At 44.6% G+C, this 102976-nt stretch overlaps 3 protein-coding genes across 3 annotated transcripts; 1 reads left to right on the plus strand and 2 right to left on the minus strand.

Annotated features, from left to right (window-relative positions):
- The first annotated feature begins 1827 nt into the window (after positions 1-1827).
- On the plus strand, positions 1828-5544 carry LOC121546022. Its single transcript, XM_041856998.1, has 5 exons — positions 1828-1937; positions 4155-4257; positions 4677-4841; positions 4991-5122; positions 5243-5544. Exons 2-5 carry the CDS (start codon positions 4155-4157, stop codon positions 5374-5376), a joined length of 534 nt encoding a protein of 177 aa, XP_041712932.1. The 5' UTR covers positions 1828-1937; the 3' UTR covers positions 5377-5544.
- Positions 5545-29204: 23660 nt separating this feature from the next.
- On the minus strand, positions 29205-47450 carry LOC121546024 (bcl-2-like protein 1). Its single transcript, XM_041857000.2, has 3 exons — positions 47037-47450; positions 44921-45646; positions 29205-29832 (listed from the first exon to the last, which is right to left on the minus strand). Exons 2-3 carry the CDS (start codon positions 45473-45475, stop codon positions 29689-29691), a joined length of 699 nt encoding a protein of 232 aa, XP_041712934.2. The 5' UTR covers positions 45476-45646; positions 47037-47450; the 3' UTR covers positions 29205-29688.
- A 2524-nt stretch (positions 47451-49974) lies between these two features.
- LOC121546023 (brefeldin A-inhibited guanine nucleotide-exchange protein 2) lies at positions 49975-95289 on the minus strand. Its single transcript, XM_041856999.2, has 38 exons — positions 95006-95289; positions 91976-92006; positions 91547-91670; positions 83335-83481; positions 80799-80978; positions 80183-80447; positions 78219-78346; positions 77909-78042; positions 77074-77308; positions 76463-76562; positions 76205-76344; positions 75831-75939; positions 75477-75666; positions 75102-75213; positions 74494-74699; positions 74211-74295; positions 67337-67508; positions 66550-66701; positions 65072-65200; positions 64567-64725; positions 64187-64334; positions 63886-63982; positions 62537-62577; positions 62270-62439; positions 61671-61822; positions 61334-61506; positions 61065-61225; positions 56562-56692; positions 55923-56052; positions 55382-55517; positions 55095-55233; positions 54523-54580; positions 54221-54338; positions 53655-53812; positions 53346-53508; positions 53087-53225; positions 52566-52683; positions 49975-51654 (listed from the first exon to the last, which is right to left on the minus strand). Exons 1-38 carry the CDS (start codon positions 95154-95156, stop codon positions 51511-51513), a joined length of 5325 nt encoding a protein of 1774 aa, XP_041712933.1. The 5' UTR covers positions 95157-95289; the 3' UTR covers positions 49975-51510.
- Between the last annotated feature and the right edge of the window lie 7687 nt (positions 95290-102976).

Genomic DNA, 102976 nt, shown 5'->3' on the forward strand with positions numbered 1-102976 from the left:
CTGACTGATCTCTTGAGATGTTGCTTCAATATATCCACATAACTTTCCTTCCTCATGATGCCATCTATTTTGTGAAGTGCACCAGTCCCTCCTACAGCAAAGCACCCCCACAGCATGATGCTGCCACCCGTGCTTCACGGTTGGGATGGTGTTCGTCGGCTTGCAAGCATCCCCCTTTTTCCTCCAAACATAACGATGGTAATCATGGCCAAACAGTTCTATTTTTGTTTCATCAGACCAGAGGACTTTTCTCAAAAAAGTACGATATTTGTCCCCATGTGCAGTTGCAAACCGTAGTCTGGCTTTTTTATGGCGGTTTTGGAGCAGTGGCTTCTTCCTTGCTGAGCGGCCTTTCAGGTTATGTCGATATAGGACTCGTTTTACTGTGGATATAGATACTTTTGTACCTGTTTCCTCCAGCATCTTCACAAGGTCCTTTGCTGTTGTTCTGGGATTGATTTGCACTTTTCGCACCAAAGTACGTTAATCTCTAGGAGACAGAATGCGTCTCCTTCCTGAGCGGTATGACGGCTGCGTGGTCCCATGGTGTTTATACTTGGGTACTATTGTTTGTACAGATGAACGTGGTACCTTCAGGCGTTTGGAAATTGCTCCCAAGAATGAACCAGACTTGTGGAGGTCTACCATTTTTTTTCTGAGGTCTTGGCTGATTTCTTTTGATTTTCCCATGATGTCAAGCAAAGAGGCACTGAGTTTGAAGGTAGGCCTTGAAATACATCCACAGGTACACCTCCAATTGACTCAAATAATGTCAATTAGCCTATCAGAAGCTTCTAAAGCCAAGACATCATTTTCTTGAATTTTCCAAGCTGTTTAAAGGCACAGTCAACTTAGTGTATGTAAACATCTGACCCACTGGAATTGTGATATAGTGAATTATAAGTGAAATAATCTATCTGTAAACAATTGTTGGAAAAATTACTTATGTCATGTACAAAGTAGATGTCCTAACCGACTTGCCAAAACTATAGTTTGTTGACAAGAAATTTGTGGAGTGGTTGAAAAACGTGTTTTAATGACTCCAACGTAAGTGTATGTAAACTTCAGACTTCAACTGTAGATAGTAAACAAAAGTGAAATAAACAATAAATATTAACAGTAAACATTACACTCAGAAGTTCCAAAAGAATAAAGACATTTCAAATGTATATTTGAACAGTCATATTATGTATATATACAGTGTTGTAACAATGTGCAAATAGTTAAAGTTCAAATGGGAAAATAAATAAACATAAATATGGGTTGTATTTACAATGGTGTTTGTTCTTCACCCAGTTTATAAGGTTGTATTTACACCAAATTCATTTCTCTCTTTTTCTTAACCTCTCTTGGGCTCTCTCTCTCAACCTTTCAAGCTTTCACACAGCCTCTCCTCTCTCTCTGTCTCTCTCTCTCTTTCAAGCTTTCACACAGCCTCTCCTCTCTCTCTGTCTCTCGCTCTCTCTGTCTCTCTCTCTCTCTATTCAATTTAAGGTCTCTCTCTCTCTCTCTCTCTCTCTTTCCATTTCGTCTTCTCTGTGAAAGCAACTCCCTCGTTCTTATAAACTGACCTAATGTGACCCTCTCTGCATTCCAGAGGCTCCCTGTTTCTGTCACAGTGGAGTTCTCTGTAAGATCTGTGAAAGTGGAAAGAAGAAAATGATTAAAGAGAGAGTGAAATATATATTTTACAGTGCAATCCTATCCCTGCTGTAGTCTGCCAGTGGTGTCACATGCTTTCTCAGATTGTTTACTTGCACTGGTTTAGTCTCTCTAAACTCTCACACACCCCCTCCCTGCCTCTAACCCTCCCCTTCTCTCACCAAGAACCAAAGCTGAGACACAGCAACAGTGCGCCAAAGCAGGCAATCGCTGAAGAGAGGGTGCTCTTCTTTGTCCATCTAGTTTTTCTGAAGGTCCACTCTCTCAGGACAAATGTGAGTACCTGATGGCTTCAGAACCTTTGGGGTCAGAGAGGACTAGCTATTTGGGTCAGACAGGGGCTGGGGGGGGAGGGGTATTAAGACCCTTGGGAAGGTGAGAGGGGTATTTAGAACTCTAACACAGACCATGCAGACAGAGACTTCAACAAGGCATGAGCATTGGTAATATTCCAAGTCAGGCTGTTGACAGAGGAAAAGGGATTGTGTTAATGGCATGCAGTACTGTATTTGGTTACAAATCATTGTAATCTCTCTCAATGACTTTATGAGATTATGCATTAGGGCATTGGCTGTCTAATAGCCTGTGTTAACTCAATTCTCCACAAGTTTCATTTGTAAACATTTGTGCCATAAAAGACAGACACCAACTCCATATTTGGAGAACAAATCACACTGTACTCCTTCTTGATAATAATATGTCTGCACAAATTATTTTGCATAAATGTCTCATAAATGTGTAATGGTCCGTGTCTGTTTGTCTGTCCGTCTGTGTGTGTGGAGGTCATTTCGGACGTGGTGACATGGCTGCTGATGTTGACCAACTGCCAGTTTTCACTGGCTGTTGTGTGTGAGAGAGTGAGTGAGTGAGTGAGTGAGTGAGTGAGTGAGTGAGTGAGTGAGTGAGTGAGTGAGACAGACAGACAGACAGACAGACAGACAGACAGACAGACAGAGACAGACAGACAGACAGACAGACAGAGTATTACTCATGCAATACAAACAAATGTCCTAAATTAGCTGGTATTCCCAGCCTTTCTGAATCCTCCCCTGCTTTTAGTTACTCTAAGCCTGGAGAGGGGGGCTAAAGTGTAATTAATATGCTATCCACATATTGTCCATAATGTCTATACATCCCATCATATATATTTATACACATATACACTACCATTCAAAAGTTTGGGGTCACAAAATTTTTATTCACAATTTTTTTTGTCAATTAAAATAACATAAAATTGATCAGAAATACAGTGTAGACATTGTAAATGTTGTAAATGGCTATTGTAGCTGGAAAACAGATTTTTAATGGAATATCTACATAAGCGTACAGAGGCCCATTATCAGCAACCATCAGTCCTGTGTTCCAATGGCACGTTGTGTTTGCTAATCCAAGTTTATCATTTTAAAATGGATCATTAGAAAACCCTTTTGCAATTATGTTAGCACATCTGAAAACTGTTGTGCTGATTAAAGAAGCAATAAAACTGGCCTTCTTGAGACTAGTTGAGTATCTGGAGCATCAGCAATTGTGGGTTCGATTACAGTCTCAAAATGGCAAGAAACAAATAACTTTCTTCTGAAACTTGTCAGTCTATTCTTGTTCTGAGAAATTAAGGCTATTCTATGCGAGAAATTGCCAAGAAACTGAAGATCTCGTACAACGCTGTGTACGTTTTTATGTGGTTGTTTATCTACCTTAGTTGAATGCACTGACAGTAAGTTGCTCTGGATAAGAGCGTCTGCTAAAAGCCCCAAATGTAAATGTAAACACGAACACTTGAAAAGCACGCTGGGTATTATTCTAAACAAGACACAGGTCGTGCTCCCCTGCTCAGATGTTGCTGACGCATGCCAGATCTTTAAAACGTCTCAACCAATATAGATGTCTATGTTTCACAAGTTTGGACAGTACAGTAGAGTAACGTTTTCACTCAGCCCCCCCAACCCCCCCCGGTTCCCAGTTTGGAAACCACTGCAGTAGAGTGCAGAGTGCTTTGCAGTACAGTGTAGTACACACTTTAGTTCAGTACAGTAAAGTACATTAGAGTACAGAAGGGTACAGTACAATATAATACATAATACTGTACTTTACTATGATCTTCTGTACTGTACTGTACTATATTCTACTGTACTGAACTATCCTCTACTTTTCTTTACTATCCTGTACTGTCCTCTGCTGTAATCAACTGTACTGTACTGCGTGGTACTGTGTTGTACTGTGCTGTCCAAACTTGTGAAACAAATCAAGTCCAAATCTGAACCAATTATAGACGTCTATGGACGTTAAAATCAAGACCGGTCAGGACCAAAAAAACGAAGTCTGTGGATGTTTAAATCAAGGCCAGGGCAGATGGACCACATTTCAACGTCTTTTCAACATCCATGGACGTCAGCGTCAGACGATGCTCACTGGGTCCAGATGGACTGATCAGTTATGTGGCGACATTTTGTTGGGGTATAAATATTTTTCTCTCTCTCTTCCTCACCTGTCAGATGCTTCACCTGACAACAGGACGAGTGGGGTGCTTGCTTTCCAGGCGCGCGGTGGTGGGACTGACCAACAGTGGCGCGAGGATGTCAAGCCATAGCCACCACGGTATTATTTGACGTTGCACTACATGCATAACTGTCAGTAGGGAAAAAACTGTTTATTTTCTGTTCCAATGTATCCAAAAAAGGAATCACAATACACACATCCTAGTTTGTTGCGTAAACCTAATTTTATTCAAGCAAGTTGCATTTGAAATGGAATGGCCTACTGCACCATTGCATTTATTATCAGCAGATGGCGCTGTTGGCTTTATGAAGTGGTGAACGGCGCTACAAGCGCAAAGACCTGAGGTCTTAACCTCCCAGTGTAATGTCTACTTCTCTGACGTCTATAAACCTCTAAACCCCACCTTACCACTCCCTTTACCACAGCCTCCCCTTCACATCTTTCCCACGTTACTGATTGATTGATTAACGTTCTTTCTACCATCATCGATGATGTGTCCTATCTCTCCTGTACCGTAGAGGTGTCAGACCAGGTGGACATGTCCCAGCCAATGTACTGGGATCGTTTGGACACCCCTCTGCCAGACAGAGCATGGAAGGATGTCCTTGATTCTACGGATAAGAGCCTGAAACAGAAGGAGAAGGGGCCCTGGACTGCACTGTCCAAGGAGGAGAAAATTGCATGTAAGCCCCTCTCAATTCAATTCTAAGAGCTTTATTGGCATGGGAAACATATGGTATGTTTACTTTGCCAAAGCAAGTGAAACTGTTCTGTCTCATTCCTTCTCATTTTACAGCCTTTCATCTTTAATATTTCTCATTCTCTGTCCCAGTGTACAGGTTGAAGTTCAACCACACCTACCCTGAGATGAAGAGGCCCTCCCATGAGTGGAAGACTGTCATCGGTGGGATGTTCATCTTCTTTGGCATCACTGGTCTGGTGGTGTTTTGGCAGGGCCACTATGGTAAGATTTCTCATGGTTGATTGCTAAACTTGATAGACTTCCTCGAGCCTGTATAACACATGGATGGGCGATTGTTCCATCCTCAAAGTTGCTGTTCTCTTTCTCCTTTGTGTCCTACAGTTTACCCACCCCAACCTCACACCTTTGGTGAGGAGTGGCAGGCTAAGCAGATCCAGAGGATGCTGGACATGCGGGTCAACCCAATCGAGGGCTTTTCTGCCAAGTGGGACTACAAGAACAAACAGTGGAAGTAAATAAAGGAAGGAATAGACGGGCTACTGAGCTGAAATGAGGAGCGGTTGGTTGGACTTGACAACACCTTGAGCCTCTGTTTAACCAACAGCCTCTCCTTCCACCATAGTGGCAAGCTATCCATCTGAATCCATCCTCTTACTGTTTAAGTAATAAATTACAAAAAAACGGTTTGCTTCCTTCTCCCTCCATCTAGCTGAGAAAATAAGTCTAACATTATAGGCTGCTTGTCCTAATTTCTGCTTTAGCGTTCCAGTGGTATTGTGTCTGGATTGGACCTGAAGGCAGTGAGTATTGTGGGTTGTACAATTGCCTTGGTGGTCCCTGTGGTCCAGATACACTCAACACTAACAATAAAACGCAACCTAGTATACATTTGTTTTATCCCATCACTGTGAAACTCTTTAAAATCGATTCAGCCCCTCGCCATTTGTGACAGCTTGCGAGACTCACCCACAGCAGAGGGAGAGAGAGCAATGACGTGGTGCACGTATCTGCACATACACTATCTATACAAAAGTATGTGGACACCCCTTCAAATTAGTGGATTCAGCTATTTCAGCCACACCCGTTCCTGACAGGTGTATACAATCGAGCACACAGCCATGCAATCTCCATAGACAAAGATTGGCAGTAGAATGGCCTTACTGAAGAGCTCAGTGACTTTCAACGTGGCACCGTCATAGGATGCCACCTTTCCAACAAGTCAGTTGGTCAAATTTCTGCCCTGCTAGAGCTGCCCCTGTCAAATGTAAGAGCTGTTATTGTGAAGTGGAAACGTCTAGGAGCAACAACAGCTCAGCTGCCAAGTGGTAGGCCACACAAGCTCACAGAATGGGACCGCCGAGTGCTGAAGCATGTAAAAATCGTCTGTCCTCGGTCACACCACTCACTACCGAGTCCCAAACCTTCCTCTGGAAGCAACGTCAGCACAAAAACTGTTCGTCGGGGGCCTCCCGAGTGGTGCAGTGGTCTAAGGCACTGCATCGCAGTGCTAGAGGCGTCACTACAGACTCGGGTTCGGTCCCGGGCTGTATCACCACAACCGGCCGTGATCGGGAGTCCCATAGGGCGGCCCACAATTGGCCCAGCGTCGTCCGGGTTAGGGGAGGGTTTGGCCAGGGGGGTTTTACTTGGCTCATCGCGCTCGAGTGACTCCTTGTGGCGGGCTGGGCGACTGCAGGCTGACCTCGGTCGTCAGTTGAACGGTGTTTCATCCGACACATTGGTGCGGCTGGCTTCCGGGTTAAGCGGGTGGGTGTTAAGGAGCGCGGTTTGGCGGGTCATGTTTCGCAGGACGCATGACTCGACCTTTGCCTCCCGAGCCCGTTGGGGAGTTGCAGCGATGAGACAAGATCGAAATTGGGGAGAAAAAGGGGGTTAAAACAATTTACAAAAATTAAAATTAACTGTTAGTCGGGAGCTTCATGAAATGGGTTTCCATGGCCCGAGCAGCCGCACACAAGCCTAAGATCACTATGCGCAATGCCAAGTGTCGGCTGGAGTGGTGTAAAGCTAGCCGCCATTGGACTCTGGAGCAGTGGAAACGCGTTCTCTGGAGTGATGAATCACGCTTCACCATCTGGCAGTCAGACGGACAAATCTGGGTTTCCGAATGCATTGTGCCAACTGTAAAGTTTGGTGGAAGAGGAATGATGATCTGGGGCTGTTTTTCATGGTTCGGGCTGAGCCCCTTAATACCACTGAAGGGAAATCTTAACACTACAGCATACAATGACATTTTAGATGATTCTGTGCTTCCAACTTTGTGGCAACATTTTGGGGAAGGCCCTTTCCTGTTTCAGCATGACAATGCCCCCGTGCACAAAGCGAGGTCCATACAGAAATTGTTTGTTGAGATCGGTGTGGAAGAACTTGACTGGCCTGCACAGAGCCCTGCCCTAAACCCCATCGAAGACCTTTGGGATGAATTGGAATGCTGACTGCGAGCCAGGCCTAATCGCCCAACATCAGTGCCTGACCTCACTAATGCGCTTGTGGCTGAATGGAAGCAAGTCCCCACAGCAATGTTCCAACATCTAGTGGAAAGCCTTCCCAGAAGAGTGGAGACTTTTATAGCAGCAAAGGGGGGACCACCTCCATATTAATGCCCATGATTTTGGAATGAGATGTTCGACGAGCAGGTGTCCACATTCTTTTGGTCATGTAGTGTGTGTGATGTAGTACATCATTTTCAGAGTCCACTTTTGGCTCGTGAGCGCTACTTTCAGAACTACTGGCTAAAAAGTATACAGAAGTACCGGAGAATTCCTTTAAGGCCGCATTTTCAGTTCTCACAAAAGGGAATTTTTACTCTAAAATGCTGCACCGTAGCATTTTATGTATCAAAATATTACTCAATGACAACTAAACAATAAATAAACCTTTACCTTTGTGTGTTTTCCTTACCTAAAATGTGTCCTAACATTGCAAAGAACATCAGTATTTTCTGTAGAAAATGCTTTGATTATGCTTGGAGTAGAGTATAGATGGCAAACAAGTTAAAGATCATGTATGGTCTGAGGCTCTGAGCATCATCACTACAGGTAACGGACAGCATCGAGCCCATTAAAGCAGCAATCAGCAGTTGCAAAAATAACTGAGGGATGGGGCTGGAGAATTGTAGCCACTCTCAAATTCATAGACAGCTATGGATGCAAAGACTGCCCACCCATGATATCAAAATTATAGTTTTAACCATGAGGCTATATATTGTTTGTTTACAACCATTGGAGTAAAAGAAGCTCATATCTTGGGTTCCGATGGGGTATGAAAGTTGAACTAAGCTCATGAGTCATTTATTTATAAGTTATATTCTTCAAGAATCAATGGATACATATTAATTCATAATTTCAAAAATGTATGTAGCAACTACAGATTTTCCCTTTAAATGAATTTACAGAATAATATATTAATTTGTATGTTCTCTCCTTTAGGATCAATTCTAGCTAACAGATTGTAACGGGCTAATGTGATGCTCCATTAGCAGTTACAGGATACGTACCGTTTGGCATAGCAGACTTTTTTTGACCAACCTTAACTTGTCCATACTTCCTCAAGTTGGAAGTCAACCAATGTCTTCTAAACGTCAATGTCTAGTTGCAGGGGGTTCATTTGAATTTAGAAAATGCGCCTCTAATGAAATAAATGTTTTGCTCCATGAGGTAATTCAACAATGTGTACGCCGCCATCTTGTCTATTTCAAATATTCTGTCATTGACGGAGACAGGTGAGTGTCATGACATGTGGCACTTTGGGGTGGACCCACCTGTCTCAATGAGAAGATGATACAATAAAAATCGAGAAGATGGCGGTGTACACAGTTGGATTAATTCATGAAGCGAAACATTTAATTTAATAACGGAGCATTTTCTAAATTCTAACGAACCCCCTGCAACTAGACATGGACGTTTAGAAGACATTGGTTGTCTTCCAAGTCTGCAATTGAAGAAGTATCGACAAGTTAAGGTTTTTCGAAAATTATCTGTGCTGCATTGATATTTTCAACAGCTAGATCAAGTCATGAATGTTTGAGTTTTCCACAATGGATGTCTTCTGGCCTTTTCCCTCTTCCCTCTGTTGGTGAACACATAATTCAGGAGAGGGAGTACAAACCATCGACGCTAGACAGAGTGGAATTAGGTTTAAGCAAAAGGCAGTTTATTAAACACAGAGATAGCTGGTACCGTTCAAGCTACATGCATGGGCCCAATGCATGGACCCAATCAATTGCCTCTTATGGAGACAGTTGAGAAGGATGGATAAACAGAGTTTACAGCATTACTTATACAATGTAACATAAAGGAAGGGGTCCTTCTTCTAGTCCCTTGATTGGTTCCGAGGCGTAGGAGGCGGGTCTGCTATGTCCAGAGCAGATGCCCCATTGGTGCACGGCAGAGTCCTCTGCCCTTGGCACCCGACCAGTAGACAGGGGAGTTGAGAATGAGTGTGCGTCCACAGTGAGTGTGTGTGTGTGTGTGTGTGTGTGTGTGTGTGTGTGTCTCAAGGGAAACTCGTGGGGAGCAACAAGTGATTGTGGCCTGTGGCGTGGGTGTTGTCCTTGGCCACCTGGTGACAAGATATGGTCCTCTGTCCATTGTTCTTGCATAGGAACAGCATTTATTGAAAACAAGCTCCTGACCCTAATAGGTCTTGCACAACATCTTACACAACATGTATTCAGATCAATCTATAACAGTTTATATTTACTACGACAAATCCCCCTCTTCACGTCTACTAGACGTGATCCATTAATTATGTTGGCATTAAGCATAGTTGAATCAGTCTTAAAAGAAAAACAATAATGCAGGAAAGAAAACAACACATGATAACGCATAATGCAATTAAAAAAAATTTTTAACCATCCCCCTCTAGCATACTAATTATATGGCCAGTTAATTAAACAATGTTAGTCCCCCTCTAGTGCACGATTAAATACATCAAAGCTGTTGTTCAAATTCTATTTCATCTTCATTTTGGTGTCAAATTTTGGTTTTGGCTGCTCAAATCAGCCCTGACTTCTGTCAGTGATCTAGAAGGAGTGGGGGCTGGTGTGCAATGAGTTAGATGGTGCCAGGGTGCGCCTGATTTACCTCTGACCTGGACTGAGTGTGAAGTAACCTCCTTCACTTCGTACGGTCCAGTCCACCTGGGTTCCAGCCACTTTCTCTTGTGGACTTTTACCCTCACCCAGTCTCCCACTTTTACCTTCAGTGGCAGCGTACTTCCCGACAGCTCCCCCTCTTGGGCCTGTCGTATATGATGAATGGTGGCAATTATTGCCGTCAACACAGAGTCCGTTATGCTGCATCGTGTGAGAGGCTTTTATTAAGATCACGAGTTTACAGCATAGGTACAGACTCGCGATGTCCGGAGAACGGCTCCCCAGATTGCTATGGCCGTTCTGCCGTCTTCCTCGCCTCACCCCCTTATTTATAAACAATGAAACTGACCTCTTCTGACCAATCCCCAGTCTCCAAGACACTTCCTGTCTGTCATATGTGACGTCACGCTAAAACCGTCCCTCTTAATACCAAAAATCAACATTCTTTCAGTTCCATTTAAAAACATTTAACACCATCATATTGTCAATACACTACATTCCCCCCTTTCGAGACAACCTAAACGTCTCGAAACCAAACAGAATAGGATTATAACAAGTAACAATTTATCTTATTGAGTATCTTTAACATTAAACCAAAAACATTCTTCTCTAGAGTGTAAATACCTTTCTATGAAATAACTATTTATGAAGTGGGAATACATTACTATGACATATGAAGTGTGAATACATTACTATGACATATGAAGAAATCTCTATGAGTGTAAGAGCGAAAAACTGTCTGGCAGCCATCCATCCATATCAATCAAGACAGTAAAATTCTCTCACGGTCCCTCTGCCCCAGGCAACCACCGTCGGTACTCCAGATAACCTCATAACTCATGTAAATGCATTTGAAACTATGATGCAATTAAATACACATGTAAGCCCCTGCAAACAAAATCCTATCCATAAACATCCATTGTACGGCTGGTCAACCCATTGGACCGGACAATGAAACTCTCCCTTCCTAGCCTCTCTGTCCCTAAACATTCACCGAAATAAACAAAAACATCTAAGATCCTTACATGTAGTCAATAACATCAAACATCATTCTACCAAAATTAATACCTAAAAATATGACACAATTATGTATTACACATGTCTATATTTCATTGCAAACTCTGGAATGCAGTCCACTACACTTCATCTCCCTGTAGTGTCCTCTTCCAATGGACTTGTTGATGATGGAATCAGCCACACCCTCCTTGTTTCATCTCCTCCAGTCATATTGTCCCTTCATATTGTCTTTGTTTGAGTATTTCAATCTCCACATGTTCCCCCAAATGCGTCTGGAATGAAAAGAAAAGAAACAACCAAACAGTATCTTTTGCAAAACAAACACTTTCAAATTAAACCTCAATTTCACCTAAGAATTTTTAAAAAATGATATATAAATGATGTATGAATCACATAAACCTATTCCCCCCTTTGATTCATAAATCATATCAAAATCACCCCAATATTGGAAAAAAAAAATCGAAAAATAATCAACTCATAAAAAAAATGATATTTATCCATCAGTAGTCCATCCATCTTCCTCCAGATCAGGAACAGTCAACACCGGCATCTGAGTGTTGTCTCCAGGCATCATTCTCCAACCTATCTCAATATCATAACTTTCTCAAAGGTAAGTAACAAATTCACAGTGTTATCAAAGCTGAAACTAAAATCTGACCCATCACTGCCCCTACTGGGCCTAATTGATCTTGCAACCAAATCCTTTCAGATCTCCCAAACACATCCCTTATAATGCATATATAACCCCAGTGATCTTATCTGAACTATCTGGACTCAAAGTATAACTAATATTTATCAATATGATCTTCCCAAATGTTACCCCATACCATGAATAAGGTCCCCCCTTGTCCCTTAAACCTATCCTTCAATGATAGGCTTCAAGCCTATGACATGTCGCTTTTCATCCTATTTTGAACTCTAGTTTTAAATTGATCTGTGTTCGGTGCTACTCCTCTTTTAATAGTAAAAGCCTCATATGGAAGCTTCAACGTTGACATGTAACCAAATCCTGTCCATCCATAATGTAAGAATAAATATAATTTATCCTCACAAACCCCCCTCTAAATATCTCTAAAATTCCCCATAGTCATAGGCAAAAGCTAATCTTTTAACCATCAAAGTCCTGCTTTTCTTACTACCTGCTACCTAAAAAGTAACATATTTCTCATTACTACCCTTAAGGTCATGCTTATCCAAAGTTATCATATAACATCCCAATCTGATCTTCCCATAAACACACCCCTTACCTCATATGTTTTATTAGAATAAAACAACTTTTAGCCCTCAATGTTTCACCTGAATACTTCATGGTTCCGTTGTTACCTGATTTTCCTTTCCCATTTAACAATTCCCATAGGGTAATTCATTTACCCAAGAACACTACTTAAACCTAGGCTTAAACCACTGTTCTGACAACGACATTATTTTATCTGTCAATGACTGTTGCCAATACCACAGTCATGACAAATCATAAGACTGACCCATACCTGATAGAGGCCGCGCGACCGTCTAACACGTCTGGTGCTGGAATTCTCAACAGACATGGACCTTCAAGATTCCTCACTGATCTTACAGAATGAGTTAATATATCTCTAACTTCCACAACAGAAGAACGAGCGGTACTGATCAGATACCTCTCCCTGTCTGTCATTAAAATCAAAGACCTCATCCTGTATCTCCATGATGAATCTATATTCTCTCTACTACTCTCTGTTCTCCTATTTTAACCCTATTCGTACTATCATTGACAGCACTCTCCATCCGTAACATAACCCCTGAGTCCTTCTTGCTAACCCCCTTTAATTTCAGAACAGTTGTTGTCGATGCCATACTCCCTACATCGTATCATTAATCCCTTCCAAAGTTACCATTAAAGTAGTTGACTTAGTTGCTGTATCAACCCTAATTACTTCTAGTGCAAAGGTTCCCATTATCCTCGGTGTATTATCTACTGTTGGAATGACTCCTGTCCATTCAGTTCTACTCCTCCTGAACTCCCTCAATGACTGTGGAGGCTACAACAGACCTCAACTCTTCCATTATAAGCGTTACTTTATGAATTACATAGCCCTTTAACCAATAATTCGTAACCGGAACAAATTCTAATGCTTGCCCTAAATAAGTACACATATATTCTCCCTGACCTTTCTCTGTAACCTTACGCCAAATAAATGAACAGTCACTCCTAACCTCTTCCACTTCATATCGTTGTACAAACTATCCCTCCTTTGACTAGGTGCAACAGCTTCTACTCCTGGTCCTGATAACAATACTTATTCTCCATAATTATCTCTCCATATGGGAGAAACGTCCCCATCCTAAACCCTAATAAGTATTTTTCCCTAACATTGGTGCTGTATTGGTTCCCTTATAATCAAATGCGATATTTTATGACTTTAATAACTATCAATGTTGAAAGAGTTAAATTGCTTCTCCCTGTTGTTCTAATAAACTGAAGTGTTGATGTCCTTAGTTACTCCTAGTTTTCCCCCAGTTTTCCCCTAAGACTTTGAACTCTTTACTTGTACTTCCATCTATCCCCACTAGTGTGACTTTTTCCCCAAATCTCAGTCCTTTCTCTAAATCCCTGACTTTCAAACCTTTGATTACACAAAATACACCCATAATTACCTTGATCTCCCTACTCTACAGTGTCATTCATTACTGTTCTCTCTCTCTTACTACTAACCTTAAAACTTAACTTACTGTCTCAGAGTTCCTTCAACCCCAATCTACTCCTAACTTATTTTAATCTAATCTTTTCTCTCATAACATTTACAACTTTTCCCCTGATTTTCACAAAATCCCTTACCACCAAATTTGTAGAATATGTGATTGGGAAAGTTCCCCACCTGCTTCTGACTCATTACACACAGACTTGGCAAAACGTCTAAACACCTTTTAGCCTAGCCTGAAATCTCTTAGTGTAAGAATGTAACCCAGAATAAACAGTCACCCCTTTTAACTTTGTAGACAGATTGTCTTAATAGACAGTCGTCTAGTGTACATTTTATTGTACAATTCAATTCAAACCATGCATCTCTTCCCAACACTGCCATAACAGCATCTTCTAATATTAGTACCTTAAGAGTAAGTAACTGTTTTACTACCTCAAATCCCTATCCTAATTAGTTATCAATTAGTGAGATGTTTAACCTCTTTAGGCTGAACACAGATAAGTTTTCCCCTATTCACTATCACTTCCAATGGTCGGTTGTTTTTACTTCAATTGTTAGCTATTTTCTCTTCTTCTCTAATCGATTCTCTCAGCGGACACCCCCCTTCGTCTCTTCTAGGCACTAACAGGTGATCTTGAATTGCCCCTGTATCTTCCTTAAAAATGTTCTCTGTTCTTCCTCCTGACTTGTTGCATTAACAGGTAAAGTACCCAATCTGTCCATAATTATACCAGTCTTCTGAAAGTTGCTGAAAGTGTAGCTGAAATATTCCTCCTTCTTCTTTGTTCTTCTCCCTGACCAATTCTGTGTCTGTCCAGAAACTGGCGGTCGATATGGAACATCTGGTCCCCCCTTGGCTGGTACAATTGCCTTTGATATTGTTCAGTTGAAGCTGTAACAGTGATTGTTGATTTGGTTCACCCTGATTCTTCATCACACAAGCTTCTCTTCTCCACCAGTTGTATGATTGACTTCTCAGAGTTTCTTCGTCCTGTTCTTTGTTGTTGACATATCAGGATTCTTCAAAAGCTTATATTTTAAGTTCTGTCCTCGAAATATCGTCTTCCATCATCTTCTTACTTTTCTTCAGCATCTTTGCCTCAATGTATTCTTCTTCTCCTCCAATTCTTGGGATTAAAAATGTTCTCCGCAGGTTTTCTCCTTGTCTCTTCTGTATCTTCAACTGTGTTACTTCTAAACTATTTGCTTTATCCAGGCATGATAAGCATCGGTCTATATCTCCTATTTCTTCTTTACCAGTCATTGTAGGATAAAATCCTCTTGAACATAAAACACCTTTAACCTCCAAATCTTCATCGCTTTCTTCATCTTCAACTTCCATCAGAGATCAAATCTCGCGTATCCTTCTTCGTTTCTCTCTTGCCAACTTCCTTCTGATCACAGAGTCATATCCACCCATGACCTCTCTCAATCACTCTCATCTTCATCATCCTCATCTTCTTTAAGTTCCCAGACATCCCGGTTTTCCTTCCTTCTGGAGTTTTGAATTCATCTTCATCGTCGTTTCTGCTTGTATTCGTCTTCATCTCTGATGCCATAATCACCATGCTAGATGATCACTGAAAGCTTCCTTCTCGTAAGGTGGGTGTCTTTTTGCTGAATCCGTATGTGAGAAAGGTGTACTAACATCTGCCATTAGTCTTTCTAACAATCAATCAATCAATCAATCAATTTTATTTTATATAGCCCTTCTTACATCAGATAATATCTCGAAGTGCTGTACAGAAACCCAGCCTAAAACCCCAAACAGCTAGTAATGCAGGTGTAGAAGCACAGTGGCTAGGAAAAACTCCCTAGAAAGGCGAAAGCCTAGGAAGAAACCTAGAGAGGAACCAGGCTATGAGGGGTGGCCAGTCCTCTTCTGGCTGTGCCGGGTGGAGATTATAACAGAACCATGCCAAGATGTTCAAAAATGTTCATAAGTGACAAGCATGGTCAAATAATAATCAGGAATAAATCTCAGTTGGCTTTTCATAGCCGATCATTAAGAGTTGAAAACAGCAGGTCTGGGACAGGTAGGGGTTCCATAACCGCAGGCAGAACAGTTGAAACTGGAATAGCAGCAAGGCCAGGCGGACTGGGGACAGCAAGGAGTCACCACGGCCGGTAGTCCCGACGTATGGTCCTAGGGCTCAGGTCTCTCAGTTGGCTTTTCATAGCCGATCATTAAAGAGTTGAAAACAGCAGGTCTGGGACAGGTAGGGGTTTCGTAGCCGCAGGCAGAACAGTTGAAACTGGAATAGCAGCAAGGCCAGGCGGACTGGGGACAGCAAGGTGTCATCATGCCCGGTAGTCCTGACGTATGGTCCTAGGGCTCAGGTTCTCAGAGAGAAAGAGAGAACGAGAGAATTAGAGAGAGCATACTTAAATTCACACAGGACACTGGATAAGACAGGAGAAGTACTCCAGGTATAACCAACTAACCCCAGCCCCCCGACACATAAACTACTGCAGCATAAATACTGGAGGCTGAGACAGGAGCGGTCCGGAGACACTGTGGCCCCATCCGAAGAAACCCCGGACAGGGCCAAACAGGAAGGATATAACCCCACCCACTCCGCCAAAGCACAGCCCCCGCACCACTAGAGGGATATCCCCAACCACCAACTTACAATCCTGAGACAAGGCCGAGTATAGCCCACAGAGGTCTCCACCACAGCACAAACCAAGGGGGGGCGCCAACCCAGACAGGAAGATCACGTCAGTAACTCAACCCACTCAAGTGACGACCCCTCCCAGGGACGGCATGAAAGAGCACCAGCAAGCCAGTGACTCAGCCCCTGCAACAGGGTTAGAGGCAGAGAACCCCAGTGGAGAGGGGAACCGGCCCGGCAGAGACAGCAAGGGCTGTTCGTTGCTCCAGCCTTTCCGTTCACCTTCACACTCCTGGGCCAGACTACACTCAATCATATGACCTACTGAAGAGATAAGTCTTCAGTAAAGACTTAAAGGTTGAGACCGAGTCTGCGTCTCTCACATGGGTAGGCAGACTGTTCCATAAAAATGGAGATCTATAGGAGAAAGCCCTGCCTCCCGCTGTTTGCTTAGAAATTCTAGGGACAATTAGGAGGCCTGCGTCTTGTGACCGTAGCGTACGTATTGGTATGTACGGCAGGACCAACTCGGAAAGATAGGTAGGAGCAAGCCCATGTAACGCTTTATAGGTTAACAGTAAAACCTTGAAATCAGCCCTTGCCTTAACAGGAAGCCAGTGTAGGGAAGCTAGCACTGGAGTAATATGATCAAATTTCTTGGTTCTAGTCAGGATTCTAGTCAGGATTCTAGCAGCCTAACACTACTCTCTAACCCTACTTTGATTAAAAAAATGACTATTTTAATCAATTTTCCCCTATATGAAGCCTTTTATATTCCTTTATTGTGAACTATGTTATTTTAGACTGTATAGCCTATGGCTTCCCCCCTTAAATTATTAATATAACCCTAACAACCCCCAAAAAAAATAATAAAAAAATTTTAAAAAAAATATAAAAAAAATATGAATATTAAAAAATTCAATTAAATGCCTTATTCAAAAACCATTTAATTAAAAATAAAAAACAAATTAAAACCTCAATCAAAAATTAGGAATAATTTAAAACCAATTTTTTATTCCTATATTCTATGTCACCAATTTATCAATGAGTGTTGGCTATCTTACCACAACCCATCAACTGCCAGTAAATGCAAGTTAGTCATCTTCAGACTAAAATACCCATAAACAAAGCCTTCTAACCTTACAACCCTTCAATACTCCAATTCCCATCAAACCCCAGTGATACACAGAGCATCCAAAATGCAATTTTTAATGAAATAGTATTTGCCAAGCCTATGTAAAATTGTCATAACATCACATATCTTGTTAGGATGATTTTGTGTACTAGCCTGATCCGATCCTCTCGTCTGCCTCGTCACACCTTGTCACGTGACGCACACGTCAGCCCCTTCTCTCTCTCTCCTCTCGTTCCATGTTCCTCTCATATTTCAAAAAAACATAAACACACAAGACTTCAGCAGTTAATGCAATCACTGAGTATTTCCAACCATTCAATATTCGTTCGTTCTACATTATTCACTCTAAGACTAAACTCAGAACTAAATAGATCGCTCAACAACATTTTTATTTTATTTTAATCCGTCATTTAATTCAATTAATTATACTTCGCCAACATATATTTAATGTATAAATTTACTACATCTCAACAACTAGTTTAACGTTCGAATAACAGTTACTTTAACTATTTAAAAGATTCGTGACCATCTTCTCTTTATCTGTAGCTATTAAACCCCTGTAAAGGAAACCCCAAAGCCACCATTTTGTTTTGTAGGCTCAGCACGGCCACATGTCGTAGTTTTAGCCCTGTAAAATCAACACGTGTCCTAATCTCGTGTCATAAACTCCCCCTTTCTGTAGGGTAGTATCGCAAAATTAAACGCATGCGCACAACCATTCAAGCCCATGCTTACCACACAACAGAACGATAGCATCACGCTACAGCATCACTATTTTATACCTTATACTCACACAATTACACATAACAGAGCTCACATTAGCGTAGAACTTTCAGTTCCACCACATACAAACAAGTTTAAGAGGCTTGAATCCATCGCAGTGGACCTCTAAGGTTGAAGTTATCATGTAGCACGCAACACAATTAGCATTTAGCAATTAGCATTTAGCAATTAGCCTTTAGCATTAGGTACACTGTGACAACACACATCTAGCATTTAGCAATTAGCCGTTAGCATTAGGTACACTGTGACAACACACATTTAGCATTTAGCAATTAGCCGTTAGCATTAGCCTTTAGCCAACTGCGGCCTACAACATGTAACAAACCCGCATTGCGTCTTTAATTGAGTACTGTTTCGTTTGTCCTAAATTTATTCTGCCGTGGGTATGGCTATTTCAGTGAGCGATCCCCCCCAATGCAACTATCCCGTCGAACAGAAGTTGAGTAAGCCATCCCCAAGAAATGTCCCACCAACCCCCAGTCCCAGACTGAACCTGAACACTCCTAATGCATGTCCAGGATTTTGGCCCACCCTGGTGGTCGCCCCGTTCGTCACGAGGGCTTATCTAAACCTGCAATGCTCTAAAGAATGCGCATATCTGAATTTACCAACCATTGTCTATAGTTACCAATGAAATAACATTTTAGCAGACTCCAGTCGACCAGCAACAACGCCACCGAGGCCAGGTCGAAATGGAACATCTCTTCAGTGTACACAAGTCATATCCAATCTAACAAACTCCGAAGCGGTAAGAACACTCACCCTTTTTTCGGCCATGCTTCAGAGAGTTAGGCCGGCGGTTGACTGAAACAAGGAAGAGACGCAAACCCAGCCCCACGTTGGGCGCCATTATGTCGTATATGATGAATGGTGGCAATTATTGCCGTCAACACAGAGTCCGTTATGCTGCATCGTGTGAGAGGCTTTTATTAAGATCACGAGTTTACAGCATAGGTACAGACTCGCGATGTCCGGAGAACGGCTCCCCAGATTGCTATGGCCGTTCTGCCGTCTTCCTCGCCTCACCCCCTTATTTATAAACAATGAAACTGACCTCTTCTGACCAATCCCCAGTCTCCAAGACACTTCCTGTCTGTCATATGTGACGTCACGCTAAAACCTTCCAATCAACATTCTTTCAGTTCCATTTAAAAACATTTAACACCATCATATTGTCAATACACTACAGGCCTTCTGCACCTGAGAAGAGAGTGCTGCAGAAAATTCCGTCAATTTCTTCACATAATCAGTCATTTCTATCTGTTGTACATCAAGGGCGGGCATATGACCTCCCTCCCTTGGCTAGGTTGGCGCGTTCCACGAGTCCCTAGGACTGTGGATGTTACTGAACCGAATCTGTGCATGATTCCGAATATTTCCTCCACCTCTCTCAGATGTTTTGTTGCTAAAACGTGTGGTTGTCAGATCTTATCTGCCTTGGTATACCGTACCTGGGTATTAATTTAGTTTGTAGCCACTTAATAACTGACCTAGCATCCTCTTATTCTGTAGTTTCTGTAGGAATTGCCTCTACCCATTTTGAAAACCTGTCTACAGTTTCTGTCATGTGAGGGTGCCACCAGATGTGTGAGTCCATCATGGCACCTCCAGAGTTCGTCCTGTCCTCTGCCGCCCCCTCCTGGGCCCAGACTGAGTGTTCATAGGGTCCTGCTGAGCTCTGTAACTGTGCTATATCGCCTTGGTTGAGTTCAATCTGTGATGTCGGTGGTAGTAGTATTGGATGAGGATCACGCCTTCGGGCACCTGGAGTTCAGACAGGTGGGTCTATGGTTGTTGTGGGGGTCCTCCCTTTCCTCTACAGTCTCTTTTAAAATGTCCAGTTTTTCCACAGTTGTAGCACAGGTAGTTCCTTCTTCTAGGAGGACCCGGTGGAGTGCCCCGCTGAGGCCATGGTTGTGGTTGTGGGCCAAAAGTCATGGTGCCTTTTAGGCTGTATAGTGAGGTGGTGCCAGGAGTGGTGCTGGTGTCTGGGGCGACTGTAGGAGACCCTTTCACACACATTGTGTCAGATTTTTTAGGTTGCACCCTCCTACTCTCCTCTATTTCCCATGTCCCTACTCTCAACTCTCCCTCTGCTCTCTCTGTCATTCATTGTTCTAGGTATTCATAAAATTTGGGTATGGTTGGGTTTGGCCCTGCCATTTTGCTTTACTATCTTTATACACTTATCCCGTCCCTGGTGTTTTATTTCCAAGGATGTATTATCGGTATCAATACAGACTTATCTCATGTACGACACCCTCGCATATAAAGGGTTAATTTATATAATTTTTTTATACAATTAATGTCATATAAATCAGAATTCCAGTTACATATACCAATACAGAAATTAAACCACAGCACACAATACGTTCTAGTTGTCTCACTTCCTGTTGTAAAATCATGCACAGATCCAATATCAGTTTCCCCAGTCCCTGGTTCCTGAAACCCTAGGTCGAATTCACTCAGTTCAACAGTTTGATTTTCAATGTCATAGGTCTCACTATTACTTCCCATCCTCCATCACACGTTTAAGATATAACACAGACACGTTAAAATATAAACACAGCAAAACAAAACTGCCAATTAGAATTCAATACCTTAAAAAATTTAGGTTACCAGAGCGTCCTAAAACATAGTCTCAGTTCAACTGCCACCCTTCACACAACCTTACACTTATGTGAAGTCACAGAAGCAACTGGATCCCTAGCAAAGGAAATATTTTTTTATTTTATTTTTAGACAACTCGATCACTAGGAAGGACTTAGTCTCAGCTTAATTGTACCTTTCACACAACCATTTATATGGAACGTTTTAAATGTGAAATCACAGAGATAACTGGCATCCCCGGGAATTTAGTACCTCTGGTCAATTTTGGTGATTCTCCCCCACCTAATGATGGGTCAAATCTTATCCACTCATACGTCAAAAACACATCCCCCACACAACCTATCTAAAAATAGGACCTTTTAAATGTGAAAACTTAATACGTGTGACAACACACTTCCACACAACCTATCTAAAATAGGACCTTTTAAATGTGAAAACCCCACACAACCTATCTAAAATAGGACCTTTTAAATGTGAAAACTTAATACGTGTGACAACACACTTTCCACACAACCTATCTAAAATAGGACCTTTTAAATGTGAAAACCCCACACAACCTATCTAAAATAGGACCTTTTAAATGTGAAAACTTAATACGTGTGACAACACACTTTCCACACAACCTATCTAAAATAGGACCTTTTAAATGTGAAAACCCCACACAACCTATCTAAAATAGGACCTTTTAAATGTGCAAACTTATTACTAAATCACAGTACCAGATATCTCACTTATGCCTTAAATCATTTAGGATGGAACATTATTTTAATAAGTATTCATACTCACACTCAGTACTTCTGATCAAAATTTGGTATTGGTCTATAATACAATATGCAAGATTTCGTTTTAACAGGCTCTGCATACCTTTTTTTTTGGAGAGCTCTCTGATCAGGTTCCTGAGGTAAGATGAATAGTTGATGTCTCCTGGATTACAGGTCACTCTTCCGTCTGTTTTTAGATCGATGATTTGCCTTTTCCTCTCGCACCAACTCTTTAGATCGAATTAGAAACCATCCTCTGCTACCAATTTGTTGGTGAACACATAATTCAGGAGAGGGAGTACAAACCATCGACGCTAGACAGAGTGGAATTAGGTTTAAGCAAAAGGCAGTTTATTAAACACAGAGATAGCTGGTACCGTTCAAGCTACATGCATGGGCCCAATGCATGGACCCAATCAATTGCCTCTTATGGAGACAGTTGAGAAGGATGGATAAACAGAGTTTACAGCATTACTTATACAATGTAACATAAAGGAAGGGGTCCTTCTTCTAGTCCCTTGATTGGTTCCGAGGCGTAGGAGGCGGGTCTGCTATGTCCAGAGCAGATGCCCCATTGGTGCACGGCAGAGTCCTCTGCCCTTGGCACCCGACCAGTAGACAGGGGAGTTGAGAATGAGTGTGCGTCCACAGTGAGATGTGTGTGTGTGTGTGTGTGTGTCTCAAGGGAAACTCGTGGGGAGCAACAAGTGATTGTGGCCTGTGGCGTGGGTGTTGTCCTTGGCCACCTGGTGACAAGATATGGTCCTCTGTCCATTGTTCTTGCATAGGAACAGCATTTATTGAAAACAAGCTCCTGACCCTAATAGGTCTTGCACAACATCTTACACAACATGTATTCAGATCAATCTATAACAGTTTATATTTACTACGACAAATCCCCCTCTTCACGTCTACTAGACGTGATCCATTAATTATGTTGGCATTAAGCATAGTTGAATCAGTCTTAAAAGAAAAACAATAATGCAGGAAAGAAAACAACACATGATAACGCATAATGCAATTAAAAATTTTTTTTAACCATCCCCCTCTAGCATACTAATTATATGGCCAGTTAATTAAACAATGTTAGTCCCCCTCTAGTGCACGATTAAATACATCAAAGCTGTTGTTCAAATTCTATTTCATCTTCATTTTGGTGTCAAATTTTGGTTTTGGCTGCTCAAATCAGCCCTGACTTCTGTCAGTGATCTAGAAGGAGTGGGGGCTGGTGTGCAATGAGTTAGATGGTGCCAGGGTGCGCCTGATTTACCTCTGACCTGGACTGAGTGTGAAGTAACCTCCTTCACTTCGTACGGTCCAGTCCACCTGGGTTCCAGCCACTTTCTCTTGTGGACTTTTACCCTCACCCAGTCTCCCACTTTTACCTTCAGTGGCAGCGTACTTCCCGACAGCTCCCCCTCTTGGGCCTTCTGCACCTGAGAAGAGAGTGCTGCAGAAAATTCCGTCAATTTCTTCACATAATCAGTCATTTCTATCTATTGTACATCAAGGGCGGGCATATGACCTCCCTCCCTTGGCTAGGTTGGCGCGTTCCACGAGTCCCTAGGACTGTGGATGTTACTGAACCGAATCTGTGCATGATTCCGAATATTTCCTCCACCTCTCTCAGATGTTTTGTTGCTAAAACGTGTGGTTGTCAGATCTTATCTGCCTTGGTATACCGTACCTGGGTATTAATTTAGTTTGTAGCCACTTAATAACTGACCTAGCATCCTCTTATTCTGTAGTTTCTGTAGGAATTGCCTCTACCCATTTTGAAAACCTGTCTACAGTTTCTGTCATGTGAGGGTGCCACCAGATGTGTGAGTCCATCATGGCACCTCCAGAGTTCGTCCTGTCCTCTGCCGCCCCCTCCTGGGCCCAGACTGAGTGTTCATAGGGTCCTGCTGAGCTCTGTAACTGTGCTATATCGCCTTGGTTGAGTTCAATCTGTGATGTCGGTGGTAGTAGTATTGGATGAGGATCACGCCTTCGGGCACCTGGAGTTCAGACAGGTGGGTCTATGGTTGTTGTGGGGGTCCTCCCTTTCCTCTACAGTCTCTTTTAAAATGTCCAGTTTTTCCACAGTTGTAGCACAGGTAGTTCCTTCTTCTAGGAGGACCCGGTGGAGTGCCCCGCTGAGGCCATGGTTGTGGTTGTGGGCCAAAAGTCATGGTGCCTTTTAGGCTGTATAGTGAGGTGGTGCCAGGAGTGGTGCTGGTGTCTGGGGCGACTGTAGGAGACCCTTTCACACACATTGTGTCAGATTTTTTAGGTTGCACCCTCCTACTCTCCTCTATTTCCCATGTCCCTACTCTCAACTCTCCCTCTGCTCTCTCTGTCATTCATTGTTCTAGGTATTCATAAAATTTGGGTATGGTTGGGTTTGGCCCTGCCATTTTGCTTTACTATCTTTATACACTTATCCCGTCCCTGGTGTTTTATTTCCAAGGATGTATTATCGGTATCAATACAGACTTATCTCATGTACGACACCCTCGCATATAAAGGGTTAATTTATATAATTTTTTATACAATTAATGTCATATAAATCAGAATTCCAGTTACATATACCAATACAGAAATTAAACCACAGCACACAATACGTTCTAGTTGTCTCACTTCCTGTTGTAAAATCATGCACAGATCCAATATCAGTTTCCCCAGTCCCTGGTTCCTGAAACCCTAGGTCGAATTCACTCAGTTCAACAGTTTGATTTTCAATGTCATAGGTCTCACTATTACTTCCCATCCTCCATCACACGTTTAAGATATAACACAGACACGTTAAAATATAAACACAGCAAAACAAAACTGCCAATTAGAATTCAATACCTTAAAAAATTTAGGTTACCAGAGCGTCCTAAAACATAGTCTCAGTTCAACTGCCACCCTTCACACAACCTTACACTTATGTGAAGTCACAGAAGCAACTGGATCCCTAGCAAAGGAAATATTTTTTATTTTATTTTTAGACAACTCGATCACTAGGAAGGACTTAGTCTCAGCTTAATTGTACCTTTCACACAACCATTTATATGGAACGTTTTAAATGTGAAATCACAGAGATAACTGGCATCCCCGGGAATTTAGTACCTCTGGTCAATTTCGGTGATTCTCCCCCACCTAATGATGGGTCAAATCTTATCCACTCATACGTCAAAAACACATCCCCCACACAACCTATCTAAAAAATAGGACCTTTTAAATGTGAAAACTTAATACGTGTGACAACACACTTCCACACAACCTATCTAAAATAGGACCTTTTAAATGTGAAAACCCCACACAACCTATCTAAAATAGGACCTTTTAAATGTGAAAACTTAATACGTGTGACAACACACTTTCCACACAACCTATCTAAAATAGGACCTTTTAAATGAGAAAACCCCACACAACCTATCTAAAATAGGACCTTTTAAATGTGCAAACTTATTACTAAATCACAGTACCAGATATCTCACTTATGCCTTAAATCATTTAGGATGGAACATTATTTTAATAAGTATTCATACTCACACTCAGTACTTCTGATCAAAATTTGGTATTGGTCTATAATACAATATGCAAGATTTCGTTTTAACAGGCTCTGCATACCTTTTTTTTGGAGAGCTCTCTGATCAGGTTCCTGAGGTAAGATGAATAGTTGATGTCTCCTGGATTACAGGTCACTCTTCCGTCTGTTTTTAGATCGATGATTTGCCTTTTCCTCTCGCACCAACTCTTTAGATCGAATTAGAAACCATCCTCTGCTACCAATTTGTTGGTGAACACATAATTCAGGAGAGGGAGTACAAACCATCGACGCTAGACAGAGTGGAATTAGGTTTAAGCAAAAGGCAGTTTATTAAACACAGAGATAGCTGGTACCGTTCAAGCTACATGCATGGGCCCAATGCATGGACCCAATCAATTGCCTCTTATGGAGACAGTTGAGAAGGATGGATAAACAGAGTTTACAGCATTACTTATACAATGTAACATAAAGGAAGGGGTCCTTCTTCTAGTCCCTTGATTGGTTCCGGGGCGTAGGGAGGCGGGTCTGCTATGTCCAGAGCAGATGCCCCATTGGTGCACGGCAGAGTCCTCTGCCCTTGGCACCCGACCAGTAGACAGGGGAGTTGAGAATGAGTGTGCGTCCACAGTGAGATGTGTGTGTGTGTGTGTGTCTCAAGGGAAACTCGTGGGGAGCAACAAGTGATTGTGGCCTGTGGCGTGGGTGTTGTCCTTGGCCACCTGGTGACAAGATATGGTCCTCTGTCCATTGTTCTTGCATAGGAACAGCATTTATTGAAAACAAGCTCCTGACCCTAATAGGTCTTGCACAACATCTTACACAACATGTATTCAGATCAATCTATAACAGTTTATATTTACTACGACAAATCCCCCTCTTCACGTCTACTAGACGTGATCCATTAATTATGTTGGCATTAAGCATAGTTGAATCAGTCTTAAAAGAAAAACAATAATGCAGGAAAGAAAACAACACATGATAACGCATAATACAATTTTAAAAAAAATTTAACCATCCCCCTCTAGCATACTAATTATATGGCCAGTTAATTAAACAATGTTAGTCCCCCTCTAGTGCACGATTAAATACATCAATATATTTACTACGACACCTCCCAAACCACCAAAATGAACATTCAGATATCTCTCCATGTTCAACATTGGTCTTTTATTCAGTTGCATGTAAATCTAAGACATAGAAACAGACCATTAGACACAGCGTTGTTTTCGTCCTTCGATTTTACTCCTTTACGCTATCAATAGGGAAATAAAACTATTATATTCTATTAGCAGTTAAATGCAAAACATTAACAATGAATTACAAGTACACGTCAAATGAAAAGATGGAATTTAATAAGGCAATTTGAAGGGAAACTTTACGCTTTACACCAATTATCATAAATAACATTTCAATGTCAGCAATTATTTTTTTTTTTATATGTTAGTAAGCTATGATACTATTCTAATGATTGTTTAAATAACTAGAATACATAGTGTTGTATCAATGCTGTTTCGATTCATTCTTGTGCCTCCTGTAAACATTTGCCATACAGTATCCACACGAATGCACACACACACACACTCACATACGTGGAGGGAACTTCTTTACGTGAAAAAGGTCACATTGCAAGAAGCTTTTTGTTAGCCTGGTCCCAGATCTGTTTCCGCTTTTGCCTACTTGTCATTGTCAAGACAAACATGGTATGACAATTCCATAAGGAGTTGGCAAGAGAGCACAAACAGACTGGCTTCCAGGCTAGCGTTTGGTGGGGGCACACACTAGAAAAATATATTACCGTCTTGGAATGTATAATCAAATCAGGCCTGTGATGAAATGGTTCATGATCAGTTGGCGGCTATGTATCTATAGCAGGGCTCTCAAACCCTGTTCCTGGAGAAGCCAGGTCGTTCAAGATTGGCGTCGAAATTGGACGTCTATCCACGTCCTGAAATATCAGAAAATGCCTTCAAAACCAGCCACTAGGGGAAACAGTGAGCGCTATTACCATCAAGTAGGCTTGGGTTTTGCGGATGGCCGAAATCCCATGACTCTGGATCAGAAGGTTGCGCGTTCGATCCCAGTTGTGGACAATGTTTTTTAATTTTAACCCTAACCCAAACCATTCAGAATGAATAGCTAAACTTAACCCGTAAATTCAAAATTTGATGTTTGGAGATATAGAACGATACAGAGCAGCAGGAGCAACAAAAACACTTAGAAATGTGACGTTTGGAGAACGTGGCTGAACGGCTAATTCTGCAGTGAGACCATGAGAGCTTGTTGCCTGGAGCGCTACCATCCTGTAGTTTTCGCTCCAACCCCAGCTGTAACTAACCTGATTCAGCTTATCAACCAGCTAATTATCAGGTGTGCTAGATTAGGGTTGGAGCAAAAACCTACAGGACGGTAGCTCTCCAGGAATAGGGTTGGAGTGTAAACCTACAGGACGGTAGCTCTCCAGGAACAGGGTTGGAGTGTAAACCTACAGGACGGTAGCCCTCCAGGAACAGGGTTGGAGTGTAAACCTACAGGACGGTAGCCCTCCAGGAACAGGGTTGAGAGCCCTGATCTATAGTATATTCATAAGAGAAAGCCTTGTCCCCAGATAATCAAATAATATGGTGTTCTTGAGATATCAAACAGAAAATAATTAGGGAGAGGAGAGCATCAAGATCCTAAGCAGGGTGACAGTAGACCTGAACAAATGCTCAACATCAACAGACTGACTCAACTAAATACCCCGGAGGTACTGGTACTGTAACTAAATACCCTGGAGGGCCCGGTACTGGTACTGTAACTAAATACCCTGGAGGGCCCGGTACTGGTACTGTAACTAAATACCCTGGAGGGCCCGGTACTGGTACTGTAACTAAATACCCTGGAGGGCCCGGCACTGGTACTGTAACTAAATACCCTGGAGGGCCCGGTACTGGTACTAAATACCCTGGAGGGCCCGGTACTGGTACTGTAACTAAAGACCCTGGAGGGCCCGGTACTGGTACTGTAACTAAAGACCCTGGAGGGCCCGGTACTGGTACTAAATACCCTGGAGGGCCCGGTACTGGTACTAAATACCCTGGAGGGCCCGGTACTGTAACTAAATACCATGGAGGGCCCGGTACTGTATGAACTGCTTGGAGGTTATTGGCAGTCGGAGAAATGTTTCCTGACGAAACCCAAGTTATTAATCGGCAATTGAGAAAAGCAGGCAAAAACACATCATGTTAAAATATTTTGCAGGAAATGCATAGAAAACATGGGGTAAATAAACTAACCTGCATCAGGGCTTTGACATAAAATAAAGCATATAAAAGTTGACATGCCTCTAAAAGTTTAACACAGCTCTGCTACACTGTTCAAATAAAATGTGGAAAAACCACAGCAAGTGAAAGAGACATCATTCCAGCTTTGAAATGCAGGACACCGCTGCAAAGTCTGTCACACAAGAGGGCCCCCGTTCCCTGAAGCAGAGGGTCAGAATGTGGGTAGGGGGGGTTGCACCAGTCTCACCTCATCCATTTACTTCCTCCTGAATGAAGCTAACTGCCAGCTCAAGGAGCGTGACACTAGAAAACCCCAGACGACAAACACCCTCCTGACTTACTGAAGCCGTGTTTAAAATTAAAGATGTTTGGAAACCAAGGAATCGTTTTCCTCAGTCTCTGTCGACTAGGTTTGACAGGAGATGTGCTCTGAACAGCAGGTGGGCCTGTGTTGAGTGACGCACGCCGTCAGCTGCTGTGGCAGAGAGGAGATCAGAAGTGAATGTGCCACCTTGTGTGGAAATGAAGGCACAGACAGAGACGTGGCAGGTCGGAGGAGTCCAACCCTGAAGTCTACCTGACAACGTTTTCTCATGTCTTCGATCTATATGAAGTCTCAATGATCTGTAATCTCACTAAATAAAGGTTTCTGCTTCATTCATCTTCAATCATATTAGCTAAAATTAATCACAAGGCTGTGTTGTAAGTTTTAAATACTGAACGTTTTCTCCAACTGAGCCTCTATCACCAGCTGCTAGATAAATACTCCTCTTCGTCACTGGCTAGTGGTTTGTTGTGCACGTTGTGTGTTCTGTGTGCCAGGTATTTATTGACCACCATCAGGACATGATCACGTGGGTTTTAATGGTAAAAAAAACAACAAAAAAACACAAACCAATGAACACACACGAAAAATTAAATGACCTCACTAATTTCAGGCCAATGCGCCTAGTATGATGCGCTAACTTGTTTCTGAATCACTTTTACATTTGTAAAAACTAATTAATACAACAATTGGAGAAGAGGTCAACAGGAAAGAGTACACAAAGGAAAAAAAGAGGAACGTTTGGCCCAAGGCAGTTATAGATAACTCCCCTCCATTTTCTTGTGTTTTAGGGTGTTGCAGACAGTTGTTTGATGAGGGTAACATTAGTGACCATCACACTCTCTAAAATCTCAACAGTTTGTCAGAGAGTCCTCAGTGTATCGTGGGATGTAAGGTTCAAACATAATAATGTCATTTCTTGGAAATTAAAGGAGACATTAGAAAAGTTAAATAAATTCCTTCATTTTTCCCCTACAAGAGGGTGTCTGTTGTGGCTGTCATTCTCACAGGCGTTTCTGAGCGAAGACAGATCCTAAGACGACTCCTGTGACCAGAGTCAAACCCGCCAGCAGCCACTTCTTAACGCTCTCCTGAGACTTCCTGCTCTCGGCTGCAGAGTCCATCCCAAAGATCTCTGCAAACCTGTCCTGGAGACCGAAAGAGAGGAGAGAGGGAGTTGGTGAACAGAATGAGGTATGACCCAAAACAAATCTAAAATTACATAATGCATTCATTTAAAAATCTGAGCCAAATATAAAATGTTATCAGCACGTCCACAACACATCCCTATGCTGTTACTCTGAACTGCAGTAACCCCAAAGTGAATCACTTTCGTTGTTGACATTTCCCCACCATCAGTGTCATCTGTTGCCCACCCCTTCCAGTAACTCATTGGAGAACAGCCCAGAACGCTGACATCACAGTCTGCAGTTCTGGCTACAGCCACCAGAGAGAGCAAGCTCACATTGGATGATTCATCTGATTAGGTCTGGCACTGATGTTTTGGCTGGCTGGGGGTTGTTTTCAGTGCAGTGAGTGAATAGTGGACTTAACTGGGCAGCAAAACAAATAGTTCTCAAACAATCTTATACCATGACTGATGACTGTAATCCAACTAGTTGTTTGTATAGCCTTCATAACTTAACATTCAGATGGTCAGATAAAGAGCCTTTGTCCTACTGCTGGAATTAAAGTAAGATAAGAGAATCATTCCAGAGACATTCCAAACACGCTGCTTTGATTACAGATGGGTGGTGTGCACATCTGCCACACCCCTCTTCTTTCCGCTCTAACAGGGTGATACCATCATAATTCCTCCTCCAAATACAGAAGAATACTTCACAATGGAGCTGTTGTTTCCCTTAACAGGATTTGTGACCGATGTCATAGCTGTGAAGGTGTCTGGTAAAAGGCTTCTGAGGAATCGAGAGATCAATTTCAAAGGAAAGGGTTCCAAGAAGGGGGGGGGACATGGTGGGGGCAGATAACAGAGGTGGGGAACATGGTGGGGGCAGATAACAGAGGTGGGGAACATGGTGGGGGCAGATAACAGAGGTGGGGAACATGGTGGGGGCAGATAACAGCCCACTGGGCACAGATGTCTATTCCTCAGACCTGAAGACCTCAGCTAGCTAGCACTGCCTGAGACAGACAATACTGTTGGCCTACAGATAAAACACTGCCAGACAGACATAATACTGTAGGCCAGGTATGGTCAACTCCAGTCCTCGGGGGTCTGATTGGTGTCACACTTTTGCCCCAGCTCCAGCTAACACACCTGACTCCAATAATCAACTAGTCATAATATTCAGTTTAGAATGCAGTTATCCTGAACAAAAATATAAATGATGAGTATTTCTGTCTGTAATAAAGCCCTTTTGTGGGGAAATCTAATTCTGATTGGCTAATTCCCATGGCTGCACCCCTGCCCAGTCATGGGAAAATCAATAGATTAGGGCCTAATTTATTTATTTCAATTAATTGATTGATTTCCTTATATGAACTGTAACAGAGTAAAATCTTTGAAATTGTTGCATGTTGCGTTTATATTTTTGTTCAGTATAGTTTAAAAAAATCAGCTGTTTTTGCTAGGGATGGGGAAAAAGTGACACCACGTCGGCCCCTGAGGACTGGAGTTGCCCATCCCTGCAGTGTAGGCCCACTGAGACAAACACACTGCAATTAATACTGTACATTACACCCACAGTGTTCACATTCATCACTCAATGATTCCGGTGCAAACACTTCTGTCCAAACAAACCCATCGGAGACAAACCAAGCTACTGTAGGTGAGGTGGGTGTAGTCGGTCTATAGATTCTAAGAAATGTCAACATGTAGGCTAACTACAGCACAGGAGCCAGCAGCACGCAGAGGTGAAGCCATGGAGAGTATCGCTCCCCGTGAGAACTCCAGGAAGGGGAATGAGAGGAATGATGTGGGTGTAGAGAAAAGAGAGTCGTTTGTGATGACGATTATTTCATGACCTGATGTGTTAAGGCATGACAGAATACAGAGAGTGTGAGTGACCGGTGAAATCAAATAGGATATTCACCTCCCCTCTCCTGAATAGCCTCCCTGTAATAATAATAATAATAATAAAATAAAAATCAAGAATACATTTTATTTGTGACACGCTTGTTCATCTTTCTACCATACCATCTAGGTTCATCGTCAATGTCTCTTTATTACAACAGTGCCTAGGTCTGTCTCAGCTCTACACTGCTTCCTGTGGTCTATCATCATGGCAGGCAGCAGTAACATACTCAACCCTGTAGTCATCAGTGCTTATTGATCTCTGGAGCTCTAATGTGTACTGTACCTGCCTAGGCATGCCTATACTACTCTCACACACACACACACACACACACACACACACACACACACACACACACACACACACACACACACACACAGAATCCACATACTGTATAACATTTTAGTCATTTAGCAGATGCTCTTATCCAGAGTGACTTACAGTTAGTGAGAGCATACATTTTCCATACTGGCCCCCCGTGGGAATCGAACCCACAACCCTGGCGTTGCAAGCGCCATGCTCTACCAACTGAGCTACACGGGACCATATAACCACACCTTTCTAGTGAACTGGGGCCTATATGTTAAATTACAGGTAGTAAATCACACAGGCCTGTCCGACATGTTAAATTACAGGTAGTAAATCACACAGGCCTGTCCGACATGTTAAATTACTGGTAGTAACATCACACAGCCACATTGTAATGTTTGTCAGTCTCCATGTCTGTATCTGTCTGAGTGGTTCTGTCTCAGTCACACCTGCGAGGTCGCTAGCCCTAAACCTGCTGCCCTCTCCCAGTGTTCTCCACCTGTTCCCCAGAGATGTCAGGCACTAAGCAGCAGCCATTCTAAGATGTTTTCCAGCCTCAGGATTTTTTTTTTTTTTTTTTTTTAATCGATAGCTGAGGAGAGAAAAAGGCAGAAGCGGGAAGGAGAGAGGAGGAAAAACAACAACATTTCATTATAAGGTTTCCATGGTTACCAGAGATCAGCTGATCGGCGCGTTTGTGTCTAAAAGATTGCCCAAGGTTCCATGACTGAGAGGAAAACCACCACCACCACCGGACCCCGAGTCAGTTCTAACCGGTTACACCACTGTTTCACCACCATCATCATAACCTGCAACCGTGTCTCCATGGTGAAACACTGACCACTAGATTAGTCAGAATATTTATCTTTTTAATCAATGAAAGGGGTTGCAGTGAATGGAAGCAATATTTAAAAGATGGCCTAAACTTCAAAACCGAAGTGTTTCTCTTCATAATTTAGAGCCTTTAGTTCCCCAGAGAGAGAAGATGAATTGACCAGAGCCTCTCAAATGATTCCGCAGCAGCTGATCTGGGCAGGTCTCTTTCAATAGAGGCCTCAGCTCAGTTTGGCAACCGAGAGAGAACTGGGCAGAAGGAACACGGTTACCACACAGAGTTGAAACAATACTAAAGGGGAGTGTTCCATTCAAATAAAGAAAGGAATCCAGAATGTTCAGCTAGCCTAGTTATGTGAACTACAGAATGCTGGCATAGCCCTGGGAACACAGAAGCCTCTGAATAGAACTACTAACAAAAAAGGCCAGATTCCGCTTTAAACCAGCCCAACGAAAGACAATTGAGGGTTGCAAAACTCCTTGGTCACACTGGACGGATTTCCTGTCAAATGCTGCATTCTTCAGTGATGGCGCATGAGATCTGGATTGTATCATCCAGTACTTGAGTAATAAGTAATCACCTCATGTCTCAGACATGCCTTGAATGCCCTCTCTGACGTTGAAGTCTGACCTTTGCTGAGTCATAATGAAAACACGGGATGGGTTGTGCTTCTGGGGCAAAAGTGCAATTCCACATCACATCAGTAAGTCGTTTGTTGGGTAAACTCAGATAAACAAACCGTTGCGTTTGATTACATTTTCGTGTGACATCAAAGGACGGCTTTTTAATCTTCACCGCTGGTCAAATATGGTGAATACACTCACATTGACCACAGATGGACCTCTTATCTGCAATCATGTGATGCATACAGGAAGGGCAGAACTAGGCTAAAGTTGAGAGCTAAGACACTGCTCCCAGTCCCACCCTCAGAATACAATTCTCCATGCCTGTCGGCAGATCATCATAAGTCCATATGACGACTGGCAGACAGTCATCCCCCAGAGTGTGAGAGTCGGGCTTTGGGCCAAACCATAGAGCACCGGAACAGTGTGGGGGAGGGGTTAATAAACCTGGCAAGGCCCCAGAGCAAGGTTCTGTTCTGCCTTTAACCTCGCCTGCTCAAGTAGCTAGAACACAATGTAGCCATAAATACTGGTGAATAATCAGAAACAACAATCCACACTAAGCCACTCTGCCATTCACGCCCCTTTAAAAACACTCACGCAAGGCTGAAGTTAGAGAAGACTATACACTAGTTATATTCACATTATAGTCATTTAGCAGACGCTCTTATCCAGAGTGACTTACAGGAGAAATTAGGGTTAAGTGTCTTAATCAAGGGAACAGACAGATTTTTCACCTAGTCGGCTCAGGGATTCAAACCAGCGACCGTTCGGTTACTGGCCCAACCGCTAGGCTACCTGCAGCCCATACCATTGTCATCAGACCCAACACTCTTAACCCCTAGGCTACCTGCCTCCCATACCACTGTCATCAGACCCAACACTCTTAACAGCTAGGCTACCTGCCTCCCATACCACTGTCATCAGACCCAACACTCTTAACAGCTAGGCTACCTGCCTCCCATACCACTGTCATCAGACCCAACACTCTTAACCGCTAGGCTACCTGCCTCCCATACCACTGTCATCAGACCCAACACTCTTAACCGCTAGGCTACCTGCCTCCCATACCACTGTCATCAGACCCAACACTCTTAACCGCTAGGCTACCTGCCTCCCATACCACTGTCATCAGACCCAACACTCTTAACCGCTAGGCTAGCTGCCTCCCTAGCTAGGATGTGGTCTGGTAAGAAGGACCATAGGGATCAAGGAACTTGATGGTGACCTCCCAGCTGGCTGTTACTGTCGGTTCTAGCCTACACATGAAGGAGACGTCTGTCTCCCCCCTTTCTCTTCCTCTAGTGGGATGTGTCTCTGCTGATCCATCCGGAGGTGAATCCATTCATTAAAGAGGAGATTAAGGAGTCGGACATTCAGGCTCAGACGCCGATCTGTTCCCCATCTCAATGGGGTTCACTAGCAGCGCAGCTCCCATTGGGTCACCACAGCACTCTCCCAGCGTCTAGGAAAAAGGGGCCACAGCAGCCACACACACAGAGAAACGTGTGTGTTGCTTTTCAGATCCACTGTATGTCACCAGCAGCACCCCATAAACTTGAACCCTCAAACACTCACCCCCACTCAAATCTCCTCACAAAGGGGCAAAGAGCTACCATCTGTCTGAAAGAAAGAAAGAGGGGGAGAAGAGAAAATGATAGAGACAGAGGAAGAGAGACAGACAGACGGAGACAGAGACAGATGGAGAGAGCGAGACAGACAGACGGAGACAGAGGGAGAGAGCGAGACAGACACAGAGAGGGAGACACAGAGACAGACACAGAGAGGGAGACACAGAGACAGACACAGAGAGGGAGACACAGAGACAGACACAGAGAGGGAGACCGAGAGACACAGAGGGACACAGAGGGCGACAGAGACACAGAGGGCGACAGAGAGACACAGAGAGGGAGACAGAGAGACACAGAGAGGGAGACAGAGAGACACAGAGAGGGAGACAGAGAGACACAGAGAGGGAGACAGAGAGACACAGAGAGGGAGACAGAGAGACACAGAGAGGGAGACAGAGAGACACAGAGAGGGAGACAGAGAGACACAGAGAGGGAGACAGAGACACAGAGAGGGAGACAGAGAGACACAGAGAGGGAGACAGAGAGACACAGAGAGGGAGACAGAGAGACACAGAGAGGGAGACAGAGAGACACAGAGAGGGAGACAGAGAGACACAGAGAGGGAGACAGAGACACAGAGAGGGAGACAGAGACACAGAGAGGGAGACAGAGACACAGAGAGACACAGAGGGAGACAGAGAGACACAGAGGGAGACAGAGAGACACAGAGGGAGACAGAGACACAGAGGGAGACAGAGATGCAATGGACTAGGAGACAAGGAGAGGAAAGAACATTAAATATGGCTCTTATTACATTGCCGCCAATTCGAACAACATTGATCATGATGATCAGCGTCATCATATTCAATACAGCGCTACCAGATTCTGTCATATTTGCTGGGCACCATAGCCCCTCTCCCCATGTCAGTTTAATAGATCACAGCTACCACACTAATCCAATAGAGAGGTCTCATAATCTGAAATCAGTTTCTATACACAGAGAGAGCGAGAGAGAGAAACCGAGGGAGGGAGGGGGTAATTGGGAGAAAATGCAGGCCTATACAGTCAATCTAATAAAGATGGAGAATAAACTGCAAGTAACAAACAGGCAGAGGGACAGAGAGAGGCACAGAGATGGACAGAGACAGCAAGAGGGAGAGCGAGAGGGAGAAAAAGAGGGATAGAGAATGAGGGAAGGGGAAAGGAATCCTGACCTGATTTTCCACACTAAGCCAGCTCAGAACTGGAGCAGAGAGAGAAGGAGCCACAATGTTTCCACTGAGTACACACAGACAGACCACTGCTCTAGTCCCTCTACCAACACACAGACAGACCACTGCTCTAGTCCCTCTACCAACACACAGACAGACCACTGCTCTAGTCCCTCTACCAACACACAGACCACTGCTCTAGTCCCTCTACCAACACACACACACACACAGACCACTGCTCTAGTCCCTCTACCAACACACACACACACACAGACCACTGCTCTAGTCCCTCTACCAACACACAGACACACAGACCACTGCTCTAGTCCCTCTACCAACACACACAGACCACTGCTCTAGTCCCTCTACCACACACACACACAGACCACTGCTCTAGTCCCTCTACCAACACACACACACAGACCACTGCTCTAGTCCCTCTACCAACACACAGACCACTGCTCTAGTCCCTCTACCAACACACAGACCACTGCTCTAGTCCCTCTACCAACACACACACACACAGACCACTGCTCTAGTCCCTCTACCAACACACAGACACAGACCACTGCTCTAGTCCCTCTACCAACACACAGACACAGACCACTGCTCTAGTCCCTCTACCAACACACAGACAGACCACTGCTCTAGTCCCTCTACCAACACACACACAGACAGACCACTGCTCTAGTCCCTCTACCAACACACAGACACAGACCACTGCTCTAGTCCCTCTACCAACACACAGACACAGACCACTGCTCTAGTCCCTCTACCAACACACAGACAGACCACTGCTCTAGTCCCTCTACCAACACACACACACAGACCACTGCTCTAGTCCCTCTACCAACACACAGACAGACCACTGCTCTAGTCCCTCTACCAACACACAGACAGACCACTGCTCTAGTCCCTCTACCAACACACAGACAGACCACTGCTCTAGTCCCTCTACCAACACACAGACAGACCACTGCTCTAGTCCCTCTACCAACACACAGACAGACCACTGCTCTAGTCCCTCTACCAACACACACACACAGACCACTGCTCTAGTCCCTCTACCAACACACACACACCGACCACTGCTCTAGTCCCTCTACCAACACACAGACAGACCACTGCTCTAGTCCCTCTACCAACACACAGACAGACCACTGCTCTAGTCCCTCTACCAACACACAGACAGACCACTGCTCTAGTCCCTCTACCAACACACAGACCACTGCTCTAGTCCCTCTACCAACACACAGACCACTGCTCTAGTCCCTCTACCAACACACACAGACCACTGCTCTAGTCCCTCTACCAACACACACACACAGACCACTGCTCTAGTCCCTCTACCAACACACACACACACACACAGACTACTGCTCTAGTCCCTCTACCAACACACAGACCACTGCTCTAGTCCCTCTACCAACACACACACACAGACCACTGCTCTAGTCCCTCTACCAACACACACAGACCACTGCTCTAGTCCCTCTACCAACACACACACACACAGACCACTGCTCTAGTCCCTCTACCAACACACACACACACACACAGACTACTGCTCTAGTCCCTCTACCAACACACAGACAGACCACTGCTCTAGTCCCTCTACCAACACACACAGACCACTGCTCTAGTCCCTCTACCAACACAGACAGACCACTGCTCTAGTCCCTCTACCAACACACACAGACCACTGCTCTAGTCCCTCTACCAACACACACACACAGACCACTGCTCTAGTCCCTCTACCAACACACACACACACAGACCACTGCTCTAGTCCCTCTACCAACACACACAGACCACTGCTCTAGTCCCTCTACCAACACACACACAGACAGACCACTGCTCTAGTCCCTCTACCAACACACACAGACCACTGCTCTAGTCCCTCTACCAACACACACACACAGACCACTGCTCTAGTCCCTCTACCAACACACAGACAGACCACTGCTCTAGTCCCTCTACCAACACACAGACAGACCACTGCTCTAGTCCCTCTACCAACACACAGACAGACCACTGCTCTAGTCCCTCTACCAACACACACACACAGACCACTGCTCTAGTCCCTCTACCAACACACACACACAGACCACTGCTCTAGTCCCTCTACCAACACACAGACAGACCACTGCTCTAGTCCCTCTACCAACACACAGACAGACCACTGCTCTAGTCCCTCTACCAACACACAGACAGACCACTGCTCTAGTCCCTCTACCAACACACAGACCACTGCTCTAGTCCCTCTACCAACACACAGACACAGACCACTGCTCTAGTCCCTCTACCAACACAGACAGACCACTGCTCTAGTCCCTCTACCAACACACAGACACAGACCACTGCTCTAGTCCCTCTACCAACACAGACAGACCACTGCTCTAGTCCCTCTACCAACACACACACACAGACCACTGCTCTAGTCCCTCTACCAACACAGACAGACCACTGCTCTAGTCCCTCTACCAACACACACACACACAGACCACTGCTCTAGTCCCTCTACCAACACAGACAGACCACTGCTCTAGACCCTCTACCAACACAGACAGACCACTGCTCTAGACCCTCTACCAACACACAGACAGACCACTGCTCTAGTCCCTCTACCAACACAGACCACTGGATGTCTGGCTGCTCTGTGCTGAATCAGAATCACATACTGACATATTTAGAGCACAGCAAAAGCTCATTGCTTAGTGTGGTGCTGCTCAGTTGGATGGCAAGCTGTGTTGAAGTGCACCCAGTGAGGCAGTAATGCTGCAGGTCCCTCTTCCACATCACTGGCTGATGCGCTGATAGAGGCTATAAATAGAGGAGAGAGAGGGGAGTTGCCACTAAATGGACTGCTCCATTGGGCAAGACCCCATTACGCACGTACACATAGACACACACAAAAACAGAAACACACATGATGTGCATAGACACACACAACACACACACCCCTAGACACTGAGTAGTGCTTTTTCTCCTGGCTGCATCCTGCCATCTCATCCTGTCTGTAGCGTACACGTGATGGTGGCTGGATCACCCTGCAACCCTGGAGGAGTTGAGCCCCCCCCCGGCTTCCCCCTACAGCATTGGAATGGCCCAGTCTCTCTCTCAGCATCGAAACTACTGTCTCAGACTTATGGTTTTGTGACAAGGCTGAGGATGACGGAATCACGCCATCTACTGCCACTTTCACCCAGTCACTGACACACACCATCAACCACACAATTCCTACACAGACAATTCAGTATGTGCAAGACTGAACACATTTATAAGGAAACGATTTATTGAAAAAGGCAAAACACAGACTTGATGATCATCTACCCATCAGAATGACTGTTACTGGTTACATGATCATCTACCCATCAGAATGACTGTTACATGATCATCTCCCCATCAGAATGTCTGTTACATGATCATCTACCCATCAGAATGTCTGTTACATGATCATCTACCCATCAGAATGTCTGTTACATGATCATCTCCCCATCAGAATGACTGTTACATGATCATCTCCCCATCAGAATGACTGTTACATGATCATCTCCCCATCAGAATGACTGTTACATGATCATCTCCCCATCAGAATGTCTGTTACATGATCATCTCCCCATCAGAATGTCTGTTACATGATCATCTCCCCATCAGAATGTCTGTTACATGATCATCTCCCCATCAGAATGTCTGTTACATGATCATCTCCCCATCAGAATGTCTGTTACATGATCATCTCCCCATCAGAATGTCTGTTACATGATCATCTCCCCATCAGAATGTCTGTTACATGATCATCTACCCATCAGAATGACTGTTACATGATCATCTACCCATCAGAATGTCTGTTACATGATCATCTACCCATCAGAATGTCTGTTACATGATCATCTACCCATCAGAATGTCTGTTACATGATCATCTCCCCATCATCAGAATGTCTGTTACATGATCATCTCCCCATCATCAGAATGTCTGTTACATGATCATCTCCCCATCAGAATGTCTGTTACATGATCATCTCCCCATCATCAGAATGTCTGTTACATGATCATCTCCCCATCAGAATGTCTGTTACATGATCATCTCCCCATCAGAATGTCTGTTACATGATCATCTCCCCATCAGAATGTCTGTTACATGATCATCTCCCCATCAGAATGACTGTTACATGATCATCTCCCCATCAGAATGTCTGTTACATGATCATCTCCCCATCAGAATGTCTGTTACATGATCATCTAACCATCAGAATGTCTGTTACATGATCATCTCCCCATCAGAATGTCTGTTACATGATCATCTACCCATCAGAATGTCTGTTACATGATCATCTCCCCATCAGAATGTCTGTTACATGATCATCTACCCATCAGAATGACTGTTACATGATCATCTACCCATCAGAATGTCTGTTACATGATCATCTCCCCATCAGAATGTATGTTACATGATCATCTACCCATCAGAATGTCTGTTACATGATCATCTCCCCATCAGAATGTCTGTTACATGATCATCTACCCATCAGAATGTCTGTTACATGATCATCTACCCATCAGAATGACTGTTACATGATCATCTACCCATCAGAATGTCTGTTACATGATCATCTACCCATCAGAATGTCTGTTACATGATCATCTACCCATCAGAATGACTGTTACATGATCATCTACCCATCAGAATGTCTGTTACATGATCATCTCCCCATCAGAATGTCTGTTACATGATCATCTCCCCATCAGAATGTCTGTTACATGATCATCTACCCATCAGAATGTCTGTTACATGATCATCTACCCATCAGAATGACTGTTACATGATCATCTACCCATCAGAATGACTGTTACATGATCATCTACCCATCAGAATGACTGTTACATGATCATCTACCCATCAGAATGTCTGTTACTGCATGTTTACACACCAGCACGTTATCTGTGGGGACGGCTGGGCACAGCAGATAGCAAACCCCATTACTGTGTGTGTGTGTACATGGCCAGAGGTCCTTTGTTTAAGGTGGTCACGTGAATGGTCTAGGACACTGTTCGATCCATTGTATCAATGCACTGTACGACAACTATGAAACAGACTACTTCCAAAACACATTCACTTAATTTAGCATTTTCATTTCAGAAACATACCAACCCACTACTCATTTGAAACTTACAATGGAAAATGTTTTTTAAAATCCCCACGGTGACCTAGGCAAGACATTCGGGGACACGGGGATGGAGGGATCTGAGGCATCATCTATCAGGGGAGAGGTGGGGAGGACACAGTCAGCCGTAATTAGTGATCATGTCAAATGGATCGAAGAAAATGAGGAGACACGGATGGATGGGTAAAGAAACGAGTGGACATGTGACGGTGCGTGGAGACACGCCCCCCATGGTGACGCTGGCGTGTTGGTGCTTGTCTGGTCTGCAACACGTCTGCTAGTGTGTGGTGGTTGGGGGAGGGAGGGTTGATAGGTCCCAGGGGTACAATCTCCTTGTCCTTTCCTTTAGGGCAGTCTGACATACAATGGCAGGGAATAGAGGCGTGTCGTGTGGATAAGGCAGTGTATCCTAGGTGCAGTGTGCCTATGTATTCATTGAAAAGGGCACCGTCTGGAGCAAATATGTGCCGCCTATGAAAACGGCCACACAAAAAAATTAAAATAAATGGCAAGAGCTCAAGTTCTCCAGTCACAACAGAGTATAAGATATGCCTAGATGTAAGAGTAGAATCTATCCTGTGTCAGGCAGCGGTGGAGGGGATGTAACCTACAGTAGAGGTGTAGCACTCTCACAGTGACAAAGGAGATGAGCAGGAAATAAAGGAAGGGTTTATTTTGTATTGTCCTCTACTAGCTTCCTCCCACCCTCCCAGTTCCAACTATCATTCTCAGAGCCGCCCTCTCCCACTGACATTCAAAATGAGTTAACCATTATTATTCTGTCAGAACCGCACGTCCAGATATTATTCACCCATAAATTGGTTATAACCCACACCCCCTCAGGCATTCCCTCTCCCCACATCCCTCACTGCCCTCCCTCCGACATACTGTCACAGTGTAGCAGTAGGCTACATTCTCACACACCATTTGTTTCGAAATGAGGCTCTTTGGCACTCCGTTTTACTTTCCAACCTCCATCACCACTGAGGTCAGAGAGAACCGTTCAAGGGGGATCACTCAGTCTTCATTCCTTAATCTGCTGTTCCCTCCATTCACTTTCAAACCTCCTTCCACACTGAGGTCAGACAGAGAACCAACCATTCACTCAAGGGGGATTCCACCCATCACCCAGTCTTCATTCCTTCATCTGCTGTTCCATCCATTCACTTTCAACCTCTCTTTCCGTCGTTCTTCTCAGTTAATTTCTCTAACACACATCACTACTGAATATGTTATGAAGCAGCACTGGGATGAAGAGCAGTCGGGGAGAAATGAATCAACATGTGTTTGGTAGGACAGCAGTAAGCCACCTTGTACAGTAACAGGCTGTGGACTCCCCTAAGCAACCGGCTAGCTCTCTTTCTAACGCCACAATACAATCAGGTAATATGACACACTAAGCATCCTACAGCTGCCAACGGATCTGGGTGTGTGTGTTAAAGAGTGAGAGCATAGCCTATGTGTTTCAGAAAAAAAAAAAAAAGAGGACAGAAAGTCAAGTGTGTAGGTTAGATTTGTAATGAAACATGGGAGAAATGGGTAAACAAGTGGGCATTTCTTACTGGGAAATATAGGATCCATTTTGAAAGATTCCCCTGTAGTGTGGGGATGTCCCAGGTGTTCAAACGAACGCACACCTCAGTGTTCTCTTCATTACACACAGAAACCACATTTTACATTTACATTTTAGTCATTTAGCAGACGCTCTTATCCAGAGCGACTTACAGGAGCAATTAGGGTTAAGTGCCTTGCTCAAGGGCACAGACAGATTTTTCACCTAGTCGGCTCGGGGATTAGAACCAGCGACCTTTCGGTTACTGGCACAACGCTCTTAACCACTAAGCTACCTGCCTTAACCACATCAGACAAATTCAAATGTGAGCTGAAGGGTTGTGTGTATTCCTGTGTAGAGGATGAAGAGATGCATTAAACATACTGTTTATCTTTGTGTTGTGTTGTGTGTGTGTGTGTGTGTGTGTGTGTGTGTGTTGTGTGTGTACTCAGTCTGAGGCATGCACATGATCCATTAGTGTGGCATGGCTAGAATGCCAAACATTGAACCGGTAGTTAGGGTGTGTGTGCATGAACTAATTACAGCCAGGGAGGACATTACGTTTGTCTGGAGGCGCTATTCCAGTACCACGAGGAGAACAAAACGCTACTTGACTGAATCTGCTTGATTGAACAAGCAAATTCCATTCAATATTTAGGCCATTCACGTCTTCCACTCAGAGCAACATTCAACATCCGATGCCATCAACAACGTTCAAATTCGCTAAGGCGCTTGGGGGAAAGTGCTTAGGTGATTGGGCATGTGTTTCATCAGGATATTGTTCAGAAATAACACACAGACAACATACTTTGTTTACATAGAGATCCTGTACATGATGAGTTACTATTCCCGTTAAAAGCTTCCACTGGTTCAAGGCGTTGAGTCTGGTGTTTCTGGGTGTGGTGGTGGCATGACACAGAGTGTCTGAGCTGTCAGTAATCGAGTCATCTGCCTGTTTCAACTCTTAAAATAAAAAAAACATTGATTTCAGCTCTGCAACAGCAGAAAGACAATCCAATCGGATGGCCCCTACCCACACAACACAATGTACCCAATCAGATTCCAGTTTCCATAGGACCCATCCCTTTCGAGACTGTTTCAACATCCCCTCCCCATTCCAATCCACACCCCATCATATGTCCCGTGTAGCTCAGTTGGTAGAGCATGCCGCTTGCAATGCCAGGGTTGTGGGTTCGATTCCCACAGGGGGCCAGTATGAAATATGTATGCACTCACTAACTGTAAGTCGCTCTGGATAAGAGCGTCTGCTAAATGACTAAAAATGTAAATGTCAGCCCACACAAAGGGAGAGCTGACCTTAATAGTGTCCTTCTCCCATCCCATAACACACCCACCCAACAGGAACAGGACAACCCATCTCTCAGCTGACCCCAGAGAGAACACTGCTTTCATCTGAAGGCAGCTGGCGCAGAACAGAGGAAGAGATTGAAAACAACCAGGGGAAAATAAAGGTTGATCTATAAAGCCCAAGCCTATACTTCATTCCCCCATGAAGACTTCGATCCCAGCCAGCAGAGCTCACTTCGATTCAGCTGAAAACTCAATGAGGCTGATCAATGCCCAGCTGACCAGAGGCAAACATCTCACGCCGTCTTATTGGCTGATCTAGAACCAACCGCACCCAGTCTCAACAGAGATCAGTCACTTAAAACAGAACAGTCTCGGTCCAAGAGCTGACAAATCAGCCTGAGGTCAGAGGTCAGGCGTCAAATACAGTACACAGATCAGACCAACTGACACGACATAAACAGATACGAGTGCTAATGCGCAGAATCAACAGTTAAACATATTCCAAATTATCCTGGTCTCAACGACCTCCGGAACTGATGCTTCATACAACAACCCACATTGAGCTAAATGACCCATGACCCTTTCCCTACCCCCATGCACACATCTTTCAGTCGTGACTCACCCATCCTCCTTGGCTCTGGATCCAGGGCTGGATGTGATTGTCCAGGTAGACTGTCATCCAGTCTGTGATCCTTCCCACCAGAGGGCTCATCTCCTTGTCCACACACTCTACACAGAGGGCCCCTCCGAAGGCAAACAGGCCAACCACCCGTCCCCAGTTCACACCGTCCCGGAACACCTCGTCCATCACGTTCTCGAAGCTCTGGTAGGCTGTGGACGGCGTGATGTGCAGCTGGGAGGCCAGGTCACTGAACGCTCTGGCATAACGCAGCTCAAACTCGTTGGCAGAGTCCCGCAGTGCCTCTTTCACTGCGTCCAGGCCCTCTGTCCGCCGAGGGGAGGAGGGGGGTGACTGCCGTGGTGGTGGAGTACCAGGACTCGTCCCGTTCATCGTGCAGTTGACGTATGTCATGACTGCCGCACTCCCGTCCACCTGTCCCCCCTCAGTCCGACTCTGGGATTCCGTGAGCCCAATGTGATTGAAGGGGTAGTCCCTCTGTGATAGTTTATATGTAATATAGTATTCCACCAGTTCTCTGTTGTTGTAAGTCATCATTCGTTTTCTTGTCTTTCTTCTTTGCCCCCCGGGGTTCTCAGTTTTACCTGCTCGTGACACGCCCCTTCGGATCAGGCCTCTGTGTTTAATCCAATCGGTGTCATTCTGGGTATGCAGAAAATGGACGTTATGAATACAAAAAAAAACAAGGCTGGTGCAATGGCTCAGGCCCTGTGGTAAGAGAACAATGAAGATCTTAATGAGCATAATTCATCACAATAAGCATAGGTGGGTTGGGGGAGGAGGGGAGCTGTAGTGGGCAAAAATAGATCTGGTGGGGTCAAAGTGCATCGCTTTAATTGGAGATGAAACAGATGGCGATGGTTGCCGTTACCTGTCTGCCCCCACAGACAACCTTCCTTTGGCTTCAGAACAGTCATGACAGGGCAAGGTGCTCTGACTACCAACAGACTTGAATTTTAAACAGCAGGTTGTTTGTGACAGAAGTTAAATATATGATCATTTATTTACCAGTTAGGTTGATTCAGAACACATTTTTCATTTGCAATTGCCAGCATGTATATTTTGGAGATATATATTCTATGAACATATGATAATTGTTAACAGTTAACCTAATGTTACTTAGTAAACCGTAATCAGATAAACATTAATGTATTACATTTGTCATTTTCACATGTAACCCCAAAATTAAGAATAAAATGATATTTCTTCATAAACATAAGTGATTTCTTAAAACACTCTGTGCATGCGCGTCAGTGTGGACCCCTGTTGTTGTAACGTCGTCACAGAACCCCACGTGGGAGAAACGAGGTGCATACATCCCAGATCTTCTTCAGTAGTATGTTCTCACCCACCGAACCTGACCTTTCTTTTCCTATGGTAATAGTGACATTTAGGACTCTCTCTACGGTATAAAGAGTTACCAGTGACTGGCGACTTGACAGGTGGGAACTCAATCCCAAAATGACGACATCGAAAATAGCACTAGAAAGTGGGGAGCTACTTTGTTGCCTTGGCAGTTTTAAGCATATATGTTTACAGTAGCAACAGCTAACCAACACGTGTCGCTAGCTACTAGGGCTACACAGAATTCCATGGAACAATCTAGCCCGTCCATATCATTTTCAAGGCAAATAATACTGAAAGATTACTGACTGATTTAAATAAATCTCCGAATTTGATCAAAACACATAGCTACAGTAATTAGTTTTAGTTATGTTTCAAAGTGGCCATTTTTCGTTTAGGCAATTCCACAGTAACAGAATAATGCGGAGACTAAGAATTTCCCAAAATGTATGCCAAACCCCAAAAACCATTGATTGCCAAGTTAAACCACAACTATATGCAGCACAAACCGTCATTATGTTTCAAAACTGCATCTGCACTGTTTTTCAAGTAAATGTATTTTTGTGAAAATGTCAAGAGGAAATTGTTCTCGTCCTTATGCATATAGTTGTGGAGACAAGTTGGAATTGCATAGCAATTTATTGATAAACAAGCTAGCTAACTACATTTTTTACAGAACAATAAACTAATCTAATTATATTGTCACGTATAAACATAATAATCATGATTGTCTACAATTGACATGTTATCTTACCTAGTTACACCAAAAGTGGAATATCTTCAACGGCAACACTCTTAGTGAGTTGCTTTAATCCTATTTTCTGAAAATGTATCAGTCCTGCTGTCAAAATCCGAGGAGAGAAGTGAAATGTACTATTGCCGAAGATGGTGGACAAATGAAGATAGTTCACTCAAACCGTTTACCATTGGAAAAAAATGCTCCGTTCCGGTCTCCCATAACCAATGCAATAGCAGCTGGGTCTGGTTTGCTTAGTTCATTGACTGCCTGTAATGTAACCAGAAGAAATTAGGGGGTAGGGTGTCGCGCTTCCTCTTCTGTCTCTGCTATTGCTACGTGATGCGCGTGTCCCCTCTTCCGTAACTGATATTGCTACGTGATGCGCGTGTCTTGGGTATGCCGCGTTGAAGACAACTCGGAAACTCGTTGCTGAAAGATGAGCTCAGAGTTTACAATTAGGAAAATATCAGAAACAACCAATAGGAAGCGCTACGCAAAATAACTTAAGTACATTTTGATTGAGGTTCCGAATTGTCTTGAAAGCACTGTATGCCCAGGCCACTCAATCCATTACATAACAAAGGCTGTGTTTAGACATACAGCCCAATTCTGGTCTTTTGACCAATCACCACTGTTGGGGTAGTCCAAGATGTACTCTTAAGGAGCCTACCGTTACTCCTTAAGGTCCAAGGAACTTTTGTTATTTTCAGAGGTAGACTGGCTCTGGCAGCCACAAACTATCTAAACGTGAATCGATTCTCAATTGTGATATGATTCTAGAAACATAAAGCCCTTTACTTTCATATCACAAAATAATTAAACAAATGCAAAATATACACTTACAATACACTGTTTTAACCGGATGCATCACAGTTGCAGTCTTCTGTTACACGCAGGTGTTTGGAACATGCTAGATAGCTAATTAGCACAGGTGGTCCCTCCGTAAACACGCGCTGTAACATGCGAGATATGGCCGTGTGGGAACACTAACCCTATACAAAGGTGTGTATCAATTTATCGCTGATATGAAAGAGTTACTACGTTTCCAAAACCGCACTGCAAGCGATGTGTGTTAATGTTCAGACCGAGTGTCGTGGCACTTTACAAAAACTCCCCTAACAGAGGATGCCTTCGTCCAATGACTTATGTGTAATTATGAAGGGCTAGTGTTGGGGAAGCTACTGTGAAATCATAGTTTACCAAACTACATGCCTGGAAACCTGACGTTGAATTGCATTGAATGGTATGTCAGGCAGAAATGAGCGTTTGAATCAGGAAAGTTTCCTCTCACGACCTCGAATAGCCAGAATGTTGAATAAAATTATATTTTAATGTACTTTACCGGTTGTCCATGCGGTTGGTCCTTTTGGCGGCAGGAATGTGAGACAATGTATCCTCAGGAAAGTATAACTACATAAACTTTTTAAAGCGCTAGTAGCGTGTTCAGATCTCTATCACCTGAAGCATGCGCAGAACCATGTAAACACGCGTCTACACAAATAACCTGTTCATTTTAACTCGGAGATCCCGAGTTTGAGATGACGTGAATGCAGCATAAGGCTGCGTTTACACAAGCCGCTCAATTTATAAATGTTTTCGCTAATTGGTCGTAGTGACCAATTACATCAGATCTTTTTCAGAGCTGATCTAATTCGTAAAAAAAAAAAAAGAGAGATTAGAATTGGGCTGCCTGTGTAAACGCACCCTAAAACGCAGCCAATGATCGCCATTATTTTCCGCCTATTTTAAACACCCATGTCGGCGACCTTTAATCATTACACCCACCGGAATATGGCTTGTTGGATGCCAACTCGGCTTTGCGCAATCGTCACTAGTTAGAGAAACACATTACAATTTCAAAATGAAAAGGTAGTTACTAATTACATTTATAATACACCGATTTAACCATGTCATTCTAAATCCCCCAAATATTTTTAATTCGTAGGAAGTCGGCGTTCTAATCTTGGTATGATTATCCTGGGTTTGTGACTTGCACCTGAAATGTCTATTTGGCTACTGCAACCAGTCTAAATTCAGTTTATTTGCATAAAACCTAGGCCGGGGTATGTAACTAGCTAGTTTAGCTCGCTTAAGTTTAACACATATGTACGTTAGCTTTCCCATTTGATTTGGTAAAAATGGCTAGTGGTTGTGCTTCTTTAGCTAACGTTCTCATACAGCTCATAGAAGCTGCAAGTTGAACTTGATTAGCTACGTTAATCGATATGAAACACTTACTGCAACTTGAATGGTTGGCACAAAGCCCACAACGAAATCCAATCAGCAGCAGACAAGATCATATTAGACTTTTCTGCTGGAGCAAATGGAGACGCGCTGACTGGATAGCTAGCTAATTTTAGCTAAAGTTGCCATTCCTAGCTAGCTGTTCCGCCCACTGACATTAAATGACGCTTACTTCATCCAACTAGATCGCTAACTACAGATGTACATCTTTACACGCCTGCTACGTTAGCTAGGTTATTAGCTAACTACAGTAACGTTAGTTTACGTTAGCACCCTAAACAGAGGCTCAATTCCATCTTCTTTGACCTATTTTCAGTTTGCTAAAATATTCATAGTCAAATTATGTCACCGGTTCCCAACATACTGTGGGGGTGTTGTTGAAAATGAATTTAGATGCCTTTCTTGATAAACGTTGTCGGTTGTCTTCAGAAGTAAATCAGACACAGTACAGCTTTACCAGAACGTAAAATATATTTTTTTATATCCGTCTGTACACCCCAAACAAAACAAAGGATGTTTCACATCACCATGGTAACCTTTGTTACCCCAAAATTGCCTTCGATACATTCTGACGTTTGAGGTTTACAGCGGCACATTGTGGTCAACTTTAGAAACGCATTGTCAAAAGGCCACATCAGTAGCTGCTACATTGCAGCGATGATAGTATTTCACTTTCCAGTAAACCAACTCAAATCAAAAGCAGTGCTGCTATAGATCTGAATTAAAGGTTTATTGATTACTTCACCAACTGCTTGGGAGATTACATCACAATATGTATAGCACTTACATTTCTATTTTACATAAACTTTCCACCTTGTATTTCTCCATATACTGTATATTAAATGTATAGATCCCCTTAAGGGAAAAGTAGCCATCCATTGTTGCAAGGGGGAGGAATGCTTCTCAAACATATTTAAATGCACTTCAAATAATTATATACATCCTTGTTTAAAAAAAAAAATGCACAGGATTAAACTGCAAATGGTAACGATGGTAGCTATACCCTGACATATTTAGGGGTAACGTTTGATTTTGCTTCATTCTTTCTCCTGTCTGTTATTTCACCGACAACACTGACAGACACTCCACAACTGAGAAAGTATGGACAGTTAATACATGAGGAGGCTGTTGCAGGCTCCATTAGGTGTAAAGCAGAACAGGGAAAACAGAACAATAGAACCGTTTGATGGGAGAAGAAAATCTCATCCTTGCTATATAATACCATGGGCTTTGCTTTGTAGACTTCCTTTACAGGACACCAGATTCATTCTAGAAAATAGCAAGTAGTTCCATTTTGCTCTCAGAACATTGGAAACATAGGGAATGTGCAGTAGCCTTTCAACAAGTAAACTGGCATGTAATGTTGCTTTAAAATAAGTATAAAAATAAATAAATACAAGTAAAATTAGGACTCTTATAACAGGCTATAGTGATTCACATGATAAGATGAATGGGAAGTGGTGGCAGGGGAACAACCGGCCATACAGGCTCATCCACTAACGGCAATCCTAGGGTAGGATGCTGAATACAGGTTGTGCTACAAAAACCAACCACCAATAACCATCAAATGAAGCGGAGATTGAACATAATGAAAAGGGACAGTAATAAGGATAGGCCTTGTCATCAGGCCTATCAGTTGTTACAATATATTTTGATCAGATCATCAAGCACATCACAACTAGAGAGACACTGAGGATCCTTTAGTGTCGTGTTTCCAATGAGCTTGTCTGCCAGTGGTACTTCTCGGCATATTCAGTAATGATATTCTTCATTTGCGTTAGCATTTGGATATGCATGTTTGTTCAGTCTTAAAAACAGAAAGACAGACAAACAAACCAACAAATAGAACAAACAAAATCAGGTACAGTATAGATATATATATTTATAGAACCACATCAATAAATTGTTGTTGTTCATTTTCCATACATTTGACATTAACGTCAGTGTTGAGAAACAGTCAGAGAGCTCTGTTCTGTCACAGTGCTTTTTACACAGCAGGGATTCTAGGTGGTGTCAGTCTTAAAGGGCACCAGACCTTATTACCAACACCTGAAGCCTTTGCTTTGCAGAAAATAAACAGGAACTGAGGACTTTCAAAGCATTTTCCCCTGAGAATCTTGGCGTCGATCTGCATCCTTCATCGCTACGCACTCCCTTACTCCTGATAGAGGGGGCTCTCACCTCCCAGACCCCCCCCGCTCCAAACCGACCATTCCATCTCCAGACCCTCCTAGGGCGGGTAGGACTAGCCCATCTCAGGAGCAGCGATGTGGAAGACTGAGCCGATGCGGAGGAAGAAGTGGCGCAGGACGGCACGGAGCTCTGGTATCAGGTCAAACTGCATCATCTCACACAGGTGAGGGTAGTAACAGGAGGCATGAGGCTTGAACTGAGGAGAGAACGGTACATAGAACAGGCTATTTTAGCATCAAACAGACAGATGCACACACAAGCTGCTAAACGCTTTGTTTGAAATATGGCCAAAGTTGAATATCAACGTTGTTTGTTTAGTAGCCACTACGTACACCTGAAGGTGGGATTTGGGGAGAGGAAACATTTCTTAGTCAAATTCAAAATAACCCCCAAGGCTGCACACTTCCTGTTTATCTGATTGGTATGTGCAAAGGAACTTGTTGGTACCTAAGCGTCCTTCCTTCTGTTCCCCAAATCACCTTTAATATCATTCTCAATTAGAATGAACCAGGCTAAAAGATAACTGACTGTACGCTCTACACGGGGAAATCTGCACTGAATGGAGTGTAATTCAGAGATCCTTGATGTAGCAGAGGTAGCCCAAGACCCCAGGGGCAGTCCCTGGTCTGCCTGCACACAGCTGATGGCCTCTTTTACATACAAATGTCATTACAAAGACAAAACTGTCAAATAATCAGTGTCCTTCCTCTACAGAAGTCAAATTCATTGCCTGCGGGGAAATCAGGCAAATGAGGGGCTGTCCTACGGCTCGTTATTCAAACAATTTGACCTATAAGGAGCTGTCCTACGGCTCGTTATTCAAACCATTTGACCTATGAGGGGCTGTCCTACGGCTCGTTATTCAAACCATTTGACCTATTAGTTACGCCAGCTGGACATCAGGGGAAATAGACGTATTTTCATACCGCGTACTCATGCAAGGTATATAGAGTTGAAATGGTGCTGGCAGACACTTGCTCACATAAACAGTCTTCAAAAAAACAGATCACTCTTGTGCAGCACTTGTCACTGCAAGCAAATCCCAGTTGTCAGTGTGTGTGCGCGCACAAATATTTCAGTCCATGTGGATGTAGGTGTGTGTGTAACCTTATCGTTGGTCAGTCGCAGGGTCCTACTGAGCAGTAGTAGGAGCAGGTTGGTCCAGGCCTCTCTGTGGCTCTCTGAGGTCAGGCTGATGAAATAGGCCAGGGCCTCGCTGCACACCCTGAGGACAGGACAGGACACACAGGACCACGTATCACACTGCTGGGAGTGAAACACCCCCACAAACCAATGCTGAAGAACCTGTTACAGCTGGACAAAGCAGGGATGAAGCCAGAGCACTAAGGATGACATGATGGAATCAAATTGACATTCAAGTTAGTCTTGTTGTTCAGGTCACACAGAAAACTGGATCCAGTTTTACCGAGAATTTAACACATTGGGGTTTCCCAGGTTGCTGCCTCTAAATCGTTGGTGTGAAAACATGCTTTTATATATTTAATTCTAATAATAATAATAATACATGGTCTTTATATAGTGCTTTTCAAGGACCCAAAGTCGCTTTACAATTGTCAAGGTTTTTCACACCCTGATCCCCCCAGTCTTTCCCTCCCTGGGACACTCACAGCAGTAGGCGTGTCTGGATGTCAGGCCAGGAGTCCTGCAGCTGCCGGTCACAGTACATACGAAACAGAATACGCAGGCTACAGGCCAGGCTGCTAGTCTCCTGCTTCAGCAGATTGGGCTTCGACTTCCCCTTAAATCCTGAGACACACAGAGAGGGGCAGACAACACAGAGCATCCTGTATCAAAAACCATTGATATGACAGACTGGCAGATTAGATGATCTAAACCCACCAGAGAGAGACAGACAGTTGAGTGTACCTGCTCTCCAGAGTGCAGTCCTCTGCTCATTGCTAGAGTTGAAATCTCTGGCGAAGGCGTGTGACTCCAGCAGGCAGTCCAACAGCTTGAATAGGTGCTGGGAGGAGAGGTGTCTGTACATGCCCTGCTCCCCCTCCTCTGCAGCCTCCTCCAGGGCATCCCTCTGGGAGAGATACAGCACAGAGCCTCGGTCAATCCCCCAGCAACATACAGTACACCCAAAACACACTACTAAGTTTATGTATCAAAAGCCATAATTAACTACATGTTTAATAAGCATCATGACTTTATATTCATAAAAGGACAAACATGGTCGTTGTGATAAACTTGTGCGGCAGCCATATTGTCTGCGTCTTCCTTCTTGCTGGTTGCCGGGTAGAAGACGATGTTGTCAATGGTTTGGATCAGCTCCAGCTGCACTACACACTTGATGAGCAGCCCAGCAAACAGCTTCTGGTCTGCCACCCCTGCCACAGACACAGAGCACAGTGGCATCAGGAAGATGTGGTTGGCCTGTTTCTAGCTCCTAGTCAACTTTGCAGTATTTATTTGAATTATTTGCTCAGAACGTTTCTTGCATTATTCCGGACTATGACATTACTCGTTCTGATATTTCTTAATTATTTTTTGGGATTTGTGTGTATTGTTTTGTATTGCTAGATATTACTGCACTGTTGGAGCTAGAAACACAATCATTTCGATGCACCTGCAAAATATGTGTACGCGACTAATACGATTTTATTTGATAGACAGGGACCAACGAGAGACTGAGGTCAAATGTGGCAAAGTGGAACATGACATGAAGGATGATGAGGTAGAGAGAGAAATGTGAATTGAGGGGCGAGGGCCAAATATTTCTGTAACCCGTTGCTTACTGGCATGGGGTTTCCCTTTCCAGGTCTCATCGCTGGCGGTGGATATCTGGCTCTGCCCTCCTTTCTCTGACAGGGCCCTGTCATAGCTGCTCTGGGACTGGGTGTCAAAATCTACATCCTTTAAACAAACAGACACAAATACAGTCAACGCGATGAGAAAGCTCTATCTGCATGTTTGTTTAAAGAACTCATGACATAAACAACAGGACCAGATCAATTTAGAAGAGTCAACTCGCTGCCCTGTCTAATCAGGCTCAAAGGGAACTCTGTCAGAGGGTTCAGAAATGTTATTGTTTGCTCACCATGTGTTTCCCATCGCCAGCCTCCTCTTCCTGACCAGCCGGTCGCCACGTCAACAGGCTGTTGAGAAGCGCAAATAGAATGTGCACACCGTCAGTCATGTGGTCTGTGGGAGTAAGTGTTTACAGTGTTCTGGCTGGCCACGTGTGTTCATGAGTCACCACGGCATGCGACAAGTTCTGCTCACAACATCTGACAGCACTGGTAATGCACGCACACAAAGATCCTCATCTTCTCTAACAGTGTGTTTTCTGTTTATGTATGCAAAGAAATATTTAAAACACACAGATTATTACTGTTACGTGCAACTGGTTCACGGTGATGGGTTGGCAAAGTTTACATTTACATTTTAGTCATTTAGCAGACGCTCTTATCCAGAGCGACTTACAGGAGCAATTAGGGTTAAGTGCCTTGCTCAAGGGCACATCGACAGATTTTTCACCTAGTCGGCTCGGGGATTAGAACCAGCGACCTTTCGGTTACTGGCACAACGCTCTTAACCACTAAGCTACCTGCCGCCCCAAGTTGTGAGAACATCAAGGCGACAGACAGGCTGGCCGGCAGCAGAACTCACCCGTGTGGGCTGGTGGTCTGGAAGATGTCCAGCATACAGGAGCAGGTGACGTTCCACACCTCCGGGCTAAACTTCTCCCCATTCAGGATGACCAGGTTCTCCAGGCAGTTAGTCCCTGACCGGGCCAACTGCTCATTATCTGTGGGAGGGGAAGATAAAATAGTGGTGTCATTCACCATTACTTTACCTAACTTTAGATTTCTGGTCAAATGTTACACATGAGATACAGCCTGAATTTAAATAGTTAGGGGTGTGTGTGTGAGCGGTGTTGAGAGGAAGGGACCCACCTTGTCTGACACACCACTGCAGCTGAGTAAAGAGGTCAGCCAGCAGGACCTCACTAAGAGGCTCATAGAACTGGGTGAAGACGTCACAGATAGCGTACAGGGCATGGTTACAGGTCGTGGTCATCCACTCATGCTTCTACAAGAAGTCACAAAATGTACATAGATGAGCAGCAAAAATGAATGCAAAATGCAACAATTTCAAAGAGTTATAGTTACAGTTCATAAAAGGAAATCAGTCACTTGAAAAAAAATTATTAGGCCCTAATCTATGGATTTCACATGACTGGGAATACAGATATGCATCTGTTGGTCACAGATACCTTTAAAAAAAAAAAAAAGGTAGGGACGTGGATCAGAAAACCAGTCAGTATCTGGTGTGACCACCATTTGCCTCATGCAGCGCGACACATCTCAATCAATTTTCACAAATTAATCAATTTTAGAATAAAGCTGTAACGTAACAAATTGTGAAAAATAGTGAAGGGTTCTCAATTTCTTTCCGAATGCACTGTATGTAAGGACAATAACTACAGCCATTCACCTCCGTTTGCTGCTCAGGAAGCTTCATATTGTCGAAGATGCGGAAGACGATGCGGAAAAGGTCGTGCCACCAGTGCTTTTCAAAGGTGTGTCCGTAGCTCTTCATAATCTCAAACATCACAGTCAGACCCCTGTGACAGAAAGACACACACACAATCATACATGAATATCTATTGGGCTCAAAGCATCCAAGTTGGTTACAGCCATATATAGCCATTTTTTGGTTTTCAAGCAAACGTCACGTTCGAATGATGCGCACATACTTGTAGCAGATAGCTAGCTATACACGGATGTCGGAACCATGGCAAACTTAGCAGTGAGTGATGACCATGAAAACACAAGACTGATGGCTATAGCCATGTTCAACAAGTGTATTATTATTCTGGCTTTATCTAACTGTATTTGGGATATTTTACATTGCCTCACTGGCTTGCTAGGTAATACATCTGCGATGTTATAGACAACCATCCGATTACGTGTTTGCTAACTTGCCAAAGCTGCATCTGAAGTCGGACGTGATCGTATTTACTTCCATTTAAAACAAACCGCGTTCTGATTCGGAACGGCGTGCGCAACCTTTCATGACGCAGCCAGGAAATGGGTCAATACCTGTAGGCAGAACTGAGGTCAGATGTTTTACCTGGTCCTGATGTCCAGCTTGCAGCGGTTGATGATGCAGGACAGCTCAAAGAGGATGGGGAACCAGCCTCTCACCCACACCCGGTCCCCTGGGGCCACATTCATGTCATCACTGGTATACTCCCGCAGAGCCTGGGGACAGACCCGGGAAGACCCTCAGAGGAATGGAACAGGAACACCATGATGCAAAATTCTCAGATGGCGTACAGGGCTGCAGGCTTGATTTGAGAGCACTGTAGTAGTTTGTAATCTAGGTTTGGGATGTGCTTGGGGATTCTATGTGGTCCCTACCTGTGGCCTGTGTGGTCTCTTAACTCCAAATGACAACAACTAGGTTTCAGTTTAACACGTGGCTGTTGAACGTTTTCCTCATTTGAACCCTCAACAGTATTACCTGTGTCATGGTTGAAGGTCTCTGCTCCATTTCCTGTGTCAGTTTCAGTGTCCATATCAGTGGATGAGACATCTGATAGGTTTGTCCCTATTAATGTGTCCTTTTCGGTGAGAGGCTGACTCTCCGCAACAGCCCCTCCAACTTGTTGATCATTTACTTTCCACAATCTTGAGTGATGCACCCTGACAATGGTGCCTTCGGGCCTCACCAATATCGCCACACCATCTTGGCCAATGACGACTCCCGGTCCTTTCCACTCGACAGTCAACTCCTTTGTAGTACACTTTGTTTCCAGTCTCGTACTTCTCATCTGTGGGACGAAGCTGCGAATTCTCTCTGAACACCCCTGCTTCAGTGAACGCTTTTCTCGCTGTGTGTGGTGCTGAAAGGCGCTGTCCCACCCACGCTCTCACACTGGTCCCTTCTAGTGCTGGCGGCTTGTCAACCAGTACAGAGGTTAGATTAGGGTTCTGCCCGAACACTAGTAAGCATGGGCTGTAGCCATGAACATTGTGCATCGAGTTCTTTGCCATCAGCGCCCAATCTAGGGCTGTTTTCCTAGTCAAATCCATTGTCTTGCTTCACTTTCAGCATGATCTCTGTGAGTGTTTGATTATGTCTCTCCAGAAGTCAATTGCTCCATGGACTGTATGCAGCAGTTGTCTTTACTTCCATGTTGAATTTCTCTGCCATTTCTCTCATTATTGAATTCTCCTCCATTGTCACTGTACAATTTCTGGGGCGAGCCATGCACACTTTTCCAGGAATGAATGAAGTGCTTGACGATGTCACTGTGTTTCTTTGTATTCACAATGCTTCCAGCACTGAAGCGCGTGAAGTGGTGGATTACGTGAAGGTACCACACACTTAGTCCTAGCTCGTGTAGAACCACTGTTTCATTGTACTTGGAAGCCAGTGGCAAACCAACAGCTGGTCTGGGCTTAGGTTTGCTGTGCTTCTGGCGTGTCTCACAACTGCTCACTATCTGCCGTAGAATGGAAATACTCTCATCATCATTATTCCCAGAACTACTGAGTTATTTCTGAAGTCTGTCAACTGTAGCATGTCCAAACTGTTTGTGAAGTTTAAACAATACTTTGTGTTTTTCCTCTGTGGTCATGTTCTCTGTGACTGTCAGAATATCCATATGTTCTGTCCTTCAGAATCTCATTTTTCACATGGACTCTGTGTAATGTCTTTGTCTAAAATGTTTACACAATAGTGGCCTGAGGTAGTAAGTTCAAGGGTCACTGGTTGTTTAAACATCACGCCTTGTCATTTCCAATGTCTAGTACAGCCTCTGCCTTCTTGAGGGAAGCCTTGCTTAATAGCAAGGGGAGTAGTAAGAACAATCATCACTGAATTATCACAGTGAATTATTGTAATGTTTGTTTGTGTGTCAATTTATCCCATAAGGGATGGGTTGCCAACTTGAGATTTGACACGAAAATAAAAATGTTCATTCATTTCATAAAAAATTCCATTCTTTCATTCAGTAAGGGGATATCTGCAGGGACCACCTCTGTTTCAATGTGACACTTAATCTGACCAATTTTTGCAGGTATCTTGATTATTTTATTGTGTACTTCTTTCATATTTAGTTCACTGACATAGCTACCAAGCCATTTAGCACCACACACTGCGTGTGCATGCAGTATCACTCACAGCAGATCCTAAAGGACTCAACTATAGAGACCTCAGTAGCAGAAGCAGATTCTTTTGAAAACAGCGTTACACTGCTCTCTGCTCTCGTTTTCCTCTGTTGGTTTAACATGATCGTTTTTATGAGGACAGTCTTTAACCCAATGGTAAATGCTTTGACAAATAGCACATTTTGATCTCCTCCATACCTGTCCGGTGGATTTGTGCAGGGCAATGGCGCCCTCGTCTGGTTGTCTTGAGAAGGTGACTTGTTAGGGCCTTTGCTCTGTAGCTCAGTGGTCCTCTGTAGCTCAGTGGTCCTCTGTAGCTCAGTGGTCCTCTGCAGCTCAGTGGTCCTCTGCAGCTCAGTGGTCCTCTGCAGCTCAGTGGTCCTCTGCAGCTCAGTGGTCCCTCTGCAGCTCAGTGGTCCTCTGCAGCTCAGTGGTCCTCTGCAGCTCAGTGGTCCTCTGCAGCTCAGTGGTCCTCTGCAGCTCAGTGGTCCTCTGCAGCTCAGTGGTCCTCTGCAGCTCAGTGGTCCTCTGCAGCTCAGTGGTCCTCTGCAGCTCAGTGGTCCTCTGCAGCTCAGTGGTCCTCTGCAGCTCAGTGGTCCTCTGCAGCTCAGTGGTCCTCTGCAGCTCAGTGGTCCTCTGCAGCTCAGTGGTCCTCTGCAGCTCAGTGGTCCTCTGCAGCTCAGTGGTCCTCTGTAGCTCAGTGGTCCTCTGTAGCTCAGTGGTCCTCTGTAGCTCAGCTGGTAGAGCACGGCGCTTGTAACGCCAAGGTAGTGGGTTCGATCCCCGGGACCACCCATACACAAAAAAAAAATGTATGCACGCTTGACTGTAAGTCGCTTTGGATAAAAGCGTCTGCTAAATGGCATATTATTATTATTATTATTATTATTATTATTATTATTATTATACCTCACTCACTCACATTCCATCTGTTATTGGCACGACAGCCATCTTTTCACCAAAAATCTTTTTTTAGTGCCGGCTTCATTGACGCAAAAGTCAGCACAGTACAAGCAGTCAAAGCAAACTGTTTCTCCCCACCGTTCAGACAGGCAGTATCTAGCAACGTGAAAGCTTAACACTGCATCCGGGAGAACCATGTCGTACTGGCACATCCTATTGTACCTCTGTTCTAAATCAATGATGTAGTCCGTCATTGCAACCGAAATGTCTCTAGTTAACACTGTTCAAGTTTGAATATGCCTCGTAGGCACAGTCTTTCTCTTCTTTAAGAAACACAGAATCCAGTGCTCTGATCAAAGTTCCCATACCGTCATCCTTGTTCAAATCCTCAGTGGATATTTCCAGTGCTGTATCCCTCGCTCTCGCCTCGAGCGATAATACCACCACAAGTGCTTGCTTTTTCTCATCCAGATTGGTAACCCATGTCCAGATTCCAACTTCCTTTTTCCAACTTCCATACGACCTCTTCTCGTCGAAGCGAGGTGGCACGTTGTAGTTATCAGCCATCCTCTGCTACCAATGTTAACTCCAAATGACACAATAACTAGGTTCCAGTTTAAAACCGTTTACTTCACCGTATCTCCACAGTACATAGTTGCCATCACACTTGGTCCAGAGAGTGAAACTTCTGCCAACGTGGAGGGAAACTTCTGCCAACGTGGTGGGAAACTTCTGCCAACATGGAGGGAAACTTCTGCCAACATGGAGGGAAACTTCTGCCAACATGGAGGGAAACTTCTGCCAACATGGAGGGAAACTTCTGCCAACATGGAGGGAAACTTCTGCCAACATGGTGGGAAACTTCTGCCAACATGGTGGGAAACTTCTGCCAACATGGAGGGAAACTTCTGCCAACATGGAGGGAAACTTCTGCCAACATGGAGGGAAACTTCTGAGCAGGCGGAGAAATAACAGAAGTATAGGGATACGTGTTGGCATAAGTGTTGGTCCCTACCCGGGGCCTGTGTTGGTCCCTACCCGGGGCATGTGTTGGTCCCTACCCGGGGCATGTGTTGGTCCCTACCCGGGGCATGTGTTGGTCCCTACCCGGGGCATGTGTTGGTCCCTACCCGGGGCATGTGTTGGGTCCCTACCCGGGGCATGTGTTGGGTCCCTACCCGGGGCATGTGTTGGGTCCCTACCCGGGGCCTGTGTTGGGTCCCTACCCGGGGCATGTGTTGGGTCCCTACCCGGGGCATGTGTTGGGTCCCTACCCGGGGCCTGTGTTGGGTCCCTACCCGGGGCCTGTGTTGGGTCCCTACCCGGGGCCTGTGTTGGTCCCTACCCGGGGCCTGTGTTGGGTCCCTACCCGGGGCCTGTGTTTGGTCCCTACCCGCGGCCTGTGTTGGTCCCTACCCGCGGCCTGTGTTTGGTCCCTACCCGCGGCCTGTGTTTGGTCCTACCCGCGGCCTGTGTTTGGTCCCTACCCGCGGCCTGTGTTGGTACCTACCCGCGGCCTGTGTTGGTCCCTACCCGGGGCCTGTGTGGTCCCTACCTGCGGCCGGTCTGCAACATATTTAGCGCAGTGGCGGATGAGCCGGATGGCCTCCATACTGGTGTCAGGAAAGGCAGCGTTGCACACAAACTCAGACAGACACTTCACTGCATCCTGGAAGGAGTCTATGGCTGCTGCAAAGTGCTGCTGAAACGTGATCACTGGAGGAGAGAAAATAGTTATTCAGCAGTCCATTTCTCTACCGAGTTGGCCGTGCACTTTCAGTGAAAATGGTGAGCCCCAGTCCTGAGGTGACTGACTGTACTCACTGACTATGTGGCCAGTAGTCTGGAAGGCCAGGTCCACAATGGTCTCGTCGTGATCGGAAGCGGCCTGGTGGAACACAGAGAAGATGTTCTTCCAGCCGGAGCGGATGTTGGCTGCCTGAGAGTTGACCATCTGGGCCACACAGCGGATCACCATGTCCCTGATAGTGGGAGACCTGTGGAGGAGAGGGAGAGTTGTGAGTGTGTAGACTGGATTTGGTTCGGTGCTGGGAGAGTTTTTTCCTCATATCCTCAATATTGTGCCAAATCACCATGCCTCTTTACTCCCTTCAACGTTTCCTCTTTCAACAACTCTCCCTTCCCCCTGGTCCATCTCTACCTGTTCTTCTTCACGATGTGTTCAAATGGCCGGAGGAAGTCCTTCTGGAAGCGGAAGTTAGCCAGCTCTCCTTTCTCCAGGAACTTCATTGACAGCTGCCTCAGAGAGTCCACCGCAAAGATGGCCACGTCCTCGTTGGGGTTGCAGCCCACCTGGCAGAGCAGCAAACACACAGGCATAGATCCACAGTTAATAGATAGGCTACGTCTTTACATAACCAGGTTAGAGTAATAGATTAAAGGGATATTTCGGCATTTTGGCAATGAGGCCCTTTATCTACTTCCCCAGAGTCAGAGGAACTAGAGGATACCATTCATGTCTCGTGTTCAGTACGAAGGAAGTTGGAGGTAGTTTTGCAAGCTAATGCTAGGTAGCATTAGCGCAATGACTGGAAGTCTATGGGTATCTGCTAGCATGCTTCCTCTAACTTCCTTCATACTGGACACACGAGACAAAAATGTTATCCACAAGTATCCCTTTAATACTACTGATGGATTAACAATGCTCAATGGAGAATCTCCAATAAAAAGTGTTTCTTAGTCCAGAAATAGGCTTAATCTGGTTCTGGGAAATCTTCCTTACTGAAGGGAGGCGCTGACCTTGTTGAAGTGGTCTCCGATGACCTGCCAGATGCGTGACCACTGCAGACGGATACGGTTCATGTTGTAGTAGGAGATCTCTACTATCTTCTGAAGACTGAACATCCTCGGCTGGTGAGCGGAGGCCAGCTCATCCATGGACACCGCACACAACCACCGCACAAAGTCCACTAGGAATAGGACACAGGACAATGTCAGTAAACGCACACACATTGCCAGACAGACACACACATACAGAGAAACAAACAGACGCACAAATCCACTTACCAACTGCATTTCCATCTAGCTTTGTGGAGCCAGTGAAGATCCTGCAAACAAAGCAAAGGCAGGTCATGTACAAATTATAGATGTCTGACTGCAGACATGGGTGGATGTTGACCATGTGTTAGGGCTGGGCGATGTGGCCAAAATATAATATCACAATATTTTTCACATTTTTATGGTATTTTACGATATTTATGGTTTTTGAATAATACAAGTTTTAAATATGCTTCATGAGTAGTGCGTGACCCCAGGGTGGCAACACATACATTCTAAGTGATTTTAAAAATGGGGCTCTCTCTCTCTTCTGATTGTTTTATAGTATTCAAACTTTAACCAAAAGTTGGAATATAGTGGGCCCTTTGAATACAGTGTTGTTTGACATGACAACGAATGAAAAAGCCAGGGAGGGGTTATTGTGACAGGGTAGGAACCAAAGCATTGGTCAGTGTTTCCCAGTGGACCCTAATTAATGTTACATTAAATGTTTTCTCTTACTGTAGCTTTGATGTTGCTAACTATTAGTGTAATTATAGAACACCTGTGGATTTATACGAAGAAGCAATGTGGAAATCAGCATCGTTGTCACCAATATCAGCAGCATTGACCATGCAGACTGTCACTGCGAGCGGTTGTGACTCGTTGTAGTGCAAAAAACTGCTCTCCTTGAGTGACGGTGGCGGGGCTTGGTGTGTGTGGAAAGACAGAGAGGGAGACGACTCAAGTAGCAAACGGAGTAAACTATAAAAAAACTGACATTATTACGTGCCGGAGTGGTGTAACACATTTAACAAGCCAAACATTGAAATACCGTTATACAAGGTAAAGTAAAAACCCAAACCGGTCCGTGCATCAATACCTGTATATAGTGAAATATAGTATACCGCCCAGCCCTACCACGCATCTCTCTCACCTGTCCACAGCCACCACTACACTCAGAGAGCTGGTCTCACCTGTCCACAGCCACCACTACACTCAGAGAGCTGGTCTCCCCTGTCCACAGCCACCACTACTCTCAGAGCTGGTCTCACCTGTCCACAGCCACCACTACTCTCTGAGAGCTGGTCCCTCACCTGTCCACAGCCACCACTACTCTCTGAGAGCTGGTCTCACCTGTCCACAGCCACCACTACACTCAGAGAGCTGGTCTCACCTGTCCACAGCCACCACTACTCTCAGAGAGCTGGTCTCACCTGTCCACAGCCACCACTACACTCTGAGAGCTGGTCTCTCCCCTGTCCACAGCCACCACTACACTCTGAGAGCTGGTCTCACCTGTCCACAGCCACCACTACACTCTGAGAGCTGGTCTCACCTGTCCACAGCCACCACTACTCTCAGAGAGCTGGTCTCACCTGTCCACAGCCACCACTACACTCTGAGAGCTGGTCTCTCCCACTGACTCCTGGATATGAGCCATCTGCCTCCGGTCTGGACCTCCCACCAGGGTCCCTACAAAAAGGAAACATTTAACACACTGGTTACTTGCCAAACAGCACCCTATCCCATAAATAGTGCACTACTTTTGATCAGGGCCATGGTCAAAAGTAGTGCACTATATAGGGAATAGGGTGCTGTTTGGGACGCAGCCACTGTCTTCACAAACACCATTTACACAGTCAATGTCCTTGACGTTCAGAGCCCTGTGAGACCTACCCAGTCCCAGGGGCATGAACTCCTCTCCCCCGGTGGGGAAGCCCTTGATGCCAGCCTGGCTATCCCGGACCACTCCAGAGATGTAGCGCGTCTTCACCCCCGTGCCAATCAGCTGGGCCAACTCCAGCTGGCTAATACACCGCAGGATCTGCACAGAGAAACACAGGAGAGGGTTAGGGCCAGGGTGAGCCTCAATGCTCTGTTCAAAATGTCTCTACCGAGTGCTACGCTCTCTTTCCGCACTCTTTCTTTCTTACCTTTGTTTGCAAAAGAGACACAGATATAATATGGGTTGGATTCCTGACTAACAGAAGAGATGAGAGGCAGGGTTAGGAATGGAAAGGCCAGGTGGGCTATCTTGGGGAAGTCCTCTGACCTACCTCATGCCAAGAGTTGCCCAGGTAGTTTCCGTCTGTGTGGGCCACAGTGATGAGGGTCTTGATGGTGTCGATGTTCTTCTGCTTCATCTCGGTGATGCTGGAGCTGGCTGTGAGCAGGGTGAACCGAGCCAAGGCTTGGACATACGCATCCCTCTCCAACTGCACAGAGCCACAGACAGACAGAAGGGTAATTCAAAGAGAACATGTTAAAAGATGACAGACAGACACAAAACGGGCTTTTCCAGGGCTTTCAAGTTCATGTTAAGTCTAGAACTATATTTGATGGGGGTATAAAAAATAATCCTGTTCCGTGGAAAGTTTATAAGGCTGTGTTTACACAGGCAGCCCAAGTACTGGCAAAAGAGCTGATCTGATTGGTAAACAAACTACTAGTGGAAAAAGATCAGAATTGGGCTGCCTGTGTAAACACAGCCTAAGGTTGGTACATTAGATTATTTAGTGAAGGAGCTGTGGTCTAGCTGTGTAGCCAAGGGAGCCAACTAACCTGCATACTGAAGACGCATGCAATCCTGACAGCACAGCGGATCCCCTCCAGACACAGAGAGGCCACCTCCTGGTCATCACAGTCCTGCAGGCCCACACTGAACGCTGCCAGGAGAGGGGTCCACGCCAGCTGAAACACACAGGCAGGCAGAGCAGAGCAGAGCACACTTGAATCCTTTTACTCTGTAATACACACAAAGGGTGAAGTCATCTTCTGGCACAGATTCACAAGCGTTATCCATCACAGCCACTGCAGATGGTGAGAGTCTGGGCTTCTGCATCTACATTTTTTCATCTACTGGAAACGGTGCCTGAGGAAGGCAAGTAGGATCATCAAGGACTCCACACACCCCAGCCACGAGCTGTTCCCTCGCTTACCGTCAGGCAGGCAGACAGTATCGTAGCATGAGGTCTGATACCAACAGGCTCAGAGACAGTTTCTATCTACAAGCCATCAGACCGCTGAACACTTGAACTGGACTGAACACCTGCTCTGATTCTCCGCACCTTAGCACACATACACACACCCACACTGAGTGTACATAGATTGAGTTGCACCCCCTCAGAACAGCTTCAATTTGTCAGGGCATGGACTCTACAAGGTGTCAAAAGCATTCCACAGGGATGCTGGCCAATGTTGACCCCAATGCTTCCCACAGTTGTGTCAAGTTGGCTGGATATCCTTTGGGTGGTGGACCATTCTTGATACACACGGGAAACTGCTGAGCGTGAAAAACCAAGCAGGGTTGCAGTTCTTCTCACACTCAAACTGGTGCGCCTGGCACCTACTACAATACCCTGTTCAAAGGCACTTAAATATTTTGTCTTGCCCATTCACCCTCAATGGCACACATACACAATCCATGTCTCAATTGTCTCAAGGCTTAAAAATTATTCTTTAACCTGTCTGCTCCCCTTCATCTACACAGATTGAAGTGGATTTAACAAGTGACATCAATAAGGGATCATAGCTTTCACTTGGATTCACCTGCAGTCTATGTCATGGAAAGAGCAGGTGTTCATAATGTTTTGTACACTCAGTACATTCATGCTACACACACACACACACAACTGCTGTTACCAGACTCTTATTATACTGCTCAATGTATACACTTGTCCCCAATTCCCCAAAACGTGTAAATATTGGGACTATAAATTGTGCCTTCCTGTACTATGCTTATGCTACAATGGGTATTCTGTTCTACTGAGCCTTTTACATTATGTTCATATTCTTATCTTGTATTATTTCTTATTGTTGTTGCATTGTCCAGAAGGAACCTGCAAGTAAGCATTTCATTGGACTATGTATACCATGTGTATCCTGTACATACGACTAATAAAACGTTCAACTCTTTGGGGTTTTAGGCTGGGTATCTGTAAAGCACTTTGTGATAACTGCCGATGTAAAAAAAAAAAAAAAAAAAAAAGGCTTTATAAAATACATTTGATTTGAGGCTGGCCGGCTCTGCTCTACGGTACCTTGAACATGGGCCGGACGTGCTCCAGGTGGGTGACGCTGAAGAAGGGGGCCTGGGCGTGGCTCACAGCCTCCATCAGGGCATTGGCTGTCTTCGCCATCTGTTCCATCTCAACGTTATACAGTAGACGGCGCTGCTTCTCATTGGCTATGCCTGCAAAGAGAGACCGCCCACATGATCACATGACTAATCTCTTGTGGACAGACTACATAAACATCTGACAAAATTGTGTAAAATATTAGTTCTGGGTTAACAGAGATTATCACATGACCAACACCTACGTTTCCTAGGCAACCTGTAGGGATACAATTCCCCCTGGGCAGGTTGGTGTAGGGGTTCAGCTGATACAGGGTGGCAGGTAGCTTAGTGGTTAAGAGCGTTGTGCCAGTAACCGAAAGGTCGCTGGTTCTAATCCCCGAGCCGACTAGGTGAAAAATCTGTCGATGTGCCCTTGAGCAAGGCACTTAACCCTAATTGCTCCTGTAAGTCGCTCTGGATAAAAGCGTCTGCTAAATTACAAAAAAAAAATATATATATATATATATATATATTCAAGATTAGATAGTTTGTCACAGAGCCATGTATTTAGAGAGTTGGGACATTGAGGTTTTTGCATTTAAAATGACACCGCAACATTATACGCCAACCGTGTTAGCTCCACATTAACATTACATAGGGAATATTTAAACAATAACTGAATGTCTAGAATCAGAAATATATTCTGAAATGTTGGCCCCAACTATCTAAATACATGGCTCTGCTTCGTCACCCCGGTCCTCTCTGCTTACTGTGCTTGCTAGTCTTGGGTGTGATAGTGTGCTCCTTGCTGTCCTTCATGGCGATCTTCTTGCCAGCGATCTCATCGTATATGGAGGACAGGTACTCCTCGGGCAGGTCCTTACTGTCGTTGATGCCACGGTTCATTTTGATGTACTGCTCCTTCGTCATTTTGTTCTTCACCTGTAACACGTAACGTAACGGTGGGCGGGGAACAACAGTTCATTAAAATAACTGGTGTGTGTAGGTATGGATGAATGTCTGTCTGGTAGAGTGGTGGTTATGGTGGTTGGTTCCCAAAGGAAGGTTGTGAGTTCAATGCATGAAAACTTTTTGGTCCTTTGTAGCTCAGTTGGTAGAGCATGTAAGACCTGGGTAGTGGGTTCGATTCCCGGGACCACCCATACATAAAATGTATGCATGACTAAATAGCTTTGGATAAAAGCGTCTTACTTACACACACACATACAAATATACAGTGAGGGGAAAAAAGTATTTGATCCCCTGCTGATTTTGTACATTTGCCCACTGACAAAGACATGATCAGTCTATAATTTTAATGGTAGTTTTATTTGAACAGTGAGAGACAGAATAACAACAAAAAAATCCAGAAAAACGCATGTCAAAAATGTTATAAATTGATTAGCATTTCAATTAGGGAAATAAGTATTTGACCCCTCTGCAAAACATGACTTAGTACTTGGTGGCAAAACCCTTGTTGGCAATCACAGAGGTCAGACGTTTCTTGTAGTTGGCCACCAGGTTTGCACACATCTCAGGAGGGATTTTGTCCCACTCCTCTTTGCAGATTTTCTCCAAGTCATTAAGGTTTCGAGGCTGACGTTTGGCAACTCGAACCTTCAGCTCCCTCCACAGATTTTCTACTGGCTAGGCCACTCCAGGACCTTAATGTGCCCATAAAATACCCATCCACGACCCATTTTCAATGCCCTGGCTGAGGGAAGGAGGTTCTCACCCAAGATTTGATGGTACATGGCCCCGTCCATCATCCCTTTGATGCGGTGAAGTTGTCCTGTCCCCTTAGCAGAAAAACACCCCCAAAGCATAATGTTTCCACCTCCATGTTTGACGGTGGGGATGGTGTTCTTGGGGTCATAGGCAGCATTCCTCCTCCTCCAAACACGGCGAGTTGAGTTGATGCCAAAGAGCTCGATTTTGGTCTCATCTGACCACAACACTTTGACCCAGTTCTCCTCTGAATCATTCAGATGTTCACTGGGAAACTTCAGACGGGCCTGTATATGTGCTTTCTTGAGCATGGGGATCTTGCGGGCGCTGCAGGATTTCAGTCCTTCACGGCGTAGTGTGTTACCAATTGTTTTCTTGGTGACTATGGTCCCAGCTGCCTTGAGATCATTGACAAGATCCTCCCGTGTAGTTCTGGGCTGATTCCTCACCGTTCTCATGATCATTGCAACTCCACGAGGTGAGATCTTGCATGGAGCCCCAGGCCGAGGGAGATTGACAGTTCCTTTGTGTTTCTTCCATTTGCAAATAATCGCACCAACTGTTGTCACCTTCTCACCAAGCTGCTTGGCGATGGTCTTGTAGCCCATTCCAGCTTTGTGTAGGTCTACAATCTTGTCCCTGACATCCTTGGAGAGCTCTTTGGTCTTGGCCATGGTGGAGAGTTTGGAATCTGATTGATTGATTGCTTCTGTGGACAGGTGTCTTTTATACAGGTAACAAGCTGAGATTAGGAGCACTCCCTTTAAGAGTGTGCTCCTAATCGCAGCTCGTTACCTGTATAAAAGACACCTGGGAGCCAGAAATCTTTCTGATTGAGAGGGGGTCAAATACTTATTTCCCTCATTAAAATGCAAATCAATTTAACATTTTTGACATGCGTTTTTCTGGATTTTTTTGTTGTTATTCTGTCTCTCACTGTTCAAATAAACCTACCATTAAAATGATAGACTGATAATTTCTTTGTCAGTGGGCAAACGTACAAAATCAGCAGTGGATCAAATACTTTTTCCCCCTCACTGTGTGTGTGTGTGTGTGTGTGTGTGTGTGTGTGTGTGTGTGTGTGTGTGTGTGTGTGTGTGTGTGTATGTATGTATGTATATACACACACACACACACACATTTAACCCTAACTGATAATTTCTCATATATATATATATATATATATATATAATATATATATATATATATATATATATATATGCACTACTGTTAAAAAGTTTGAGGTCACTTAGAAATGTCCTTGTTTTCCATGAAAACATACATGAAATTAGTTTGAATAGGAAATATAGCAAAATGAATAGGAAATGTAGTCATTGACAAGGTTAGAAATAATGATTTTTAATTGAAATAATAATTGTGTCCTTCAAACTTTGCTTTCGTCAAATAATTCTCAATTTGCAGCAATTACAGCCTTGCAGACCTTTGGCATTCTAGTTGTCAATTTGTTGACGTAATCTGAAGAGATTTCACCCCATGCTTCCTGAAGCATCTCCCACAAGTTGGATTGATGGGCACTTCTTACGTACCATACGGTCAAGCTGCTCCCACAACAGCTCAATAGGGTTGAGATCCGGTGACTGTGCTGGCCACTCCATTATAGACAGAATACCAGCTGACTGCTTCTTCCCTAAATAGTTATTGCATAGTTTGGAGCTGTGCTTTGGGTCATTGTCCTGTTGTTGGAGGAAATTGGCTCAAGAAAATTAGAGATTATGGGTTACAACTGCCGTGTCTTTGTGAGACGCATAGTAGGTGAACGGATGATCTCCGCATGTGTGGGTCCCACCGTGAAGCATGGCGGAGATGGTTTGATGGTGTGGGGGTGCTTTGCTGGTGACACTGTCAGTGATTTATTTCAAGGCACACTTAACCAGCGTGGCTACCACAGCATTCTGCAGCGATACGCCATCCCATCTGGTATGCGCTTAGTGGGAATATCATTTGTTTTTCAACAGGACAATGACCCAACACACCTCCAGGCTGTGTAAGGGCTATTTGACCAAGAAGGAGAGTGATGGAGTGCTGCAACATGATGACCTGGCCTCCCCAATCACCCGACCTCAACCTAATTGAGATGGTTTGGGATGAGTTAGACTGCAGAGTGAAGGAAAAGCAGCCAACAAGTGCACAGCATATGTGGGAACTCCTTCAAGACTGTTGGAAAAGCATTCCAGGTGAAGCTGGTTGAGAGAATGCCAAGAGTGTGCAAAGCTGTCATCAAGGCAAAGGGTGGCTAATTTGAAGAATCTCAAATATAAAATATATTTTGATTTGTTTGACACGTTTTTGCTTACTACATGATTCCATATGTGTTATTTCACAGTTTCGATGTCTTCACTATTATTCTACAATGTAAATAATAAAGGAAAACCCTTGAATGAGTAGGTGTGTCAGAACTTTTGACTAGTACTGTAAATCTTGCACTGGTGTTAAGGTTTGTAAAAAATGTGGAACCAGACGACTGTCTCTAAATAATGCAAATAGCCGTAAATAGTCCAAACTTTTGACTGGTAATGTATGTATGTCATTTGATATTTAATTAACACCTTTCAGCTCCCTTGTCGCTGAACCATTTAGAAGTGGGATGTTTTTCCCTTCATCAATACTTACAATTGAAGTCGGAAGTTTACATACACCTTAGCCAAATACATTTAAATTCAGTTTTTCACAATTCCTGACATTTAATCCTAGTAAAAATTCCTTATCTTAGGTCAGTTAGGATCACCACTTTATTTTAAGAATGTGAAATGTCAGAATAATAGTAGAGAGAATTATTTATTTCAGCTTTTATTTCTTTCATCACATTCCCAGTGGGTCAGAAGTTTACATACACTCAATTAGTATTTATTTGGTAGCGTTGCCTTTAAATTGTTTAACTTGGGTCAAACGTGTCGGGTAGCCTTCCACAAGCTTCCCACAATAAGTTGGGTGAATTTTGGCCCATTCCTCCTGACAGAGCTGGTGTAACAGAGTCAGGTTTGTAGGCCTCCTTGCTCGCACACGCTTTTTCAGTTCTGCCCACACATTTGCTATAGGATTGAGGTCAGGGCTTTGTGGATGGCCACTCTAATACCTTGACTTTGTTGTCCTTAAGCCATTTTGCCACAACTTTAGATATACAGTGGGGAAAAAAGTATTTAGTCAGCCACCAATTGTGCAAGTTCTCCCACTTAAAAAGATGAGAGAGGCCTGTAATTTTCATCATAGGTACACGTCAACTATGACAGACAAATTGAGATTTTTTTTCTCCAGAAAATCACATTGTAGGATTTTTAATTTATTTATTTGCAAATTATGGTGGAAAATAAGTATTTGGTCACCTACAAACAAGCAAGATTTCTGGCTCTCACAGACCTGTAACTTCTTCTTTAAGAGGCTCCTCTGTCCTCCACTCGTTACCTGTATTAATGGCACCTGTTTGAACTTGTTATCAGTATAAAAGACACCTGTCCACAACCTCAAACAGTCACACTCCAAACTCCACTATGGCCAAGACCAAAGAGCTGTCAAAGGACACCAGAAACAAAATTGTAGACCTGCACCAGGCTGGGAAGACTGAATCTGCAATAGGTAAGCAGCTTGGTTTGAAGAAATCAACTGTGGGAGCAATTATTAGGAAATGGAAGACATACAAGACCACTGATAATCTCCCTCGATCTGGGGCTCCACGCAAGATCTCACCCCGTGGGGTCAAAATGATCACAAGAACGGTGAGCAAAAATCCCAGAACCACACGGGGGGACCTAGTGAATGACCTGCAGAGAGCTGGGATCAAAGTAACAAAGCCTAACATCAGTAACACACTACGCTGCCAGGGACTCAAATCCTGCAGTGCCAGACGTGTCCCCCTGCTTAAGCCAGTACATGTCCAGGCCCGTCTGAAGTTTGCTAGAGTGCATTTGGATGATCCAGAAGAGGATTGGGAGAATGTCATATGGTCAGATGGAACCAAAATATAACTTTTTGGTAAAAACTCAACTCGTCGTGTTTGGAGGACAAAGAATGCTGAGTTGCATCCAAAGAACACCATACCTACTGTGAAGCATGGGGGTGGAAACATCATGCTTTGGGGCTGTTTTTCTGCAAAGGGACCAGGACGACTGATCTGTGTAAAGGAAAGAATGGGGCCATGTATCATGAGATTTTGAGTGAAAACCTCCTTCCATCAGCAAGGGCATTGAAGATTAAACGTGGCTGGGTCTTTCAGCATGACAATGATCCCAAACACACCGCCCGGGCAATGAAGGAGTGGCTTCGTAAGAAGCATTTCAAGGTCCTGGAGTGGCCTAGCCAGTCTCCAGATCTCAACCCCATAGAAAATCTTTGGAGGGAGTTGAAAGTCCGTGTTGCCCAGCAACAGCCCCAAAACATCACTGCTCTAGAGGAGATCTGCATGGAGGAATGGGCCAAAATACCAGCAAAAGTGTGTGAAAACCTTGTGAAGACTAACAGAAAACGTTTGACCTGTGTCATTGCCAATAAAGGGTATATAACAAAGTATTGAGAAACTTTTGTTATTGACCAAATACTTATTTTCCACCATAATTTGCAAATAAATTCATTAACAATCCTACAATGTGATTTTCTGGAGAAAAAAAATCTAATTTTGTCTGTCATAGTTGACGTGTACCTATGATGAAAATTACAGGCCTCTCTCATCTTTTTAAGTGGGAGAACTTGCACAATTGGTGGCTGACTAAATACTTTTTTCCCCCACTGTATGCTTGGGGTCATTGTCCATTTGGAAGACCCATTTGCGACTAAGATTTAACTTCCTGACTGATGTCTTGAGATGTTGCTTAAATATATCCACATAATTTTCCTTCCTCATGATGCCATCTATTTTGTGAAGTGCACCAGTCCCTCCTGCAGCAAAGCACCCACACAGCATGATACTGCCACCCTCGTGCTTCACGGTTGGGATGGTGTTCTTCGGCTTGCAAGCAGCCCCCTTTTTCCTCCAAACATAACAATAGTCATTATGGCCAAACAGTTCTATTTTTGTTTCATCAGACCAGAGGACATTTATCCAAAAAGTATGATCTTTGTCCCCATGTGCAGTTGCAAACCGTAGTCTGGCTTTTTTATGGCGGTTTTGGAGCAGTGGCTTCTTCCTTGCTGAGCGGCCTTTCAGGTTATGTCGATATAGGACTCGTTTTACTGTGGATATAGATACATTTGTACCCGTTTCCTCCAGCATCTTCACAAGGTCCTTTGCTGTTGTTCTGGGATTGATTTGCACTTTTCGCACCAAAGTACGTTCATATATAGGAGACAGAATGAGTGTCCTTCCTGAGCGTTATGACGGCTGCGTGGTCCCATGGGGTTTATACTTGAGTACTATTGTTTGTACAGATAAACGTGGTACCTTCAGGCGTTTGGAAATTGCTCCCAAGGATAAAGCAGACAATTTTCTGAGGTTTTGGCTGATTACTTTTGATTTTCCCATGATGTCAAGCAAAGACGCAGTGAGTTTGAAGGTAGGCCTTGAAATACCTCCACAGGTACACCTCCAATTGACTCAAATGATGTCAATTATCCTATCAGAAGCTTCTAAAGCCATGACATCATTTTCTGCAATTTTCCAAGCTGTTTCAAGGTACAGTCAACTTAGTGTACGTAAACTTGTGACCCACTGGAATTGTGATACAGTGAATTATAAGTGACATAATCTGTCTGTAAACAATTGTTGGAAAAATTACTTGTGTCATGCACAAAGTAGATGTCCTAACCAACTTGCCAAAACTATAGTTTGTTAACAAGAAATGTGTGGAGTGGTTGAAAAACGAGTTAATGACTCCAACCTAAGTGTATGTAAATTTCCGACTTCAACTGTATGTATGTATATATATATATTTTTTTTAAATGGACTGACTGATTGGATGGTGTTCTGACCTGTGGACTGTGCAGGTCTGTGGTGAGCATGATGATGGAGTAGGCCAAGACGTAGGCCGTGTCTGCACTGGCAAACTCTGTCTGTCTGTAGGGGCAAGATCAGCTGGATTCAAGAGTACATAAATCTAAACACAGAGATTAAAGAATGAATATTCAAAGAGGCTACATCCACACAGTATATATAATTGAGGATGTTCTTCATGACATGTTTCCAGAGAGTGTATAAAATCTCAATGCCTCCCCCTTCAGGTAGCATACAGCCACTGACAGCCATATTCCTTACCCCTGGTTACACTCCAGATATCTGGCAGCAAACTTCTCCATGAGCCTGTCAATCTTCTGGGCCTCTCCTGGGAGCCGGAAGCCCTCCAGGAAAGCCCTCAGAGCAGAAACAAAGTCCCGGCCACAGAAGTCCAGCAGGTCCACATAGCTGTACATCACCTCCTTGTTGAAACGCATGTTTTCTCCCAAGTACTCCCCTACCTGGGTCTATAGAGGGGAGAGAGGAAGATGAAGAGCTGAGTCAGACAGGAAACTCTTACACACCTTTTTATTTAACCTTTATATAACCACAGAAATTAGTTATAAACAATGCCATTTGAGAAAAATAACCTGCACACTGCTCTTGATAGTATCGCTGCTCTTTAATAAGCTTTACGCATCGGCATCAAGGCCTTCGTAAGATGGCATTTACAATAACGACCTGGCATTTACAATAACGACCTGGCATTTACAATGACAACCTTTTCTTGTACAAACTCAAGGCAGAGTACATCACAATAACTTCCTGTTGTTACATACTCTCTAGAGAGGCTACTGATTCAAAGTCCTCCATGTTTGCACAGTGATACAAGGTGGATGAAGGCTATGAGGTTGTGGGGAGTGGCTCACCGTATCCAGGCGCTCCTCTTGATGCAGGAACTGGGCGATTTCCTCTGCTGTGGTTCCCAGCATGCCTTGGTCTTGTAAGTACTGGACACCTCGCTTGGGCTTTTTGTTGAACCTTGAGAGATGGCGACAAAAATAATCTATGGCTACTACTGATACATCATTAGATAGGCCACGAGACATCTCCCAGACTGATACATCATTAGATAGGCCACGAGACATCTCCCAGACTGATACATCATTAGATAGGCCACGAGACATCTCCCAGACTGATACATCATTAGATAGGCCACGAGACATCTCCCAGACTGATACATCATTAGATAGGCCACGAGACATCTCCCAGACTGACTGATACAGAGAAAGAGTGGGACTCACAGCTCAATGCCATGTTCGATGACGTCCTTCTGTTGTTTGATGACCTCATACTGTTCTGGGTGGTCAGGCTGGGAGGACTGGACACTAGACGACATGGTGGAGTCCAGAGAACTGACGCTGTCTCTACGAGACGCCAGCTGGTCAGGAAGATTTAGCTCCGCACCCTCACCATCCGACGGCCGCTCCTGGCCTGGGTCACACACATATACAGCAGGGTCAAGACACACACACACACACCGCTACAGACAGACAGACCGCTACAGACACACAGACACACCGCTACAGACAGACACACACCGCTACAGACACAAACACAGCTACAGACACAAACACAGCTACAGACATTACACTCACCGAGGTTGGTCTGCAGGTTGGGGTTGACATACATTTCTCTGCTCCACTCCACCATGCATTTCAGAATGGACACCAGACACTCCAGGCCCTTCTTACGCAGACTCAACTCCTGGAAAATAGCTCTCCTGTTAACGGTCAGTCACATCATTTACGGAGCTCAAAAACACTTTAGAACACACAGAATCAGACAAATAGACAACATCCAACCATGATTTTGTATATAATGTATAAACTGTCTCTAGATGTTGTAGATCACTAGAGGCACCATACCACCAAGTCCATTTCTGACTGTGTCAATGTACTTGGCGAATAAAGGTGATTCTAAGTCTGACCATATTTGGTATGCAACTACTGACAGGTCAGTGTAAGGTCACCTGTAGAGGGGTCATCCCCATCTCCTGGCCACTCCTCCCCATGGCAATCTTAGACAGGTCATTCACCAGACGCTCAAAGATGTTTGCAGCGTTCAGGTCACAGTCGTAGTTCACATAGATATCCACCACACACTGAGCATCTGGTGTGAAGGGTTTGAAGAGGGGAGGGAAGAATACAATGAGACCGGTCAAAATGAGGGTTAAGGTGGTGTATTGTACACAAACAGCAACGTCTCCATCAGGTCTGTGCGTTTTTACCTGCACATATCCGTGTCAGTGTCTGAATGACCATCCACTTGTGTTCAAAGGAGCTGGATGACGTTTCCAGGATGGTCAGGAAAATCTCCCTGAAGAACACCTGAGAGAGGTAGAGAGAGTGAGGGGAGGAGGGTAGAGAGAGCGAGGGGAGGAGCGTAGAGAGAGAGCGCGAGGGGAGGAGCGTAGAGAGAGAGCGCGAGGGGAGGAGGTTAGAGAGAGAGCGCGAGGAGGTAGAGAGGCGAGGAGGCGTAGAGAGAGAGCGAGGGAGGAGGTTAGAGAGAGCGCGAGGGAGGAGCCGTAGAGAGAGAGCGAGGGAGAGAGAGCGCGAGGAGAGCGTAGAGAGAGAGCGAGGGAGGAGGTTAGAAGAGCGCGAGGAGGCGTAAGAGAGAGCGCGAGGGGAGGAGCGTAGAGAGAGAGCGCGAGGGGAGGAGCGTAGAGAGAGAGCGCGAGGGGAGGATCGTAGAGAGAGGAGGGTAGGGAGTGTGAGGGGAGGAAAGATGGTACGTAGCCGCATCATTTATTTTCATTCCCTGTTGCCTATTCTGAATTGAGTGACAGGATTCAAACTAAAATCACAGATTAAATGGATATGTAACTCCTGCATCCCACACCTCGATCTGCATCTTGAGGTGGACTTTGAAGTGGGAGAGCAGGGTGAGGAAGATGGCAAGGGAGAGCTCGAACACCTCGGGCACAGAGGAGACACCGTTCTTAGAGAGGGCCACACACAGGTACTGCTTGATGGCGTTGACAAACATCTCGTGGGTGCGGAAGACAGGCCCCGCCCCCTGGAGCGCAGACAGCAGCAGCTGCAGGGACACCACCTTGGAGCGCAGCTCATGGGACCTGAGGGGAGGGGGAGAGAGAGGGAGGGGGGAGGAGAGGATGAAAGATAGGGAGGGAAGGTCAAAAGCAGCGGAGAGGAAGAGGGGAAAGAAGAAGTTGGAGAAAGGAGAGATTAAGACAAAGAGCCAAAGAAGATGGTGAGGGGTGTAAATATTGATCAGTGTAGTATAGGAATGTATTGTACAGTCTAGAGCCTTGGTACAATAAAGGTATTTAGGGTTAAATTAGAGCGCGTCCCTCTCTTATGTTTGGATGCAGTGATCAGGTTCAGCATTCATCTATTCAGACTCCCAGCCTCAGAGTTTTACATGACAGTAACTGAATTTAAAACCTCCAGAAAACCTACGGATCTTTAAAACACTCTAGCTATATCGAGCAAATGGCAGCTAGTTATATAGTGTTGTATTGGGGCCTGGAGGTCCTCTGTAGCATAGCTAGTAGCGCATGGCGCTTGCCAGGTTAGTTGGTCGCTTTGGATAGAAGAGAAAGCCAGGAGAACATTTGGACTTGGTTTTGGTGATGAGACCAAAGGGACAAGAGAAGCTGTGGGTGTGAACAGAGGGGAAGCAAGGGCTGAAGGACTAGTGGATCATGTCTCACTTTGGGTCAGGGGGTCCGTCCGCAAGCGGCTTCATGGAGAGCTTGCAGAGGGAGCGGAACACCAGGAAAGAATCTTTCTGCAGGATGTGGGAGAAACGAGCTGTGTTCTGGCCACCCTGAATGGACTCTGCATCCTGAAAGAGACAAAATAACTAACAGAACAGCTTTAACTGCACCATGCAATTGTCAATATATAACTAAAATGAGCATAACTATTTATAATTCATAGGGGCAAATATCATCAGGAATCACTGTTCCCATAGAACCTTTGATGTGACCCATCCTCATTCCAGGATAAGAGATCACTCACCAAGATGTCTGTAGAGGACACAGAACCACGGTCACCCATAATGCCGTTCATCTGGTTCCTGTCTGTCCTGGGTGTAGGGGGCATCGCCTCAGGGTGCTCTGGGGGTATGGGTGGGGGATGATCCCCTTCTGTGTGGAGGGGTGGAACAGACCAGTCAGATACAATCAAATGTATTATATAAAGTCCTTTTTACATCAGCAGTTTTCACAAAGTGGCCTGGAAAAACTAGAAGGCAGGAACCTTGATACAGGTGTGTAAATGATAGCCCAGATTAACAAACTCTTCCCAGTCACTCCGATCACAACCAATTACTGACCAATTACAAAACCTCCCGAGTGGTGCAGTGGTCTAAGGCACTGCATCGCAGTGCTAGCTGTGCCACTAGAGATCCTGGTTCAAATCCAGGCTCTGTCGTAGCCGGCCGCGACCGGGAGACCCATGGGGCGGCGCACAATTGGCCCAGCGTCGTCCAGGGTAGGGGAGGGAATGGCCGGCAGGGATGTAGCTCAGTTGGTAGAGCATGGCGTTTGCAACGCCAGGGTTGTGGGTTCGATTCCCACGGGGGCCAGTATGATTTATTTTTTTACAAATAATGTATGCACTCACTAACTGTAAGTCGCCCTGGATAAGAGCGTCTGCTAAATTATGTAAATGTACAGTTTGGGGCTGTGGTTCTGGTTCAGGTTCTGCGGCCACTTCCTCCACAACATCTGTCGTTGGTTGCTCTGTTGCTTTGAATCAACTTCTGATTTCTCCCCTGTCCTACTCCCGATGTCCTGCTCTCCCCTACTTCTGATTTCTCCCCTGTCCTACTCCCGATGTCCTGCTCTCCCGTACTTCTGATTTCTCTCCCTGTCCTACTCCCGATGTCCTGCTCTCCCGTACTTCTGATTTCTCCCTGTCCTACTCCCGATGTCCTGCTCTCCCGTACTTCTGATTTCTCCCGTCCTACTCCCGATGTCCTGCTCTCCCGTACTTCTGATTTCTCCCCTGTCCTACTCCCGATGTCCTGCTCTCCCGTACTTCTGATTTCTCTCCCTGTCCTACTCCCGATGTCCTGCTCTCCCGTACTTCTGATTTCTCCCCTGTCCTCCCGTACTTCTGATTTCTCCCCCTGTCCTACTCCCGATGTCCTGCTCTCCCGTACTTCTGATTTCTCCCCTGTCCTTCTCCCGTACTTCTGATTTCTCCCCTGTCCTACTCCCGATGTCCTGCTCTCCCGTACTTCTGATTTCTCCCCTGTCCTACTCCCGATGTCCTGCTCTCCCCTACTTCTGATTTCGCCCCTGTCCTACTCCCGATGTCCTGCTCTCCCGTACTTCTGATTTCTCCCCTGTCCTACTCCCGATGTCCTGCTCTCCCGTACTTCTGATTTCTCCCCCTCTCCCACTTCATCCCCTTCCTCTGACTGTGTTAATGGAAGTGGATCATTAAAAACTATTGATGAGGAAAAAGAGTAAGTGTCAAATTAATGAGGATGACGTCGGCTTCAGAAATGTCATACAATGAAAGCACATGATCTTTGGCAGAGCTCTCCAACCCTGTTCCTGGAGAGCTACCCTCCTTTAGGTTTTCACTCCAACCCTGTTCCTGGAGAGCTACCCTCCTGTAGGTTCACTCCAACCCTGTTCCTGGAGAGCTACCCTCCTGTAGGTTCACGCCAGGGCTCTCCAACCCTGTTCCTGGAGAGCTACACTCCTATAGGTTTTCAGTCCAACCCCAGTTGTAACTAACCTGATTCAGCTTATCAACCAGCTAATTATTAGAATCAGGTGTGCTAGATTAAGGTTGGAGTGAAAACTTACAGGACGGTAGCTCTCCAGGAACAGGGTTGGAGAGCCCTGGTGTGAACCTACAGGAGGGTAGCTCTCCAGGAACAGGGTTGGAGTGAAAACCTACAGGAGGGTAGCTCTCCAGAAACAGCACTGATCTATGCCAAGTATGAATACGACCAAGGACAATACCTGGAGGTGGTGTCTGCTCTCTGTTCTCCTCTGTAGTAGCCACACCCTCCTCAGTCTTGCACTCCTCTGGTTGGCCATTGATGGAGGGTGTGTCTGGGGCCGGGGGCGTGGCATTAAGGTCCGGTGTGCTGGCTGCAGAAGAGGGGGTCCAGTTGAGGTCTGGGGTGCAGTCTGACCTGAGGGAACCACCAGACATCTGCCCAGGGGAAGGGGAGGGGTTCTGCTGGGGCAGACATAGTCTATCCTTCTCCAGAGCCTCCATAGCCTGTATAGATGCAGGGAGATGAACAGACCGGCCATGATCAACACAACTAGTCAGACCACCAAACTAACAGCATGTCAATCCCAGCCAATGAACCAGTCAGCTAATAGGACTAGGAGACACAGGCTGTTACACACCTACTCAGGAAAGAGACACAAATACACTTATGGAGAAATGACTGAGATACAAGGAGGGTATACATTTCCAATCTAGTTTCAATCCAGATACTCAAGCAGCTTGCTCTAAGATGATACAGACCAGCATTTATGATTGCGTCAAGTGCTTGTTGTAGACGACTGTGTAGATATGAGACTGAACTGAGCTGGTCTGGACAGGTGACAGTAGTACACTAACCGCCTGTGTCTCCATGCGGGTGAAGATGACATTGAGCATCTGTGTGAGCGTGGCCTTGGCGGTGGTCTGGTTGATGAGGTTACGGCTGGCCAGGTAGATGTTGTAACAGGTACGCACTGTCAGCAGAACAGTTCCCTCATGGATCTCAATGTGAGGGGAGGTCACTGCCGTCAGCAGAGCCTGCAGAAGAACAGACAGAGGGGTCAGGACTAGGGTTGCACAATTCTGGGAACTTCCAATAAATTGCCTGCTTTTCCCAGAATCCTCCAACCAGGATTTCTGGAATCAGAAGGGAATAAGCAGTTTAATCCAGATTCCTCCAACCAGGACCTCTGGGAAAACCAGGGAATTTATTGAAAGTTCCCGGAATTTTGCAACCCTAGTCCTGACAGACAGGGGACAGAGAATAAATACCGCCTTTAACTACCTTTGTGAATTATAGATTAACTATCTTGATATATATGTCTTTCAAATATGGGTAGGAATGTTGGTCAGTCCAATAAAACCTGTTATCAACCATGATAATACTGACGGGTAGCTTGTATGAACAAGACAGACTTTGGACCCTCAACTCTGGAGCACCAATATGGGAAGCTGAAATGAGCTCTGGTTACGCATCACGCCTGACTGAACAGTCATCAGAGACGGATGTGCCACCGGATATATCTGTAGTATAACTATTGGGAATGGGGTGTGGAAAAGAATCTGCAGCAATTTGTCCTGAGAGGCAACTAGGGGATAATATATATATATATATAGTACCAGTCAAAGGTTTGGACACACCTACTCATTCAAGGGTTTTTCTTTCTTTTTACTATTTTCTACATTGTAGAATAATAGTGAAGACATCAAAACTATGAAATAACACATATGGAATCATGTAGTAACCAAAAAAAAGTGTTAATCAAATCAAAATATATTTTATATTTGAGATTCTTCAAAAGTAGCCACCCTTTGCCTTGATGACAGCTTTGCACACTCTTGGCATTCTCTCAACCAGCTTCACCTGGAATGCTTTTCCAATAGTCTTGAAGGAGTTCCCACATATGCTGAGCACTTGTTGGCTGCTTTTCCTTCACTCTGCGGTCCGACTCATCCCAAACCATCTCAATTGGGTTGAGGTCAGGGGATTGTGGAGGCCAGGTCATCATGTTGCAGCACTCCATCACTCTCCTTCTTGGTAAAATAGCCCTTACACAGCCTGGAGGTGTGTTGGGTCATTGTCCTGTTGAAAAACAAATGATAGTCCCACTAAGCCCAAACCAGATGGGATGGTGTATCGCTGCAGAATGCTGTGGTAGCCGTGCTGGTTAAGTGTGCCTTGAATTCTAAATAAATCACAGAGTCTCACCAGCAAAGCACCCCCACACCATCACACCTCCTCCTCCATGCTTCACGGTGGGAACTACACATGCAGAGATCATCCGTTCACCCACACCGCGTCTCACAAAGACACGGCGGTTAGAACCAAAAATCTCAAATTTAGACTCCAGACCAAAAGGACAGATTTCCAACGTTCTAATGTCCATTGCTCGTGTTTCTTGGCCCAAGCAGGTCTCTTCTTCTTATTGGTGTCCTTTAGTTGTGGTTTCTTTGCAGCAATTTGACCATGAAGGCCTGATTCACACAGTCCCCTCTGAACAGTTGATGTTGAGATGTGTCTGTTACTTGAACTCTGTGAAGCATTTATTTGGGCTGCAATTTCTGAGGCTGGTAAGTCTAATGAACTTATCCTCTGCAGCAGAGGTAACTCTGGGTCTTCCATTCCTGTGGCGGTCCTCTTGGGAGCCAGTTTCATCATAGCACTTTATGGTTCTTGCTGCTGCACTTGAAGAAACTTTCAAAGTTCTTAACATTTTCCGTATTGACTGACCTTCATGTCTTAAAAGAGATGGACTGTCATTTCTCTTTGCTTATTTGAGCTGTTCTTGCCATAATATGGACTTGGTCTTTTACCAAATAGGGATATCTTCTGTATACCTCCAACTGATTGCCTCAAACGCATTAAGAAGGAAAGAAATTCCACAAATTAACAAGGCACACTTGTTAATTGAAATGCATTCCAGGTGACTACCTCATGAAGCTGGTTGAGAGAATGCCAACAGTGTACAAAGCTGTCACCAAGGCAAATGGTGGCTAATTTGGAAAATCTGAAATATAAAATATATTTTGATTTAACACTTTTTTGGTTACTTCCATGTGTTATTTCATAGTGTTGATGTCCTCACTGTTATTCTACAATGTGGTCCTCTGTAGCTCAGCTGGTAGAGCACGGCGCTTATAACGCCAAGGTAGTGGGTTCGATCCCCGGGACCACCCATACACAAAAATTTATGCACGCATGACTGTAAGTCGCTTTGGATAAAAGCGTCTGCTAAATGGCATATTATTATTATTATTATTAGAAAATAGTAAAAATAAAGAAAAAACCTTGAATGAGTAGGTGTGTCCAAACTTTTGACTGGTACTATATCTATATAAATATGTAGCTATACATAAAAGGAGATGTTTAAGATGGATGGGATCCCTGCCAGACCTTGATGATCTGCAGCTGCACCCCCTCGTCTGTCTGTGGGCCCTGGAAGCAGTTACAAATGGTCTCCACCAGCCGGTCGATGAGCCTCTTCCCTGGAGCACTACTGTCAGGGGCGTTCCCTGTGATGTGGCCATACGCAATGAGCTTCTGCCATGGGGGAGAGGAGATGTTGTGGAGAGAGTATGCATCTGTGGCATTTAGGAGCACATTTCTGAGGCACACAACAAGTGTAGTAACATTTTAAGTCCTCCAACATGTGGCATTTACAAGTAAATATCGAATCAAATGTTAGACACGTACACAGTTCACAGCATGTATAAAAGGTGAAGTGAAATGCTTGTGTGCTAGCTCCCTCAACATTGCAGTACAATAATCGACATCTATAATAAATCAAGAAGTCACATAAAAATATGACCAATATGTACACAATAGGATATACAGTATAGAACTAAACTCAGCAAAAAAAGAAACATCCTTATTCAGGAACCTGTCTTTCAAATATCATTCGTAGAAATCCAAATAACTTCACAGATCTTCATTGTAAAGGGTTTAAACACTGTTTCCCATCATTGTAAGATAGAAGGACAGTAAAATAGTAGGATAGTAAGACAGTCGAACAGAGACGGTAGGACAAAGACAGTAGGACAGTACGACAGAGACAGTAGGACAGTACGACAGAGACAGTAGGACAGAGACGGTAGGAGAGACAGTAGGACAGTACGACAGAGACCGTAGGACAGAGACGGTAGGAAAGAGAGGGTAGGACAGTACGACAGAGACAGTAGGACAGTACGACAGAGACAGTAGAACAGAGACAGTAGGACAGTAGAACAGAGACAGTAGGACAGTAGGACAGAGACAGTAGGACAGTAGGACAGAGACAGTAGGACAGAGACAGTAGGACAGTACAACAGAGACAGTAGGACAGAGACAGTAGGACAGAGACAGTAGGACAGAGACAGTAGGACAGTACAACAGAGACAGTAGGACAGAGACAGTAGGACAGAGACAGTAGGACAGTACAACAGAGACAGTAGGACAGAGACAGTAGGACAGAGACAGTAGGACAGAGACAGTAGGACAGTACAACAGAGACAGTAGGACAGAGACAGTAGGACAGAGACAGTGGGACAGTACGACAGAGACAGTAGGACAGAGACAGTAGGACAGAGACAGTAGGACAGAGACAGTAGGAAAGTACGACAGAGACAGTAGGACAGACAGTAGGACAGAGACAGTAGGACAGAGACAGTAGGACAGAGACAGTAGGACAGAGACAGTAGGACAGTAGGACAGAGACAGTAGGAAAGTACGACAGAGACAGTAGGACAGAGACAGTAGGACAGTAGGACAGAGACAGTAGGACAGAGACAGTAGGACAGAGACAGTAGGACAGACACAGTAGGACAGTAGGAAGGTACGACAGAGACAGTAGGAAAGTACGACAGAGACAGTAGGACAGAGACAGTAGGACAGTACGACAGAGACAGTAGGACAGAGACAGTAGGACAGAGACAGTAGGACAGAGACAGTAGGACAGAGACAGTAGGACAGAGACAGTAGTTCAGTACGACAGAGACAGTACGACAGTAGGAAAGTACGACAGAGACAGTCAGAAAATACGACAGCGCCACGACAGAGACAGTAGTTCAGTAGGACAGAGACAGTACGACAGAGACATTAGGACAGACAGTAGGACAGAGACAGTAGGACAGTACGACAGAGACAGTAGGACAGTACGACAGAGACAGTACGACAGAGACAGTACAACAGTAGGACAGGGACAGTACGACAGAGACAGTAGTTCAGTAGGACAGAGACAGTACGACAGTACGACAGAGACAGTAGGACAGTACGATAGGGACAGTACGACAGTACGATAGAGACAGTAGGAAAGTACGACAGAGACAGTAGGAAAGTACGACAGAGACAGTAGGACAGAGACAGTAGGACAGTAGGACAGAGACAGTAGTTCAGTACGACAGAGACAGTACGACAGAGACAGTAGGACAGAGACAGTAGGAAAGTACGACAGAGACAGTAGGACAGAGACAGTAGGACAGTAGGACAGAGACAGTAGGACAGAGACAGTAGAACAGAGACAGTAGGACAGAGACAGTAGGACAGAGACAGTAGGACAGAGACAGTAGGACAGAGACAGTAGGACAGTACGATAGAGACAGTAGGACAGAGACGGTAGGAAAGAGAGGGTAGGACAGTACAACAGAGACAGTAGGACAGTACGACAGAGACAGTAGGACAGAGACAGTAGGACAGAGACAGTAGGACAGTAGGACAAAGACAGTAGGACAGTACGATAGAGACAGTAGGACAGAGACGGTAGGAAAGAGAGGGTAGGACAGTACAACAGAGACAGTAGGAAAGTACGACAGAGACAGTAGGACAGAGACAGTAGGACAGTACAACAGAGACAGTAGGACAGTAGGACAGAGACAGTAGGACAGTACAACAGAGACAGTGGGACAGTACGACAGAGACAGTGGGACAGTACGACAGAGACAGTAGGACAGAGACAGTAGGACAGAGACAGTAGGACAGAGACAGTAGGACAGTAGGAAAGTACGACAGAGACAGTACGACAGAGACAGTACGACAGAGGCAGTAGGACAGAGACAGTACGACAGAGGCAGTAGGACAGACACAGTAGGACAGTAGGAAGGTACGACAGAGACAGTAGGAAAGTACGACAGAGACAGTAGGAAAGTACGACAGAGACAGTAGGACAGAGACAGTAGGACAGAGACAGTAGGACAGAGACAGTAGGACAGAGACAGTAGGACAGAGACAGTAGGACAGTAGGAAGGTACGACAGAGACAGTAGGAAAGTACGACAGAGACAGTAGGAAAGTACGACAGAGACAGTAGGAAAGTACGACAGAGACAGTAGGACAGAGACAGTAGGACAGAGACAGTAGGACAGAGACAGTAGGACAGAGACAGTACGACAGTACGACAGAGACAGTAGGACAGAGACAGTAGGACAGAGACAGTACGACAGTAGGACAGAGACAGTAGTTCAGTACGACAGAGACAGTACGACAGTAGGAAAGTACGACAGAGACAGTCAGAAAATACGACAGCGCCAGGACAGAGACAGTAGTTCAGTAGGACAGAGACAGTACGACAGAGACAGTAGAACAGACAGTAGGACAGAGACAGTAGGACAGTACGACAGAGACAGTAGGACAGTACGACAGAGACAGTACGACAGAGACAGTACGACAGAGACAGTACGACAGAACGACAGTAGGACAGGGACAGTACGACAGAGACAGTAGTTCAGTAGGACAGAGACAGTACGACAGAGACAGTAGGACAGAGACAGTAGGACAGTACGACAGAGACAGTACGACAGTACGATAGAGACAGTAGGAAAGTACGACAGAGACAGTAGGAAAGTACGACAGAGACAGTAGGACAGACAGTAGGACAGAGACAGTAGGACAGTAGGACAGAGACAGTAGTTCAGTACGACAGAGTCAGTACGACAGAGACAGTAGGAAAGTACGACAGAGACAGTAGGAAAGTACGACAGCGACAGTAGGACAGAGACAGTAGGACAGTAGGACAGAGACAGTAGGAAAGTACGACAGAGACAGTAGGACAGAGACAGTAGGACAGAGACAGTAGAACAGAGACAGTAGGACAGAGACAGTAGGACAGAGACAGTAGGACAGAGACAGTAGGACAGAGACAGTAGGACAGAGACAGTAGGACAGTACGATAGAGACAGTAGGACAGAGACGGTAGGAAAGAGAGGGTAGGACAGTACAACAGAGACAGTAGGACAGTACGACAGAGACAGTAGGACAGTACGACAGAGACAGTAGAACAGAGACAGTAGGACAGTACAACAGAGACAGTACGACAGAGACAGTAGGACAGAGACAGTAGGACAGAGACAGTAGGACAGAGACAGTAGGACAGTACAACAGAGACAGTAGGACAGAGACAGTAGGACAGAGACAGTACAACAGAGACAGTGGGACAGTACGCCAGAGACAGTAGGACAGTAGGACAGAGACAGTAGGACAGAGACAGTAGGACAGTAGGAAAGTACGACAGAGACAGTAGGACAGAGACAGTACGACAGACAGTAGGACAGAGACAGTACGACAGTAGGAAAGAGACAGTAGGACAGAGACAGTAGGACAGAGACAGTAGGACAGTAGGACAGAGACAGTAGTTCAGTACGACAGAGACAGTAGGAAAGTACGACAGAGACAGTCAGAAAATACGACAGCGCCAGGACAGAGACAGTAGTTCAGTAGGACAGAGACAGTACGACAGAGACAGTAGAACAGACAGTAGGACAGAGACAGTAGGACAGTACGACAGAGACAGTACGACAGAGACAGTACGACAGAGACAGTAGTTCAGTAGGACAGAGACAGTACGACAGAGACAGTAGGACAGTACGACAGAGACAGTAGGACATAGACAGTAGGACAGTACGACAGAGACAGTAGGAAAGTGCGACAGAGACAGTAGGACAGAGACAGTACGACAGACAGTAGGACAGGGACAGTAGGACAGAGACAGTAGGACAGAGACAGTAAGACAGAGACAGTAGGACAGTACGACAGAGACAGTAGGACAGAGACAGTAGGACAGAGACAGTACGACAGAGACAGTACGACAGAGACAGTACGACAGAGACAGTACGACAGAGACAGTACGACAGAGACAGTACGACAGAGACAGTACGACAGAGACAGTACGACAGAGACAGTACGACAGAGACAGTACGACAGAGACAGTACGACAGAGACAGTACGACAGAGACAGTACGACAGAGACAGTACGACCTTAGGACAGTAGGACAGAGACAGTACGACAGTAGGACAGAGACAGTAGTTCAGTACGACAGAGACAGTACGACAGTAGGAAAGTAAAACAGAGACAGTCAGAAAATACGACAGCGCCAGGACAGAGACAGTAGTTCAGTAGGACAGAGACAGTACGACAGAGACAGTAGAACAGACAGTAGGACAGAGACAGTAGGACAGTAGGACAGAGACAGTAGGACAGTACGACAGAGACAGTATGACAGCGAGTACGACAGAGACAGTAGGACAGAGACAGTACGACAGAGACAGTAGGACAGTAGGACAGAGACAGTAGTTCAGTACGACAGAGACAGTACGACAGAGACAGTACGACAGAGACAGTAGGACAGAGACAGTAGGAAAGTACGACAGAGACAGTAGGACAGTAGGACAGAGACAGTAGGACAGAGACAGTAGGACAGAGACAGTACGACAGAGACAGTACGACAGAGACAGTACGACAGAGACAGTACGACAGAGACAGTACGACAGAGACAGTACGACAGAGACAGTACGACAGAGACAGTACGACAGAGACAGTACGACAGTAGGACAGAGACAGTAGGACAGTACGACAGAGACAGTACGACAGAGACAGTAGAACAGACAGTAGGACAGTACGACAGAGACAGTACGACAGAGACAGTAGGACAGAGACAGTAGGACAGTAGGACAGAGACAGTAGTTCAGTACGACAGAGACAGTACGACAGAGACAGTAGGACAGAGACAGTAGGACAGTACGACAGAGACAGTAGGACAGTACGACAGAGACAGTAGTTCAGTACGACAGAGACAGTACGACAGAGACAGTAGGACAGTACGACAGAGACAGTACGACAGAGACAGTACGACAGAGACAGTACGACAGAGACAGTACGACAGAGACAGTACGACAGGGACAGTAGGACAGAGACAGTACGACAGAGACAGTACGACAGAGACAGTACGACAGAGACAGTACGACAGAGACAGTACGACAGAGACAGTACGACAGTAGGACAGAGACAGTACGACAGAGACAGTACGACAGTAGGACAGAGACAGTAGGAAAGTACGACAGAGACAGTAGGAAAGTAGGACAGAGACAGTAGGACAGAGACAGTAGGACAGAGACAGTAGGACAGAGACAGTACGACAGAGACAGTACGACAGAGACAGTACGACAGAGACAGTACGACAGAGACAGTACGACAGAGACAGTACGACAGTAGGACAGAGACAGTACGACAGTAGGACAGAGACAGTAGTTCAGTACGACAGAGACAGTACGACAGTAGGAAAGTAAAACAGAGACAGTCAGAAAATACGACAGCGCCAGGACAGAGACAGTAGTTCAGTAGGACAGAGACAGTACGACAGAGACAGTAGAACAGACAGTAGGACAGAGACAGTAGGACAGAGACAGTACGACAGAGACAGTACGACAGAGACAGTAGGACAGAGACAGTAGGACAGAGACAGTAGGACAGAGACAGTAGGACAGTAGGACAGAGACAGTACGACAGTAGGACAGAGACAGTAGTTCAGTACGACAGAGACAGTACGACAGTAGGAAAGTAAAACAGAGACAGTCAGAAAATACGACAGCGCCAGGACAGAGACAGTAGTTCAGTAGGACAGAGACAGTACGACAGAGACAGTAGAACAGACAGTAGGACAGAGACAGTAGGACAGTACGACAGAGACAGTAGGACAGTATGACAGAGACAGTACGACAGAGACAGTACGACAGAGACAGTACGACAGAGACAGTACGACAGAGACAGTACGACAGTAGGACAGAGACAGTAGGACAGTACGACAGAGACAATAGAACAGACAGTAGGACAGAGACAGTAGGACAGTACGACAGAGACAGTATGACAGAGACAGTACGACAGAGACAGTAGAACAGACAGTAGGACAGAGACAGTAGGACAGTACGACAGAGACAGTACGACAGAGACAGTACGACAGAGACAGTAGGACAGAGACAGTAGGACAGAGACAGTAGGACAGAGACAGTAGTTCAGTACGACAGAGACAGTACGACAGAGACAGTAGGACAGAGACAGTAGGACAGTACGACAGAGACAGTACGACAGAGACAGTAGAACAGACAGTAGGACAGAGACAGTAGGACAATACGACAGAGACAGTAGGACAGAGACAGTACGACAGAGACAGTAGGACAGTAGGACAGAGACAGTAGTTCAGTACGACAGAGACAGTACGACAGAGACAGTACGACAGAGACAGTAGAACAGACAGTAGGACAGAGACAGTAGGACAGTACGACAGAGACAGTATGACAGAGACAGTAGGACAGAGACAGTAGTTCAGTAGGACAGAGACAGTACGACAGAGACAGTACGGCAGAGACAGTAGGACAGAGACAGTAGTTCAGTACGACAGAGACAGTACGACAGAGACAGTAGGACAGTACGACAGAGACAGTATGACAGAGAGTACGACAGAGACAGTAGGACAGAGACAGTACGACAGAGACAGTAGGACAGTAGGACAGAGACAGTAGTTCAGTACGACAGAGACAGTACGACAGAGACAGTACGACAGAGACAGTACGACAGAGACAGTAGGACAGAGACAGTAGGACAGTACGACAGAGACAGTAGGACAGTACGACAGAGACAGTAGGACAGAGACAGTAGGACAGAGACAGTAGGACAGAGACAGTAGGACAGAGACAGTACGACAGAGACAGTACGACAGTAGGACAGAGACAGTACGACAGAGACAGTACGACAGAGACAGTACGACAGAGACAGTAGGAAAGTAGGACAGTAGGACAGAGACAGTAGGACAGAGACAGTAGGACAGAGACAGTAGGACAGAGACAGTAGGACAGAGACAGTACGACAGAGACAGTACGACAGAGACAGTACGACAGAGACAGTAGGAAAGTACGACAGAGACAGTCAGAAAATACGACAGCGCCAGGACAGAGACAGTAGTTCAGTAGGACAGAGACAGTACGACAGAGACATTAGGACAGACAGTAGGACAGAGACAGTACGACAGAGACAGTAGGCCAGAGACAGTAGGCCAGAGACAATACGACAGAGACAGTAGGACAGTACGACAGAGACAGTAGGACAGAGACAGTAGGACGGAGACAGTGTCTTGTATATAATAGAATAGTGTGTGGTTGATTGAGTAGGGCCAATTACCTCCATCCCATAAATCAAATCAAATTGTATTTGTCACATTCGCCAAACACAACAGGTGTAGACCTTACAGTGAAATGCTTACTTACGGTCTACAGCTGTTGTATTCGGCGCATGTGACACATAACATTTGATTTGTAATACATATGGGTGTTGGTGTGTTTAAAGTCCTTTGATGTGTAAACTTGCGTACCTGTAGGCAGTCCAACGATGTGCTGACAATGCGTGGGGACTTTGATTGACAGGCGAGCTCAAAAGGTAGCACATATTTGTCAGCTTCAATGTAGTTTGCTCGGGGCGGGACCACTGTGCCATCTCTGCAGAAAGGAGCCACAGGACAAGGTCATGATGACATGCAGGCCTCAGGACAACACAAGCTTAATAACCACTAATAACAGCGGTGACTGCTTAAAAGGGATAGAGCGCGATAGTTGTTCCCGTAGCCTTCTGGTCGTTGCGCTAACGCTAGATAGCAATGGTTCCAGAAACTATCTTCAACTTCCTGCAAACTAAACGCAGACACATATTGCTAAAATCTCGCAGTATCCCTTTGATAGGTGCATCACCAATCACCTGTCCATGAGTTGCAGATACTTTCGGAGAGAAAGGGGTTTGAACTTACTTTTGCTTCTCAAGCTCGATTTTGATTTCATCTGTGAAAACAAAGGGAACAAGATAAATGACGTCTGAACTTTTAGACCTTTAGACCTGATGAGTGTTTCTTCTGTTTTGTAGGCATAACTCATAATTCATTTCACCAACATAAAAATACCAGTATCAACATACCATTAATACAGTTAGCATTAGCAAAAACAAATAAAAAATGGACTGCAGTCATCAAACAATTGATATTATGGTGTTTGGCTAATTTAAAATCACACTACCGCAAAACCCATAAACCTCTTGCTAATGACCAGAGACAATCTTAAATCGCCTTAACATTGCTCTGTCCAAAGCTGTGACCAAAGGTCCTGCGTTCAAAGCAGCTCTTTCGGAACAGGCCCAAATGCACCACTCACTGGAAGTCACAATTTTCCTTATCTAGCCTAGTAGGTCTAAGCATTAGCAATGGTGCATACATACAAGGCCAGACGTGATGTGACCAAGTTGGCCTGTTGCATCCCAGAACTTCACATGCTGAGATGCTTGGCAACTGCTGACACACAAGACCCAAAGTTGTTCTCAAGGCAGGCACGAGGTAGAACAGGGAGCATAGCGTACACTCTCTGAGGATATAGCTTACAGCAGTTGTAGTCTCTCAACTGCAGCTTGGCCTTGTGCTCTTCTCAACTGTGTGTCTGATTGACGTGTGCTATCTGGGCGGGGGTGTGGGGGGGGTTGAGAAATGAAGAGCGCAGAAGACAGAATTCCCATTGTTCGCTGCAACGATGGACATTAAAGTTGTGTTGTATAAAGTTGTATTGTAAATATGAAAACTGCCGACTCAGAAAAGGAAGAGAAAGAATCTCCCAAGGCTCATCTGGGATCCATAAACAAACCATTAGCTGTGGAAGCAGCATTATGGCACCACTGGACATCTCTAGTTGCTCATCATATCTCCCCTTAACAATATAACAGCAAATACAACTTGTGCAATAGTCTACATTTCATAATCTAGGTCAGGGGTTCCCAAACTTTTTCCACTTGGGGGCCCCCCTTCCAGCAATTCTACACATTTTGTCATGGGGTGCAAAGAAAATATTGCAGTTTGTTTTAAAGCTATTTTTCTTGCAATTCTATACATTTGCCATGTCTAATGTGTATTCATGTCATATTTGAGTGACACAAAAATCCAACAATATCTATTGGCTAAAAAAACATTAGCTGACATAGGCTAGTTGATCTGGACATTTCTGACAAGTGATATAGCTCTCTAAGGTATGCAATGACTAACATGACAAGAGGAACTGATGACGCACTAGCCAATTTCTAAATTGCACCTTGCGCGTTCTACTATTACAACTTTCAAGAGAATGTTTAAAGCAGGACTGAGTTCCGTTTATTTTTTGGGGGGGGACCCCCGCCGACCCACAGTTTGGGAACCACCGATCTAGGATACATCACAGTGCAGTAAACAGCAAATAAACTAACTATGGTGCCAGTGTCTAGGTCATTTCATTTCTCAATGGCATATGTGTGCATATACTCAAACTAGCGGGAACCACAGTCCATTGGCCACTCACAGTTTGTGAAAAAGGGTGGCTAATATTAGTCAGAGGATGAGGATCCATTGAGGCATGCTCATGGAGTGATTCCATATGAAACCAAGACAAAAAAATACCATGATTTGGGGGATTTTGTCCGGGTTTTGTACGGAATCACTCCATTATAACATGTTATCTGATTATGATAATGGATGGGCTTCGTTAAAGAATTTGGGCTATAGCCAGGCAGGGAGGTTCTCCCCCCACCATCTGTGCCAATGAGAAAAGTCTGCAATGAATAGAGCCTAAGTAAACTGTTTAGTGTACAGTGTGCTGAATATGAGAGTCTATGAGTGGGCTGGGCAATGTCAATATGGAGAGATTAATTTATTTGAAAGGAGCAAGGCCAACATTTACCCACCAGATGAATATGGTACTACTTCAGTACAGGGTTACCTGGCTGTGACAATGACTTGACTGGAATCTATCATTACTTGACATTATCCATTCTGACCTTTACCACATAGGACATGTGTGTGTCTATACCTTCTCAAATAGTAATTGATTGCCCCTGATCGAGCTAGAAGTCCCCGCCATGGTATTTCTGTAAGATACTCTTTAAAGAGGTAGAGTTTCAGACATTTTCGTAAGATGGGCAGGGACTACGCTGTATGCCATACTAAACTACCAGTAATAATGACCATTCATTTACAGTAACATTTCACTTAAACATTATCCTTAATTTACAGTAAAATGTATACAGCTGGAATGTCTCCTATTCAGATGATCAAAGACAAGGTTACAGGATTTCTCTCTCAACAAACACAAGAATGGGTGGTGTGTAAAACTATCCCTCCACTGCTCAATGGAAAAGAACTGATGTCAAGAGTACCCTGAGTTAATGCCGCGTTCACGTGCTAGTCGGAACTAGGAAACTGACATTACCGACTTGCTAACTGGTTGTACTTAGCTACACGTGCCGCGTTCAACGAATCCACAAGTCGAGCATTTCCGAGTTTCCTAGTTCCAAACAGTATCTGAACGCGGCATAAGTTCCCAGTTCAATAAACAGGTGCCGCTCCGGTTAGGTGACAATGCTACGTACTGTACAATGACTGGTCCAATGGGAAGGTATCACGTTAACTAGTTAGCCAGCCAGCTGTTAAAGTTGACAGTGATGATTTTGCAATCTTAAGAGATAGAACTCAGATCCAAGCGTTCCCATGCAGTCAGATCTATGCCAAGACCCCACTATAATCAGCCGGCGTTCAAAGTCTGAAGCGTTGAACATTACCTGCGTTGTGTTGTTAGCGTGCAAGCTATCTAACGTTATACCAAACTGGCTAGCAAGCTAGAGTAGCTAGCTTGACAGTCAGGAGGCCATTCCGAAATGAGATAACCCAGTACTGTGTTAGTTAGCACGCAAAGGGTTACCTAAAACATTACATTGAAGAAACAAAACATGCCTATGTGTGCACTGTCCAAGAATAAAAATAAAACTCACGTACCAAGTGCCACTTGACAAGCTTTACGCAGCTGGCTGTGCTGGATCCGCTTCACCTCCTTATCGGAGAGGATTTTTTCCAGCGCCCTAGACAGAAACATGCTCTTGGTTTGCTCCTGCTTCTGTTGTTGTTGAGCAAGACGTTGCTGTTGCATCTCTTGATATAACTTCTGCTCTCTCAGGGCGTCATCTTCGGCCGGGCACTGCGTAGATGCAGGCGAGAGAAAGGCTATCGGTGTCTGTCTAGTCACCGAGTTCGTTGAGGATGCTACCTCAGCACAGTCGCCATGTTGGTTCCACGTCACGTGATTTTCAGCTGCTTTTATTTGGATGCTTTGTCCCCCTCCACTGGATTTAATGACGCCTTGGTTTTCCCACTAAAACCTTTACACATGCTGATAATCAAAATTTCATCATACACACTTCTTACAGACAGTATTTACCCTAGACGTAACTCAATTAAATGTTTTTGATTGATTTGGATTCTTCCGAAAGCAGCAGATGGCTAAGATATATCCTCTGGTGGTCCGTGGTCCTCTGTAGCTCAGCTGGTAGAGCACGGCGCTTGTAACGCCAAGGTAGTGGGTTCGATCCCCGGGACCACCCATACACAAAAAAAAGAAAAATGTATGCACGCATGACTGTAAGTCGCTTTGGATAAAAGCGTCTGCTAAATGGCATATTATTATTATTATATCAAAATCAAATCAAATGGTCACATACAGTCGTGGTCAAAAGTTGAGAATGACACAAGTATTGGTCTTCACAAAGTTTGCTGCTTCAGTGTTTTTAGATATTGTCAGATGTTACTATGGTTTACTGAAGTATAATTACAAACATTCCATAAGTGTCAAAGGCTTTTGACAATTACATTAAAGTTTATGCAAAGAGTCAATATTTACAGTGTTGACCCTTCTTTTTCAAGACCTCTGCAATCCGCCCTGGCATGCTGTCAATTAACTTCTGGGCCACATCCTGACTGATGGCAGCCCATTCTTGCATAATCAATGCTTGGTGTTTGTCAGAAATTGTGGGGTTTTGTTAGTCCACCCACCTCTTGAGGATTGACCACAAGTTCTCAATGGGATTAAGGTCTGGGGAGTTTCCTGGCCATGGACCCAAAATGTCGATTTTTTGTTCCCATAGCCACTTAGTTATCACTTTTGCCTTATGACAAGGTGCTCCATCATGCTGGTAAGGGCATTGTTCGTCGCCAAACTGTTCTTGGATAGTTGGGAGAAGTTGCTCTCGGAGGATGTGTTGGTACCATTCTTTATTCATGGCTGTGTTCTTAGGCAAAATTGTGAGTGAGCCCACTCCCTTGGCTGAGAAGCAACCCCACACATGAATGGTCTCAGGATGCTTTACTGTTGGCATGACACAGGACTGATGGTAGCGCTCACCTTGTCTTCTCCGGACAAGCTTTTTTCCGGATGCCCCAAACAATCGGAAAGGGGATTCATCAGAGAAAATGACTTTACCCCAGTCCTCAGCAGTCCAATCCCTGTACCTTTTGCAGAATATCAGTCTGTCCCTGATGTTTTTCCTGAAGAGAAGTGGCTTCCTCGCTGCCCTTCTTGACACCAGGCCATCCTCCAAAAATATTCGCCTCACTGTGCGTGCAGATGCATTCACACCTGCCTGCTGCCATTCCTGAGCAAGCTCTGCACTGGTGGTGCCCCAATCCCGCAGCTGAATCAACTTTAGGAGATGGTCCTGGCGCTTGCTGGACTTTGTTGGGCGCCCTGAAGCCTTCTTCACAACAATTGAACCTCTCTCCTTGAAATTCTTGATGATCCGATAAATTGTTGATTTAGGTGCAATCTTACTAGCAGCAATATCCTTGCCTGTGAAGCCCTTTTTGTGCAAAGCAATGATGACGGCACATGTTTCCTTGCAGGTAACCATGGTTAACAGAGAAAGAACAATGATTTCAAGCACCACCCTCCTTTTAAAGCTTCCAGTCTGTTATTCTAACTCAATCAGCATGACAGAGTGATCTCCAGCCTTGTCCTCGTCAACACTCTCACCTGTGTTAACGAGAGAATCACTGACATGATGTCAGCTGGTCCTTTTGTGGCAGGGCTGAAATGCAGTGGAAATGTTTTTTTGGTATTAAGTTCATTTTCATGGCAAAGAGGGATTTTGCAATTAATTGCAATTCATCTGATCACTCTTCATAACATTCTGGAGTATATGAAAATTGCCATCATAAAAACTGAGGCAGCAGACTTTGTGAAAATTAATATTTGTGTCATTCTCAAAACTTTTGACCACGACTGTACACATGGTTAGCAGATATTATTGCGAGATGCTTGTGCTTCTAGTTCCGACAGTGCAGCAATATCTAGCAAGTAATATCTAACAGTTCTACAACAAAAACCTAATACACATATCTCAGGTTATCTAGCTAGTTTTTAGATTTTTGGTGGGTTTAAAGAAACATCATCATGAATACCATTTTAAAATTGCATGAAAATTCAAATTTTGAAGTTGCATATGATGGCCGAAGTTTGCTCATCAAGCCCGGAGCTGAATGATGAACTCCGGTCCAAGGTGTTGGACAAATCGAATGCTCGCACTGATATAAAAACACAATCTATCCACCAGGTGGTGATATTGGACACAACCAGCCACATCCTAGGTATTATGTTCAGATGGCTGTCTAGTGTATTCTCTAACACATGCAGGTCCCTCCCATCCTGTTTAGTGTATTCCCTAACACATGCAGGTCTCTCCCAGGAACAGAGGAATTCACAGTATGGAAAGAAACAGTATGTCATGGTGAGTCACAATCTACACCCCTAGAAGCTGCTTGTACAGAAAAAAGCAATTGAATCAAATCACCTTTAAAGGGCAAGAATATCTACCTACCAGGAATAGATGAGATAATGAACTTCAACCATTATTCAACACAGTGCATCAGTTCCAAAAATGTTTGGAATGAGAGGGAGAGAGAGAAAGCCATCCCAACTCTTCAGCATCCTGTACCACAACAGAGAATAGAGTAGTACTGTACCTCACAGTGTCAAAAGGAGGGTGAGTTGAGTTCACATGATACCCTGCTCTGGGTAGATGGCCTGTCTGACTATGGTGATCCAGTGTTTATGATTCTCATCAGGTATTTCTGCAGGTAAGACCCATTGCAGTCAGACTGAGGAGAGGGTGGTGGTGAGTAAGGCAACTGTTCCCAGTACATGTTGCTTCCCCATCAGAGAGCATTGTAAAAAGCCAAAATCAATAGGAGAAATTATGGACATCAATGCACCATCTGCTCTCAGTGGATTCTGTTAGCTTCTATTCATGTTTACATGTTGAGTACAGCCTTAGTGTAAATTCCCATTATACTTCATAACAGCTCACTGGCAACTAAACACACAGAATAAAACTACAATCTATTGGAATGACGATGTTCTGCAGTGCAGTACTATCCTGTCTAGTGTTTTGGGGAAGTCTGTTGCCTCTACACTACCGACATTCTAATCACCTTGCTGGTGTTGACCTTCCTGAACTACCACAGTTGTACAGTCATCAGGGGACAGTACATGTGGTCCTTTGTAGCTCAGTTGGTAGAGCATGGTGCTTGTAACACCAGAGTAGTGGGTTCGTTTCCCGGGATCGCTTTGAATAAAAGCATCTGCTAAATGGCTTATATTGTGATTATATATTCTGTGACCAGGAACAAGTGGGAATATACCTGTATTCACCTGATCCAAGTCATAATGCATAGCGCTAGACAAACTCCACCTTACTCAAACACAGAGACTGTGTCGGTATGCGTGAGAGCGTGTGCAAGACAAAAGACCACTCAATTACGGTTGGACCGCTCCAAGACCTCTCCATCATGGTTGACAACTCCACAGTGTCCCCCTCCCAGAGTGCAAAGAACCTTGGCGTGACCCTGGACGACACCCTATAGTTCTCTGCAAACATCAAAGCAGTGACTCGCTCCTGCAGGTTCATGCTCTACAACATCCGTAGAGTACGACCCTACCTAACACAGGAAGAGGCGCAGGTCCTATTCCAGGCACTTGTCATCTCCCATCTGGATTACTGCAACTCACTGTTGGCTGGGCTCCCTGCTCCCCCCAACCGAGTACTCTGTTCTGCCACCACTGGTCTCTTGGACCTCCGACCCCTACGGGAGGGCAGCACCCGCTCAGCTCAGCCCAGTCAAAGGCATGGCAATGGTGGAACCAGCTTCCCCCTAAAGCTAGGACACAGAGTCCCTGCCCATTTTCCCAAAAACATCTGAAACCCTACCTCTTCAAAGAGTATCTTAAATAATCCCACAGCACCCCTCCACCCCCACCGCAAAAAAAAAAGAGCCTTTTGTGAACTAAACACTCGCACTTCACTTTTCCACCTACTAGCACTGACTTTGCTGATAGCTACTTATTGAGCAACAATGTACTTACTATGACTGTGAGATGTGTTTGTCCCACCTAGCTATTTTAACATGAATGCACTAACTGTAAGTCGCTCTGGATAAGAGGGTCTGCTAAATTACTAAAATGTAAATGCAAAAGAGTAACTTCTTCCCGCAGACTGGGTTCTATAACATTAGTCCCATCCATCCTCTCTGACTGGGTTCTATAACAATAGTCCCATCCATCCTCTCTGACTGGGTTCTATAACATTAGTCCCATCCATCCTCTCTGACTGGGTTCTATAACAATAGTCCCTTCCATCCTCTCTGACTGGGTTCTATAACATTAGTCCCATCCATCCTCTCTGACTGGGTTCTATAACAATAGTCCCATCCATCCTCTCTGACTGGGTTCTATAACAATAGTCCCATCCCTCCTCTCTGACTGGGTTCTATAACAATAGTCCCATCCATCCTCTCTGACTGGGTTCTATAACATTAGTCCCATCCCTCCTCTCTGACTGGGTTCTATAACATTAGTCCCATCCATCCTCTCTGACTGGGTTCTATAACAATAGTCCCTTCCATCCTCTCTGACTGGGTTCTATAACATTAGTCCCATCCCTCCTCTCTGACTGGGTTCTATAACATTAGTCCCATCCCTCCTCTCTGACTGATATATGAACTTGCGCATTTTCTGTTAATTTTGATAGTAGAAAAAATTTGTCAAGTTATTTAAATGCATGTTTTTGTAATGAAAAGAAAAGAAACATAAAACATATATTCAATGATTGCTACATATTTGTTTATATTTCCAGCTCATGGAATCAACAATTATACATGTGCATCTATATTCATACATTTCTTTATTACTTTAAAACATTTTCATTAAATGTGATAACAATGTACATCATATACTATCAATAAGAAAATACTGACAATTTTCAGTACAAATCTATACCTTGATTTATCTGACAAGCAAAAATCATTGCTCATTATCTTTTTAAAAAATGAAGAAAAAAAAGGACCTGACATAAACCAAATTCCGAAGCCTGTTTAGTGTTCTCTGGTCTCTCCCAGGAATAAAGGAATTCACAGTATGGAAAAACCCAGTGTGTCATCATGGTGAGTCACAATCTACACCCCTAGAAGCTGCTTGTACAGAAACAAGCAATTCAACCAAATCACTTTAAAAAAAAGGGACAGAATAGATTAGACAATGAAATTAAACCATTAACACAGTGGATCAGTTATATGTGTACTTAGCAATGAAAAGTAATATACCGAAACACGATTTGAAAATAAATAGTTGTTGTGGTTACGATCCCCATGTCCTGTGTAGTTAAAACAACAATAAATTAACAGATTTAAAAAATCTTTCCATTCAAAATGTCACTCATCATGCCTTGAATGTTCCAGAACTGTTTGGAATGAGAGGGAGAGAGAGAAAGCCATCCCAACTCTTCAGCATCCTGTACCACAACAGAGAACAGAGTAGTACTGTACCTCACAGTGTCAAAAGGAGGGTGAGTTGAGTTCACATGATACCCTGCTCTGGGTAGATGGCCTGTCTGACTATGGTGATCCAGTGTTTATGATTCTCATCAGGTATTTCTGCAGGTAAGACCCATTGCAGTCAGACTGAGGAGAGGGTGGTGGTGAGTAAGGCAACTGTTCCCAGTACATGTTGCTTCCCCATCAGAGAGCATTGTAAAAAGCCAAAATCAATAGGAGAAATTATGGACATCAATGCACCATCTGCTCTCAGTAGAGTCTGTTAGCTTCTATTAATGTTTACATGTTGAGTACAGCCTTAGTGTAAATTCCCATTATACTTCATAACAGCTCACTGGCAACTAAACACACAGAATAAAACTACAATCTATTGGAATGACGATGTTCTGCAGTGCAGTACTATCCTGTCTAGTGTTTTGGGGAAGTCTGTTGCCTCTACACTACCGACATTCTAATCACCTTGCTGGTGTTGACCTTCCTGAACAGGTAGGTACAGTCATCAAGTGATGTCATGTGACCAGGAACAAGTGGGAATACACCTGTACTCACCTGATCCAAGTCATAATGCATAGCGCTAGACAAACTCCACCTTACTCAAACACAGAGACTGTGTCGGTATGTGTGAGAGTGTGTGCAAGACAAAATAAATCTAACTTCTATCTGCAGAATAGGTTCTATAACTTTAGTCCCATCCATCCTCTCTGACTGGGTTCTATAACACTAGTCCCATCCATCCTCTCTGACTGGGTTCTATAACATTAGTCCCTTCCATCCTCTCTGACTGGGTTCTATAACATTAGTCCATCCCCTCCTCTCTGACTGGGTTCTATAACAATAGTCCCATCCATCCTCTCTGACTGGGTTCTATAACATTAGTCCCATCCATCCTCTCTGACTGGGTTCTATAACAATAGTCCCATCCCTCCTCTCTGACTGGGTTCTATAACATTAGTCCCATCCCTCCTCTCTGACTGGGTTCTATAACATTAGTCCCATCTCTCCTCTGACTGGGTTCTATAACATTAGTCCCATCCATCCTCTCTGACTGGGTTCTATAACATTAGTCCCTTCCATCCTCTCTGACTGGGTTCTATAACATTAGTCCCTTCCATCCTCTCTGACTGGGTTCTATAACATTAGTCCCTTCCATCCTCTCTGACTGGGTTCTATAACAATAGTCCCATCCATCCTCTCTGACTGGGTTCTATAACAATAGTCCCATCCATCCTCTCTGGGGTCCTTAGTGTCCTAGCTCTAAGTTATGTAACATCTGTGCAGTACTCTCTGTGTCACGGTCCAGCTATTCATCTATACCAGTATCACATTCTGTTGAAGATTGATTCAGGGGTACACCAAAATAAATACAATGAAATAGTGAATAAATACTGTACATGAAGTGAGGACACTCTTCAAATGTGAATGATTCAGGTCACATTCAAGTGAACTCAGAGATGGAAAACAAAGAAAGACACCATCTGTTCTTACATATACGTCCTCTAAATACCAGACAGACAGACGAGAGAGAGAGAGAGAGAGAGGACATGCTGAGATGAGTGAAGCGTCATGGTCTGAGAAATCAGAGAATCACATTTACAGTCACATTCTGTCACACTTAGTACACGAAGTGGGGAAATAGCCCTTGTCATGAGGAAAGAGAAGTGGGGAAATAGCCCTTGTCATGAGGAAAGAGAAGTGGGGAAATAGCCCTTGTCATGAGGAAAGAGAAGTTCAACCAAAACAAGGAAGATGGATCTTCTTCACCCAGGCAATGACAGCACACCTGTCAGACGGGGTGTTGGTCCATTATGATGAATTGAGGTACTTATTTTCAACTAAATAAAAATCATACAGTAAATAATTTTAGATTGAAATAAAACAGGAGAGAAAAAAATAGCATTAACATTTTTAAAAGCGGCAATCTGCAGTTCAAACAACAAAGCTCACTTCCCCACCACTATTTTGGTAGAAGGCTGAAGGATGGGCTGGAGAAATGAAACCACTCTCAAACTCATGGACAGAGCTATGGATACAAGGACTGACCTTCCATGATATCAACATTATAGTTCTAACCATGTTTTGAGGCTATACAGT

Source organism: Coregonus clupeaformis, chromosome 30, assembly GCF_020615455.1.
Source record: "Coregonus clupeaformis isolate EN_2021a chromosome 30, ASM2061545v1, whole genome shotgun sequence".
Taxonomy (NCBI): Eukaryota; Metazoa; Chordata; class Actinopteri; order Salmoniformes; family Salmonidae; genus Coregonus; species Coregonus clupeaformis.

Coding starts and splice junctions, on each gene's coding strand:
- LOC121546023 (XM_041856999.2), bottom strand. CDS start 95,156: ATGCAACAGCAACGTCTTGCTCAACAACAACAGAAGCAGGAGCAAACC. Junction 77,309..77,908: donor GACGGACCCCCTGACCCAAA/GTGAGACATGAT, acceptor CCCTCCCCTCAG/GTCCCATGAGCTGCGCTCCA. Junction 61,226..61,333: donor GACTACTGGCCACATAGTCA/GTGAGTACAGTC, acceptor TCTCTCCTCCAG/TGATCACGTTTCAGCAGCAC.
- LOC121546024 (XM_041857000.2), bottom strand. CDS start 45,475: ATGATGACTTACAACAACAGAGAACTGGTGGAATACTATATTACATAT. Junction 29,833..44,920: donor TCCAGAGCCAAGGAGGATGG/GTGAGTCACGAC, acceptor TTCGGTCTCCAG/GACAGGTTTGCAGAGATCTT.
- LOC121546022 (XM_041856998.1), top strand. CDS start 4,155: ATGCTTCACCTGACAACAGGACGAGTGGGGTGCTTGCTTTCCAGGCGC. Junction 4,842..4,990: donor CAAGGAGGAGAAAATTGCAT/GTAAGCCCCTCT, acceptor TCTCTGTCCCAG/TGTACAGGTTGAAGTTCAAC. Junction 5,123..5,242: donor GTTTTGGCAGGGCCACTATG/GTAAGATTTCTC, acceptor TGTGTCCTACAG/TTTACCCACCCCAACCTCAC.